We start from the raw sequence: 144,179 nt of genomic DNA, 5'->3' as shown, positions 1-144,179 counted from the left end.
AAAAGTCCCTCTCCAGCTTTCCTGTAGTCCCCTTCAGGTACTGGAAATCCACTATAAGGACCCCCAAAGCCTTCTCCTCTCCAGGCTGAAAAGCCCCAGTTCTCAGCCTGTCCTCATAGGGGAGGTGCTCCAGCCCTCTGATCATCCTCCTCTGGACCTGCTCCAACAATTCCATGTCCTTCTTGTGTTGGGGACCCCAGAACTGGATGCAGTACTGCAAGTGGGTCTCATGAGAGCAGAGTAGAGGGGCTAAATCACCTCCCTCAACCTTCTGGTCATGCTTCTCTTGGTTCCCAGGATATTGTTGGTCTTCTGGGCTGCAAGTAAATATTGCCAGTACATTTTGGATCTTTCATCAACTGACACTCCAACATCCTTCTTAGGGCTTCTCTCAAGGCATTCTCTGCCCAACCTATATCTGTGCTTGAGATTGACCCAATCCTGAGCCAAGGGAAGTTCAGGTTGGATATTAGGAAGTTTCCTCCCAGAAAGAGGTGTTGGTGAGGTATTGGAACAGACTGCACAGGGATGTGGTTTAGTTACCATTCTTGGAGGTGTTCAAGAAATGTGGAGATGTGGCACTGAGGGACATGGTTTAGTGGGCATGGTGATGATGAGTTGACAGCTAGATTCAGTGACCTTGGTGGCCTTTCTAGCCTTAAAGTTTCAATAATTCCATGATTCTATGTATTCTCTACTACAGACATTTCCTCCTTTGGTTGGCTACACAGAAGACAGGCAATTGAGACAAAGGTGAGATATTATCCTCTTTCACTTTTAGGATTTCTTTTCCATAATATTTTTTAAATTAAAGAAAAAAAAAAAGAAGAAAAAAAAAGCACTAACTGATTTGTTTCTAAATGTAAGTAGACTTTCATTGTTGCTGTAATTTCAAATCCATTTTGTGGAGGTTCACAGATTTAATATGAGGATATTTTTATGGCCAGATAGTGCCTGTGGGTTTTACAGTGTAAATGATGACATGAATAGATGGAGTGGCAGCACTATAGCATGGAAAGACAGAATAAAAACAAAGGGCTATGGAGGCTGTGTTCATAAAACAAAATGAGGCAATAAACAAAAGGAAAGCATCCTCAGAACTTGGTAGTTTTATTTCTGATGACATCAGCTTCTAAAAAACAGCCAAAAAATATAGTCAGCTGCAATCTTTTCCTACATAAAGTTTGTCAGATCATAAATACGAATACTGCCACCCACTCTGGAACTGTTGGCTTTATTTTAGAAACCTAGAAAAAAAAATCCTTCAAGAGAAATATTAAAAAGAGAAGCAATCTTGCTATGTCAGAAAAACTGCATAATCATTTGGTTTCTCAGGTTTTTAGGGCACCCCCATGACTCTAGTGAATTTTGCATCAATTCAGTAAGAAAAATCCCTTGTCTGAGATAGGGAGAGACCTGAGGCTATATATGAAAAGGGCTCCACTCTATGATTTTGATGTGGAGCACTGCAGTCCGTCACAATACAAGATTCAGAACTAGACAGGGTTTTAATTCATTAACAACCACAATTACTCTTTGGATTGAGATCTAATGCTCATCAGATTCTGATATTTTCAGAACAGTGGTTAAATAACCTCTCATTTCTTCTGCTTTAAGTTGTACCACACAACCAAAAATAAAAAAATTAATTAAAAAGTGCCCTGTAGTCATAGAATCATAGAAACATTTGAGTTGGAAGGGACCATTAAAGGTCACCTAGTGCAACTCCCCTACAAGAAACAGAGACACCTATGGCTAGATCAGGTTACGCAGAGCCCTATTCAGCCTGACGTGGAATGTCTGCAAGGATGAGGCATCCAGCAAAGCTCTGAGCCATGAACCATACTGTTTCACTTCAGACTACATATATATATATGTATATATATATATATATATGTAGTCATTTTATATATATATATATATATAAAAGCAGAGCTTCCCATGGCCACTTAGATAAACCCTAAACCATGGTGTGGCTCTAGTCTGCATGCTTTGGATCTAATAATGACACAACACAGAAAAACATTAATATTATTCTCTCTATAGAGAGAGCTTTACTCTTTTCCACTGAAGAAAACCCCATTTGACTACCTGGTTGCACTCACAATAATATTCACACGAGTTTTACAAAGAAATGCAAAAATTGTTTCAAAGGACAGTGTTATGATGATTGCATGTTAGGCCTTTCAGGCTCTGGGTTACAAAAATAAAAATAAATATAAAAAAGAAAAAACAACCAAAACTAAACTCACAGAAATTCTGTATTAAATTAATTCAAGACCAGAACTATTTGCTATAATCCCTCAAGTATAAGCAACCGTAATATCATTTGTCTCGATTTGGATGAGTTTATTTTGTAGATTACAAGAAGCAGTTGTGGTGACATAGCAGATGCTCCAATATAAGTAAACAATAGTGAAAGTTCATGTTTCCACGTGGGAAAAGAGCAGTTATTTGCCTAGTCCTTCACATCTCTTCTCACATCTGCCACTGCTAATAAAAAAGAGGTTAGTAGAGTGGAAGACAAATTTAGTCCAGTTACTCAGATGTAATAACAAGGATTTATTCTAGATTAAATGTACTGTCCATGTGGTTAACCAGTTCAGGTCATCGTATGGTAAGAAAGGACAGGCTTTTCTTGACAGCCAAGACATTTTGAAAACTGACATGCATGGTAGGGCTGAATTTAGTTTAGTCTAGTGAGCATGGTAGTGATGGACTGGTGGTTGTATAGTTGATCTTAGTGGACTTTTCCGACCTTAACTCATTCTATGATTCTATGCTTTTCCAGAGTGTCTTCCACTGTTGTTTTCTAATCTTTGTACAGAGACGATCTTCCACACAAAGCAAAGATATTCATGCTCTGGAAAGCTGAATGTTGGCATTTTTGTCTGAAAATAAAAAAAAAAAATAAAACCATCCAAGTCATGGATGCATATAAATTCTCTGACTATATGCTGATAGATAAGTTGATTGTAAAGGATTTGGCAAGGACAACTTAGCAAATGCTATTTTTATTTATGCAAACTCCTAAAATATTAGGCTAGCAAAGACATCATTTGTTCCAGGGGAAGATCTGATTCTATTGTCATCGAAAGCAAAAAAAAATTGCTTTGTAGGTCATAACAGGAGCTGTGAGATATGGTTTAATGCTTGTGGCAGCAATGGTGATGGGAGGACAGTTGGACTGGATGATCTTGTAGGTCATTTTCAACCTTGTGATTCTATGATTATCCTATGATTATTATAACAGAAAGTTCAGCTTCAGTCAGAATATCTTCTCTGCTCATTCAGTTTATAGTGAAAGTATTCCTTTTCTCATTACAGCTGCTGTCACGTGATGCCAGGAAAAGTCATGATATGCAGTGTACTATGCAGGGTTTCTTCATGTACTCATTCTGCAATCATAAACCACTCAGATCTTCAGCTCAGCAGTTCAAAGATGGGAGGACTGTTGGGCCATCTTTCTCCTGAACTGCAATTGATGTGTGGATAACATTAAAGAGATAATTAACATGGTAAAGAGTATGTATTTCATATTTAATCCAGTAAATGGATATGAGTGATGGTAAATTGTCAAGTATATACGGTATTTTAATAGGAAGAGGTGTGTTCTGAGGGGTCACCACACTGTTCAAATCATGCAATTATCTTGCAGCCTTTCTAACACAATTAAAACTTGTTGGACAATTTATAGTAATATTAGGTCTGTATGAGTACAAGTTATTAATTAGGTTTTTAAATAAGCTGTCTTCCATAGTTTGTACCATGTTAGGATTGCAATTTGCTCCCCAGCATGAACTACTAGATGTAGGCATCCAGCCACTCCCCTTACCCAAAACAATATTTTACATACCAGAGAATAATGGAAAAACTGTGTTTTCCTGTAACTAACATGGAGATGAAAGGAAGGCTTTTCCCTAGATGTCACACTCCATTTCCACTTCTTTTCCCCCTCATTGGTTTGTTTGATTGACACTCCACACCTAGAAGAAGAACCTTGTTTTTCCTGAGTTGATTTCATTTCTTAAATGTAAACTAGCAGAAATGTGTAGTCTAGGCATCACAGGAAGCCAGCAGTGCTAAAATCAAGTGAAAGTTATCAGCATCAAAAAAATCCTAGAATCCTGTGGGAATGAGAAAAGCACTGATGTTTCAGAGGTTAGCTACCCACACTGCGGTGGACTGATAGAGACCCAAAGAGATCATTTATGTACAACAGTATTATAGCATGATGCACATACAGACACCATACTGTGTGCTCCCATCCTAGTCAACATTTGGACTACAACAGTGCTCAGGCCTGGTTCTAATTCTATCATACCTGCCTTGCAAATCTGGTAAGAGGAGGATGCCTTGGAGCAGAGTCCAAAAGAGGAGGGCTTTATGGAGAAAATGAGCACAAACATTTCTTTTATCTCTTGAGAGCTTAAGGTCCGTCTGTCCTGATGTGGCCTAGACCCCATTTACACAGGATCCTATGTGAACCTATAATAACCAGTCACTGCAGAGCTTCTTTCCCTTTCCTCCCGACTTCCTCACTTGAGGTGTTGAAGTGACACATTCATCCTTGACTGTCTGTCCCTCCTCCGTGTTCAAATCCAGCTGATGGCAGGCACTGGAAGCTGTTCATAACAAGTATCATCTTGTATGTTTTTAAATTATGCCTGCAGCAGGCAGCAGGCCTGCTGTTAACCAAGTGATTAATGCACATCTCCAAGGACTGCAAATTTGGGTTCATGCCTCTCCTTTGCTTTGCTCCTCATGGTCCTCACAGTACAGATCCCTCATGGTTTATTCTTGGGTCCAGCTTAGGACACAGAAGGTTTCTCCTGCTCAGGGGAAGGGCAAACAGAGCTCAGTCCTTGTGTCTGTCATGGAGCCCATTGCATGAGGTTGTTGGTGAGGTAGCTGTGTGGGAGTCTAATACCTCTTGAAAACAGTGATTTTCCTGTATTGATAGCACCTGGAATAGACGCAAGAGTAACCACTAAACAATATAGAATTTATCTTAATATCAGTTAATTAGCAAAAAAACACATTAACATGGAGGAATCCAATTTACCTTATGTTCTGCCTTGTGATTGAAAGGCAAGAAAAGGGTAAATGTGTATTAGATCATAAAAATGCCCTGATAAAATGCATTACTGTCATCAGAAGCACTTGATACATTTACAACCAAGTCTCCACTGTCCTTTTGCATCTGCTGTGATTTAATGATGATGGTAGCACCAATCTGTTACTATTGTCTTGAGCTGGCTTAATTTGTCTTCTATAATTCAGGCAAATTAAAACAGTTTAAAATGGCTGAATGAGTAACCTTATTAGCAGAGAAATGTTCTTCAGGATGCAGACTGAATGAAGAGTAAAGAAAAAAATGACAACAAAATGAAAAAAAAAAAAAAAGGATGAATGTTTCAGGAGGAAATTGCCCTCTCAGATCCCTACTCTTACATTTAAAAAGGTAATGTAATTTAACCCAAGTTAGAATACACATTTTGATTAAGCCTTGTTTAAGTTTTTGGCTTTCAGGTCAGTATTTTGTTGACAACAAAACAAATGAGCATTGCTTAATCACTATTATTTGTTTTTATGACACTGTAGATCCTTCCAAAAAAAAAAAAAAAAGAGCCTCCTGTTTCTAAAAATTACTCTATCCAATATATCCAAGTAGTAGCTTTTTACCCATATTAAAAAATAGAGACAGAAGCTGTATCTTGTGTTTCTGTCACTGATGCAAAAACAAAGTGATCTTATTAAAATGTATGAAATTACCACGGCATAAAATTAATATGAGAGATGATTTGGGCCCGTACCTTTTCGATGGATCCTAGAGTATCAAAACTGCCTGTGTTATATCAAGAGCTGCATTCACATAATTCAGGAAAGGATGGGGTCTAATGCACTCTGATTATTCCTTTATCAATTTTAACTGGCAGCACTAGTCTATACTATTGAATAAGTTATTATGATTTGATTGATTTTTCTTTCCTCAGGCATGCATTTTATATCTGAGGCAATTCCTGTAAAAGAAAGGAAAATGATACTACAGAACATGAATCTCAGCTTTTCAAATCCAAAAGTTATTTGGGTAATTCCCGTGGAAGAAAAATGTGCACCACTTTTTTCTTCCACACGTGATACTTGTAGACTGGGGTTCTTCAGTATAGAGGGTTGGAATTTTCTTCAGATTGTCTTTGTTTTATTAGAACCTCCTCTCAATACATGAGTTCTTTTGGGCAGACAGATGAATATGAACATTTTAACTAAAACCCAAGACCAAAATTTTCTTTTGAGCTTCTCTTTTGATTGTCCTCCAATGTTATCACCAAGCTTCCTAGATTGCTCTGAACTTTCTCTCCACCTGTGTCTCACCTCTGATTTTAGTAGATGTAAACTGAACTCTGACAGTACTATAGAGCACTGACTTTTTGGCATAATGAAATGAAGCTTAGAGAAAACAAATCCATTGAGCAAACAGCTTTTGAGATCTCTCTTTTCTTAAACTTGCTTAGTTTCATTTTTCTTCAAACTTCTCCGTGTTTGGAGTGCCATTCGAAGTTTCCTCAAACACATTTGAGGGCTGTACAACGTTTTATGATAGCTTCTGTCAGTCTTTGACTTGGCTTCTTTTTGGTTTGTATCTTTCCTCTTCAAGGAGTCATTCCTCTTCAGTGGTCTTCAATCCCAGACTCCATTTTATAGCATAAATAGCCTCTTTGGTTCACCATCACTAGTCTTTACATTGCAGAAAAATTATCTCCTCCTTATCTGTCTTTTCACTACTCATAAGACTCAAATGATCTTGTAAAAAACACCACCAACAAGAAAACAAATTCTGTGACATTCTATTAGGCTAGAATAGAATAGTAGAATCATAGAATTGTAGAGTTATATAATATCCTGAATTGGTTGGAAGGGACTCATAAGGATCATCGAGTCCAACTTCTGGCTCCACACAAGACCTCACAAACTTTAGGCCATATGTCTGAAGACACTGTACAGATGCTTCTTGAACTCCAGCAAGCTTGGTGTCATAATAGATTACACAGAGCTATTTTGTTGTTTCCACTTCTCTGGCATCATGTCAAATTTTATATTGAGGAAATAAGAAAGTAAGTTCCCTTCTTTCTTTTTCTTTTTCTTTTTCTTTTTTTTTTCTTCTTTTTCTTTTTCTTTTTCTTTTTCTTTTTCTTTTTCTTTTTCTTTTTCTTTTTCTTTTTCTTTTTCTTTTTCTTTTTCTTTTTCTTTTTCTTTTTCTTTTTCTTTTTCTTTTTCTTTTTCTTTTTCTTTTTCTTTTTTTTCTTTCTTTTTCTTTTTCTTTTTCTTTTTTTCTTTTTCTTTTTCTTTTTCTTTTTCTTTTTCTTTTTCTTTTTCTTTTTCTTTTTCTTTTTCTTTTTCTTTTTCTTTTTCTTTTTCTTTTTCTTTTTCTTTTTCTTTTTCTTTTTCTTTTTCTTTTTCTTTTTCTTTTTCTTTTTCTTTTTCCTTTTCTTTTTCTTTTTCCTTTTTCTTTTTCCTTTTCTTTTTCTTTTTCTTTTTCTTTTTCTTTTTCTTTTTCTTTTTTTTTCTTTTTCTTTTTCTTTTTCTTTTTCTTTTTCTTTTTCTTTTTCTTTTTCTTTTTCTTTTTCTTTTTCTTTTTCTTTTTCTTTTTCTTTTTCTTTTTCCTTTTCTTTTTCTTTTTCTTTTTCTTTTTCTTTTTCTTTTTCTTTTTCTTTTTCTTTTTCTTTTTCCTTTTCTTTTTCTTTTTCTTTTTCTTTTTCTTTTTCCTTTTCTTTTTCTTTTTCCTTTTCTTCATCCTCATTCTACTTCAGTCACATTTCACCATAAGATTTTGGAGTCCATTCATTTTTAGGGGTTGCATATACTCATAATGGACAGATATTATTTACTTGACACCATAGAGGCAAACACAAATATGCTGCATTTAATCAGGAATAAGCCTTTTGTTAATGTTCAGTGCCTACCTTGTATAAATAATCTTGCATATATCACTTCTCTTAAGATGGGTGAGCTACTCTACCAATATTTAAGATAGTTAAGAATTACCCTACACAGTATAAATCATCCAGTTGCTGTAAGGGATGTCACCTTGTATGACAAAAATGGGAGCATAGGAAATTAGAAAAGAAATTAATGTCATGATCTGACATTCTTGCATAGAAGTTATATATAGTTTGCATCTCTAGTGCTTGATCTTTCCATACCTAAGGTAAATTGGTTTATGAAGCATCTAGATGCATGTAATGAAAGATTATAGTAAATATTTAAATTAATCTGTCTACTGAGTGTGTCCAGAATCAATATCAGGATGTGGATTTTTAGCCTGGAGCTAAATTTTACACTAATAAGAGGCTTATTTTTTCATTTAATGGAATGCTTTTGAAAGGCAAGTTTCTGCTATTTCATCTGATCACAGTAAATGACCTTTCTCTTTAGAGATAACCTGAGCTTATCAGATTTAAACTCAAAATCCTCTCCTAACAGTGATAGCTGATAAACACTGAAGTTGCCTAGAAGGAGAGACTCTGGTGTGGCGTGGCCTGCACTCTTGTATGGTATGAAGCACAACATGCTGAATGAAGATAACAATGTGCTCTGTCTGTGCTTTGAGCTGACCAAAACCTCACGACCACGTCAGGAAGAAGCAGGTCAGGCCCTGCATTATGTTATTGTAGCCATATGGCTTTTCAGTGGCACCTAGACTGAACCCTGGGGGCTCAGATCACAGGCAGTTCGCTGCTGTGAAGTTGTCATCATCATGCAATCATGATCATTTCCTGCATACATTATAAAGCTACCAGGAATGTGTCTATGATTCCTCATTTGAAACGCTAAAGCTAAGAAATCTGGTGTTTGGGACTAAAATGTTGTTTCAGAACAAACCATTCTCTAAGATTTGCCTTCATAATTGCAGTTTGCTTCTTAAATGTGCAGGAGCTGCTCTCCAGCGTGACGTATCACACAGTCTGCCAGATGCCGTCCTTAGGAGAGAGGCAGATCTGCAACACATAGAAAAGAGTTCATTTTCCAAAATAGCTTTGCTTTTTAGTACTTAGAAACATTTAAATTTAAATGAAGTCAGCAAATGCCCATAAAGAACCAATTGAGTTAAAAACTTGTAAGTTTTCTCCCTAATTCCTTCAGTTGAACCGGTCTGGTTTGGTCTGATGAGTAAGTCCATTTGTAACAGTATGTGACCTGGTGTGGCTGCAAATACCTAGGAGGCTGTACCAGGTGGAGAATTATTTTAAGATCAATATACTGTGCCCTTATCTATCTCAGGTCTGCTTGGATCTGTAGTTTAAAATAAATTAAGTCATTAGAACATGTAGTAAGGTTAATGCTAATGAGCCGGTTGATTTAATCACATTAAAAAAACAGCCTTAATCATTAGAGACCTTTTTGTTTTCTTTTGTTTTAAACCAGGAGAAGCAATGCTGGTAGTGTTCTCTGTGCAAAAACGTCTTTTCGTAACACATTTACTGTTTTCATGTCTGGTAATACAAATTTCAAAGTGTTAAAGAGAAGAAAATAAAATCCCATTGAAAAGCTGTGCTTATTGCTGATTTTCTAAATAAAGGTATTGTCTTATCTGTCCTTCTTGTCAGATGGAAAGCAATACCCAGAACTTCTAAGCTCAGAAAAGTCATGAAGATATAAGCTAACACTCTGATCTATTTTTAAAAGGTAAGAGTGTTAAATGTCATCTAGAAAGGTAAAGTCTACTGTTGCAGTAAGCTTAAGCTGTTCGTTGCCCCAAGTTTTGGCCTGCATGGTGAAGTTCTTCCTAGCTACAATTCACCATCCTATGATAATTCTAAAAGTAAGTAGAAATCGAAAGCATAGTTTAAAATTTTAATAATGAACAACTTGATCATCAGAAGACACCTTCATCAGCCACCTAGTGTCTTTCTGATACAGTTCACCAAAGGACCTTACAGGTCTTCTAGTTCTACACCTCCTGCCGTGAGCAAGGATACCTGCTACTAGACCATATTGTTTGTAGCCCCATTCAACCTGACATTGAACATTTCCATAGATTGGGCATCCACAGCTTCTCTGGGCAGCCTGTTCCGGTGCCTCACCATCCTTATAGTAAACAATTTCTTACCTACATCTAATCCAAATTTACCTCCTTATGTAGTTTAAATCCATTACCCCATGTCCTGTCATTACACATTCTGGTAAAGTGAACGGATTGGGAAAGGATAACTCACCATGAAGCCTGACTCAGTGCTGCGTCAGAACCAACCTGTAGATGTAGAGGAGATCTCACCCCGAAGTGAAGTCCATGAAGTCACATCTAACATTGGTGTTCACCTTTTAGCAGGAATCAGATTATTTAATCTGACAGTCTAATCATCTTCATTTAATCTTCATCTAGTTAGAAGTCTAATCTTCATTTAGTTTGGATACTAGGAAAAATTTCCTCTCTGAAAGAGTAATGAGGCATTGGATCAGGCTGCCCAGGGAGGTGGTGGGGGCACCAAACCTGGAGGTGTTCAAGAAAAGGGTAGTTGTGGCACTGAGTGAGTGACAAGTGCTACATAGGTCACAGGCAGGGGCTGATGGTTGGACTTCATGACCGTACAGGTCTTTCCAACCTTAATGATTCCATGATTTTTATCATTACAGTCATTAAATGGTACAGATGTAACAAAATAAAAAAATAAACTGCAATTAGTGCATGCTAAGCAGAGCATTAACGGCTATGCTTATTCTGTATGGGAAGGATTGGCCGCACAGCTCATAATGTTTTCATTGAGAAGGGCATTAAGATAAATACTAAATACCTCAAGAGCAGAGAGTGTTAAATATTGACCCTCGTTTGTGCTTATCAGACCATCTGCTTTGCTGTCAAGGGGCATGGAAATTGCATGCTTCATGGCTGAGAGCAATAGTCAGCTGCTAACGCAGCTCCACAAGAGCTGACTTGTCTTTTTGATGTGGCCAAGTACTGCACGTCAGCAAGACCTCCAGCACCTTATCAATTTGAACAACTGACCTATCATGAGAGTCTCACTGTTTTCACATAAACTTTGATCCAGAGTGCTACTCTCATCTACACCATATTTACAAAAACATTCCAGCCTTTTAGTAGATCAAGAAGCAATGTATGATGTAGTGTTAAGGTTTTAACACCTTGGAAGCTAAAGTAAAGGTTAGGGGTTGATTGCTGAAGGAACTATGTGTTTTGAAAATTGTCTTCTATATATCACATTTGCTGTTTGAAGGATGGATGGACATATATTTTCACTGAAATTGAATGTGCAGTGATATATTTCTACATTTCAGTCAAATGTAGATGTCTAGCCTTCCATTATACATGATTAGAAACCTATATTTACTACTCTGGTAGTATTCTTAATAACACCACTGCCATCAGCCTGATTCTTAGCTCCAGGAGGGAAACTGGTGTTGTGGCTAATTATTTTCAGTAACACTGAATGGAATAAAACTGCACACACTGGAATTGTAGATATTCAACTCATAAAGATACACAGTAGGTTTTTTTAAACTCCCTCCTGCTTTACCTATACAACATAAATAGCTATGTGATGGACAGTGTCCACAATGATGTCATACTTTTCACAACAACTGCTTTACTCACTTATCTTTAGAACACATCTCTTGCTAATAGGAAAGAAAGAGACCTGCTTCCCACCCCAGTGGCCACTGAAATGTAATTGACTCATACCACTTTTGTCATTTTCATTCCAGTGTAGAAAAAGATACTGAGCGCTTATTTCTGAGTACCTATTTTACCATCATACTCCTAAAATTGCAGACAAAGAGTATGAAGTATCCAGCAAAACAAAAAAAAAAAAAATCAAACCTTGCCAAAAAACATATTTTATTTGCTCTGAATTTACTCACCTTTCTGATAGCCAAGTAAAGCTTCTTAGTGGATGTGTTCAAAACGTCAAACTCCTGGGCCTGGATCCAGCTCTCAGCTTTCACATTCAGCTGATTTCTTTCAGGCTGGTTTGGTGGCTCTTTCTGTAACTGAAGATGATTCCTCTCCTTGAGCAGGTTTCCCTGAATGGCAGTTTGTTCCCCTGATCATTTTACACTGAATATAGCTAACTGCATGTCAGTTTTTAAGAGACAGATGAAATTAATGCTCCCTCTGGTACTTGACCCACTGCAAATGAATCAGCACTGGGCAGATCAATAACATTAAAATCATTTAAATTTCCAATCTCAAAAAATACTGAAAATGAGAGAGAAGGACCATATAAGGTTAGAAAGAACATTTTTATTTGAAATTACGATATTGCAAAAATGATATATTTCACATAAGTCTTGTGGAATGGCTCATTTCCTGTACTTCTCCCCCAAAATATTTCCAGTTCCCATCTCTTCTCAGCACAAAAGATTAATCCTGATAGTATTTATACTAAGGGGCATTTTTGGTCACTAGATGCTGCATTTGTTTATAAGACTTTAAAATACTACTTTTTACTGACTGGATGTAAGATGAAAGCATATGCATATTACTTATTCTTAACTAAAAAATAAAAGACTTATAATTTACATAAAAAAGGGCAACATCTAGTTCAATCCTTGTGCTGGGAGTAGTGGAAACTGCACAAGGTATCCCCATTATCCTATCAGCCTAATTCTGCTAAACTCATTTTAATGAAGCACAGAAATGTGACTGCCTATTGAGCTTCTCATTCTGAGAACATACTGTAATTAACTGCCTGAGCAGCTGTACAGTGCTAGGAGAAGACTTTAAATGATGTGACTCTGAGGGTTTTACTTGTGCTAAAAGTATTTGGGATATTGGAAAGGAAGATCTTTCATGGCAGTGTCTAAAGCCTAAATGAGTTCCAACATCTGAAGGAAGAAGAGAAATCCTGCAGACTTTACATCATATTCTGCAACATGCATTTGGGAACTTGATCACTGTGCTTGACCTTTACAATTATTTCAGCCCCTCCAGTTATTGTTACATATTTGATCCTCAAATGTTGTTTAATTGATATTACAAAAGTTAACATAAACTCAATGGCAAGTGAACAGCTACTTCCTGCATAAACTAATATCTCCATTGTCACAAGGAACTAAGATACTACTGATTACTTTTCTCCTTGACTAAACAGCAATGCTTCATTGACATCCTGTAAGAACTAGTAGAAACTATTACAGTACTTCATTAGATGGGAGCAAATGGAGTTAGTCAGGCAAACAGCTGCAGTCTGTAAGGCAATGATGGGGCAACACTATGAAGAATATATTTAAAATATTAATGAGAATGTTTTTAAATGTGTACTATAAGGTGACATGATACAAGGTGATCGATAATTTTTTTCCCTAAAAATTATGGAATATAGTTATTCACACTGAATTATCATTAAATGGAACCAAAATACTTAAAAGCTTCTCTATTTCCTTTGAATTCCCTCCAGTAATTAAAGGGGGTGTATAAACAGAAGGAAGACCAATGGTTTATATGAGCAGATAATGACAGGACAAGGGGGAATGGCTTTAAACTGATATTAGGAGAAAATTCTTTATTCAGAGGGCAATGAGCCCCTGGCAAAGGTTGCCCAGAGAAGCTGTGGATGCCTCATCCCTGGAGGCGTTCAAGGCCAGATTGGATGAGGGTTGGAGGTCAATGGTCTTTAAGGTCTCCTTCAACCCAAGCCATCCTATGACTCTGTACCTCTGTGTTCTTTTCAACTCATTTATGCCAATAAAAGGAGATTTAACAGTTGAAATATTTCAAATTATGCACCAACCAATTGAAAATCCACCCTGACTGAACTCTCACTGCAAAACAGTGACAGTAGGTTTGCATGCAAAATTACCATTCAGTAAGAAAATGTATATTAATTTTTATGACCTATTTCTGATATCTTTACCTTCAGCTGCTGCCTTTAGCAGTCTCCATCACTCTTCCAACAAAACCTTTGGGAACACATATTAAATTTTGAAATTGGGTTCAGTTCAGAGTTTTGAGAAAGATATCTGCAGCCAAGCTTAGGCTTCCCCTAGAAAAGGATGAGACAAGATGCTTCATGTTACCATGGTCATGTACACTGCCCGTTGAGTCTGCTAAGGGCAGAGAAACTGAGTTGAGGATGTAAAAAACACTCTTCCAAGTGTGCAATCAATTGGAGGCTGGGGGAGCTCAAAAAAGAACATGGGAGAAGCCTGCATCTGTTTTTTGGTCTTGTCCAATCCAAAGAGTGTCAACAGGACACGCAGCTCTCAGTGATTCTGGCATAGGAGCAAACAAGACACATTAAGACTTGCTCACAAATATTTTTTGCTTCTCTCTGTAAAAGCAGACTTTCTCACAAGTAAGATTTACAAATAGCCTTCATAAGCACATACATTGGTTAGCTTTCATTTGCAAAACTCACTTGAGGCATCTTGTTTAAGAACATGAGGTCCTGAGTGTAGAAGTCATTATTCACAAAGTAGTTTTATATTGTTCAAGCTAGAAATTCTGTGCTTTATTAATGTAATTACTTGTATTTCAGAGAGCACCAGAGAGATCTGGGAACACTTGTTTTTTAGAAGAATAGGTTTCTCCTTGAAGAGTAGCTTCAGGGACATTAAAATTGAAAGTGGAAATGCCACGGCGCAAAACACTCGAAGTGGCATTCTGACACAGTTGAGGATGGAAACTTATTACATCCACGTAAGTACTGAGTACTAAATATCAGCATAAATATTTGTCTCTTCCAGCTGTAGAATCTAAGTGAGATTCAGACACATCAGTGCCTCATAGTACCAAAGCCTCTGTTCTCAGAATACTGATTTTCATATTTGTGCTGTTATGAGCTGTATTAATTCTTAACTTTGAAGTACATTTGTCTTCATCATTCAGAGCATCCCTTTTCACTAGCACTGGAAAATCAGTCAGAAACATGCTGTATTCATTCCACAGATTATGATCTGAACTACCCTCTTGGGTGAAAAATACAAAATACATTTATTCTGCTTTAATTAGACCTCTAGCAAATCCTTGGCAAATGACAATTTTGAGCAGAAGATGAGAAAGCTATTTCCTTTAGCGTCTCTCTACCATGATAGCAGGATGACAGAAGGATCTGGGAGTTAATAGGAAACATTAACCAAAATTTGCCCTTGCAGCAACTAGCAGATCAGCTGTTCTTCCATATTTCTTCTGTGGCATCACGCACACTTTCAGAGTTTAACATTTGTCCATGGCCTTCAGAGAGCACACACCGTGGTAATAAGATAAACTGTTGTTAAAAGATTGCATTAATACCATCAGAGCTGACACAGCGTTGATGTCAGTGGAAGTAAAGGAAAGTGCTGAACTCCTCACCTCCATTCCTATCACGGGGAGGATGAAAAATACACTGATGCTGACAGTGTTGCAAGCTGTCTCTATCTGCCCACAAACAGCAATTAAAAGCAAAAGGAAGGGAGGGCCAGGGTCCCACATCCAGAGTGCACGAGTTTTATATGCTGAGGGAGGAACAGAAATGGGGGGTATTGGACAAGGAGAAAAAGGGGCAGAGAAATCTCTCCCTTGCTCTTTCCCAGGAAACACAGATATGCCCAACAGATTAAAAGGGCACTTATACTTCACAGGGATGTAGGCATACCCCGAGATGATTAAACTCTACTGAACCATTTCAGTGGTCTTTTATAAACCTCAAAGGATATGTTGATCTCCTGCAACACTTGCTGGCCACTAACAGGTTAGAGAAACACACGATTTCTCAATCTCTTTGTCCTAAAAATAAGACGCTAGCTGAGAGGAAAAGCAAGGACTAAGACACCACTGAGATATAATTAATTCCCAGGCCTGCCCTTTGCCTGCCCTGTGACTTTGCATGCATCACAGTACTTCATCCTTTCTCTTGGATGCTTCATCTGTTCAGTGCAAATCTTTCAGGGCAGGAGCACCTTCTTAAATTGGTTTGTCTAACACCCATCATGACCCAGTTCCCCAAGTGCAACTTCAGTGCATAAATGGTAGGAAAGGGGCCAGCTGGCTGCAGAGTACAAAAGACTTATGCTCTGCATAGTTTTGCCTTTCCAAATTGTCTAAATTTACAAACACCAAAATGAAAGAATCTAAAGGCAAAAGAGGAGTGCATGATGAGGAAGAAGAAAGGAGAGAAATCACATAATAAAGCTTATGATAAATCACATGGTAATTCATCATCTGGCTTCTTTGAGATAAAAATGCAATACAGAGAAATCAAGAGCAATTATGCTTATGAAATGTCTTAGGCTATGCTCAAGCCTTCACTTTTGATTCTATGTAGTTTGCACTTGGTATGTTTTGTCTCTTCTGTGAATAATGGAGTCTATCATTATTATTAGCTCTTATCTTCATTATGGTATTTATTGTACACTTGAAGGTAAAAGATACAGCTGAAAAGTGATCGTACTGCATTTTAAGGAGTTCTTTCATGGGCCTGGTGAAGATACCATTGGTATCAGAGGGTTGAAAGCAGAAACTTAAAAATCCCGTTTAATGCTTTTTTTTTTTTGAACAGCTGCAGAAAATTCCCACTGGAGCCAAGTGAAATAGAGAACACTCATTCTAGGTGCCTCAGACCAAACAGAGTGTGTTTTCCAAAGCCCCATGGTGACATTCAACATAGCTCAGTGGAATATCACCATGTTGGTGTGCATCATAGCAAAAGTCAGTCTCGTTCATTACAGGAACCCTTTGGAGGCTTAAAGTAAAGTACAATCTTTGTAGAGCTGAGAATATTAGACAGCTGTTGTAAAACTGTAGACCTCTTTTAAGTGTTAGGGTAAGGTAAAGTACATGCCATATAGCAGTAAGGTGAGTATGTTGTGTGAGATCACACAGGACATTTGGACAGAGATATTTAAGAGGATCTTCATAATAGAGTAGCTTCTGTGAACTGCTGTGAGCTACTGTCTAACACAAGGGGCAAATTCAAAGAATGCAAGGAGGAGCTTGTATAAAAGCAGAAAGCAAGCAGCAGCTAATGCTAAGCCCAATTAGAACTAGAGATGCAGAGTGTGAGGAAGAAGAGGACAAAAAAAGGTAGGCTGTGGACTATTTTCAAGTGAAACCAACTAGTTTTTGCAGGATATACGGTTTACTACAGTAGTGGGAAGACATAACTGATGTTATGAGTTGTGTATTTTGAGAAAAGAAGGGAGAGGGATGACACCCAAGTCACGATGGAGAGGCAGATTAGTGATGTTTCCCTGACGAAGAAGCCAAAGGAAGGGCAAGATGGCAGAAACAGGGCTCAGATTCAGGGCCATGCCAAGACTGCACACTCACAGAAGAGATACAAGAGACTGGCCAAGATGTTGGCAGGAGGTTGATTACAGTATAATATTTGTGAACTGCCTAGCACAGAATTAATTCTCAAAGCAGCATCCAGGACAGATTTGCTGTTGGCTGCTCTTTCTGATGGTTTTATAATACATACTGCTGGAGGCCTGCTGCTAACCAGCTGATGCACCCTTCGCTAGCCATAGGTGGGCCGATGGCTCATCACAACCAGCAAATGCAACTCTATTGATTTAAAGATGTATGAGTCTCCTGCTAGAAAATCATTGTATTCAGTGGCTTCCTCGTTGCATTTAATCATGGGTGTAGGTCTTCCATTATATTCAAATGACATTTTTTCCTTTGCAAGAAGATAGTTGGAAAAGCACATAACAAATGCACTGAGAGAATCACTTTCAAACAAGTCTGCAAAACGGAAGAAAATGTTAATGATAAGAAATATCAGTTGGCAGGTCCCTTTTTCACATGACTGTGCACTGCAGATTCTTCCAGAAGCTACACCATTACATATAGTATTGCCTACTTTTACTCTCTCCTTCAACAAGGTTTACTAGCCCAAAGAGAAACTCAGCCTGTCTTTCTCAGACTAGAGGCAAGATATGGTTTCTCTGTTCTCCTGCTATGGTCCTGCCATGAGCTCCTAGCTGTGTACACCATAAGGGTGCACTGAATGTCCTTGAAGCACAATGGCTGTGATATTATAGATAGAAACTCAAAATATCTCACAATAAGAGGTATTAAGCTCCTGCTTGTTAGTTATTACCTTGTTGGCCACTTTGAGTTTGTACATCTATGGTCTGTCAGCCTTCATGATAGAGGGCTGCTACAGTACAGCACAATCAGACAGGAGTTCTCCAGGCTCTTGGAAATAGGCACTGGTGCCTGAATCTGAAAAGCAAGGGATCTCAAAGGGGACAGGGGCATCAGCTTCATCTGAATGGATGACAGAAGAGGTCAGAAATGTTTGCATTAATATAGATAATTTTTAGACAGACCAAAACTTCTTGTGGACAATAGATTATAGAAAGGACATTAAGAGACCTGTTCTTTTGAAACACTGTTCCGAGTTGATGGTATCCAAATTCTGAAGATCAGCAGTAAAAATTCAATGTTAATTTACTTGTCTTGAATCTCCCCATCACAGCAATTACATGGAACTGAATTGTGTCCCACAGTTTGTTTTGCAATAAGCTCTTCAGAGACACCTAGGTCTTAGGATGTTATCAAAACACATTTATCATTCCCCTGTATTTTCATTAGTGTTGTGATTGTGCCTTCCTAATCTGATCCATTGCACCCATTAGTGCTGACACTGAAACATTTATTCTGACAGAAGGACCCTTGTCTATCTTCTTCAATATTTTTGCTAACATTTCTATATCTTATTTTGCGTTTGAAAGATAATTATTTGAATCCATTCTTAGCCTATTGTTATTATTTTTTACCTTTAAGTGCCAGTGTAATCATAGCAAAGGACCTCAGACATTGTCAAATATGTTTGCTCTTCTACCTCTGATCCTCCAAAGCAGTAATTGGATTCTTGTGTAAGACTAGTGAAAATAGCATTTTCCATTTTCAAGCATCAGAGATCTTCACAAGTATATATTGATTGCTGTATCTTATGAATCCTCTTTGATGCAGGTAAGGTCTGTTACATCTATTTAACCAACAGATAAACAATTCTCAGGGCCCCTCTTGGTGTCTGAATGACACAGTAGCATTGATATTTTTATTAAATCCTGTCTTATGTGTCAAACTCTTAGACTTCATTCTACTCTACCAATCTTGGATGTGGACTTCATGAGTTTTCCTACCCTCAGCTTTAGCTTACCACGTTGCAGCAGAGTGCAGATACTACACAATCTAGGCCACAAGCATGGTCTTCCCCTTATCTGTCCATGATGTTATGGAGGTGTCAGCAAAATACTACTGGAAAGGCTTCCTGGCCCCTGCTGGCTCTTATACTGTGCCAGGGATAATCTGCATATGGTGACACAGGCCATGAAGAGTACAAGACAGCCTTCAGATGATGAAAGCTGAGGCAGTCATCTCTCCCTGCACCCTCACCCAGTGAGAGACCAAGCAGACAACTTCCCACTTCTCCATTTGACCTTCCACACCTCTTCCAATTTAATAATTTTCATTTATCACATGCTTGCCCAGGAACTTTCAAGGCCAAATTAAACATTTTAATCTATACACAACTGAAATAGATTGTTGGAATGGCTTTCTGTTTAACCATTTTGGAACCAAAGTGTGTTTTCCTCCCAGGTATGGATACTCAAAGACTGCCAGTCTTCTCAATCAGAAACCATGTTCCTTGCATAGATGAACACACATACAGCAAGTGCATCACTGCCATCATTTTGTTGTGTGAAATAAACCAAGTCCCTTGGGTTTCATCCAAGTTATCTTTCCCTCTACCTGCGTCAGTGCAAATTTCTTTTTCTTGGGCATGAGAAACCAGAATTCCTATGTTATCCCAGATAAATCCTACAAAAGTATTCAATTTTCTTCTCTCAGCTGAAAGCAACTTGCCTTGCAGTTCTAGTCTTGGAATTATGTTTGAATGGATAGCCATGTGGGTTCCCTTTACATTAGAAGGTAAGTTTTCGTTCTACTGCCAAAATTTCTATTTTCAAGGCCAGCATGACTTGCACTTCATTCTGGTACATTTTAGGCCATTTCCATTCCTATGGCCTCCTGAATGATATTCTTAAACAATTCTGAGATGAAAACGATACTTTACTTTTCTCAGAAATGATTTTCTTCAGCACATCTCTGCTTTTCCTGTAGCAGTGATTAAGATCTACTTCTAAATATTAATTTCCAAACCAGAGACCTTTTTCCACTTAAATCTTCATGACCTACTGTTGCTGTTTTTTAATTTAATTCCTAATCATTTCACTAATAATAATCAGGTCATTTATCTTAAATAATAATTCTGTGTCATGTCAAGGCAAGAGGTCAAGAGAAGAATCATTGATTTGAGCAGAGTATCTCATGTCTTATAAAAGAAGAATTAAGATTATATGGGGAAAATGGTACTGAACAAATTGTGGCATATTAATTCATTTTACTTCTAATTTATGATTTCAAAAATAAATAAATAAATAAATAAAAGACTTAGATATAACTAGCATCAACCTAATTGAGTTTAGACAGAATCAAAGAATTGATGGTCAATTTCTTTTTTTTTTTTTTCTTATCCACTTAAATAGATGTCCGACTGCCTCATTTGACAATAATAAAATCAAGAGATATGCAGAGAAACTGTGTGGAAGAAAAACACTTATCATGATATCTCAGGTCAGATACTTTTCTTTACTCCACTCAAATCCAATGGGCTGATAAACAGGGTTTGTGAATTCAGATATCATGGCAGTTCAGATTGGGGTGATTTAAAAGCTGCCATCCACAAATGTCTCTGCTAGATTACTGATTTGGTGATTTCACTATTGCCAGTAAGTGTAAACCACTATCAATCTCAGTTTACATTAAAACATCCACAGCTACAAGCTGTGCACTGGGCAGGCTGGCAACTCAGATTCACTATCATCTCTGATTTAGGTCCAACAGATGAAGACTTTATCTTCCAGGCTGGTAACTGGTTCAGCTGCTGCAGGTAAATGTAATGTGAAACAATCTGAATTGCTCTTCTTTTCTCAATTATCCAGCTATCAGTTCACAAAGAGCCATGAGAGTCATGCTGCAAACCTCTGCTGTCCACTTCAGGGTCATAAATCATATCAGAAAAGGATTCAAATTAGTTCAGATAGTTTTCAGCTGTTCCATATATATCATCAAGCAGTGACAATACAGTCACAGAATCACAGAACTGTAGGAATTGGAAGGGACCTCCAGAGATCATCGAGTCCAACCCCCTGCCAAAACAGCTCCTAGCCCAGGTTGCATGGGTAGTTGTCCAGTTGGGTCTGGAACATCTCCAGAGAAGGAGACTCCACCACCTCTCTGTGCAGCTGTGCCAGTGCTCCACCACTGCACTGTGAAGAAGTTCCCACATTAATTTGTGCAGAACTTCCTATGCATCAGTTTCTGTCTTTCATTATTATTATTTATAAGAATTTTATCAGATTACTTTAATCCAAAGATGATGAAAGAAATATGGCAGAAAATAGATCCCCAGAGTTCATCCACAAAGAAAAAATCTATTTACTGTTGCATTGTTTCTATTGTCAGTTACATCAATCATAGGCTGAGAGATGTAGAGCTCTACAGTTGGACTGCACCTCATGAAGTAAGCCTTGGTATGTGCTTTGAGACTTATGTCTGCTGCTGGGATTAGCTCATAGCTAAGCACAGATGCGATTTTGATACACAGGAGGCACAAAAATGGTTTGGGTTGAGAGTGGATAAGGACTGTAGCAGCGTAGATGTGATATGGCAGGTGCCACAGAGTAGCTGACAGGAGCAGAGCAAAGGACATGGTGAGACATGCTGGCTGCTTTCAGTGGCAAATAAATATTCCTGGACCTTGAGGTCTAGTGGCACACATCAGCCCACATCCATGTTAGTTAGTCATGGCAGTACCCAAAACAAGGTAGCTGCACACAAGCCACCTTGGGGAATGATCCCTGAACCAGCTGTCAGATTGAATGAAATGTCTGCTGGGGAGTGCTCAAGTGGGAACAGGACGAAGTCTTAAAGAGAAACAGTGTGGTGATTTGTCAGCACATGGAACTACATCCCTGTGCCCAGGTGTATGCTGGAAATTACTGGGAGGTAATTACTGGTGTGCAGGTGGATGGAGAACTGGAACTGGTAGGGCAGAAGTGGATATGGAAAAGTCTTTGGTAGGGCTATTTATGATACAAGCCACATGATGTGATTCAGAGAGTCACTAATAGGGCAGGCTACTCTATTTACACAAGTAGGGCATAGCAGGGAATAACTGGTCCACTACACAATGGAGGAGTCGCAGCACAGAGAAAACCAGAAAGCATGGACTGGTGATGTGCTTTGCTCCCTCCTCAGAGTCATCACATCCAGACTGGATGGGGAAGCCCCATAGCTCCCAGTGCTGGCAACTGCTGACTGCAAAGGGCTGGGAGAAGTCAATGCCCTTGAGTCATGAGGTTTGCAAAGTTTGTCTGCTGTGGATCTACAAATCCACATTCATCTACTCTGCTGAGTTGGAGTAGTCTTTGGGGGCTTCTCTCAAACTCATACATACAGGGAAATATCTACCAGGTTTTGACTGAATTTCACTCAAAATGTGATATTTTATCCACTAAGCTACCTCATCTACCTGGTCTAGTGCCAGACCTGGAGTTTGACGGCCCTGCCTGTGGCAGATGGGGTTCGATCTTGATGACCCTTGGTATCCCTTCCAACCCAAGCTGTTCTATGATTCTATGATCTTTGTGTTAGTTCAGTCTGATTAATAAATGCTGTTTCTTCTGAGATAAACAGGAGGTGGTATTTTATCATTCATGTATCATATGTGATTTTCAAAAACGATTTTGCAGGCAGAGGTTGTACATTCCACCTGGTTAAAGAAGTCTAATAGGATTGAGCACAACTACATTCCTTGTGTAAGTGCTACACCAAAGAGTATTTCTTTTGAAAGTAATGAGAGAAGAGGAGAATCTCTCCAGTGAGAATGGATTTTTATAAAAAGCCAAAATTAATGCATTTATGGATGCAAAAATTGTTTGCATACATATATCTATATGGCAAGTATTTTTTTTTGTCTGACAATGACAAAAAATAACTTCATCTTTCAAGTGACAAATGACTTCTTATTTGTCAGAGTTGATTAAATTTGTTTTGTGGCTAGAAAAGAAAAGTTGTGCCACAATTCACTGATACAGAAACAATTAAAATAGATTGGTTTTGCTGATGTAATTCTAGACATGAAATAATTATCCCTTTTTAAAATCACAACTGTATGAAGATAATTGATTTGAACAAGTACAATTTTTCAAATAGACATGAGTGAATACAACACCTATTTCACCTGTGCAATATTTTCTTATAGTCTTCAAAAACTTAACACTTGATTTGTCTGTTTCACCATTTTCTATTTTTATTTTATGTGAACATTTTGCATATATTCAGACATAAAAATGTTGGGCTTCAGAAAAACAAGAAAAACTGTGCTAAGGAAGCAGTTTACTTAAATGACATGATGGTTTTTCAAGATTCTTTTAAATTGTCTTGCTTCCACAAGTTGTCCCAAGGAGTTCATATAACATGAAGTGACTCTTATGTTTTCTGATATTAAGCATCCCATTTCTTTTGCCCATTAAACAGTCTGTCTGGAGAGCAGCATTCTGCACAGTGGCACATGCTCTGTCAATTTCTGTAAACATTTTGACATGCAGAAACAGGATCAACATTGCCATCCAGAAGTCTGAGATAAAGAGAAATAATGCCAGACAAAGACCATGGGACCCATAGAAGAATTTCAAGGCGTGACAAGGGAAAACAGACAAAAGGAATTTGTAGTATACAGTGTAGAGGACATATCTGGCAACAAACAATAAAAGAATATGCTAAAATAATATCAGTAAGAGAGGAAATGTAGGCATGCTATTTTGAAGGGATCAGTGATGTTTAACTGTAGGGTCAATTAGTGAAATAATTTATATAGCATGGTAATAATTTGAACAACTGAGGAGGAAGGCTGGTTTGTACTTGTCTATTGTGAGTAATTGAGAGTCTCCACTGCTGCAGCTGTGTCAAAAGCTGTCATGGTCCCCTGTCCCATTTGTCATGAAACTGGGCAACCCGGCCCATAAACCACTGTCAAAAGCAAAGGTATTCCTGCGATGCATGAGAAGACTTTTCCAATACATACAGTGAAGCAGAAATGTCAAATTGGTCCTTGTTCCTAGAGGCTTCATCTTCAGCACTCTGAGCTAGTGATGTTGCACAGTCAGGAACACAAAGCGGGCATGGAATAAAAATGGCCAGCAATGCTGATGGGCTGCTGGATGCTGGACGTGCTCAAGTCATCATAACAGAAGCCTTTCATTAAACATTACTTCCTTCTCTCCATTTCTATAATTGAGGCTAGATTAATAGAGGATAAGTAATCTGGACATGAATACATTTAAACAGAAAATTTTCTTAGCACTGAAACCCTGGAGCCCTCAGCAAACACAGAAAAGCAATGTCTTCAGTGAAGACAGAGAGAGGTGGTAGAGTCTCCTTCTCTGGAGACGTTCAAGACCCACCTGGACGCCTACCTGTGCAACCTGGGCTAGGGAGCTGCTTTGGCAGGGGGGCTGGACTCAATGATCTCTAGAGGTCCCTTCCAACCCCTACAGTTCTGTGATTCTGTGATTTCAATCAGTTGATCACACAGATAAGAAAATGTGGGTACCTATAGCACCAGATGGAGTCTGATGATCATTCTAGAGCAGCACTGTAGATGAAGTAAAACAGCACAGCCTCATCTTCCACGGTACTGAAGAAGAGCAAAGCATGACTCATGACTTTGTTCTTATTTCTGAGTGATCTGAAAAATATACAGGAATTAAGAACCTGCTTAACTACTGGACTGCATTAGAGTTTTAGCAAGCACTGCACATTAATGTGGCTAATTTATAGGAACTACTTCTGATGATACAACACGGTGCTGTTAGAAGAAAGAAAAAAATCACCATAAAAATGCTGCATAAGATAAAGTGAATTTAAGATTAAAATAATAACATAAATGTTGCAGTACAAATTTTATTGTTCATAACAGAAAGTTGGCAGTAGTTTATATTAACTAACAGAAAAGCTGTAAAACATAAGATCTAGGAAGTGAGTGCACAATATTATGCTCTGTATTTATTCTGGTTGTACGTTGCATTGATTTTGCTTTATCTCTTGCTTTGAACAATGTGCCATTTCCACGATGCTCTACTTTTTGAAAAGGGTGCCTCATTACCGTGGTGGAAGGAGGCTTTGACCAGCAACCTTAGGACCAGGTTTTAAAGGTCTGTGAATATATACTTGCCACAGATTTTGGTGGAACTTGAATCACCAGTGCCTATTATCAAAAACAGTTTAGCAAAAGAGTAACTTAAGAAAAAAGAGAAAGTTAGGACATAATTAACCAGGAAGGTCATTCTTTCCATTCTCCAAGCTCAGATTCCAGTAACCTAGCAAGTTATTAATGGAGCCAGTGCACTGATGATCAAAGGAAGAGTTTGAAAGAATTAAAGATTTTCAATGCCACGCTGTTTTTTTTCTGGCCACAGGCCTCCTACCAACATAGTTATTCCTTCTGATTAAGTGGAAAGCCAGGTAAAGGCAATGCATTTTTCATGAAGGATGTGCTTTCAGTTTTGGAGATATAAAGAAAACCAGTTTGCATATGGTATTACTTAACAGGTTGGAGCAAATAACTTGGTGTGGTTGAATTATTGCAGCTATTTAGATATTCATTTATAATGAACTTATTTAAGTCGATTCTAACCAGGCTACATGCCAATAATATTCAATGCTACATTTCCATGATTTACTTGAAATTTTTGATCTACAACTGCCCCACAGCATCGTGCTCTCTATCGGGTGCACAGGCCTGGAAACACACACTCTTCTATGTCACATTTTTCAGTAGAGAAGCCCTAGAAGAGATTACACAGAGATAGAAAGAAAATCCTGAATACTGACTGAAGGAAATGAAGGCATATATGTTCTCAAAAGAGCAGCTCTCCATGACATTGAATGCTACCTCAGATCCAGAAATCTCACTCAATTCATAGACAAACTTTGGCTTTCAGTCTCGAACAATCTCAGAGACACAGCCAGTAACATTTCAAAAGGGGTAAATCTAAAGGGGAGAAGAGCTAATGATGATTAGGTGCTGCTAAGAGAACACACACTCATAGCAAAAGCATAAATAATCCCTATGGAAAAGGAATATAGAAAGTGATCTCTCTACAGAAGAATAGGAACAATAGTCTACATTAGCAGTAAAAGGAAGACCAAAGAAATTTTTGGTAAGCTTCTCCTTAAGTGGAGAGGGAAAAATGCTGATGAGCAATGGTAAGAAAGTCTGAAGATGGAGTTGTCTTTTCATTCCAAATGCAGCCAACATTTAATGCCAATGAGAAAGAGCAGAGATGGATTAACTGCCAGCAGACTGGGAAGTTCAAAAACAGAAGGGAAATACAGACCTTTCAGTTTGGCTTATATCCACAGTGAAGTTCTGGATAAAATCATCAGACCAGACATGCGTAAGAACCTGGAAGATAACACAAAGCCGAATAACCAATAGCATACTGATGTGCCAAAAGTCTAATCAAGACTACACCTAAGTTATTTCCTTTTACTACATACAAGTTTGCATGACAACAATGAATTTCTGGATTTCATACAGTTAAGTTGGCACAGTTTTTGACACTAATACCCATGACGCTATTCTGTAAATGAGAAAACACAGTCTGGATAAAATCATCTTTTGTAGGTGCAGAACAAACAGGTCACCCTGCTGTGTTTCACACTGGTACTGTTCATGCCATTCAACCAGGGCTGCTGTCCCTATATAGGTCTTTGCCAGTTTGAATAAATGCATTGGGTGAGGTCCCACACATCTGCTTGCTGCTTGCTCGAACAGTGAGTAATGAATTTGCAAAAGCTGAGAAGACCACACTGAGTCTCTTTGAGAACAAGGTCAAAATCCCAGATAATCTTGATGTTATCTGACACATACAGGCTGAAATTCAATACAGAAACACGCAAGGCAGGAAGAATCAACTGCACAAACACAAGATATGGACTAACTCCCCAGGCAGCAGCTATTCAGAAACAGAGATGGGGCATGCAGTGAGTCAAGAATGTCCTGATGTTTGAAAAAGCAAACACAATCTCAAGATGCCTGAGAAGCAGTGCACAGCCTAGGGAAGAAGATAGGAAGCTGCATACTTTGCTGGAGATACTGAATAGTGTTTGCAACCATACAAAGGTTTTACTGATGTAGTAACAGGTCTCATAGAAGGTGTGATAATAGATGAACTGTGTGTCTACGACAATGTTAAGGGTGTCAGGAGGCCATCAATAGCCCTGTGAAAACAAGGTACAGGAGATCTAGGTTGAATATCAGGTACATGGTTTCCTTTGCCAGGACTAAAATATGCACCTTTCTAGATTACATAGACTAACACAGAACTGTTTTGACCAGTAAAATATTAGGTTATGTGACACCAACCTCATCTACTCACATGTACGAAGGAACCCAGAGACACAGGGGCACTGGGGAAACCTCACTACCCCAACCAGAGACACAAGCCTCTGCTGGGCTGTCCAGGAAAGACTGAGCCCCATGAGCCAGGGCTGTGGCCGTGTTGTGAGAGTGTTTGTAAATGTGTGTTCAGTCACAGAATGGCTTAATTGGCAGGATACCCTAAGGGTCATCATGGGCAGGGTTGCCATCCACTCTGGCTGCCCAGGGCCCCATCCAACCTGGCCTTCAGCACCTCCAGGGATGGGGCATCCACAGCTTCTCTGCAGTCTGTGCCAGGGCTTCACTGCCCTACAAGTGAAGAATTTCTTCCTAACATCTGATCTCAATGTCTCATTTTAGTTTAAAACCATCCCCCCTTGTCTTATCACTGTTAGACCATGTGAAAAGTTGCTCCCCTTCCTGCTCCCTTCAACCACATCTTTGGTCAGTCAAAATTTACCCTGAGAAGCCTATAAGATTCTCAACCTCTGACAGATTGCATTGGACAAAAACACCAGTTTCCTGTAATGAGCTTTCACAGAAAAATAGATGATAGAAAAAGGAGTGCAGACTGAATCCTTCTGATAGGAAACATTCCTAACACTGTCTGATTTCAGACCTACACTGCTTCACAAGGCAGGATGTTTCCTTTGCCAAAAGCATTTTGAGAGTTACAATGAATGACTACAGTAAATTAAAGAAGGAGTCTCTGAAGTTTAAAGGAAGCAATTTGCAAAACCATATTTTATGTACATGAAGCACTTCTCAAAATCAGTGACAACCATCTAAAGCAGACAGTTTAGGCATTCTAAGACTCACTGACAGCTGCAATGGATTTATTAGCTCCAAAACAAACTAATATGGAAATAGCATTTGATGTGTTTTTATATTCTATCAGTTTAATTTCTGAAGAAGCCTATTATTTAAGCTCCCTTTGCTAAATATGAAAGAACAAAATAACGTGATAATTGATGGGCCCCAGCAAAAATCATATTGAAGGAAATCTGTTTTGTTTGAGTGGGACACCCTGCACCATTTACAAAAGGTGCCCACCCTGTTTCACCTCCTAGCCAGGGAGCCTACCCCTCTCCAGGTTGTACGGTGGGCAGCAGCAGAGGACAATTCATACCCCATGGCCGTACAGGTCTTAATGGATCTCTAAAGGATCTCTTCTTCACAGTGCAGTGACAGAGCACTGGCACAGCTGCACAGAGAGGTGGTGGAATCTCCTTCTCTGGAGATGTTCAAGACTCTCCTGCACTCCTACCTGTGCAACCTGGTCTAGGGAGCTGCTTTGGCAGAGGGGTTGGACTTGATGATCTCTAAAGATCCCTTCCAACCCCTACAATTCTGTGATTCTAATGAACTATCCTAAAAATGACTGAGCACCACAGATAGAGAAAAATCAAGTGGGCAGGTAGTGAGGCTGAGGATGGGGCAGAACCTGGAATGAAAAGAGAAGCATGCCAAATCAGCAATATATCATATCCTGAGTTACCCTTTGGAAACACCCGCTTTCAGATTAGGGATATTATATCCATTTGAACTCTGGCTGTTTTTACATATGTGCTTTGCCCAATGCAATCCAGGGAATGTGTTGCAGAGCAAAGGAAAACAAAGCGGGGCAAAGGCCATCCAAAAAAATTCATCCTCTCAGCTATGCCTAGCAGCAAGTTAGAATAAGTCAAAGCTCCTCCTTCATTTTCACTCTCCCAGCAGAGAAGAATGCTGGAAATGCAGAACAAGACACATACACACTAAAAATTGAGATTTTTAATACATCAGTACACTTCTTGTAATCCAAGAGGTTATGAATAGCATCAATACAGACATTTATTTTCCTCTCACTAAAACCAGAGTTTTAATCCCTTATCGATTTAAGCCAAAGTGTGGGACACGCTGCAATTTACGTGATTGATTCGTGCACCTTGAGGGAATCAAGTCAGCTGTAAATCAAATCTTTTCTTTCCATAGAGGTCCCTGTTAGATAAATGTGTCTGTAAGGAAAATATGTTCTTTACATTAAGGGCAAGAGGTCAAATATACTGCTAACAAAAGCAGGCTGAACTTCAGAGAAGTCCAAGTGGAATATTTAACCTGACAAACACATTTCTCGAATTTATGAGGAGGTAACTTTGGATTCAAGAAAGTATTTTTTTGAAAAACTGAGAAGTTGCATAATTCTATACAGAACATACATTTGGCAATTACCAGAAAGGGATATTTACCTATTTATATGTAATGAGTGCATCGAGATCACATTATTGCTGAAGTCTAGTCCAATGCACAATTCAAACTGCCAGTAGGATATACTCTGATTTTCAGCCAGAGCCAAGCATTTCTCCTATTAAAACTGTTTGTCTTCACTTGGGCATAAAATGATGAACTGGAATATCCCAGTTATTTCATGAAAGGGAGCCTGGATACAAGTACAGAAATCACAGATAAATCACCATAGGAAGAAAGCCAGAAGTAGAAGACAGTCCAGGAAGTCTCTGGTGCATGTGCTGCTGATTGACATCTCCTTAAGCATTCTCTTTAAAACCTCTGTGTCAAAGTTTCTCCAGCCTCTTCACAAAGTTTTTGCCCATTCAGCCCAGCAGGGGAATGTGTGATAACACAGGAGGATGAAACTTGAAAGCATTTCTGGCTCATTTGAAATATCAACAACCATGAGTTGGTGATAGAAAACAAGGTTTTTTAGACATTGTCATTGATGTAAATCTATATGATGCTATCTCAGGCAGCAACGATAGCATTTGATTTTTCTTCTGCATTTGTCTTTCAGGGACTAAGTGGCTTGGGGGAGGGAAAGAAACAACAACTCACGGAATTTAAATGTATATATTTATTTATATGCTGAATGATACAACCAAGGAGTTGAGGATGTACTACTATGCATTACCTTTCTGATCCACAGTACAGAACCACAGAATCACAGAATGGTTCGAGTTGGAAGGGACCCTTGAAGGTCATCTAGTCCAACTCCCCTGCACTGAACAGGGACATCTACAGCTACATCAGGTGCTCAGAGCCCCAGCCAGCCTGATCTTGAATGTCTTCAGGGTTGGAACATCCATCGCCTCCCTGGGTAACTCATTCAAGTGTTTGATCTCTTTGTGTAAAAAGCTAATTAATATTTTCTGATTTTATTTCTTTTGCTTCACAGTGACATTCAGTCTTCACCCACATGGTTAAGGTGGGAAGAAGCCATAGTGGACGACACGCGTTCCTCATCGTGCTGAATTAAACAAGGAGTGCCAGTTCTTCTTGTTCACAGGTGGCTGAAGTGGTTCATGTTGAGCTGCCTGCTGTCTAAGCATCACAGAAAACCCAGGAGGAGCATAACTGAGCCATCTGCTGCCTTTTCAGCTGAGATGCCACAGCACCACTTGTCCCATGTTTACTTCCATCATCCTTAGCTTGTAAAAACTGCACATCAGCTCTCAGACCAATGTGCCACTCACCCTTAGATCTCTGGGGTAAGAATGGGTGATACCTACCCAAACAGAATGGCCTGATATCATCCTGCTAGCAATATGTCATCTCAATGGACAACATATGCTGTAATGTTACAGAGACATCTCTCTGCAGCCTGTATGCAAGGGCTACTATAAGTAAAAGAATTTTATGATGACATTTTCCCCCTTCCCTTTTTTATGTATTACTGATGGCATAGGTAAAAAGATTCAAGAATCCCTGATGCACTCTATCTTCCCAACAGAGCAAATTGTAAGGAAATTACTAATCCTCTGTAAAACAAGGTAAATGAATCTCTTCTTCACCTTCCCCACAGAGAATCGCTTTTACTCATTACACTGTTACAAAGCTCTCCTATTATATTTAGCTCAGATAAAACTACGGAGAGCATGAACTCTCCTTTCAAGTGCTGGCTATTGAGCCAATCAGTGGAGATGGGTGATGCAGCATTTGGAAAATCACTTCTCTTTTCAAAACCGTGATGAGTCATTGGAATGAATTTGAGTATTTAGCTCTATTCCCTCCTTGCTGTTGTGCTAAATAAGTCTTCATTTTCATGCATTCCTGTGTAGCTGCATCTCAGCTGGATCTAATAGTACCAACAATCTGAAGCGAAAATTGCTTTTGGTGTCTCACAATATTTCATGCATAAAGCAGTCCTCGCAGTCGGAAGATGCAACCGCTCAGCCCATGCAGAGCAGGGAAGTTACTGAGGTGTCAGGAAACAGACTGACTTAAATTTAATGTGGTTATCCAGTCTCCAGATAGGGCCAGTCCATGATCCTTGGTGTCATAACCCAAGGACACAAGATTACACCAGCACGGGAGAGCACTAATGAAAAGCACTACAATATTTCCAGTCCGTTCACCAGAGATGAGATAACTCATTTAATTTTAAAATTATTTTAAAATGAACAAACAGAAACACATGGTGTCTGTGAACAGTGCAGTGAAAAGGGAAGTGTCAGGTTTTGCACCATGGAAAGAAAGGTTTACTGTCTACTGTCTGAAACAGTTTTCTGTATCTATTTAAATGATTCTGAGAGAGGATTCAGAGGAACGAAATGCTCTATTTATGGGCAGCATTGCAGTAACTGAAGACTTATTTCTGTTCACTCCATGTGGGAGGTGAGGATTGTATTTTTCCTTTTAAAACATGTTCGTAGAAGGTGCCAGACATCACCATAAACACCAACCCTCTGTTCACCTGTCCATAAAACAGCCTGAGCAGTACCCCACGCCCAAAGAACCACTGCTTCTCAACTTCAACTCCTATCCCTGAGGACCGGTAATGGGAGGCTACAAGACATCACCTCCTCCAGCACAGGAGCCCATGCTGCTGCTCAACGATGCATATCTCACTCCATGGATCACAGTGTGAGATACAACCACTGCCAGCTGCTCTTTGTTAACACATATATTTGTATCACCTTTAAACTCGTTCAGATTGAACACAACCCTGCCTTAAACTGATACGAAGTTTATCCTTGCTGCTCCTATGGGAAAAAAATCAGAACTCAGTGACACAACACCACAGAATGAAGACTTGGGGATGAACTTAAAGGCAAAGAATCAATCCAGCAATTCACTGTGATTGTTAAGAAAGAAGACAGACTTCAGCAGGGCCTGCTGTAATAGGACAAGGGGAAATGGCTTCAAATTAAAAAGGGAGATTTAGACCAAATAAAAGAAAAATGATCTTGATAGTAAGGGTAGTGAAGCACTGATACAGGCTGCACAGGGACACAGTGGATGCCCTGTCCCTGGAGACTTTCAAGTGCATGCTGGATGGGGCTCCAAGCAACCTGATCTAGCTGTAGGCATCCCTCTTCAATGCTGGGGAGTTGGACTAGATGGCCTTTAAAGGCCCCTTCCAACTCAAATGATTTTATGATTGTGCACTGGTTGTGTTTGAGTGCTTACAGTGATGGACTAGAAATCCACTGGGGTCCTGTGCAGGTTTGAATCCTGCTGGCTGTGAACTGATTTAAGAGGAATGGCTTTAAAGTAAACAAGGGGAGATGTAAGTTAGATGTTAGGAAAAAAATCTTTACTCAGAGAATAGTGAGGCACTGGAACAGGATGCCCAGAGAAGCTGTGGATGGCTCATCTCCAGAGTTGTTCAAGGCCAGGTTGGGTGGCAATCCTGTCCATGGCAGGGGGATGGAGCTTGATGATCTTTAAAGTCCCTTCCAACCTAAGCTATTCTATGATTTAATAACGCTGGTGATATCCCTTTCTGTCTTCTCATTTTAAGACGGCCACAGCTGCTTCCTGCAGCTTTACAGGATGTAGGAGATGACGTAGTCAGCAAGTTATTTTGTGAGCTGAGGACTTTTGATAGAGGCAGAAGCCAGAGGTCCTTGACAGAAAACCAGCATCAGGACAGACATTAGGAAAAATTTCTTCTCAGAAGGAGTGGTAGGGTACTGCAACAGGCTGCCCAGGGACCACCATCCCTAGAGGTGCTCAAGAAAAGGATTTGCACTAAAGGACATGGTATAGTGGGTATAGTGCTGATGGGTTGATGGTTGGACTGGATGATCTTGGTGGTCTTTTCCAACCTTAATGATTCTATGATTCTATGAACTGGCACACAGTTGCTGTGTCCTACAAAACTTTATTTATGGAAATGATTCAGAACTTCCACTTTCCTTTATTTTGCTACAAATCATCTCCACCTTTAGGAGTGCATGTGAATAACAAAGGAGGTGTAGGGACTAATTTTGAGCCATCAGGAATGTTTTCAGGCTGTCAAACAGAAGTTGTGTGTCATTCTGAGGGTGAAATAGAGGGAAGGGACGTAAGAGCACTTGACAAAAAATTAAAGGCCAGCAGAAGCACACTGCTAATTCATAGAAATCCTGCAGCCAGGCTTCAGAACAGCACTGGTACAAATTAATAGGTTATAAACCCTTGATTCCTTTAAAAACACTCATGCCAATCATCTCAAGTTTATTTACTGCCAGCCTACTGTGCTGCCTTTCAAAAAATGAAATTTCCCTGGACAACAGCCCAACAGTGATTAAACTTTAAATACAATTCATGGCTTTAACCCTACACTCTCCTGTATTCTATATAGGGAAGAGCAGGTGTTCCACCTAAAGTTTAACAAAAGAGTAGACTCAATCTTGTCAGTTTGCACAGGGTGACAAACTTCTTTTTAAAAAGAAAGATAATTTGCATGATTAAAGGTGGGTTGGATGGGGCCCTGGGCAGCTTGATGTGGTGGGTGGCAGCCCTGCCCATGCAGGGGGTTGGAAACGGATGATCTTTGAGATCCCTTTCAAATCAACACATCCTAACATTTTATGACTGAGAGGGAAAGGAGGAAGAAAGCTTTACCATTAGTATCCAGGACTTTCTTTAGAGGGTTTCATATAGGGAAAAGAAAGAGTCAAAGTATTTACAGGGAAAAATCTATGCAGAACCTGTTAGGAATCCATGCTGTGTCACTCCAGCCCTGCGCACTCATTACATGGAAATAGAAATAGCCAACCCAGAACGCCCCATATTCTGATTAAAAAGAAGAAAGAAGAGGGGAGGGAACTGTTATCACTGTATTTGCAGCATGGCACACTGATGATTTTTTTTTACTTACTTTTACAAGTGCACCATTAATAATTCATGCTGCTCCTGAACGGCAGGGCAGCTGCTGTTGCTTTGTCGCATCTCACAATGGCTGAGTGACAACGGTGTCTCTGACTCGGGGCAACTATCTCTGACTGTGCCTGAGAGACACGTCGCTGTCCTTCCTTTGCCATTCAATCTGACACGGCTGTGACAAATGCCACTGCGCCCTGTCACTCCCTTCACCCTCTGATAACAGAAATCTGCCACTTTTCAATGTGTGGTCTGCACTCTTGTCCCCCGAAGAAGAGCTGTGTGCTAATGATGTGCAGGTTTGTTTCTGGTTGCTTTTCCCCTTACGTATTTGGATTGATTGTGCTTCAAAGAGCACTGCATTTAAGTGCTGCTGGGGACCAGCACCCAGCTGCAGCTTGTATGGTAATGGTTTCTCCAGGGGCTGAGGGAAAAAATAAAGGCTGTCATTTCTAGCTAGGAGACAAAGAACAGACTGTGAAAGAGTACAGATGGAAAGTGTCTGTTGTCTGATGCTAAAGAGCTTCTGGGCCTGAGCTGGAAGAGTACAGTGAACCCCCAACACTACTGAAGATTTTCCAACACACAGAATCCTAGAATCATTTGAACTGGAAGAGACCCTTAAAGGTCATTGGTCCAACTCCTCTGCAATGAACCGGGACACCTACAGCTAGATCAGGTTGCTCAGAGCCCCATCCTGCCTGACCATGAGTGTCCCCAGGGATGGAGCATCCACCACCTCTCTGGGCAACCTGTTCCAGTGCCTTGCCACCCTTATCATGAAACACTTTTTCCTTACATCCAGTCATCTCCAGTTTTATTTTGAAACCACTTCCCCCGGTCCTATCACAACACACCCTACTAAACAGTCTGTCCCCTTTTTCCTTACAGCCCTCCTATAGATACTGGAAGGCTAGCAGGTCTCCCTGGAGTTTTCTCCAGTCTGAACACCTGTGAGGGACACACTGCATGCAGGATGTGCTGCACACCCTGCTTCTGTACTGGAGCATCCTAGGCTGCTTTGTAGAAACCCATAGAAGAACACCAGCCTGCTTCCTAACTGTGGTGCTCCAGAAACAGTGGGTTTGAAAGTTCTGGGGTTTGCTCTGACCCTGATTTGATTGCAGCTTGCACCCAAGGGCACAGACATGATGCATTCAAACAAAATAACTCCAATCACTGAATGTGCAATATCTATTACAGCACATCTAAGCACCTGTTGAGGTGTTTCTGGTTCCAGCAAGGGACTAGGAGTATTAATAAGTTCCCTAATGTCTAGCACTTCCATTTTTCCAGATAAGTGGGTGTAGGTGAGCACAAAACAAGGATTAAGCCATTGTAGCTAGAGATGCCAGTACCAGTGAATTGAATCCACCGAGCCCTAGGAACCAGCTTCAGCATGTAATTGGGGCATATCCAGCATTCAGCTGTCATTCCTGCAGCAAACGTTCACTCCACGTTGCTATTATAAACACACAGGACAAAGATGTTACAAGGGCATTCCTTTTCATATGGAGACATAGAACGCTGCTTCTTTTATCCTTCTCTGCAGCACTGTTGTTACTAACTGCAAGCACTAAAGGCGGGCGGTGGGCATTTGTTATAACAGCATGTTTGCCTCCCAAGTCCTCTGAAGCTGACGGAAAAAGGATCTCCTTCCTTTCATCAGATTTTGGATCCTGCTCAATGAGACCTGGTGGTTTAGGAAACAGGGTTTTTTGTTTTTTTTTTTTGGTGGGGTTTTTGATGTGGAATTTTTTTCCTCATTCCTTTGTTACTTCTCCATCTTGTGTTTGTGACTGGAAAATGCTTTTTACATGCCATATCTCTGGAGACAAGACGTTGAGGCAGCGTTACTCCTACCATTTGTATAACATAAGAGAAGTTAATTAAAAAGCTGCACAGCATGGCTGGAACTATTAGAAACTAGAAAGAGAGAAAGAATGAGGCAGAACAGCAAACAAGAACAGACTTCTGATGTTCTTTGCACATGATGTTTTTTCCCATTTAAGTACTTTCATGGCTGCTCCATTCACTTCTCAAGATCAATTCATCTTGTACACAGGCTTCGCTGAAAGATAATGAGCAACTCCTAGCAAGAGTCAATTAACACATAATCTTTGACATTTTGAATCATGAGCAGTCAAATGGTTTTCTCCTCTACACAGAATGAAATCTACTGCTTAAGTATTGAGAACTTGATTTTGTTACGTTTTTCCATATTCATCTAGTCTGCTCTGTTTGCCAGTGTGATAGTGGCAAAGTGCCCTGAGTTTGTCCAACACTTTTCATACAATCATTAAGGTTGGAATAGAACACTAAGATCATGTAGTCCAACCATCAATTGCTGACTTTGGAGACACCTTGAGAAGGATCTCTCATTTATCCAAATGAAAGGCTATGAGAATGCCACAATAACTTCAGTTATTCTGGTATTCTGGCTAGAAATAGTCTGAAATCCATGCAAACATTTTTATATATATTTGATGTTACTGCTGCCTTCTCTTACCACTTCTGAAAACCAAGCAATACAACCACACTCATGAGTGTGATTATGATTTTTGTGAATTAATGATGGTTGTGGAAGAAAGGCTTCAGTAAGCTCTCAACTGGAAATGACTCCTGCAAAAGAGGTAAGGAAATAATGGAAGTACCTGATACCCAAATCCATGAAGAAGTGACTTAATGCATGCAGCACGGGTAACAAGCAGGAGGAGCTGGAAGCCACTGTGCAGCAGGTAAACTAGGGCTTAGTTGCCATTACAGAAACATGGTGAGATTGCTCCCACAGCTGGAGTGCTGCAATGGCTATGAGCACGTCAGAGAGGACAGGCAAGGAAGGACGGGTGGTTGCTTGGCTCTCTATGTCACAGAGTTTTGATGTTGCTGAGCTCAGTGCTGGGGCTGATAAGGTCGAATCTCTATGGGTAAGGATCAGGGAGAGGGACAATGAGGCAGACATCGTGGTGGGTGTCTGTTACAGACTGCCTAACCAGGATGAAGAGACAGATGAGATGTTATATGAGCAGCTGGCTGAAATTGTGTGATCACCAGTGCAAAGTGGTTCTATTGCTGACCCTCTTCAGATGAAATGGCTCACACCTCAGGTTCATTAGTCAGTCAATTAAATCAACGTGATAAAGGAAAGAAATTCAGCCAAAGCACAGGTGAAGCAGAAGGTACTTTTGCCAAAGTTAAAGAGTGGAGCAGATGCAGAGAAGCTGTTGTACATTCTGAGAGTGCATGCTGGTCAAAGCAAGGAAATACTACCTGAAATTAACAGTAATATGATTTACTTATTCACCAAGAAAGCTATGCTATGAAATGCATGGCCCTGACATTGTGGCTGATAAAAGTGAAAATGAGAGTGAGATGCACTACTGCAAAGGTACTTCAGCAGTGAGAGTTAGCAGTCTTTTACAAAGTACAGATCAATGTTAAGTTCCCAGTGAGAGAACTACATACTGTAGCTAGTGTTGATAGTGTACAAGCAGAAAGGTCACCAAGGGTCTGGATGGAGCAGGATCTGAGCAGATTGAAGTTTCTACAGTACAGTGGTAAATGAAAATGGAGAACAATTACTTTTGCAAGCTTGCAAAGGATTAGCTGTGATCAATCCAGCTGCAGCCCATTGCATCAGTTGTGTGGTAGCAAATAATAAGATTAGAAAAATTAAAGTTGTTTACTTTGCATTTACACAACTTTTTCATTTCAGTGAGTGAGATCTCAGGTCTTAACACAGATACATCTCTTCCAATGCCAAAGCTCTAAATGTACAGATTCGTTAATCTTCCAGTCATCATTTTAATGCCAAACAACTGAATTTGTATCATAGAAATGAAGCTCTAGTTTTGCACTGCAAATCTAAAAAGCATTCAGGGAAACAACGTTCAAATGATGAACAAATACATGCAACAAAGTTGGGATTAATGTACATGGCTTGGATTGTATTTGTGCTTTGCAGCTACATAAAAGTCACAGAGAGCACTAGACGTGTTTAAATGGTCAAGATAATTATTTCCAGACATTCAGGAATATGAATGTAGCACTCACAAGCCCATCACGTAGTAGGGTCTAACTGCTTTATTCCATTTGTTAACACTGGATTCTAACACTGAGGCCGCAGAGCCTCTCCTTCTGCCTCAATGGAGGATCAAGAGGACTAAAATACAGTTACCTGGCTTACATTTAAAATCCTGCACTGATGAAAGCCTTTCCCCAAAAAACTCACCCCTGCAAAGTTTTATCTCTGCTCCATCTCTTTCTTTCCGACGCTTAAGCTCATTTCTTCTCATCCTTTTCACAGCAAGAGGCTGCCCAGTCTCCTCTGGAGATATTCAAGACCCACCTATATGCCTACCTGTGCAGCCTGCTGTAAGGAATTTGTTTAACTGGAGGTGTGGACTTGATGAACTCCAGAGGTCCCCTTCAACCTCTATGACTGTGATTATGTGATATTTCAAGTATATGCCGAGTACTCCTCATCTTTGAATACCAGCCCTGACCATTTCAAGCTGTTTAAACTTCAAAATCATCATCATACGAATACATTTTTTAAGATGACTACAAAATTCAACTTCAATTAAAAAAAAATGAATTGTAATCTAGTTGTAGTTGCCTGTCACTGACTAAAGAATGATATTGGTTTGACCTGTACTATTTTTATCCTACAAGAGACAAAGAAGGATTGAAAAAATAACCAGAAGGATTGTAACACAGTCAGCAGAGAAGCTTTACAAATTTTGTGTAACTGAATATAAGGGACAGTCACACCTAGGGAGAAACATAGCATTATGGGATGTGCATTTCTGCTAGGATGATGTACCTACTACAGGTGAAAGTTTTAAATTGCTTCTTGCAATGGATTGATTCGTAGCATCTCACTCCCTGCCTACAACACCATGAAAAAAGAAACCATTGTGAGGGCAGTCAGCCCAAAATGCACTGCAGCACGCAGGGATCTTTGTGGGCTGCTTCTTTTGCTGAAAGCTCTTGCAATACTCTGCTCTCTGCAATTAGTTTAGACCTTTGGATGCTGAGAAACTCACAGTGCAACTCATTGGCATGTCCTGAGACGCTGTTCTGCATCTATTTTTAGAGCAGCTTCATCTCATGTTCCAGATACTGCAAGAGCTCTCCAGGCACCCTGTGTGTCAGCAGTGCAGCTCCCACCTTAATACACAGAGCAGTTGAACACTCAATTAGTGGCGATGAGCTCCCAAGATTGCTGCCACTGGAGAATTAATTCTGTTGTTCGAATACTGATGATTCAGAATCTCTAGATATGCATAGCTAATTTTGTTTTTAACCACTCTAGCTGTTCCTCTCAATCTCTAACACCTCCTGAGAAGAAGTAAAACCCCACTGGTTCCCATTTCCATGATACATGCTCCCAACACATGCAATTACTGCATGCATAATTGACAGCTCACATAGGTTCAATTATTAGTTTCTAAATCAGGTATTTAAGTAGTACTTCTAAATCACTGGAATGGTGATTCAAACATGATTTCATATACCCTTGTGGTGTCAGCCTTAGTGAAATGGTTTGAGTGTGCAGTAAATCACACTATCCAAGTCTTAGTGCTGTCTGTTTTATAAGCAGGACTTATCACCTCAGAACAAGTAAAGTCCTTTAATACACAGAAACCTTTTAAGTTTCTGAATATCTGGATAACGCTAACTGTCTTAAACAAAGGTCGAAAAACAGACCAGCATACTCAGCTAACAGAAGAGCATTAAGAGATCTGAAAGCACAGCAGAAGTGGCAAGTACGTTCTGCTGAATATATAGCACAAGTAATATGAGTTAAGCATGAGTGTCCAATTCAGATAGATCTTGGCTCAACTGGGAAATATGCAATTAAATGACAATCTGGCTTGATGCCAAGCTGTGACACAGGACATTCTGACATCTAATGCAGAAACCTTATTGATGCCTCACAGCACTCAGTGCCTTCAAGTCTTTGTGGAATAACTGAAGCATAAAGTACAGACACTAACAGCTAGTGAACTGGGCTGTGAAAAGAATAAAGTGAAAAGCAAAAGCTCGTAGCTCAAGACTAAACACTTTCTTTGCTTTGAGTGAGGATTGGGTAGGGGGACAGGAGCCCTGGTGGCTTACTCACAGAATCATAAAATAGTTGGAGATTGAAGGAACCCTTAAAGGTCATCTGATTCAATCCCCCTGCAATGAACAGGGACCTACAGCTCAGTCTGCTCAGAGCTCCATCCAGCCTGACTTTGAATGTCTCCAGGTACAGGGCATCCACCACCTCTCTGGGTAACCTGTTCCAATGTCTAACCACCCTTATCATTGAAAACTTTTCCTTATATCCAATCTAAATCTCCTGTTTTAGTCTGAAACCATTTCCCCTTGTCCTGTCATAACAGAACCTAACAAAGAGTCTGTTCCCTTCTTTCTTATAGCCCCCACAGGGTAGTGTAAATCAAGAAAGACATACCTCCCTCTTGTAACACTACAAGTCTGGGCTCTTCAAAAGTACTGTATCCTTTACACATGGGTTTAAAAGCTGTGTTCATGCTAACCTTGCTGCTGCACTCCTGCCTTGGTATCTACTCAGACCCACTGACAAAATACACTCATTATATGCATCTACAGTTGTTCAAAGCTAATCCCACACACTTTCCTATCCTGAGGATACCACCCAGAACAACAGCATAACAAGTGGAAGCATGCAGCATCATTCATCCAGCATCTGTCTTTTCATGCTTCCAATCCCCCTGCCACAGAAACACTAGTTTCCAGAAGAAGCTCCAGGCTCACACTTGTTCAGAGCTACAGACTCAACCACCCACGTGTTGCGCTGTCTCTACTCTGAGACACGGTGCATGGTATATCAGGTAAGACCCACTCCTGCTAAGAGAAATGCTTTCTTCCAGGAGAGGTTCCACACTGGACAAGAAGCTTGCCTGCATCTACATACAGGCATTTCTGTACCTTGCCTGTTTTTTGTATACCAAGAGGAAAGATAACGTAGGGATACTTCGCTCCTCTGGGCTTTGCTACAGATTTACAGCTATAGTTACTTTGATTCTCCATTTAAAAAATATTGAAAAGTGGTATCTCAAGAACTCTATCAATTCTGCCAGAGTAATATTTCTGGGATCTGTATTTTCAATGTGATTTTACACCACTTACCATAAGGTTCACTAGTGACTACATTCTCCTCTGCTACAGACAGTAAAATAAATAGGTTTACATTAAACTCCAGAATCTATGACATAGTAATATATATACTTTATATCTACTCTTGCTCCATCTTGTGTTGCAATTTGATTCTTGTCATAAGTTTTTAATTGTGACACTAAAAAAATAATTGCAAATAGTGCATCTTGCTTACTATGCAGTATCAGGAATGGATTTGACCTTGTCTCTCTGCTTTAAGTAAAGCTAATTAACTATTAAGTTTTATCAGAAGCAACAACTTGCATGTTTACAGGGAAGTCTAATAGTATTGCCTGATTTCCTTGTTTTCCTTACTTCACATAAGGATCTCTAGTTGAAAGCATTGCAGGGAAAGCTGGAAGTTTTGCAACAGCCTTGGGAAAAGTAAAATAAAATACAGTATGAGACTGAACACCAAAAACATAACACATAGTCCCTCTCTTATTTACTTTCTGCCTAAGTACATACATAGATAAATTTTCAGTCAGCTACTGATTTGAGGGCAGGGGTTGGTTGTTATTTCTTTTCCTTCTAATTTGGGCAAATGAATGTAGTGAGACCAGCTACAAACACCATTTAGAGCTTTGCTCATTTGCTGATGTTATTTTTTAAGAATCGCACCTTAAGAGAGTGAGAGAGAGAGAGGGTCACATTTCCAATGTAGATGATACTTTTTGCCAGGAAAAAGTCACTCTGTTCAGTAACATGGGAAAGGAACTTATTCATAATTAAAAAAAAACAACATTCAACGAACGCTGACTTCAAAAACATCTTATCACGATATTCCCAGCTTCAGCTATAGCAGTGCACAGAGTATTATCTTTCCCCACTGCATTTTTTTCCACAAGTAATCACCGTGGTTGAAAACAATGTCACCAAATGCTCTCAATCACCTACTGAGATGACCCAGAAGCTCTGTAAACAGAGGGACCTGATGAAACCTTCAAGAATCATCCAAGGCAAGGTTACAGAACCACACAGTATTGCAGGATTTGAATGAGACCTCTGCCGCTCTTCTCATCCAATCCCCCTTGTTTAAGCAGTAGGTTGTATAGGAAAGCATCCAGGTGGCTTTTGAATATCTACAGAGAAGACTCCACAACATCTCTGGACACCCTGCTCCAGTGCTCTGCCACCCTCAAGATAGAGAAACACTTTCTTGTATTCAGATGGTACTCCCTGTGTTCTTTCCTGATTCCCCCTTGTTCTGTTTGTTGGGCACCAACAGGAGCCTAGCCACATCCACTTGACTTCTGCCCTTTAGATATTTACACACATGGATAAGATCCCCCCTCAGCTTTCTCTTCTCCAGGCTGAACAGTCTCAGGTCTCTCAGCCTATCCTCAGAAGGGAGATGCTCCAGGCCCCTGACCATCTTAATGGCCCTCCATGGCACTCTGTGAAGAAGTTCCCTGTCTCTTGAACTGTGCAGTCCAGAACTGGACATAATACTCCAGACATGGTCTCGCCAGAGCAGAGGGGGAAGGTCACCTCCCTCACCCTGCTGGCCACGCTTTTTTTTAATGAACTCCAGGACACTGAACTGTAAATAGACATGACTTCACATGCAATTCATTATGTAAAGGTTTAAAATGTGACCTGAATCCAAATAGCTAAAATCAAACTCTATACAGAATGTCACTGTCCAGGCTACCTTGATGGCACGGGAAAGATAGCTGCTTTTGCTGGATAAACTAATTGACCTTTGATCAAGGGATAAGAGAAATGTACCAAAAAAAAAAAAAACCCACACCCAATTCAAGATTTAAAGGAAGTGGATAAATCATATAGACCTTTTCATTTCAGAGAATCAAGGTTTACTGTTATTGCTAAGCATCAGTCATGTCTCTTATTTCTATTAAGCCATAAATAGGCAACTGATGTGATGAAAAAACACAAACCACATACTAAAATCAGGAATGACTCTTTTTTTCTTTGAAATTTGGGTATGTATCACAAATTTTGAGCTTGTTACATGAGGAAAATTTACAAGATGATCACAAATAAAGTTTCTTAATTTGAACTTCCATTCTTCCATCTCAAGTTCTTACAATTTACTTCCCACTTGGGCTCCAGTTACACTTGTGAACAGCACTCTCGTGAGGAAAATATTCTGTAATCTACTTACTTTTCTCCTAAATACTCATTGTGATAATTTGGATTGATTGATCCTAAAATAAAATACCTCTGTATCAGATTTTAGATTTGAAACAAAACCATCTATAGAGCCAACCATCTTACACTTGCATCATCACCAAAACTGTAAAGCAAATATTAAAGTGTGTCATAGAAATTGTACCCCAACAGCCACAGAAACTGTCACATTTATCTAGTAATGTATTTTTCAACTACTCTGTAGATGTCTTGAACTTAGGCTTCATGTCACTGTTTGAAATACTACTGTTCCAGAAAAACTGACATGCGATCTCACTCCCAATGACATGGAGGATTCTTGTCTTGGGTCTTTCCCATAGTATCTCTTTTATGTTATCTGATTAACATTAGTTGATGGAAATACTTGATTACTCCCATTTGAAGATGGATTTGACCAAGCTGTAGGCACAAAAAAAAAATCCAAACACATGCATATGCTATTTTCAGTACCCCAAGTCCATCCACCTTTTAGGTTTCAGAAAGTATTTTCACTCCTAATACTAGCAGCAAATTAAATGCTCTCAAAACTAATCATAAAGGGGGGCCATTTCCAAAACAAATTGTATAAATATTGACTAGCTCTATAATCTACCACAGTATTTTGTCCTTTAATTCCTTGCTCGCCCAAAAAGAATATAACGGATGAGGTAGCCTGTACAGTGTTATATATCTTGCATGTTTCTGCAAAATACATTTACCTGGTATTTCATTTGGATGCAAGGTATAAAATGACCTCTGATTTTCCTGAAGATAAAATTACTTGAACTGAAGAAAAAAAATCATAACAAAGCTTGTTCTACAAATTTCTCCTGTTTTGGAACGAAATCAAACACTAAAGATCTTTCAACCTTTCTTAATTTACCTAGGTTCATGAAGTTATTTCCAGCTTTTCAGAAAAATTCACAGCATCTGACAAATCAGGCTGATCCCTGTGCAATGTTTTGATTATAATTTCTCTCCTTCATCCACATTTAGCAAACACGAGTCTAACAATATTTTTACATAAAAGGTCATTTACGGCATTGTCAGAGCTGTTTATTTTGTGTTTTCGTATTTTACTGGCAAGCACTACTCATGTTAAGTCCGCATTGGATTGAAGTGAAGAATAACCAGCTTAAGAATTAAAAAATAGAAGTTGTAACCTTGCTCTAATTTAACATCCCATCATTGCCAAACTCATCAATTACTACAGAGTAAGCTCTCAGAAGCATCCTTGGAAGGTGTAGCTCTGAATATAAAACAGACAGGTCTTATATCATTTTAAAGCCTAAAAATCTTGAAGTGGAAGAGCAACATTTGAGGTCAGTTGACATATTCCTGGATGCTCCAAGAGAAAGATGTTCTGCTTCATGGAGGACTGAAAGGAATTATGTTTGAGTATAAGCAGAGTATTCTTATCCACTGCTGTTTAGCAGCAGAGAAACATGTGTTGCTTTTCTGTCTCTGCCTCGTCCACATCTACCGTGGAGAACACAACAGACTTGAACTAAGAATTTTGTTGGGAATATATAACAATGGCTCTGTAACCTCAGCTGTCCTTTGAAATGTGTGCTGCAGACTGTAATCACTAAAGCCCAACACAGACAAGTTGAGAACAGGGATGCATGAAAGATTATGCAACTAATTACCTATACCTTGTGGAACTACATGAGAGATGAATATGAAGCTACATAATAATTTCATAATATGAAGTTTGATGCTCTCAGAATGTGCCAAAATATAATTATGACTAAGTGGACATGAAAGTCTTCCAAGATGAAAAGTTCTCATTTCAAGGAAGAAAAAAAGGATAAACAGAGTAGCAGTGCTATCAATGGAAATGATGTCTGCTAATGATGTAAAATTGGGAAATGCAAACTGAGAAGCTGTCAAGCCATGCACAGTAAAACTCAGTAACCTCACTGTGATCAGACTATAAAAAAGAACATCTGTAGTTTGTTGAGTTATGAGCAAAGACTGTAATATTAGCATTACCTAGAGAAAGCATATTTTACCTGTGATGCAGTCTGCAAATAAGTTCATGTCCTTCCCTGCTTAAAATTTCACATACAGCTCAACCGTAACTCCAAAAAGTAGGAACTGCAATGTGCCATCAACAAAATAAACATAAAATAAACAAAAACAACTGTGATTTTGTGTACAGCATCTGTTCTACTCTGCTTCACTATGTGCACTCTGATAACAATCATTACTTTCAGATGAAAAGAACAGCAAAATAAAAATCAACATTCTTTTCAATTCAACACTAGGTGCACCATCCTCAGATGAACCTCATTGTTCTTACAGAAATGCAACTGCACATTTAAGTAGGGCTTTCTAGCTCTTGAAGCATAAGACTTGTTGATGGACCCCAACTGCCTCCATAATAGATGTAAATTTGAAAAAAGTTCTCCTGAATTGAGTTTTCTTTCTTGAGTTTTTTTTTTTTTGAGTTTGCTTTTATCCTAAGAGTTTGGATTTCAGAAGGGCTGAGTACTTAAATTTCCTCACTGGGTCAGTTCTTCTATCTTCAGTAACCTTACCGAAGCTTCAACAAGCAGTGCAGCAAATGATAAACCTCCTCTGTAGGCAAGCAGGAGGAGCTCAACACAAAGATCAAATCCTGATTGTACAGTTAAACACAGCACCAAAAAGTGCCCTCACATACTATATTCTCTGTCCAGTAAGAGTTCAAAACATTTCTTTGAACGACTGAATATCTTGTAATATCATTCCTGCTACTCTCTTTCTTTCCCTACTGTGCTAAATGTACTTGCTTGTTCTTGAGAGGCAAGTTTGGGGTTCTTTTTGGTTTGTTTCTTTTATTTTTGTAGAGTACATATCCAAGTTGTGAGAAAATATATAGGAATGCGAATGCATTTTCAATTGCCTTTTAGCATAACTAAATTCTGTACTGAGGTGCCAAGATACTGTGTGGGACCTCAAAACTTTGTAACTTTAGATTATTCTGAAAAAATTTATTAAGACAATCCACACTCTAAAGTATCTCTGCTGCTTAGGTGCTAGACAGATACAGACCTTCTCCAAGCAAAAGAACAGACTTACCTTCTTGGTAGTTCCAAATCCCAACAAAAGTCAGCTGAACAGCTGAGGCCCCTTAGCGCAAGCGACTGGTATAAAGTTCTGTCTTTCTTCCTTCAGTAACTTGCTTCTGAAAAACAGACAGATCTTTGGACATCCACTTTGTGAAATGTAATGACCTACATTAAAGAGGAAGCACTTATCACCTCCTGATATTGCAGTTGTTGCATACTCTAGAAATATGAAAATGTAATAATTACGGAGACAACAATTAAACACACAGTACTCAACAAAGCTCAAAATATTTCCTGTCTTTGAATCATAGGAAGATCTAGGTTGGAAAAGACCTTCAAGATCATCAAAGTTCAACAATCACCAAACACTGCTAAGTCCAGCACTAAATCATATCCCTTAGTGCCTTCTACACATCCCTATAATACCTCCTGTTACGGTGACTCCACCACTTCTCTGGGCAGCCTGTTCCAATGCTGCTTTCCAACCATTGCATTTTTAAGAGAATAATAGTGAAAATAATAATAACAATAGAACCTCAGAAAACACCTGAAAAGCATTTCTTAAATAAAAAAGGTTATAGAAAACCAACATATATGCTTATGCTTTGGCACTGGAAATCCTACTATCTATATTCATCTCTGACTTAATACGTGTTAGAAGTCATAAAATTTAGTACAATGGAATTCCTTTCTCCAAAACATAAGGAAGTGTGATCCTTCTAGTGCTATTTAACAAAAAGCAAATCAAGCCTTAAATTTCTGTTGGTATGCATGGCTATGACATACAACAATTAAAACAAGAAAAATAAGAAAAATTAACACTTTTCTCCAAATACTGATATACTTCACATAATGAGAAGTACTGAGTCCATCTAGAAATAATTTACTTCAGAATTTTTGAATACTTTTACAAAAGTATTCAATCAGTCAGATAATAATACAATACACTGCTGAATTGATTCAGAAAGATTTTACATCAAAAACATAGCTGTTACTGCATATGATCCAGAGGCTCTTATAAATGTGGACTAATAGCAAATTGGCTACTTTCAGTAAGTTCTAAGAAAACCTATCAAGTGTGTTTTTATTCTCTTTCAGATAACAGACTTATTTTTGCAATTTGACACTGCATTTTAACCAGTACTTACAAAAACAAGTACCTTTTGCAGGTTAATCAAGATGGCATATTTGGTGCAACATTTTCTACATCCCAGTTGTTACTGATCACTTCTTGTCTAATGAGGTTTACTGAAATCAACACTGACATGTAACCAGCCCCAGCCAGCTACAGTAACTGGAAAAGAAATAAATCTCTGACCTACAAATCTAACACACTTACACACTTCAAAATTAAAGCAGAAGAAACATTAGCAACCACTAATGCTGAATTATTTTTACATCGCTTAATTTTGAAGTATTTGTTTAGTTCTTTTCCATCAACAAATTTTAATTCCCTATCACCGCAGTTAAGGGAGAATCTACCACAGAATGTTTGCACTCTGATTTTGTATGACACATATAAAAAAGCAGATTTACAAGAGGTAGACAACCAACTCAATACATTACATGAATGTATTTAAAAGCTTTTCTCTACTTCTCTACTTAGAATGCCCATAAATAGCTTCAATTACATAAATTATTCCTGCTAGACTTCATTACACTACTTTCCTGATTAGAAACGACTAAGTGGACAAATAATCTGTCAGAGTCATACAAAACAGCATTCTTAGCTGTCAAAAGGAGATCAACCTTTAAAGTAATTAATGCATTAAAAGAAAACATGACAATTTTATTATTAATTAGTAACTTTTATAGCTCAAGTTTAAAAATATTAAATCAGAAACAATTCAAATTCACAAAGAAATATCTGGAAGTATATACATTTATAATTAAGAATATCTAATCTTCTGTCAATTTACTTAATTTTTGTACAAGTTCTTTCACACAGTCATATTTACAAACATCTTTTTAAAACATATGAACAAACATTTTATAGCATTTACAAATAATTTGAATATATTTTTTTCTTAAAAACAGAAGACTATTTCACTGAGCTGACAAACATTTGGTTTCATCATATGGTACTGAACAGGGAGATGGAAAGAGTTATCATTATCCAATTATCTAAAAAATAATTGGTACCTAAAATTGTCATATATGGCTTTAAATCTCTCTCAAACAATCAACTCACAAATAAAAATTAAAATCCATCAGTGTAAACTTCTAAATCTTGAGTCTTTAACTGGGTCAGGTCTACAAATATGCAAACACATTCTAAGCACGTATTCAGAAATCAGACATCCTTCTAATTTTTCCTAAAATAATAAGAAAAAAAATCCACCCCAAAAAAACTGCTTCCATTGAAGTCAAGCACAAACTCAGTATGTATAAGATGGGATGGATGGACTTTTCTAGACAATCTGCTGCTTGAGGGATGCTTTTGTTATTGTGGTATAAACAATAATGGGCAAACAATATTTTGGAGATCTACAGGAATCAAACAAGATTTCTGATGAGGAAGAATAATTTTTCCTCATAAAAGGAACATTTTTTCAGGAAAAAGAAAGTCCAAAGTATTTTTTGTACTGAAAGCTACTGATACAACCCAACCAGCCATATCTAGTAAAAAGGTTCTACCTCACAACTTAACTGAAAATCTGTCTGCTTGTTTGTTTTTGGTTGCATTAGGAAAAAAACCAAACAAGTTTTGGCTTTGGCAAATCAAGTAGCCATCACATTTAAATACCATTCTTTAGAGTTCCTGCACAGACTGTTCTACAGTTTGCTCTTCGACAGACTGCATTGCTTCCTGAACATAAACTATGAATTCTGAAGCTTCTCCACCCTGCGTGTAGACAGTCACTGTCTCGATTCCCTCCACTTCATCTGATGAGACTACCAGGTGATGCTGTTCAGACAGCTCCACTGATGCCTGCTGCAGAGTCTCCTGAATCATCAAAGTGTGATTGGCTGATTGCTCCTCTTCTTTTACCTAGGAAGAAATTGAGGTGTTTACACAAGTTTTGCTTTTCGACTAATACAAATGCAAGACAGAAATCAGAAAGAAATGAAAACACCAGTTTCACATAAAATTGGTAGTGATTACTTTTAATAGGTGTTCAGACACACAAAATACTGAAAGCAGTAACCCATCATTTCAGTTACATGCATGGAGAGCTATGAAGTTACAGGAACCTACATCTCTTGAAACACCTTTAATCTCCTTAAATTAAAATTAAATTAAAATTAAACTTTAATTAACCAGTAATTCACTCAAAACTGCTTTTATCTAAATAAATCAGAATAACTCCTCCAGTATCAATGATATGAGAATCAATTCAAAACCGCATTATAAGACATCTCCAGACATCACAGAATCATCAGAGAATGGCTTGGGTTGTAAGGAACCTTAAAGATCACCTGGACCCAGCTTCCCTGCTATGGGCAGTGTTGCCACAAAATGGTTAGAACACAAAATCATTTCCCACTTTTGTTTTTTTAGCCAATAGACTGTTGCTCATTGAAGGAAAAAAGAAACTTTAACAACAGTCATTTTAACCAAAACATAATGGACTTATTTACTAGAAAACTGAAATTTAAGTTTTACTGAAATGCATCCCTCACACTGTTATTGAAGCAACAAGTTTTTATATTACTGAAAGAATACTAGAATTATTTGTCACAGCAAGAAAGTACTTGACTGAATCTCTAGGAGCAACCTCTACAGAAATACTTTTTTTTCATATCATCAAATGGATCTATAAATCACCAACTTTTATATCAATCATAACCAAAATATATCACAAACAACAGAGCATGGACACAAAACTGTGGTTTACCTACATACCTTGGCAGAAAGCAAAACTTGACGGCATTTCCAACAATCACACAAAGTGTAATGCAAAGAGAACGCAGGATCAATAAATTATCAGTTTACCAGATGTCAGTGTAACCCTTTACCTCAGAGCAGTGTATGCTGTGCTCCTGGCAGCACTGAAGTCATAAGAGATTTTAAAAAATAAGTTAAGTATGATAGATACCACTCTTAGTGGACTACACTAAATTACACAGACAGAGATCTGTAACATGCTTTTTTCTTTTTAATTAGAAAGTGATTCAAAAGCTCTCCTCCTTTCTACTACATTGATTTAGTAGTATTATTAGAACAGTGAAGTTCAAAAAAATCTATGTAAGTTCAGTACTGGTGCTTAAGAGAACTGTGGGAAGAACAGCAGTGAAGTGTTCGAGCATGTGACAGACTCCTTAGAGATCAGCAAAGAGAAATTCTGTATGCTCATTTTCTTGGTTCTCTTTTCTCGATTTTTTTTCTACTTTTTGTTACACTTCCCTAAGCAAATATTCCCATTTTTGTACCTTAACTTTTCTGAATTTTTTTTCTTCCATGTTTTAAGTATCTGAAAGATCAGGAAGATTTCAAACACACACAAGTCCCATAGGACTTCATATCACTTAGAACTTTCACTCAAATTATCAAGCTTTCCAAAGCCTTTTTTTGAACAATAACAAGTACATCAAGGTGTTAAATTATTCAGAGTCAGTAGTCTGAGGTACAGTGATGAAATATAAGTAGATCTTAACTGGTAAAAGAACAAACTTCTAAAGAGAATCTTACCAACGTCATTTACCTTACTTCAACAGCACAATCATAGCTATTGATGCTGACTCTGGCTTTGTTGCACAGGGCTCAGATTATAGGGATAAAGCTATGGGAGAAGGACAAATTCCATTCCACATTAAGAAACATTACACTTTTCTTCTCCTGATACTCCCACATACCTTTTTCAACAAAAAACACTCTAACCCCTGCTTAAAACAATAGGAATTTTGTGAATTCAGACAGCACTTCCATTTTGTAACTGTTCCAGAAATTCTCTTTCCTGAGGCTACCTGCTCCAGTGGTGGCTCCTGCTTGAAATTGAGGGCTCCATACAACATCTAATAAGGAAGATCAGAACAGGTAGACAAAAGTCTAATCACCAGTGGAGATAGAAAGCTGCAGTTAAAAATATCAGGCAATTAAAATTTCACAGCTTGTTCTTAAGTCAGCTCACAGATAGAGTCCTTGATGCTAGAGATCTTCAAACATATACAGATAGAGGTGTCTAAAAGTTGGCATTTTAATTATGTAATGCACAGTAACTTCTCCAGTATTACTGCATGATACATAATCTTCCAACAACATGTGTCAGGCCAGAAAAATTACACTCCTTTGCTAAGAGCTGCAGTAATGCACAACAGGGTCTGAAAATCTTGTGTGGTCTCACTTTAGTCCCTCTAAATCAGAGCCCATGAATAATTTTAAAAATAGTTCAACGAGTGTGCATAAATAATAAACAAAGGAAGACAAATAAAGCACAGTTGACACGAAAATGAAATGAAACCAGAAACTCATTCAATTAAATAACAACAACCTCATACTTATTTCATGTGCTTTTGAAATTAAAATGAATAGTAAAGAAGGTTCATTTAACTTCCCTACCTACCTTTATCAATGTGGATTTATGCCCTTGTCAAGCAAGATAAAGAAATCTAATGTCCTTCTGGTTTATCTAGGTTCCAGCACCTTTTTTGGACAGTTATCTGTAATCCTTTTAGGCTGACAAACTACCACTTTATTTTGGATATTTACATTTCAAATCAGTTCAATGTTTACATGCTTCTGCTTGGTTCCTGTTAGATTGTTCCGCAGGGAATAATCTCAAAATGTTAATTTACATCTCTCAAACTGAAGAAACAGTGGGACAGCTGCCATAAGAATGAATGAAGTTACTACACTCAATTCTTTTTATTGGCAACTGAAATCTTCTGAAGAGTAGCACCCATGACCTCTTTTCTTTTCAAGAGCCAGCTGAAAAGCATCTGGCTGCTTATGCTTTGCTAAAGAATGACAGCAAGAATCTGAAGCCATACACAGCTGGTATACTAAACCAATTCAGTACCTGCATAAATATTCTTTTCTAGCTGAAAGTGTTTCCTCATGGAAGTTAACAGGTCCTCTGACTCCACGTTTTTCTAAAAAGATCGAGATTTTTAAATTATCTCAAGTTCTAAATGCATCTATCTGAGGACTATGTAAATGACAAAAAATGGATGCATCTAGAGGAACTTCTTATAAAACAAAGCAAGTAATTCTTATTAACTCAAGCCATTAACATGCCAAAATATATGTCCTCCTTTCTGTAAAATGGGGAAAAAAGGATATCTAAATAGCCAAAGCTGCTTTCTTATTCTATAGCTTATAGAAAGAAATAATGAGTATCAACATTTTTCCAGATTCACATGTTTAAAACAGCCTTGGTGGGTATAACTCAAAATCCTCTGCAGAATCTGTGCCTTAATTTCAGACTGAATGCTGCCTTTCAGGTTACCACAAAGAAGAAAAGTTAAACAGATATTGCAGGAATTCGGAATCTTACACTAGGTTACAGATAACTATTTATGTTTTAAGAAACCACAGTAAGTAAATGTATAAGTTATTTACTGAAAAGCCGAAAACAAAAGGTGAATATAAGCATTCTAGATCATAGAGGGCACCTGGATATGTGACACCTCAGCTTACATTGCTGCCTGCTGGACCGCCTCTACCATTTTGTTTGGGGTCATTTGAATAATCTGAACACTCTTCCTGTTCAAATTTACAGACAGACATATTGTGTGAAAAATACACAGATGCACAGAAAAACAGTGTATTTGATCACATGAATCTCTACAGTGAGCTACAAAACAAAGACAACCTGGTGAACAATCATTTCAGAACAACAGGAAAACTCGGTACATAAGACTCAAGTTTCGTGAAACTAAAAATGCTTAGCAGCAAACAAATCTTCATACAGGTAAGGCAGATTTTTAAGAAGCTTTAACCATTGGCTGGTTGAATAAATCCTGACAAAGAGACTGTGATTGGCAATGCCACTTATCTGGTGGAATGATTTATCACCAGATTCCCTTCTGAAGAAATACAGCAACATTGCCACAATTTCAGAGCTCTAACAGAGGGGACTAATGCTGATAAGAGATTTTATCTGTATGCTATACAGATGACTAGAACCTCACAAAAACTAAGAAAACAGGGACATCTCCCCCAAATAAAACTTTTATCTGCTAGCACTCCCAAGTTAAACAATAAATTGCTCCACGTGCTAAAGGAACATCGGTCATGATAACCAGCACATATGTAACTCTGTAAAAACAAATGTTCAGGATGAAGTGTATCCAGGATCAAGTAGGTACAAATCAGAGCCAGATTAAAATATGAGTGTTGCTGAGGTGTAACATGCAGTAGCTGTTAACATGACAGCCACACTAATGTCATTAGATGCTTATTTTTGAAGATGTGTTATACTATAAAATTCTGTTCTGTGATCATCTGCAAGCTGATATGCAATCCCCGCTATGCATTACTTCTGCTGGCACTTTGAAAAAAGTGGCTGTTGCCATGGTAGGATTTTACCAGAGCCTGAAGAGATCACAGAATGAAACGATAAAAAGAACTAAAATAAAGTGTGAAAAGCATGAAAAAACAGTGTTTTTCTAAGCTTGATAAAGATCGGTCTGGCTATTGAAACAATTCATACACTTGCTCTTGAGACTAAGGTATTTAGAAGCTGAGGCTGAAAACATGTTACTGTGCTTTTCAGGAACAGAGTTAATCCTACATGGTTCTAAGATCACTCTTGTCTCTTGTTTTTGAATAGAAAAAAAAGTATTCAGCAGCCAATAGCTGCCCTCCATTGTTAGTATTAGTGCTTTGGACCAGGATCTGAACTGTATCAGGTATTCTAAGTACAAAAAGTACTTCACATCCAAAGGTCTTATCATTTCAACATAAAACATGAAACAGTAAGCAGACAAAGGGAGATGGGTGAGAACAATATAAATGTGACAGTGGTACCCTCCAACAGTGTTAGGAAAAATTTCTCTGAAAGAGTGGTCAGGCTCTGGAACAGGGAGGTGGTGGTGTCACCAACACTGAAGATGTCCAAGAAGTATTTAGACCTCATACTGAGGGACATGGTTTAGCAGGAAGTACTGGGGATAGGTGGACAGTTGGACTGATTCATCTCGGAAGTCATTTCCAACCTTGGTGATTCTACGATTCCACATTCATGTAACAGACAGCAGTGTCAACACACCACCAGCCTAACCACAGATAACTGCTGGTGTCATATTTTTGAAGATCTGAGGTAGAAAACTGCTCCTCATTCAGAATCCACAAAACTAAGGACAACCACAGAATCACAGACTGGTACAGGTTGGAAGGGATCTCTGCAAGTCATCCAGTCCAACCCACTGCCAATGAAGGTTCCCTACATTACATTGCACAAGAAATCATCCAAGTGTATTCTGAATCTCTCTAGAGAAGGAGACTCTACAACCTCTCTGACCAGCCTGCTCCAGTGCTCTGTAACAACTCTCAAAGTAAAGAAGCTCTCTGTCATGTTCAACTCAAACTTTCTTACTCTAGATATGGCCTCACCAGGGCAGAGTAGAGAGGGAAGAAAATATTCCTCAACCTGCTGGCCATGCTCTTTTAATTCACCCCAGGGTACCGCTGACATTCTTGGCCACAATATGGAAGAAGGCATTAAGAAAAGTTGTTTAGAAAAATGAATAATTAAATCTTCATGGACTGATCAAAAGATAGGAATCAAAATCTTAACAGCATATGTGACACAGGCCACTAAGTCAGAAAGTAGTAAAATTAATAATAAAAATAATTACTAGTGATTAATATAATCTTCATTATCTTCTTCAGAGAAAGCTTGATGTGATAGCTTTATAACCCCAGGAAAACAGAGGAGAGATGCAGTCTTCAACGGGGATAAGAGAAGATTGCCTAGAGTAGCCATATAGTTCTGTCAAATATCAACAAAGAAAAAGATGAGACAAAAATGGCTTTGTATTACTTAGGATGTGAAGCTCTGAATCTTCAACTAAATCTTTTACGTGCCAATGTGCTACCAGAAAGGCAGCAGAAGAAAAAAATCTGTTTGCAGTGCTCACCTAGGTATAGTGTTAAGGAGAATTAGGAATTAAGGAAAAGTACGGGGATTTGAGGAGGTGAAAAATACCTTGGGAACAAGTTACTTGGATTCTGGAATGGGGAGTGATTTGGTCTTGTTAGAGAGAACAAAGAGTGCTGCTCTTCTTTAGCAGTTTTCTATGTACAGGACAGGCAGGATTTGCTCTGAATAAAAAGGGATTTCAGTAGTTTGTTCATATAGGAAAAACAATACTGAGGACAAGATTTAAAGCTTTATATAATCATCTGCTGATGAGTTTCTCATATCAGAAGAATTACTTCTGTGCTAGTAAAAATACTCAAAAACGTATTTCAGGTCTAAAGACAGCAAATTAACAGCATATCTGTTTACTAATATCTACATTAAAACAGTACGTTTTGGTAACATTGTAGACACAGATAACAAGCAACCAAACTTAACTGAGTACTACAGTACAGTGATTCCTTGAACGTTTTTGAGAACACATCTGCAGCCACTGTTAATCAAGGGTGGCTGTGCTGTTAGCAAGGTTACTCATCCTCCAATCCTGCCTCTATATTCAACATGTCCATATGTCAATATATTTTCTTGTCCATCTTTACCATTCACTATGAATGTTTCTTATTTTGTTAAAGCATTATCAGTCTCTTTCCTAACAATTCTTCAGATGTACCACTCTATGTTTTTACCTTTTTTCCCACATTACGTGTTATGCCACAAATTCCATCGCTATCTGTAGCGATCCAGACTTGCTCGCTAGTAACTGAAACAGATTCAAACTGACAGGACTGTTCTTTTCGTGTCATGTTGCGATCAAAGCTTCAGCGTGGATCTTTGCCAGTTTCAGAACACAGTGGCAGAACCTCACAATTGGATTTTGGTTTTCACTCAGGCATTTGGTGTGCATTACCTTCCTTATCAGCTGTATGTTTCCATAGCGCAACAACATGACAGAATTTCTCCCAAATTAGACACCAAAAAGGTTTAATATTGATAATAATTTAATATATTGGCTCTCAGGCAAGAATGAGCTGAAGTCATTTCACGTTCTAGGCAGAACCTCCTAAAGGACACACCACGACAAAATCAGAGCTAATAGAGCTAACATCAATTCCCATTTCCCAACCATAACATATAGGACTTGTAGGACTAGGCTAGATAGGACTTATTCACAATTTCTTTGTTTAAAGTCATATTATGAATAATGATTCAGTCTGGGATTCATTATTGCTTTTCTGTGAAATGATTTTCTTTTATAAAATCATTCATATGATCAACAAATATAAAGTTTCCATAGTCAAGATTGAATTCTTTTTTCCTTCTCAGCACCCAATTTGTGAGGCGGGAGCTCTGAATGGAAAATCTGATCTTGAGTATAGCTACATAATTTGTACTCATGGTTTAATATATAAGCAATACGAATACACAGAACTCAGAGAAATAATGTAATAGAACACTGTAAAATTGGTAACTTTTCTGGTTGTGAATTGATACAAAATAAATCAAAAAGAAGATACCAGACAGTGCTAGCTATGGGACATGGCAGTGTACTGGGAAGGACAAAGCTTGTTTCTTCAGGCAAAAGTTTTCCTTGAACATGAAACACTCCAAGTACTGCACAGAGAAGACATCTGAACATGCAGGTTTGGGCAGTACTAAGGGATGAAGATGGCTGCCTTATCAATGGGTACTATCTGGATTCACACAGTTTCAGGGATCTAGAGTCAATAGCACATTTATAAGTAGAGGAGTACAAATACTGCAGAGTTCCAGGAAGAAAAAGGAAGAAAAAGATACCAATAATGTAGTGAAACATTCACTGAAAAAAAAAAAAACCCTTTAAAAATATCCTGCTAATCTAGAATTTAGAAGAAATTTCTAGATTATGAAAGCAATTCTAGAATATGAAAGCCAAAAATGAGAGATGAAGGTGAGAACTGATGAAAAAACTGGGTTATGTATGCTCTTCAAGAAAAAAAGAAACATAACAGCATAAAAATCAGAACAATAAATGTTGTTAAGAAAAAAAAAAAAAGATACAGAGCTGCTATGCAATGACTTGGAGAGGCCACTGAAGAACAAGAATGGAAATTTAGTGACAGATGATGCTGATATATTGCTGACACCCTGAATGAATTTTTTGTCTCCTAATCCACAAGAGAAGCTGAAGGTCACAGAACAGAGTGCAGAATAAATCTTCCAGTGGGGAAGTGAAATACGAACATGTCTTATGATCACCTCAAGGTTAACAATTAGGAACTCAGCTTAATTAAAACCTGACAAAAGTAGCAGGTACAAATGAGTGATATCCCTTAGAAAGCAATGAGGTATTAAATGAAAAAAAAACAAGCTGTCAGTTCCAAATAGGAGAGGATTATAGTCATGTTAATAACATTTGAAGACCTTTCCCCTCACACTAAAAATGGGCGTGGCTATAATTCCGAAGCCATTCTCTACTGGGAAAGGTAAGAATTGAAAACCATAAATAGAAAAGTGTAATAGGTCAAAGAGATTTGATAAAGCATCAGAAGTATGAAATTAAAAGAAAAAAAATCATAAGAAAAAAACAACTAGCACCTCTGCAGATCTCCTCTGTTCCTTGCTCTACTTCCACAGAGCCCAATCAAGGTAACTAGGAAGCCAATCAAACCTAAGGCATTAGAAAAATTCAATGTAAGCAGGGGTAGCACAAGATCACTCTGTTTGAGAAGTACTATAGCTCTACACTGAATAATTTTTTTTCTCTGCAACTTCAAATCAGGGGAAAAAGGCATTTTATCAACAGCACTATTAACAGTGGGAAAATGTAAGAAAACCAGCAAAGATTCTATGCTGTGAGATTTCAGTATTTGATGCAGGAGCAAATGGAGCTTATGTCACTCTGACATTAGACCAATGGAAGCCATTGCTGTATATAAAGCAAGGGAAAAGCAGTGACCAGTTCTGAACAGCTTGTATACTGAAAGGCTAGAACTATGGATTAAAAAGTGACAGACAGAATTAATTTGTAATATTAACACTTACAACATACTATCAGCAAATTCAGATGCTCTAACAAGAACGGACAGATTTTAAGATGAATGAGAAATTGATCAGATTAAATACTTGAAGAGTCACTGAATGTTTTAAATTATGTATTTTCATAAAATCATAGAATCTTTCAGTTGAAAGGGTCTCTTAGAGGTCATCTAGCCCAACTCCCCTGCAAGAAACAGGGACATCTTGAGCGTGATCAGGTTGTTCAGAGCCCCATCCAGCCTGACCTTCATCCCCAGGGAAGAGGCATTCAGCACACGTCTTGGCAACCTGTTCCATATCTAGTTTCCTCCTCAAAACTACCACTTATCTAGGCTTTGTTTTCTCCTAGGTTTTTGGTAGAAGGGCCTCAAAATACACACTTTTAAAGAGAAAAGAGTACTTGGTAATGGATAATGCTGCAATTAATCTTTAAAACAGGTCACAAAGCACAGTGTACACGTTGGTGGTGCGTACAGCTAAAGTTGCTTTTAAATTTGCACATAGAAATGATTGAAATGTCTCTCCTTTGTAATGACTGAATTTTGTTTACAAACCTGGATCTGCTTTTCTTAATAAAAAAAAAAAATTACCCAAAATTTCCTCCATGCTTTCTAATGAAAATACCTGCTAAGTAAAAAATAATAATAAAAACTTTTTTGAAATGCTTTTTCTTGAAATTCTGCCCTGTTTCCCTGGCATCTGGGTGGCTATTATCTAAATACTGTCTTCACAGACTACACACTTTTATGTAATTTTTAAGAATTTAATATCCACAATACCAAAAAAACCAGTGAACTCAAGGTAGTTCACGCAACCATAATAACAGCACTTTGGGTTCTTTTAAATAAAAGGAGCTCCTTTAACTCTTCAGGAATTTAAGTCTTCTCACAAACTCTCCTTTCCTGGTCTACCAACTATATCAGGTGCAGATACCCTGAGGAATGAAATTGGACAGAACAGAAAAAGGGATAAAGTAAAGTAGTATGATGAAACAGGAAGAACAAGCATAGCATGGAGAGCATAATGGGGAGGAACAAAGTTTCAGCATCGAAATCTGTAGACATCTGTGAGAAATACTGAGGAAGCAAAAGGCTTGATATTCATACTCAACTGTCAGCTCAAGATGAAAATGATTCTCCTTTGCATGCCAATTTTGTGTATCTTATCATTCTTAATTCTAAAATGCAATATTATACGTATGCAAATATTCTTAGCAAAACCTGCTCAGGACTAGACTTCAAGAATTATATGTATACACTAACATTACTTCTACCAATACCTTATGAGGTTTGTCTCATTTTAAAAGGAACTATATTACTTACTACAAATTCTGTCATTTAATTCTTTATCAGTTAATCCAGCATTTTTCCCATACAAAGAATCCTTGAAGAAGCCTGAAACTAACAAGTCACCTTATTCATGCTCTTTAGAATAGTCCTGTTAGCAACAAAACCAACTACCTATCTTCTCAACCAACTACAACTCACTTGACTTTTTTCTTCATTTTTCCCTAATGTGAGTGGTCGCACTGACTACTGTCACAGAAGCAACTGCTGTTAAAGAGCATCAGTAATATTCTTCTCTGAGCTGTTATATACCTGCAAATGAATTGTGTTGCATCCCTCGTTAAGAAAGGCAGTGTGAACTCAGACTAGGCACAAGTCTTCTTTGTTCTCACAGTACATGACTTTAAGAACCCAAGTATCTCTCTCACTTTAGCACTGGAATGGACAAATGATGGTCACTCATCCATGTTTATGGTCAAACAGTATAATGGTTGCTGGGCATGTACAGCTGTATACAAAGCTTTCATGTTCTTTTGCTTCTGAAAGAATACCGAGCCAAGGAATTCCTGACTCTTTTATAAGTTCATAAGTTCATAAGGTTGGAAAGGACCTATAAGATCATCTAGTCCAACCATCCTCCTATCACTATCTCTACCCAACTACTAAATTAAGTCCTTTAGCACCTCATCTAAACGCTTCTTGAACAGCGCTAGGGATGGTGCCTCAACCACCTCCCTAGGCAGGCCATTCCAGTGCCTGACCACTCTTTCAGAAAAGAAATGCTTCCTGAGGTCTAATCTAAATCTTCCCCGGCGCAACTTGTGGCCATTCCCTCTCGTCCTGTCATTACTTATCAGGGAGAAGAGGCCTACCCCCTCCTCACCACAACCCCCCTTCAGGAAGTGGTAGAGTGCAATAAGGTCTCCTCTGAGCCTCCTCTTCTCCAGACTAAACAATCCCAGCTCCCTCAGCCGCTCCTCATAAGACTTGTGCTCCAGGCCCCTCACCAGTTTTGTTGCCCTTCTCTGAACACGCTCCAGGGCCTCAATGTCCTTCTTGTAGTGAGGGGCCCAAAACTGAACACAGTACTCGAGGTGCGGCCGTACCAGAGCTGAGTACAGGGGGATGATCACCTCCCTGCTCCTGCTGGCTACACTATTTCTAATACAGGCCAGGATGCTGTTGGCCTTCTTAGCCACCTGGGCACACTGCCGGCTCATGTTGAGCCGAGCATCAACCAACACCCCCAGGTCCTTTTCCTCTCTACATTCTTCAAGCAACATTTTAAGCTGCATTTCAAGCACTGTTTTAGATGACAGTGGGACTACATGCCCATTCATGATGGAGATGAATTATTTTAAAAAGTCTGAAAATGCTGTATTTTCTTGCTCTCACATGTTTCTATATATATTTATCCACTCATAATTTATGTATTTATACTGATAGCAATGTATTTTTTATAAATACCTGAGTGTATTTATGTATAAACGTGTGTGTGTGTATATAAACATATATACTCACAACACAGGTCCAAAACTACCCAAGGACAAATTATGTGTCTTATAAAGTCATTCACAATTTAGGCCTTATAGAACAACACCAAGTTCACAAGAAATAAACAAAAATAAAACGCTGCAGTTTTGGAGAAGAGCTCTTACCTGCTTTACTACCGTCACCGTTCCAGGTGCCATGGTAACTACAGAAGCAACTGCAGTGGCATCATGGGTTTCTGATCCCAACTCAATGATTTGCTGCAGAATGTTCACAGCTGTTGGATCAAGCCTTTCACCTTATCAGAAAGACAGTAAGAATAAGATCATTACAATAAAACAGGCCTAAGGGTGTGTGAATCTAACTGCCAGGGATGCTCTTTCCCCTTATGCTTTAACCCTGATACACAGTGCCTTCTGTAAATCTCAAACAGCTCAATAGCATGACACTTTAATAACAGATCTAAGGGATGAAAGTATTCACAAAACAAATTTGCCTGAGGAACACATGTATCATCAAGTGAAACCACACTGCTCACTTTTATGACTATTTTAAAGAGATTTAAAAGAATACATTGACTAGAGAAACAATTAGCTACAACTTACAGCAGTAACTGTAAATTAGGCAGCTGCAAGACTATACAAATCCAAATGTGTATTTGCCAGACATTCTGTTTAAATAGAATCTGAACTCTATACCTACAACAAAGACAGCTGTTTGGTATATTAAGTACCTGCGTTTATCATCGTCTGAATGTCTGCAACACCTCTCAACCTAAAACAAACCATCACTAATGTGCTGAAGTGAAAAAGTTAATTTATTGGGAGAATCAATGCCTATTACTTTATAAGTATGTGCCCAGAACGTGTTTGCCACATTTTTAAATTATTTTCATGTGTGTAATCCTGCCAAAGGAAAGGTAAGTTTACATAAATATATATATATATATATCTCCTGAAATGAGATAAGGAAAGATTCAGCTGCTGAAGAATGTTTTGTGACATGCAGGAGTAGGAATTCCCCTCCTGTGGTCTGCCATCTCCATACGATTAGCAGTAGCATGACAGATGTCAGAAGGGGAGGAAAACTCTCAAGGTCATGATAAAGCTGCTTTAATATGCTGAAATCACTGAAATAACTGCTGGAGCTAGGAAAGAGGCCCGAAGGAACCAGTCAATGGAATAAAGCTCACGTCTTAACTCCTAGCCTTTACAAACTGATACTGTGGGGGGAATCCAGCTCAGAAAATTTAATTTCAAACACAGTAGTTATATTTCGTTATCTGAATGAAATACAGTTTTATCTGAGAACTGAAAAATGTTTGCTTGCTTTCATTTTTTCCTATATAACTGCGTTCAGTTACGTAACTGGTATAAACTACTACATTTTCTACCTAGAGGGAATATGTCAGAAAAGTTGGATGATTAAAGCAAATCTTTCTACTTTGAAAATTGCTGCCTTGTGCATAAAATCAAAACTGTTATAAACAGCATATTCCATGATCATGCTCTCTTGCAATTTAAATATATTACAGCTTAAGAAATTTTCTCAAGATATTTTTACTCATTCTGAATTCCCACTTATTAAAGTAAAATAATATACAGAAAGTGTCAGTTACATAATGGAACTGTGACATGCTTGGAGATGCCAGAAAAAATGGAAGCTTATGGAAGTTATTTGTATTAGGAACCAGAGAGTTCACAGCATCAGTAAAATGCTCTCTTCTGGCAGCCACTGCATTTATTCACATACATAAATTCAAAATATGTAAGCACTGAATCTAGTCTCTGTTTAACACATTCGTAGACCTGAGAGTTCCTTCTTAAAGTTCCTGTTGTTTCTGTCTTATCAGTCTAATCTAACTCTTTTTCCTGTCCAGTGTGATACCGAATAGTTTATTCTGTATCATCAGAATTCAGTTTCGTTGTACTGTTTTAGGAATATGGTAAATGCAGTATTTCACTGTGATAGTTTTCTGTATGATGGGTGACTTTAGTGGAAAGTAAAATGATAGCTAGAGCTGCCATTAGATACACACCATCTGCTTTGCCAAGGCAGCTGATTTAACAATACACTGAATAATATAGGGAGGAAATTCCACACATCTAATAATAAAATGCAAAGTAGAGCGTGATAAGTATTAATTACTTAAGGACACAGAAATTCATTATGAATGGTCACTTCTCATTTATTTACTCTCCAAGAAAAAATATAAACCCCTGAGAAGTTATGTATGACAAATTTCAGCATTTTTAATTGTTTCACAGGTGATCACATATTGCCCAGTATACTGAAATGAGTTAGATATTTATGAAAACATACATATATTTGGCATTCTAAACCCTAAAAAAGCAACTTACCATTTTCAGAAGTGTATCTAAGGTTCTGTAATGCAGCTACAGCAGCCTGAGTACCTTGATCATCTTCTCCAGCCTCTGTGATATGGAGATACTGAGTAGATGCTTCTTCCGAAACTTCAGCAGTTAACTTGAAAACAAAACCCAGTCAATGCATGGATAATCTCCCTCTCATTTTAGTAAATTAAAGAACAACCAAAGTTATGAGTTTAAAATAAAGAGTTCTGGACAATTAATAAGAATTACAGAAATTATCTTTCTCACAACTGTATTTTTCAAAACAGGCTTTAACATGTACTTTTGCTCTGATGAGACATTTTTCTTTATTGATGTTCCAGTGACAGAGATATGCTTGAATCCTGAGTGTCCTCTTCCTTTTTCATGTTTGGGCATCAAGGAGGGCAGACATAGTATGTATGGTTTGTGAAATTCACATGGATATAATACTTGAATGACTACATTTTAAAATATATGCCCTCTCTCCTTTGAATAACTGTCTATATAGAACCTACTGTGATAGCTTTTGAGGGTTTTACACTCTATCCATGCATACTGCCAAACATGAACTGCAGGACAGACTTCTCAATCAGGCATTAGGCTGATGTTTAGGGCTGGATTGCCTGAGCAGGATCTGAAACTGACTTGCTCGCTGCAATGGACTTCTGGCGTTTTCCTGTCATTGGATACCAACAATGAACTAATCAGGCAGTAGAAACTCAGTTTGCTAGCTGTGATTTTTCAGTAAAAGTGACTGGATGTTTCTGTGCTTTTGCCATACCTTCTACATCTACATTCAATTTTGTTCCATTTAAGTAACAGTCTTCATTTAAAAATTAATTGCTACCAATGTTACAGCAGACAAAAGATTAAGAAGCTACAGCTGCTTAAGGTAGCTGCACAACCCCACCCACTGAGAAAAAACAGGTGGTGTTTGGCTTTATTTTGTTTTTTTCCTGACTTGGCTTCTTAGACCTAAGTTAAAACTTTCTAAGCTTTGATCCTAATTGTTGATCCTGCAACTCCTATAATACTTTGGACACAAGACTACATAGTGGAAGACCTACTCTTTATAACAGTATCACATTTAGTTGATTAATTTATAAATTCAGTTTTCTATATTTTAACATTGTTTGGACCAAGTCATAAACATCTTTCATTAATTCAGTATGACCTTACAGCTTTGGGCACCTTCAGGTTAACATCAGTGAATATTCTATATATATTAAAAGATAGGAATTTTTTTTAGTTTAGTGTATTTTTGCTAAAACTTCCATTCTTTCAGAGAATTTTACAGAGGACTAGATCCCCCCTTTAAAGAAATAACCACTCAGAACATTATTAATTCAGTTACTAGTCATGAAAGCAGTCAATATTAACAGTCACAGGAGTGTGTGTGCCTTGCAAATGGTGATGAGAGATCACATGACCTCCTGTTCTTATATAAAGTTGATAACACATTCTTGAATACTTCTTACCTTTAACTTTCTCTCTATTTAGCATTCTTAAATCTTAGGGCCAAATCCATGAAAGTTTTCCTTACCTCCCATTTTGCTTCCCCATCGTGTTCTACAAGCTTCATCCCATGCTTGTTCTTAAGATGTCTGTTGAACTCCCATTTTGTACCGTACACAAAGCTGCAAACAGGACACTTAATGCCACCTACAAGGAGACAAAATTAAATTCTTTCAGTTATTTTTATATTAAGTATTTTTCAAGGAAGTAAACACCCATATGATTTAACCTCATCTCTGCTAAGATTTACAAGTTAATTTAAAAACCTCTGCTTTCATAATGTAAACAGTATGAAAAACTGGGAAAGAACACACAGAGTAGGTGAACTCTTACAATGCTTAAAAGACAATTTTGGATGATGGTAATAGAAGGAGTCTGGAACAACTCATGTATCTGGAAAGGTATAGCAGTCCTGCTTCCCTACCTTTGTGCTTCCCTTTGATGGATGAAAAGTTGCAGGAATGCTGTTCCCATATTTCTTTGCTTCTACATCTCTCCCCCTTGGGAATCCCTCCCCGAGTTACAAAGAATAAGAACACACAGCTATCTGCATTAGTTTGGGATAGCACTTCATTTTTGTAAAAGAGTCCAGGTAAAAAATAGTGGTTTCAAGTCTGGAGCTAAGCATTAAAAGAGACAGCCAGAATGTAACAGAGGGAACTGAAATTGCAAAGTCATTAAGAACTTACTGGGCAAGAACTTGCACTCACAGTCAAGATTATGGTTGAAACTCAAGCTAAGCAGCACTAAGAGACCATTCTTAGTTTCCAAGGGACATTCCTTTGAAGCACAAGGGTAACTGTGACTCATATCCTGCTGTAGGCTTACCACAAACGAAGACTAGTACATGCATTAAATAATTCTAAATAAATAATTTTTTTCACTATAAACACTTTTCTATTTCAAATCATAGATTCTTCAGAAACTTGAATGCTTGCTCCATTGCACATTGCTGTAGCTTCCAATGTAAACTGTACGTGTATGAAAAAAAATCAACGGGAATGGTGAGGTTTCAGGTTTAAATATTGGCTTCCTGTTGTCCTATTAAGACACTTGTTGTCTTTGAAGGTGCTTGTTCTAGCTTTCTCCAATTCAAAATAACAAATAATTAAAGCAAACCAGAAAGAGTTAATATTTTTCGAGTTTCCATTGTTGACATTAACATCTATCTAACAACAGCATGAATTTAGCACTGTGTTTACCGAGTAAACATTTTTTTTACAGGTAAAAGAAACTACTGAAAATGATGAAATCATAAGCGGCCAATTTTAGACTAAGCAGTCTTTACCTCTCTTTCTTATTAAAGTCACTTGGTCAAATGTCAGATCACAGTTGCTTATAATTATGCAAGTAAGTGTTGTTTTTTGTCTTTTTTTTTTGTTTGATTTTTTCCCTATCGACTAAATCAGAAGTGAAATAATCTACATGAGATAATTTGTTGAATTAGGTGACCGGAACTCACTCTAACAAATCTAATTGCTTTAGGAGCTATGCCACCAGATGGCAAATGATGACTCTTACTCATCATGTTCAAATGCCTCAAACAGGCTCTTATAAACTGGTAATAAGCCAAGCTCTCACTGCACGTAGACTTCTAAGCATAAGGTGCCTAGAAAAAGCATTCCACTTTACAATCACGGAAATCCATCCAACGATATTCTACCAGGCAAAAATAAACATTCTTGGTAAAAACATTGGTAAAAACAGTATCCAACTTCACATTGGAAAAACAGTATCCAACTGCACTCAGTCACTGGAAAGCCTCGTTGGGACATTATCTGTCAATGATTTCCTGCTCTTCGCTATCATTCTAGAGTAAATCCTCGCCACACTTCACCCTTACAGCAGATGCTTAATATTCTGTCTCAGTACAAAACCAGAACAGTTTCTCTGTCTGTGGGCTTAAAACTCTGCAGTTCACAAAAGTGAAATACTGTGGCTCTGACAAGGACAAAGAAATTGTCAGTTTTAAGAAAAGGAAATTAAATATTAATTCCACACTAATCTGTACTGTGAGAAAGAAATACCACTGTGTAAGAGAAGTCTTTCCTACATTAGCTATGGAAACCACAACAACAATACACCAGATTAGTTAAAGTGCAACTTTAGTTACTTTAAATAAAGAACAACTATGAAAGCACAGAATTGATAATATTTAAGTCTAGGTCAGTGAATCGATATCAAAGCTTAGGAAAATTAACTTTTGCACAATTCTTTAAAACCTGAAAGCAGAGAGTCAGTAAATGACATACCTTTCCTATTTTTAATACCCAAACTGATCTCTGCAACAAAACAATGCACATAAATATTATACAGATGTAATTTTTTTTTTCAATTATGGCATTGACATGTGCTCTCCAAACAATTCACTTCCCCACCTAACACTTCCATAAGACAACTATCATTGTCTGATAAAGTGATGACAGTGGTGTAATAGACCATAAGGCCATAAATGGATCATCCTGAACGTACTGCACAAGTTGCTGCATGAACACAAATAGAAAACTCATACTCCAGAGAGTGCAGAAGTACATAAGCAAAACAATGGATGGCAGGGAAAAAAATCAGTGAAGAAAAAGTAAGCAATTCATAGAAAAAAATAAGTGACATGCTCAGCACTAGAGAACAAATTAAACTAAAAAAAGAAACAATCAAATGAGTTAGCATGGTCTTCTAATACAAACTCAGAAGAGAAACCCTCCTGGCTGTTCCTTCCCAGCAATACATAATCTTGCTGCCTATTTTATTCTATGAGCACTCCTAGGAATCTAGAGTGGAATCCAGAAGTTTACATTCATATAAGTATTTACAATTAAGATATTTGGAACACCTGCAATGTAGTCACAAACCAAACGACAAGAGTGGAGAAGAGGAGTGCATGTAATATGATTCACTGGGTAACTTGGAACAAGCAGAACACAAAAAGAGGAATATTTACACATGGCTTCTATTAGGTGCTAACTTTTGTTCATTTTTCTTTTCTTTTTTTTTTTTCCAAACCCACTCATTTGCAGGTCCTCTTTTCGTATTTGTCTGCAGTCCTATAGTTTCAAGGGACCTGTTTAATATCAAGTCTGAACAGTCATTTACTCTTACATTAATTTATGAACAGTTTTCCAAAATAGCTTTCAGATCTATGAATATGATAAATTGAAGCCAGATAGAGACTAGTGAGGCAGCAAATTGCAACCACTGACCCAAGCTGCTCAGAAACACATACCTTGCCATTCTGCATCATATGTCCACACTGGTCTGTTTGTGCTGTGACCCAAAGGTCTTCAGATTCCAAAATCAGGGAAAAAATTATTAACTTAAATAGCATTCGTGTCACTTCAAATGCAAATCTTAATTAACTCAGTCTCCTAAATGGAACATTTTTTTCCCCAGTGAGATACCAAGACATTGGGGGGGGGGGAGAAAAAGAATGATCTTCAAATAGTCTGACAAGAAATCTACAATTATCCCATTTGTGAGTCCACATGTAGTACTCCCTACAATGGGCTATACAGGATGGAGTGGAGCTGGCAAAAGAGGTTACAGGAGGGAAAACTGCATCTACTAGCATGGCTTTCTTTATAATAGTTGAATGAGATGAAATACAGTCTTGGTAGCTATTACACAAATTTAAAGCCCCTCCACTGTTCCTATACCATACAGAGCAGGTGAAAAACTGGGAAGCAAGCACAGCACTAATGGCAGCACAGGAAATTTGTAAGGAAAGGAAGAGAAAAAAGGTTACAAAGTCAGGAAAAACAGAATGTCTACCAGAGAAAAACATAAAGACTAATCCTCTTTAATCTCATTCCAAGGTCTTAATTCTCTGAAGACTCCTGCATTCTCAGTTTTACTTTTTTTGTTTGTTTCAAGGGAAAAGAAGTAATAAAATTTACTCTACCAAATCCTAAAATATTTTCAGAACATTTTTTCATTTAACTGGGCCTTCCAATCTTCAAGACCAGGCACTAAAACTGAATAAGGTTTGCGTTTTGTGAAAATTCAAGTACATTTTACACTCACAAAGGTATCTGACTGAAGAGTAAATTGTTTTGATTCATCTGCCCAGTGCAAAAAAGGAAAACTACTGATGGGAATCAGACAACCAGTACACGTGAGTGCTTTGCTGTTACATAGGCACTGCAAAGAATGAGTTACACTGTGACTGATGCCTGTATCTTTTCAGAAGGAAATACAGGACTTCAGCTGAAAATTATAAGCCAAAAACAATTACAGTGAGTAGTAAAACTTATAAAGCTACTAAATAAATATGATAAAATAAACTAATTCAAGCTGATTTTCTCTTCCACTTACCACTCCATTAGCTCTTGAATTTTGGATATCCCCCAATATTCTTGACCTGTATGTGACAGCACTTTCTCTAATTGATAGGTGTCTATATCTAATCAGTTTTATTATACCACTAAAAAAACCCTAAGATCCGCAGCTAGACAACACTGGTGCCCACCATGTGTGTTAAATACTGTATTTTGTTGCCCTTAAAACTATAGACAGTAAATTTGGATGTAATCTAGAGCTACAGACCAATCAGAAAGAAAGTGTAAACATGGAAAAACAAACATGTTAATAATGACCTCAAATAGAAGGGGAGAAGAAGACAAAGTTATAATGATTAACAACATGCTCCTCCCAGCAAAGAACTCCAGATGCTGACAACTTGTTGAAACCCTCACGCTACCACCAATACCAGAGAGAATCACCAACCTTAAGAAGCAGAGAAACAGAGGAAGGGTGAGCAGAACACCAGAAGAAGTAGAAACTAAATGTGTGTTCTACTATTCTAGTTGTACAAGTATTGAGACTTTTTTTGTATATCCAAGTGCTCTGGCCACAGTGTTTTATTTTGTCTTTTTTTTTTTTTTTAAACCCATATTAGACCTAGAACAATGATGATTCTTAAATCAAGTTGTTAAGACTTCCACTATGCTGCTAATACTTAAGTTGTGCTTCCTTTGGCCACAAACAAGATTTTGAGCATTACTCGGTGCAACTAGTTTTACCTGCACTCTCTTTTGTGAGGGAATAATTCAGTGTCATTTATTCTCAACATTTAGTTCAACCTTGTAAAATTGTCAAAGAAATTTGTCAGTATATCATTCATTTCAAGATACCGATTCTTTACTTATGGAACACAAGTGAAAAAGATAAATGTACACAGCAATGAACAGAACAGGCAAGGTCAATCAAAAGTTTGTTTCACTCACCATTAGAAATCAAGAACAAAGGACAGTGAAAGAACAGTTAAAGGCAAGCTGTTCAGAATTCCCAGAAAGTAGTACTAATTTACAACATAATACCCAATAACATGAGGAATAAATATCCTGCAAAACTTTATTGTACATCAGGTTTGCTTCAGCAAAATAATACCAGTTCCTAAAAGGTGGAGGTTTACCTTGTTGGATGAGGGCTTCTGCAGCAGGCTCTCCAGAACCTACATTTACATACTCTTCATTAGGATGCTTTCTGTTGTAGTGCCTCTTCAGAGAACCAGATATGTTGCAGGAATAATGGCAGTGTGCACAACGGAAAGGCTAGGAGCAAAAAGGAATTAGCACTAAGCTGCAAGGTTTAGATTCTGAGAAAACAGATTGAATTCAAGTTTGGGCACTTTCCATGGAGACCTTCCAAAATTCAATCCAACTGAAGTCATAATTAAGTTTTAACTAGAATTTTCTATTTGTCATTTTATGCCAAAAACAAAACAAAACCCAAGAATTATCAACATTTTTAAGATAACTTACTTTTCACAATTAAAAAAAACCAACAACTGTATTCTCATAATTGATGAATCTCAGGTCTGCCCACACAAAGACTTTTTACAAGTAAATTACTCAGTTGCCCTGCACGAAGTAATCTTTGCCTGAAAAGAGGGAGTAAGAGAGCTAAAATAACTGTAGTTTTTGAGTGAAACATGCAACTGTTAAAGGAAGCAAGGCAGAAACAGGTCTGAAACAGAATTCAGATATTGGCTGAATTCCTTTGGGAAAAGTTCCTCAGAAAGAGCAAAATGTTTCATGCACAGCCACATGGACCACATTCATCTAAAGCTAGTCAGCACAAAACAGCTGGTAGAGAAATTCCACCTAAGAAGCTGAATTTAAAGCAGGGAAACGTCTGCTGTCAGGGTCTGCTGACCAGAACATTGCCCTAACATCACTGCTCATGACCTCCCATTGAAGATCCAAGCAAAAACAATATGGAAGAAAAGCAGCCTTCAGATTCCTTTAACCCTTCAATTAGGTGCTGTAACATTCAGCTATTCAACTTTTTTTCAGAGAAAAGCCCTCCTTTTCCACTGCTGATACCATGTTTCTTTCAAAAAAATTATCCATGCAGACTCTTGTTCTTGTATCAGTTTAAATGTACTTGGCATGTACTCTGTGTTGGGTGCTATACAATAGCAAAATTGGTAGCAGGGTGGAGGGAGGCAGTAATTCTTTTCTTCTATCTGGCTGTGTAGAGTTGCTGGCACAATCTCTATAGCTCTGTGCAGACATTACGCTTCTTAGTTGTTAACAATGCACATAACAAGCATGAAACAGTATATGCTGAACTGTACTAAATCTGGCAGTGGACGTGGTATCACTGATCCTAAGATGATCATGTAAGTGCAGAAAAGCTTCCAAAATGGTTTGTGCAAGTCACCAGTATGAAATCACAAAATATTCTGCTTGGTTAGTCCAAGTTACTAATATGAAGTCACAAAATATTTTTCTTTCAAGTGAGCTGTAACTTGTGTGTATCTACTTACATTAGTTACTGACTCAAATTAGTACTCTGGAAATATTCATAATAATCAACCTTTTACATTTGATTCAGTTATTCCAAACATGTCTAATGGCAATGAAAGGTCTGAACAATATGCAGTCTGATGCTATCTAGTATGCAATTACAATACTGCACACAGTTCAGCTAAGTACAGAGTAGGAAATATGACAAGAAAACAAGCAAACTAACTACCTAAACAAAAAAAGAACAACATAGCAACATCTAATCTTTGGTAAAGAAATTTTCCCAGGACTTCTGTTGTTGTCCATTACTACTCAAAGATCATAATTTTCAGCAAATTTCACCAGCACCTCCAAGCCCTAGTAGAAAAGGGCTTTTCAAAATAGCCTGTTGACTCCTTTAAGCAAACTGTATTGTAATGGTGTTACAACAGCAACTTTACAGCACTGCTACTGTCGACAGAACCTATGATATTTAAAAAAAACAAAAACAACCTGTTAAAATGTCATGTGACAATGTTCTTGACAACAAAAATTATCTGAATGCATCGTGAAATCATAAAACAAATCAGTATCAATATTTCAATAAATCTATCTAAAAGAATGAGGACATCAGCTTCTCACTAATCATCATGTTCTTCTGCAGGTGCAATGCTTATACACATGCAGAGAAATGAACAAGCTATGCACCCGAATGGGACAACTGAATCAGAAATACTGCCAGCAAATTGTTTGTGGGACTACACTAAGTGATAAACTGCATGTTCACTAGAAATGCTCTTTCCGAAACGGGCTTTAAAAATACTTGACTCAAGATACACTAAATGTGTAGAAATATTCAAAACAAATGACAGATTTTTAAATGATCTAAAAAAGTACTGAAATTATGTAACAGGATCGCTTCGATAATGTGACAAGTGTTAGTAAAAGGCACAAGTAAACAATCAAATGAAAGTACCCTCACTAAGTTTCTCAATTGTTTTATACTAAAACAGCAGTTCTCATTTTGATCTATCCCTCCCTTGTAGCAGTCGGCTGATTCTAAGTATTTTGTAACCAACTTAGCTTCTGCTGCCTTTCAACTTCATTTACCATGGCCAAAACACCTTTCTAACCCTCAATTTGCATTCTCTCCAGTTATTCACATCTATCCCAGGTTTTCCACATCTATTCTACTACTTTACATTTATTCTACTACTCTACATCTGCCCAAATTTCCAACTATGTCAGGAAAATGTAGCCCATTCACTTCATTTGCTTCTTCAAATTCTGTGTAGTACTGACTGTTTTGGTTTCTTTTTTCTTTTTTTAACCAGACTGTTATCTGAGCATTGGTGGATGTCCCACCCCTGGAGACACTGAAGGTGAGGCTGGACAGGGCTGATAGCAACTCGATCTAGCTGTAGGTGTTCCTGTTTGTTGCATGGGATTTAGACCAGATGACCTTTAAAGGTCCCTTCCAACTCTAAACGATTCTATGATTCTGTGTGCATTTCTTCATGGTTGAATAAAATCTCCTAAGACCAGCTTCAGCTTAACCAAAATGAAATAGAAAAAGTAAACAAGTTCTAAACAGTATAGTGATGTGTAGACTAGAAAAGCAGCACAGCAGTAACTAGTCAGCAAGATCTCATCTATTGGTAAACAGACAAAAAACAAAACAATCCATTTCAATTTCTCAGTTCTAAACCTAAACCTCAATCTAAAGTTCAAATCAAACCATCAAATGTTGATAATTATTTTCAAAACATTTTCTTTTCTTCCAGTACACCCTGAACTGAAGTAGCCAGAAACATGAGTTCATGTACTTCTGAACTCCAGGTATTACCAGCAACTCTGTCCAGACAGCAGAAACAGTGCTCACCACACTAACAGGATTAACTTCGATTTCTGCAGCTCTGGAATTGAGTGTCCTGAGGTCCAAATTCAAGTACCTGCCAATCACCAGGTTTTTGTGACTCAAAAGCACCATGCAGCTTGGAAATAGGATTGATTAAACTGCTATTAGATTGTGTTACTACTGTTGAGTTTGATATGCATGTAACTATCCCAGAGAGAGGTAGGTGTTACTAACAGGCAGTCAATGAACTCTGCTTAACAAACATAGCTGATTACTTCAGTGTCTTGCAGCTCTCTTAAAAATGCATTAAGTAGCCACAATTCAATGCAGGTTTATGGAGTACTGCAAAGAAGCATTGGATCTATAGTGCTAAAACATGTGGTCTGAACTATCCATGTTTCAGAACTTGTTATGAAGTAATCATTACGAAGACTTTCATCTCATTAGCTGTTTGAAAAGGAAAACAGCCAATTTCCACTAAAAAGTATAGAAAAAAATATAGTTCATTTTAAAAAATATATATATTTCTTTAAAATATATTATCTCTCTTGATGATTTGCTTCATTTTCCTATACTGCCTTGTCTTCCAAAACCTAAATCATGGATCAAAAGCTGTCATTCCTTCTGCTGCATGGAGGAGCGACTCAAGTGTACTCTTTATAGAAGCAAACTAATTTGTTAGGTAATGAAAGCTGTTGCATATCAAAATAGTATGACATTTTCCATGATTAATATGTTCATTGCTAAGATAAGTGTTACATTAAAATGAACATTTCATTCTCAAATACTGGATTTTTCTGGAAAATAAAAAACAAGTATCATTTCTGTTTTCTGAATACAGCATTTCACAATTCACTGCATCAAGACCTATCATGCCAAGAAGCAACATGAAATTTTCAAATAAAACCATACTACAAGTTTACACATCTCTAACTTGATAGAAGCATTAACTATCTTCAAAACTCTCTCCAAGACACAAGTCAGATACATTTTGGTTTTTTTTTTTATCTTTTTTTTAGGTTAATCCTCATCAATTTTCTTCACGTATATGAACTCATATACAAACTTTCACAGCAGATTAAGATGGGCAATAAACAGTGATGGATGGAATGCATTTTCCTACTTTCCTAAGAAATTTTAAGATACATATAAGATTATTAATAACAATTCAGACATAACAGCTACGTTTGTTTTATATTTTAAAACGTATGTCTTTCACAAATACATGTACTGAAAATAAATAGTCGATGAACAACGTAAATCCATCTCAGAAGTCTGAATATAAAGTCAAGCTTCCTGAAATATTAAAAAGCCATAATTGTGACTATGATGAAAACATGGTAGTTTTAAAACTGGTGTCTGAACTTCCATGTATTTCTGAACGTCATCAATAACAGTAATTTATGTTTTCTTACCTTGAAAGAGACATGTTGTTCCATATGACGTAGGAGTTGTGGTTTTTGGGCAGCTGTATAATCACATACTGTACATTTAAACTGCTTTCCTGAAACAGGAGTAGAAAATAGAATCACTATTTTCTATTTATGTTCTGAAAACTATTGGTAATACTATTTCATAATGATGATTTCCAAAACCACAATAATGAACAATACTCTAAGTCTACCACCTGTTCAACAGAATTTGGTTAACCAGACCAAAGAGCAGTAAAGGGCAAAAGGGCTTGAGTGTGACCTTTAAATTATGAGCATTAATTATCTGAGGTACTCCTGGGATAGTCTTTTGGTGAAAAAGTGAAGAAAAAAAATCACCATAGCAGAGCCTAAATGGAAGAAGGGAATCATGGTTTACCATTACAGGCATCTTTACTTCGCTATTCATACAGCAGATTTGTACATCTTTAAAATACTGATGTTCAGTCATGGTCACATGGGTTTACCCTACTTCTGTCCCCAGTACTGAGTTGTTAAAATTCAAATACATTTACCTTTTCTAGCTTTGCCCTGCATGCTTTCTCAATATATCTCTGGTAAAGCATGACATGACCTATTAACTTTACCACAAGATTTCTTAACAGATTTTGCTCTACTCTTCCAATAATGAGTCAAAGTGCCTCAAAAAGATTTCTATGAAGGCTTAACCCAATACACAGGGAGAAATAAAATCTGTCATAGAATGAAATAGCATTAACATGTGAAATGGTACAGAAGCCTTGTGTTCCCATCTTTCGCTTTTGCATAACGCAGTATTAAAAGTAATGGGCAAAGGTTGCAGAAGAGAGCATGATGCCTGCTTGCCTTGCTCATTATAAGTTTTGGTCCTTTCTCATCTAAATCTCTGCAGTAACCCTCAGTTTCATATACAGTCCTACAAGGCAAGAAAGAGCACCCACTGGGATTAGCTCACACCTCCTGTGTGGTACCTGGCAGCTAACAAGCAGAAGGGAGAATGCAAAAGCTCGTTCATCTGTCCTTGTAGTGCTGACTTGTTAAAATAACTTTGAATTTCTACTTGGTAATAGGATATGAGGACAACTAGAGTGAATTTGCACAAACTCTGTTTCCACAGATGCAATGCTAAGAAGTCACTGAAAGATCTGAAACACAGTGTTACACAAGTACTTCTCAGACTGAAAGTCTGATCGTCAGAATAGTCATATAATTTGTATAGATTTCTTTGTGGAAAAAAAAAACCAAAACAAAATAACATTAATTCAGTTCAGAAGTGTTATCCAAAGAAAAGTGCTTCTTCAGTTCTGCAGAGAAGGCTAAATGATTATGTTGCATTCATAGTGTATTTGACATTTTTTTACATGCCTGCAAGTTCCCAAGTCAGGCCTCAATACTGCAGATACTAAACCTGAAACAGCAGTAACAAAACAGGCAAATAAGAAATGGAATTGCAACAACGGAAGCTGATAGGTAGAACACTCAGCCTAAAAGTCAGCATTTTTAACAGAGGGCATGACTAACATCTAAGACAATTTCCTCAAAAAACAGATGGATGCCCTGTCATATGAAGTCTTTAAATCAAGTCTGCTTAGATATAATACATCTAAAATGTTGCACTACAAAATCCATCTGAAATATGATGTGAAATTATTAAATTATGGTCTGTGTTCTGCAAGATATCAGACTCTGTGGTCATAACAGCCCGTGCTGGCCTTGAAAGTATTACTCCAATATGAATGAATTCTCTCTGACATTCTCAAGAAACATCTGTTGCTGTTTGTGGCTCTGTAAGAGGGAAGCTCTCAAACATATAACCATGCTGTACCTACCTTTGTGCATACCTTAAAGCATTTTCTCTCCAAATCTTTTTTCATTTATGAATTAAAATAAAATAGCTTGTCTCCTTTTCATACTCCCTTTCTCCTTATATTTTGATTGAATCAGTCATGCTATGTATTACATATGAAAAGACTGCATTCCTTTATTAAATGCCCATGGTTGGCAAACTGTATCTGATCAAAGCAGTGTAAGTGTGTGTTAAAGCTAGTCAAGAAGCAAAAGAAGCAATAGGAAGAATGAATAAGTATTGTCTTGAAGAAATCAGTTTTCTTTAAATTCTGAATCTCATTCAAACAATTGCAGTATTTTATACCAAGTGTGAAAGCTTCCATAAAACAAACCTAATAAAAATTGTGTTACAATTTCTGATATCTAATTAAATAATGAAAAACAGCTTTTCTGATTTATTTCTAATCACAACCAGTAATAAACCTGGGCTGCGGGGTTGTTTTCTATCATGTCACCCTCAAGAGGAATAGAACAGACAGAAAATTACTTGGTATTCCACTGGCTAAATTGACCTTGCAGGGCTGATATTTGAACAAAAATTGCCTAGACTCGTAAGTCAGGAAGACAAGATTCAAAGAGAAGCATCCTTCAAATTCATTTGTTTGCAAAATAATTGAAAAACACTAACTGTGTGCTAGTAAGAAGTTTTGAAGTGCTGCCAGTACAGGAGGAGATATTCGGCAGAGAAACCAGCAGCATCCAAGAGGTTGAGTCCCTTGACAAATCATACAGTACAGTCTTGATGACACACATTATCTTTATTTTAACAATTGTTGGAAACATATGAAGAGTTTACTGAAGTGAGCTTAGTGAGAAATATGACTCTACAGAGTCACTCAGTATCTACACTTAGTGAAATCTGTCCCCCTCATTAGGGGTGCATCCTGCAGCTTCATAGAATCATATCACATAATCATAGAATGGCCTGGGTTGAAAGGGACCATAATGATCATTTAGTTTCAGCCCCCCTCCACCACGTTCAGGGTTGCCAACCAGTAGAGCAGGCTGCCCAGTGCCACATTCAGCCTGGCCTTAAATGCCTCCAGGGATGGGGCATCCACAATCTCCCTGGGCAATTTTGCCAAAGGTAAAGGGAATTTCCTGGAACACTGTCTTTCTATCAGTCCCCACAAAGGAGACATGAATGGCACCACAGGAAGACGTTTGTTTTTTTTTAACCTTCATATTCTGATTACATTCCAAATTTTCTTTCAATTCAAATACAACCTGATCTCTCCCACCACCAGGAATTAGCTAATGATTTAATAAGTGAAACTGCTGATTCCTGCATACGTAATTTATACATATGTGCAGCACCCGTATGTTATTGATCAAGTTACATGAAAGTTACATACATCCTTTGGGAATAAGGAACGATTACTGAGATGGCAATATGAAATGTTTCCTAAATATATAGCATACCAACGTAAAAAGGGACATCGTTTCTGTTAGTGTCATATACACTGACAAAAACATTCACAAAAATAAGTATCAGTGCATCAAAAGCATCAGATTAAATTCTAGAAATGTAGTAGGGAGAATGTGTGCATATGTGAAAGGCCAATGCTAGTGAATAGGCAAAGCATTCAGGAAAAAATAGTTTAAATGAAATAAAGAGTGGAATTAGGCTTCACAAGGTTACATGTGTAACAAAGATCAGGCTACTAAGGTCAGCATAATTTATAATGCATATCATGATTTGAAAATGACAGGGAAATAAAGTATTGTTGGGCCCCCAAATTTGAAAGAAATTACAACACTTTTTTTTCTGGTTTACATCTCATTTTTTTCTGTCATTACAGAAATATTAAAATTACTAAGCAAATGTGCCTGCACACGTGCTCATTGGAAATACACGCCCACACATACCACTTTGGGATACCTGGGGACACAGATTTCAGTGACTTGCCTCTACTGGGCTATCGGATTTGTCAACTCCTAACAATATTCTCACAGAGGAAAGCAGATAACGAAAGAATTAATTGTATTTTCAAAAAGATCTCAATCTTTCAATTGAGATCAGAAGTTGTCTGAAACTATATAGAAGGATGTGATAAAAAAAAAAAAGTTCAGAACAAGCAAATATTCCAGGGACCACCCTCTTTCATAGAAGTTAATTTTGAAAAGTTTTTGAATTATTACATAAAATATCTCCTGGGAAAAAAAACAAACAAACAAAAAAAACTTTGTAAGTAATTTTCAGTGTTCAAATGAAACAAGGATGTTAGTATAGTCCTATATTACACACAGCAGTTATTGCCCTAAAACAAACTTGGATTTAATAAACGTGTGCTTACCATCAGCAGTATGAAGGAGTTTATGGCTCTTCAAAGTGCTTTTTGATTTGAACTTTTTCCCACACATATCACAAAGGTGTGTTTTCTCAGTGCTGTGACGATTCATATGTGCTTTCAAGTTACTCTTGCTACGAGTGGCATACTCACAGAGAGAACATTTGAAGGGTTTGACACCTAAAAAGAAAAAATGCACTAGGAAACAAGCTATATATTCTGAAGAATTAGTGGACATTTCCTTGAGAGAAATAAAGAAATTTCAAACACTGAGAGCAATACAGACAACAAGGTCAACATTTTAAGGTTCGGATGTCTGCATTTAAGAAATTTAATCTGTAGAGTCTAAATGAATGACACTTTTGACAGTATCATTTAATTCATTACAAGAACAGAGTGTTGGGGGTGGTCATTTTAGAATTAAGTACTTTGACACTGAAAGCAGACTCTGAGTTTAACAGGAAAAATGAATACTGAAATATGAATATTTTTGTATTGGTACGTTCATCCTGCATTTAAAGCAGAATCCAATCCATCTAAATTTGAATCTAACTGACAACCAAATGCTTTTCTATGTCTTCTAATAACTAACACTATTTACTGGAACAAAGAATGAAGAAACTTCTTTTAGGAGAGGATTGGTTATCAGGTGTTTAATACATAAGCACAAGTTGAATGTGTAAAGTTGCATTTGACTGCTAACTAGCTTCAGACTTGCTAATGGCTCACACAGTGATACTCTTTTTTTGGTTAAGCCACAAGCTCTTACAATTTCACTTCTTCCAATTGTCCAAAGCATCAGTATCTCATCTAGCTGAAACTGTACTAGAACAAAGTAAATCTTTCAAAGAAAAGTTGGATATAACTGAACTAGAAGAGTAATTCAACAGTTTCATGAGGCTCTGACAGTTTTAGGTTGATATTCATGATCTTAAAACTAGATATATAAGCATGAGAAATTACAACCTACTTTCAAGCAGACTTGATTGCAGGCTTTGATTTTGGAATAAATTCCTGCCCATTTCTCCCTAGTCACATGAAATGGGTACCAAGTTTTCTCAGCAGCATAAACCCTGTCTACAGAATATACAAGCAATTGTTCCAAGCCTTCAATTTTGAATTGCCTAAGCTCCAAAAGGATACTACAGAAAACAGCTACTATAGTAAAAAGACAGATAAACTCAGACTTAAGGCTTTCAAACACAGTACTAAAATAAATGTCTGCATGGGAACAAATGCTTTGGTAACAAAATACCAGTTCAGAAGTACCAATTACCATTATCTCCTTTATGTAAATTTATGGATAAAAAATCAGAATAATGGTGAAAGGCCAAAGGCAATCTGCTCCATAGATTATTTTCCATTTGAGTGGTCATATGAGCTGCCTTCTACTTGTTATAAGAACAGATAGATTGAGTAGGCACAATTTTTTACTGGACAAAGGTTTTAAGTCAATGGAATTTTCAAACTCTGTGATATCACTGTAATGGAATTTCTTCCCAAGACTCATAAATAAATAAATATGTGAATATTATATATATTTGTATACAATTATAAATATGTATACACACATACAGAATGCTGATACAAACACACACACACATATATGGGATCAGCAATGTCTTATGGCTTTTTCATCACTGTTTAGGACCATGTCAACTAGTTGTCATGCTCAGTATCATGTAATTAAAAAACACACAGAAGTTGTAAGTGCACATCAAAGCAACAAGATTACAGCTGTTTTACTTATAGATTCCTCTAACAAGTATTTTTGGACAAATGTAAAAGAGCAGTAGCTTTTCATCAGGAATTACTGAAAATTACTGGTTTTAAGAGACTGAATTTGAAATTAAATCACTAATCTCTTTTTTATAGAATAATTTTTGAATGTATATGAATGAGTTCTAGAAAAAAATGGAATAAGAAACTTATTAATTTTCTTTAACCTTTAGGCTGTCTATTCATGTTGAGAACATGTACTTTTTGCATGCATATGAATGAGGTATTGAAAAAATGGAATCAGAAGCTTATTAATTTTCTTTAACCTTTAGGCTGTCCGTTTGTGTTGTGAAAATGTAATTTCATATGTGATTTGGAATCTATTAAACTAATTATATAAACATTGAGAGCTGTTCTACTGTAGTTTAAGTTGTTTTTTAATCAGGTATAGGAGTAAGTTTGAATTCCTTTTTATGACAGCGAAGCTTGTGTGAAATAAGAAACTGATCATATGCCCAAAAACTCAAAACCAGACTTACCTTCATGAGCCCAAATGTGACGCTGAAGGTCTGACCCATTCTTCATAAAATAAAAATCACAATAGGGACATTTAACAGCTCGTTTTCCAATAAGTCCTTTCAACTGAACTCTTCTGCCAAGAATCTCAGAAATGGTACTCATTGAAACCTCTGTGAGAAAAGCAATAGATTTAAAAACAAGAAGGACATCAGGGAATTTGTTCTGTTAGATAACTAATACTGAAAAGCTAGATCCCAATCAACTTCCAATTTTTACAAGCTTTACCTTCTTTCCTGATACTTGGATAAGAACCACACAAAGAACAAAGCTCTTCAATTATGCTCTTACCTTTCCTTCCCAATCTTTGTATTCAATACCACCACTACCTGGTTAAAAAACAAACAAACAAAATCTTGTACGTGCCACCGACTTAAAAACCATTTTCCAACTATGAGCATTTCCAATAAACTAATTTGGTGCTTTTTTCTTCAACAATTTCAGAAGACTTTCTTTTTCACCTCAGATTCCAGAGATGTCAAGGATTGCAAGACTTCACTTCAGTCATAGCTATGATACTCAGAATGTGAAAAAAAAAGACTTCTGGAGTAAATGTATCTGGAAGACTTCTAAGGTCACCTGTTCAAATCACAGCCAATTTAAGAGGTTCGATTTCAAAGTTAAATCAAGTTGTTTTGAGGTCCCATTCAATCTTGTTATGTTACGTTTAAAGTACTCAAACAAGAAAAATTACAGACAAGTCTGTACTTCCCATGTACCTAGTTTTCAGACTGATTCTTGATTTATGACTTCAGGCTTGTACTTCTGCTCAGTAGGGATCTATGAAAGTTGATGCCTCTCATGTTTCAGGATTATTTATACATTTCATATTAAATCAGGTAAAAGCCAGGTAAAACTCGGTCAAAAGCTAGGTAATTTTGAGAGATAGGAGAAGAATCCAATCCTTTGCTGCTGAGTTCCCTGATCATTTGGCAATAGGGCCAAATTCTCCCTGTCTCTAGTTTAAAATATGGCTCTGAAAAAATCTAAAGAGATTTTTGTCCTACTGACTTCCTGGGACTAGAAATTCAACTCCTATCTACTGCAACACTAGAAAAAGAAGAGGTATTATTTAATAACATTTTTTATACTTGATGAAAATTGAAGCCGTGAGAGAGAGAGAGGGCATGCAGAATGATATTAAGAAAGGAAGGAGAAGAGAGCTACAGAAATAACATTTTAATGATAAATATGAAATGGTTTCAGTTTAAATTAATTTTTGATGTGTCGTTTTAAAATTCAATTCCTTTTAACAGTACCTTTTTTTTTTCTTTCATCTTTGTTCTTTTCCATTTACAAATTGCACTCATTCCATTCAGTAACTGACAATTTACAACAACACATTCCTTACATTTATTTGGCTTGTAATTAAGTATATTGGAAGAATAAAGGATTTCCTCCTGCTTACAAGGACAGCATGCACAGCAAAAAGAACTGTGCATTAAAGCTGCTCAATACATTAAAATAGTGCTTTTGCATAACTACTGCATAGGCATATCTTAGAGGTATTTATTTAGTACCATGGAGGTTTAGCAGTAAAATACCAGATTTATTAGAAAAGTTCTATTCACATATATGAATTAGAAATGAAGATACAAATAATAGGCTGTACAAACATACAGTTTTTTAACCTTACTTCTATTAAATTCAAGAGTTTAAAAGAATGCAGTTTCCTAAATAAAAAAAATCACCATATATTTCTAGAAGGAGCCAGATACAAAACAAACTGTTCATTGTACTTAAATTCCCGAGTTCAGCACAGAACAACTCCAGAATTAACTGGTATTTCTGCACTCCAGGCACAGCGTACACTAATAATTCAGCAATCAATGGACCAGTGCAGACCAATGGCAAGCTTTAAGGGCACAGTATATAGCACATTGCTTATTCACAGACTACATTATTTAGAGAAGCCTTGTATACTCCCTGGATGAGGCAACACGAAAGGTTTACAGCCACAGCTCTTGAGCATTAATTTCTCGGCTTAGTGAGTGACATATCTACTGTCTACAGTATAGCATAAAAGCCTTTCCTCATCTCAGTTTGGCTCAGCAGATATGTCCCCTGAAGTATGACAAGCCCTCCACCAAGCACACTGTTACAGAATGGTCTGGTAATAAAGAGGTTCGGGAACAAGAGTGCTGAAGTGGAAGCTAATCTGAATTTAGAACAAAGGAAATTGTTAAAAATATGAGTCTAGCACTATCTAGTGGCAGGAAGAAGATAAGGAACCAATGCTTTACCCATTACACTGAATTTCAGACAAAAACTATGAAACACGTTTTAAATGGATTTTTTTCTTTCCCAAACTCAACTGCTGTGTTCCTGCTTAGTAACAAATGACGCCAAGTGCTGAGTATCACTGTAAAATGAGCTAATTAAAGAATGCTAGCCTAATACAGTCAACTCCCATTATTCAGTGGCAGACCCTCTATCCAGTATCATACGAACACTGACAAAGGAAGTATTCCCATTGTACTTGAACTGATAAATCAGGGCATTAGAAAGCAAGATCTAAAGAGTCTGAATGGATTGCAGTGATTAGCTTGGATTCAGCTTAATACTGGCCCTAGAATATTACACCAGGTTGTAGTGACAGCCCTTCAGCAGACTTCAGATAGCCCTGGAGATAGAGCCTGGCCACACCCTCACTGTCTAGTGTCAGCCCAGGAACCTCTGCATTCCTGTGAATTTATCTACAAACCAACAAATTACCTACAGACAAAATAATGTGCAATAAACTCACTTATGTCAGTTATGGATTGCCAATGGGAATTTTGTGTCTATCGTGCTGTTACACAGTATCTGTGGGACTAATTCCAGACTGTTGATACCTCATTTGAATTCACTTAAGTCACCTTTCAAATGGAAATGAGTTCCTTGCCAGGTGAAGACAGACTGCTTAGTGCAATTACCCGACATACCTGGAACAATAGCTGTTGCATTCTAAATTCTAACATCTGCAAAACCAATAAAATCCTTAATCAAAACAAATTAGATTAGATACAGACCTTTACTTTGGAATGTAACCACATTACACCGCTCATTCTAAAGTTCATCCCTGAATTGCAACAGACTGACAAAGTTTCCATGATGTTTTCTTACCAGGGTGATTTATCTTGATGTGTGATTTTATAAGTCGATCTTCGGAAAATGACTTCTCACACACGGGACAGGAATAACTCTTTTTATCCTTAAGTGAGAAATAAAAAGAAAGGAAAGAGGGAAGGAAAGAAAGAGGGAAGGAAAGAAAGAGGGAAGGAAAGAAAGAGGGAAGGAAAGAAAGAGGGAAGGAAAGAAAGAGGGAAGGAAAGAAAGAGGGAAGGAAAGAAAGAGGGAAGGAAAGAAAGAGGGAAGGAAAGAAAGAGGGAAGGAAAGAAAGAGGGAAGGAAAGAAAGAGGGAAGGAAAGAAAGAGGGAAGGAAAGAAAGAGGGAAGGAAAGAAAGAGGGAAGGAAAGAAAGAGGGAAGGAAAGAAAGGGAAGGAAAGAAAGAGGGAAGGAAAGAAAGAGGGAAGGAAAGAAAGAGGGAAGGAAAGAAAGAGGGAAGGAAAGAAAGAGGGAAGGAAAGAAAGAGGGAAGGAAAGAGGGAAAGAGATTGTATTTTAAGTTTATTGGTGCAATCACTATCTCATTCAGAAACACATAGCTCCCAACAAAGTCATAACTGACAATTCAGTTTATTTATTTATTTATTGATTTAATAAATTTAGATATTTATAGTGAAATAAACAGAAGAGAAATATGAAAGAACTCAAAGCACATCATTAATCCTCAGGACTGTAGGGCTCCATGTTAAATTGAGAAAACTGACAATAAATGTAAGCAGTGTTTTTTGTTTGACACTTTAGTGAAAAGTCACATCACAGACTAAACTTATTTGATGGATGTAAGACTATTCATTTTTTTTCAGTGATTTCACAAATCCTCCAATCTGAACTCTACAGATCAGATTTCACTGTTCTGAAGATGTCCACCAGTATGTGTGTTTATAATACTTCTTAACGGCCTAAAATTGAGCAGAAGAGTTAACAGCAACAGATGCCATTACTTATTCAAAATCTACATTTTGAATGCTATAAATATGCTGCATTTTACATGTTACCAATAAAGCATTATTCTACTACACTGACTTAAAGACTTTCACATTTCTCTGGATTTTATCAGCATCAGCAATGTTATAAAAGCTTTAACATCATCAAACAAGTTGAGCTAAAGAACTTTGATGCCATTTCTATATGCACTATTAGCAGGTTTTTAGTGTTGTTCCAGAAGCACCTAATTCCACATAAAAACACAGGACTTTCCTCCACTAACTGAAGAATTACACAGTTTAAAATAACCTTTGCTGTTTATATAAATTGAAGAGAGATCTTTCCAGAAGCACCTGCTGACACACCAACCAGGTGCTCGACCAAACACACAGGTCATCCACATACCTCTGCTCTGACCAGATTAAAGTATGAGAGGAATATCAAAACAACAGACAGAGTGAAGAAAGTCTATTTAGTCCTGACAACTAGGCAGTAAACTCATCTCCCACCAGGTAGTTTATTTACCAAACCACTAGGAGATCACTGTAAAAGGTGGGGGGAAGCTACAGAACTGATATTTTACTGGATACTTTAGGAGGACAGAAAACTTCTTGAAGAGTACGGAAGGAAGATTACTGTTTTCAAAAAGAAAACCCTATACCATGGGAGGGAACTTTGCAAGTAAAAGGAGAGTAAGAATCCTGAACTCTACCAATTTCACACCTGAGACTAAACAGGAAAAAAGGACAAAGACATTAGTATTGTCTGTAGGCCACAGTTATAAATGAACATCCCTCTTAAAAGAAAAGCAAAAATGAACGATTTTAATCCTAAATTATTTGGGATCATCTCATAGGTATTTGCATTCAATATCTCAGAAACCTCTCAGAAAAAATAACTCTGGCTGAAATATCAATAAATAATTTCCTGACAGTGGAATATGGGATAGAAACTTGTAGCTAATATGGCAGTAGCACAACAATAATTCTCACTGCAGTCAGAAAGTCATCTGGGAGAAAAACTATGCCAGGGATAGAATATAGCAGCTCCTAGCAGACTAACACCTTGAGTAGAGTACAGCAGAGTAGAGTATCTTAATAAGATGGAGTTGGGGCAGTCACCACTTGGAGCCCTGAGAACCTCACGTGAATGGGAGCAGCAGAGAGCACAAGCCTGCACAGTGCTGACAAAGTGCTCTTAAGAAAAGACCATTAACTTGGGAAATTAGTTTCTCCCAAATTATATACACCTATCACCTCTAAACCCTCTACTGATGATTTTGGTTTTCTACACGTTACCCAATTGATAAACTCTCATAAACTTTTAGACACTTGTATGATGTAATTATGCTAAGCTTCTTTTTTGTAGTTACTCTCGAGTAACAGCATGAAAGTACAGACATCAAGAACATATTTTCCCACATGCTTATGGAAAACAAAAATGAAACAAAATCAATAACAAAATAAACCAAACAGGTTTCTTTAAGTGATAAGAAAGTTTTCTATACCGAGTACTATGGTAAATGATCATCAAAAACATGTATTTTGTACAGTAACAGGTTTCAATTCTGTTTAGAGTCCCAAAAAAGATCCCCCCCAAAACAGCTCTAGCTCTGCTGACTGCCCTTGTCATAGGCAGTGACAGAGGCACTTCGAAGGACTTAACGCTGAGGATGTAGTAATACCTTCATCACATTCTCAGCATGCAACTTTCCTCCACTATGAAGTTATTTATCCTGTACCTTATCAGACTGCCTGCTTTTTAGATGCCTTTGAGGGTTTTTGAATGATGCAAACAGAAGCAAAGTATCAAGAAAGACAGATCTACCTTTGTTGGAGACCACTGCATAATCCAATCAACTACTTCAATTTCAAAGTCATATCCATATTTCCTGAGGCTTGCTCAACCCCCCTATTAGCCAATTTGAGAATATACAAGCAACTTGAAATAACTCAAAAGTAAAGATAGTCTTTTGATTGAAAGTACTGTTCACATCCCACGAAACAGCAATTGATCAGGTTTGTAAATATTCTTCAACCCAGTAAAAAAAGTAGTCTATCTCACCCTATAAAAATACATAGAGTAACATGTGACAATGCCATATATCAACATAAATTCATGGACTATAACTGCACTTCTGACGTTAATCTCAAAAGACTGTGTGAACTCCTGACTGCTCTGTGATTAGTGCTATTCATAGTGCAGAATGATGACCACAGCCATTATAAAAATCATTCAATTCGCACCATATTAGACTAATGTGATACAGAAATCAACAATCTTCTAGCTTCTTTATTAGCAGGGATGTTATTTTACTAACAGAAAATAAAACAAAGCCCCACTAAATACTGGTGCCATCAGTGAGATTAAACACTTCTCATCTGCTCAAGGCCTCCCATCTTGGCAGCCAGATAAGTACAGTACTCAGGTCAAATGAACTATACTGGCTTAAAATATATTTTTCTGCCATTACCACTCCTCTTTCTTAAATAGCTTTTTTGAAGCTAATGGTCAGCAAAATGTTCTACTGATGCTGGATGCACTGAGATGCTGAAGGAGCTAGGAAAAGAAACAGTGAGCAGCTGCTCCTCCCCACACTGCAGTATCTGACTGTTTCAATGCTTTCTGCTTTATTATATTAAACATACTGAAAAAATACAAGAGTTTACAGATGTGAAAAGTAATTTGCTAAGATAAAGATGCTGCTTCTACACCAAAAATAACAGAGCAGTGAAATAAAGAATAAAACTAAAAACAAAGGAGTGAAAAGGTACTGCACAAAGTTGATGACTAAAGAAAGAGACAATCACAGAAGGTGTCTATGGCAGCATGACAGTACGTTACACTGACTTAAAAACCAAATCAAAACACTATAAAGAGCAAAGCAGTACATACAGTCCTAAAATGACTATTATTTAACTCTCCTCCCACACTGTTTTCTCTTTCCACTCCATTATTTAAATCTTTATGCATTTTGATAGTTTAGGGCTTGAGTGTTTTTATTCTTTTTCTTTTTTTCCATAGCTGATAACAATTATTCTTTTATGAGGAAGAAAACACATGATGAAGCTAGCCGTAGTCTTGCAAACTGCAAACAATTTCAAGCATCTTCCACTATTACTACATTGTCAGATAGAATTCTTGGAGCTATAGTTGCAGTGGGTATGCAATCACAAGCCTTCTTGCAGTAAGGAATGAGCTACCTTGAACTCTTGTGAAGCTGCCCTTGTCTAAGAGTAATGACAGCAGAAGTTCTCAATTTGTTAATTACTGAAAAAAAATATTGTTCAATAATGTAGAGTAACAGAGAGACAATGACCACTCCAGCACCTACCAAATCAAGAACAACTTAAATACTAACATAAAAGCACAAAATAGTTAATCTTGTGATGAGTGAAGTGTAGACATCCTCACTACAGTTGACATGACGTTCAAATTGAAATTTTCCAGAAAGATTCCTGAATTAAGCTGATGTCACTATTAAACTGCAACTTTGTTAAGCTGATCTGATGTACCTAGAAAGTGGCTAAATGCACATATAAAGGAAGTTACTTAAAAATTGTAAAAGGCCACAGAGACTTTATTACAGCTCACAACTTGATAAGCAACTGCATGCAATACTTTTATGCATTTTTCATGAAATAAGCCCACACATTTTTCATGAAATGGCCAACTGAAACTTCTTATGGAAGCCAGGATCAAGAAAGCAAGCCATTTTCCAACTGAGTGGCCAATCACACATTTGGTTAATTCTTTCTCTGTTACCTTGCATTCTCAACAACACAGTGGCAATATCCCAGATGTAGAAGTATCACAGCCATATCAGCAGTGTGAAAATGACACTCCTCAGGAAAGGGAAACGAGCAACAAGAGCACAAGTATCTCACTGACAACCCAAAGCTCTAACTATGCTATTATACAAAAGGTTAGCAGAACCTTAAATTGCTGTATATCCTTCCAAATAGCATTTTTTTTTTTGCATCTAGAAACGTGTATGAAGTAGAAGTATTCAGCAAAGTATAGGTAAGTGAGGTGTTCTGGATCTCAACTCCAGTTCTGGATCAGAACTCCTGTACACACTACAACAAACTACAAATGTGTTTACCTTGTGGTATCACTTAAAGATTTAAAATAATTTCAGACAATCCCCCCTGTGATGTTTGTTACTACAGAGCAAACGATGGGTGCCATAAACTGAGTGATAGGAATGAGCACAAATTTGCTTTTTAATAATCAATCATTTATCCTAATTACCAAATAAGACAAGAATCCAGTTGAAAAGCAGCCAGGAACATTGTAATGAAATACGTGCTTTTGTTTAACAAAAATATATATATAAACATAACATTTTCATATTAGCTATCACTGGGGAACTTTTAACATGAATATTTATGAAGTATTAATTTTGCAAATGAAAACTAACATTAAAGTAGCTTTCGGGATTTGTCTTTGCCTACTTTTTCTAAAGAATAGTATTTCAGGAGAGCAGCCCCATTTACTGAAGGTATGAGTTCAGCAAATATATCAAGCAGTGGGCACAAGGGTCAATAAGAGCACTGCTAAGGTTCATTACAGAGTAAATGCTCATAAATTATTTTTTTCAATCAATTTAAATACTCAGATTTTGGAGTAAGCACTGCTAATTTTGAAAGAGCTCACTTTCACAATGTTTTTAATTATGAAATGCATCTTCTCAGTTCCATTTAGTGTCATGAAAATGATCCTCCTGGTGGGAGCTGTCAGACATTTATCACACTTGAAAAAAAAGTATAAAAACATAGAAGTCTAATTTTAAGCTCTTTTTTAAAGTAGTCTCAGACATCATTTACACAGATTTTTCCCATTAGGTGCACATTATAAACTTAATAAATTCAGAAGCAGCCTAAAAAATGTCTATTTCATGAGTTTTCCATATAACTCATAATAAATTCAGATTGATTAAAATATCAGCAATACTGTGAGATAAAGGGACTAATAAACCTTCTTTTTTTAATGTCATCTATGGTTTCCTTGGTTGTTTGTGGCTTTTTTTTTTCTGTTTGGCTGGGTTTTAAAGCTGTCCTGCAGTTCCAAAAGGCTACTGTTTAACCAGAGAAAAAATACCTTTAAAACAACTTCAGTTGTTGGAAATATTGGCCAACAGCATACTTGTGAAATACAAAAGATAACCTGAAAACACTAGGCTGATATGTAAACATCTTTTTAAAGCAGCTATGAAACTTCAGTAGATAGAAATTGTCCACACCTGGGGAAAAAATACCACGAATCCGTAATTCAAACACCATATTTCACTTGAAAAATAGAACACACCACCAACACTTATCACAATAGTTTAGACAAGATGTGATGTCATTTTCTCATGTGATTAGGAGAAACACACCTGTAAGTGCTGCATTCTATATTATTCAAGTGATAACGTTAAATCAGAGAAATATCACCAAGCAGTATTTTAGAGAAAGAGGGTGCCCAGTCCAGCATGCATTCCTAACAGAGTCTCAAAGAAAACATGCAACAGGAAACTTAAAAGCAGATCTGTCCTACTTCTTCCAATACAAAAAGCAACTGCAATGGTCATTCAGGGTTGGAAAGCTTACTGACTAAGATGAAAGACTTTGAAGTCAGAATTCTTCATCTTTGTAACCACTGAAGAAAATAGTTGTTCACACAGATGGGCTGCAACTAGTCAGAATTATGGCAAAAAAATATTAATAAAAAAATCTTTTCAGCAATTTAGACTTGTCTATAATAAGAGCGAAAGACATAACCATTTTACCTCAATCATCTAAGAAGGGATTGACCTCCAGGAATGAGGTAAAGAAACAACAGCACCAGACATCACTTCAGTCTTTCATGACCCAAAGAATTTGAGAATACTAGGAAAACTGTAGGAGAAAATGGATACGAACATACTCTATGGGAAGCTACAATAAGAGTGATCAAACTCAGGAAAGCGGTAGAGTCATCGTCCCTGGTGGCAGACGTGGCACTGAGGGACATGGCTTAGTGGGTGTCATGGTTTTATGATTTTTGTTCTCAGTATTCCACATCATAACATCATGTGAAGCACTGGGAGTTAGAGAGTTAATGCTCTAAGTTTGCGGACTGATGAATTTCTGAGTACGTGGCTCTCAGAAGAGAGATACATACCTCAGAGAACTTTGCATTCCTGTTTTCCACCCAGAGGGAAAGACAGAACTGCAGGGAAGTCCTGGAGACTTCTTCTGCTGTTCACCTCAGCAGTGGAGGTTCCCTAGCTGTCTCACCTCCAGCAAGGCCTTCAGTTTCGGATACCCTTTCTCTCCCTTTATTAGATTTATTAGCTTCAATTCCTATTCTATTGTATTATATTGTGTTATTTTGCATTCCCATATCTTATTTAGCAAATTAGTTTTTCCACCTCAGATCTCTGCTGCTGTTTTGTTTTTATGCTCATCTCCCTGCCCTCTCCCTCCTCTCTCTTCCCCTTTCCTGTGGCATGGGTCGGTGGGTCCCCTGCTCCATTTGTTGTGGAACTGGGCCGAACTGTCCCATAAACCGTAGATAGTGGGCATGGTGGTGGTGAGCTGATGGTTGGACAAAATGATCTTAGTGGTCTTCTCCAACCTGAGTGATTCTATGAATCTATACTTGCTCTAGCTCATGTAACTAGCTCATCCAAGACTTCTCATGCAGACAGAAGAGCTCACGTGCTCTGCTTAGACCTCTTGTATCTTCAAGCATTGCTGCCTGATTCCAAACACTAAGGAAATGACACTGAATTGAGATAAACATACTACCTGGTTCGTTACCTTCTGTTACTTACCAGCTCAGAGTGAACCTTCAGATGTGCCTGAAGCTTGTATTTATCTGGAGTAGAGTAGTCACAATGTTCTGTAGGACATTTCAGCAAAATATTGCTGTGTTTTTGAATGACATGACGCTTAAGGCAGTTTTTGGTGATGGAAGAGTAACTGCACTGGGAGCAATAATATAAATGTTCTCGAGTGTGCGTACGAACATGCATGTCATAATGCACTTGGTACCAAAATAACTTGCCTGAAAATAAAAACAGACATGGAGAAAGTGATTTCTAAGCAATTGCTAATGAGAATTCTAGTGCATACCCAATTTTCTTTTACAGCAAAGCACGCTGTTTGAAATGTGTCCCTTCTGTCTGGAACAAAAAAAAAACCCACCTTATCTTAAAGAGTCTACTAACAAAAATGTTTATAAAAATGCCTTTGTCTAAAAAGGTTTGGAGTAGATGATCTCTAGAGGTCCCTTCCAACCCCTACAAGTCTGTGACTCTGTGATACGTCCTGAAGCAGCTTAACAAGTGCAACTTCAAAACCTATACGTGACCTTTTCCTAATCAGGAAGTCCCTTATCTCTCTCCTCCTAGACAAAGATTTTGAATTCAACGTTCAGTAAAAGAGGTTGTCCGAAATCTTTTTGGGTATTTCCTTTTATGTTATTCCTTACTAAAAGTTCTTCTGACATAATGGCTCCAGAAAAAAAAAAATGCATGCAAATTAAACATAACGTTATGATGTTTAAAACTGACTACTTAAAAAAAAAATTACATTGACTCCTTTCCCTTCTCAAAAAGGGAGAGTACAAGAAAAATTCCAACTACTTCACTCCAGCTGTGTCAGCTCAAAAACTTGCAGGCGGGATAAATGGGGATGCAGTCTTCTCAGTTCAATAAATGCAAAAATCAATTAAAATCAGAACTGCACTGATCTTAAAGCATGTAATGAAAATTTTCATTGCCAGAGAAAATGGTTCAAAACAAATAAAAAAAATATACAGACACATGTATGCATCATACATAGTCCACAGGACTGTACATTCTCCCATGCTTTACAACGAAGACTGAATCATATATTAAGACCATAACGAATCTTAATCATGAAAACACAGACTGGCTAATGCTCATCACAGACACCTATGTCTGTTGTGCTTGGCCCCAGTGAAAGGTAGGACGAGGCAGATGGGCAGAAAAAAATCAGTCCAGTTCTAGCACATTTGAAATCAATAGAAAATTGACTAGGGCAAAGCTTTGCTTTACATTCCATGACTGTTTTATGAGGAGATGTGAAGCATTCCATTTTGTTTATATGGCCCAAGGTAAACTACCCTGAGCTCCACAGTCCTTTCAGAACTACAAAATTAGTACTGATGCAAAGATACACACATTTACCAAAAACTATTAACTAGAGGAGTAGAAAAGAGACAACCCATCAAATAACATTAAAGAAAAACAACAAAGGAAACAAAGAACCCCACATCTTTGTACTGCTTCTTACCACAATATTCACATTCCAAATCTCCATAAACCTTCCTTATCCTCTCACACAACTCTGTGTTCATTTGTCTCTTCTGTAAGCTATCCAAGATCTGCATAAAGGCAACAGCTCCACTCCGATTATCTGATTTATCTGCATTAGAAGAGGCAGCCTGTGGACTGATGGCTGCATTAGAATCTGGTGCTAGCAAAGGGTCAGTTGTTCCTGTTGAGTTCTGAACTGATGGATTGCTTGTTTCTGACTCACTAGAAGAAACAGACTGATTTTTCTCTTCAGAAACTGAAAGATCCTCAGTCACTGCATTGTTTTGACTCACATTTAGAGTTGCATCCTCAGAGAGCAAAAGCTGAATCTCTTCCCCCTGTTCATTTACAGAACTGCAGTGATTAGATTCCTCTCCATTTGCAGCAGAATCTTGTAACTCATCGGGAGAAGAGGTACCATTTTTCAGCAGAAAGCAATCTGACATTACAGAAGATTGAATGTTTGTGACTGCTGTGTCTGTTGATGCAGTCTCTCTTACATTCTCTACAAGAGGATTTTCACATTCTAAGGACGGAACCGTATTAGTTTTTAGGTCACCATTACACTGATCATTATGGTTTACTTCTGCAGCAATCGATTCATCTGTGCAAGTAGATGGTGTGTTAACAGCATCAGTACTCATGATAGTCAATTCATCTGCAGTTTGCACTAGCTGTTCACCAAGTGCTTCTGGCTGTATATCACCTCCTGGCTCAAGCAGGCAGAAACTTTGATTGATGGAACTGTTAAAAACAGAAGTTTCCTGCAAATCTGCATGTACTTCTTTGATGTGAGCACGGAGTCGTACCGAACTGACAAATTTCATCAGGCACACAGAACACACATAGACAAATGGGTGTTTGCGAACATGAAGCTCAAGAGCTTGGTATTTAGTGGCTCCATGACCACAGAGCTCACAAGCAAAGGGCCTTTCATCACCATGGACAAGCATGTGACGGTCTCGATCGAGTTCATTTTTAAACTTGCGTTCACAAATATGGCAGTCATAAAGAAGCTGTCTTTTGCCCTCTCGTGTCATCAAGCGAAGCTCATCAAAAACATCTTTCACCTTCTTATCTTGAAGGTCATGTGTTTCCTTGATATGCTTGATCAAATTTTTAACATCTGAGTACTTCTTTTTGCAGAAGCGACAATGCTGCTTAATCTTCTTGTGAACTCTTTCAATGTGCACTTTGAGATGGCCTTTGCTGAGACATGTGAATGTACAATAGTCACAGCTAAACTTCTCCCCTGTATGTTTCCGCATGTGAACATTAAGGTTGGCTTTGATTGCACTAGCATAATTGCAGTATGAACACTTGTATGGCTTTTCATTTGTATGAATCCTCAAATGTGCTTGGAGGGAGTGTTTAAATTTGAACACTTTGTTGCAGTATTCACATGTAAAGATCTTCAGCTGAGTTGGACCCAACCTAAAGAAACACAAAAATAACTGTATTCAAAATATTGAAACCTGGTATCAAATACTTCATAGATATTCATAGCAGACACAAATAATTACCTTTATTTATTATGAAGATACACTCTTAGTAGGCTTTTTAAAGGCTTTTTTTTAATATAAATAGTCTAAACCTATACACAGAGCACTTTCAGTTGTTACTTTATTGAAAAGGCTCAGAAAAATATGAATGAAAAGCTGCCCTATCAATTGTAATGAATATGAAATATTTTCTATGAACATAAATACTTCAAAACTACCTGCTTGATTTCATCGTCTGTTCACATGGAGTTTGTTGAATTGCATACTCTTGATATCCTCTTCGTTGTGATGGGTCTTGAACTACTGCTTCAGGAGTAGTGGGTTCACTTTCTTGGGGAGCAGCCTCAACTGGAACAATTTTTGTAGCTCCTAAAAGAAAGAACAAAAAATGTTGTTTAACAATATTTGATTTAATTCTGTGTTATCTATAATACATGAGTGTAAACAACAGAATGTTTTAGGTTGGAAGAGACACTTAACGATCATCTACTTCCATCCCCACTTCCATTAGATCAATTTGCCCAAAGCCCCATCCAACTTAGCTTTAAACACTTCCAGGGACTGGGCATACACAGTTTCTAAAGGCAACCTGTTTCAGTTCCTCACCAACCTCATAGTAAAGAATTTAATCCCCACGACTGATCAAATATATATATTTTTAAAGTTGTCCTACTGCTGCACACTGCCTGATAAATAAAACATTAAACTCAGTAATCATTAGTTCAACTATTTCAGTTTCTATTTTCAAACTCGTGTGCATATAATGACAGGTACATGTGCAAAAAAATGATGGGTACAAATCTAGAAGATATCAGTACTCAAACCAAACATCTGCTTAAATTACACGACTGAGTTATTGGTTTTGCAGTTACAGAAGTGCTTGATACCTACTATTATGAGATCCTATATCCAATTACTTCCATCTGCAAAAAACTATTTTCAAAACTTAATCTTAATTTTTCAGTTTCTGTCGTACTACTACTGAAAACTTCAACTAAGCTGCTGAATCAGTCCCACAAAGGAGGGTGGGGAAAAAGACACTGTTTTGTCTATATTTGAAAGTCTGGACATAATTTCCTTGAAAAAAATTTTGTTGCTTACATTTTGGGACTTATTGCCGTCCACCCAGAATGAAAGAATACATGTCATGTGCACTTATAAGTCTCTATTGAAAGCAGAAGTAAAAGAGCTCTGTTTCATGCAAAAAGATCAGATAGTATCCCATAAAACTTTCACTAAAAGAGGCAAAAAAAAGGACATTTTGAGATGTGACTGAGATTGTTTAGCTAAGTCCTCTTTCTATTTTTTTTCTCTTTCCTAAACAGTTGGATGAAAAAATTCAATGTCAAGCATCCACATTTAGCACTGAAGATAATCACATAAACATTAATTTACACTGGAAAAAATCCTCAAGTGATTGATCCCCTCCCTTATAATTTCATAGTCCAACTGTAACTCATTTACCCATTTGTTAAATGAGAATATCACTAAGTTTAAAAGTGGTAATCTGTATACTTATTAATTTATTAACATACTTATTATAAATATATATGTTTGTGAAATCTTCACAGTCAACTAATAAATACTTTAGAAAAGTATCTGAAGACAACAAAGAATTGATTCCAGAGCTGATATTGAAAAACAAACAATAAACAAGGCACCACATACTGAATAACAAAGAGAAAACAGTACATTAAATATGTAGTAAGAGATGACAATCACACCCCCTTGGAAGAATATTGCTGGACCTGTAAATAAAGACTGTTCTATGATACGTAGATGACAGGGAAGCATGAAAATATCTTTGAATTAAATAATGAATTTAACAACTTCATGTAAAACTGCAATTCTGTACATTTCACTTTATTCCCTTTTTCCTGGATAGTACATTAGTATTTAATTAATGTCATTTTAATGTGCATAACTAGAAACCAAGTAAAAATAATAATAATACAATACACTTCTGTCACAGAGTAAAGAGTTTATGCTAAGAGTCAAAATAATTTTACAAAGACATAGGAGCCTAGAAAGTGAAAGACATAGCCAACACCTTTAATTTATGTTAACAGCAAGAACATAAGTATTTATAAAATTAAAAACATGAATAAAAAGAGCAGACATTCCAAGAATGATAGGAGTTGCTCCTTTAATAATAGAATGAAATTAAAATCCTTCTTGTCCAATCTAGAGAGAATGTTTATGAAGATATTATTTACCAAACATGAGTAGTATTAACAAACAGCTGTAAGAACAACAAAACTAAACTATGGAGTCCAAAGAAATCGAGCTGGCTAGCAAACGACAAGACCTAGTTTCTGTAAAAAACAAAACTACTATTACTACTAATAAAAATACCTTTTGCTATTCTTTATTTTTTTTAGCAGAAGGACAAAAGGAAGATTGATTATTCAGGGAAATCAGTAATAAGTGAGGTATTCCCAACAAACGTGTGTGAAAAGACATTGGGGCTCTCTGTTGAGGAAAGCAGAGCTATAAATAAGACGAAGGAGAAAGCAGAGACATGAGTCCCTTGGAGGGATTTAAAGTAGGAACTGGAGATATTCTGAGAGGAGGCACTTTGGGAGTTATGTAAGCTTTGTATTGAAGCTTTTTGTATCAGAGCATAAGTCTACTCTGTAAATAAACAAACTATATTACCACTTTTGCTCACTATGGATGGATCTAAACATGGCTTTCCTTGAATACCATTTTTTGATAATGTTTTCAACTCCGTAGCAAAGATTCTGCCAGTCAAATAGAATTCAACTTCTAGGTTTTCAAATGAAACATTACCAAAGTATTTTAACCTTTATTCTTCCTGTACTCACCTCTCCTCCACAGCCACTGGGCAGCCCATGGGACTGCATCTCCCTTATTGCACAAATTATGAGTCATGGCCAACTGGGATGGGAGCTCAGCACTACAGATGTGCTTCAGTCAGAGATTCAGCTAAAATCTAAACCTCCTCTCTCCTCCTGCACCATCACTCAGCAACAACCAAATCATCAGTGCACTATTAACACAGTGTAAACTTAAATCCTCCTTTATATATGAGGCCCAAAACAATCCCTGGACAGGTATCCCTGCCTACAGCAGGGGGGTTAGAACTTGGTGATCTTAAGGGTCCCTTTCAACCCAAACCATACTACCATTCACTCAGTACAGCCCAGACAAGCCAAACAGTTGGACACACATGGACTAGACAACGACCTGGTTGGAAGAGCTCTTCAGAGAAAGGGAATTCAGTGCCTGCATAGACTATTCAGACTGTACATACTCTGTGCACTAATGTAAGCTATCCAATTTTGAAAGTTTTAAATCTTTTACCATTCATACTCTTCCCAAGAAAACATTACAGAAAAAAAAAGCCTGGGGAAAGAAAAAACTCAATATTTTCTGACTGTACTTTGTGTTGTTATAAACTAATTTGTTTGTTCAAAGAGATTTTGAAGAGATCAGGTAAGTCAAAATCTATTGAACAAATGATTGTGTCCTAAACCTAGAGAAACTTAGGCAAAGAGTGAAAGTAATATTCCTAAAAGTATCTTTCACTTAAGAAGGGAGATTTACAGCCTCACTATGATTATTTCCTCTATGTAGTGGATAAAATACAAAAGGTTTTATCTAGCCATATTCATTAAAAGTGTAAAGCCTACAAAAACAATTCTTCAGCAAATAATAAATTTCTAGGAAAAAAATAAATGAATAAAGAGTACAGGGTATGAAATGTCTCCTAATAGTCTAATTCCAGGTAGAAATGCACTACTAGGGAAGAAGAACAACTCTGAGACTGTCACTGACAATAAAACAGATACTTGCAGAACAGCAATTAATGGAAATTAATGACATAAACAAAAGAATAATGGATTAAAAACTAAGTAAAAATAATTACACTACATTAGAAATTTTTCCTATTTTTCCTTCATCAAGGAGCTAACTACTTATCTATCATAGTATCATGAAATGGTTTGGGAATCTCAAGGATCATCAAGTTCCAACTCCCACACCACAGGCAAGACTGCCAACCATTATATCAAGTACTAGATCAGGTTGCCCAAAAGTCCTTCCAACCCGGCCTTGAAGACCTCCAGGAATGGGGCATCCACAGCTTCTCTGGGCAACGTGTTTCAGCACCTCAACACTCTCTCAGTAAAAACTTCCCCCTGATATATAATAATGACAGGACTGAGGGAGGGGAGATTTTTATCTACCCAAGTAAAAAGTTGATTTCCCTCACATTTATAAACTCCCCTTAAGTACTGAAAGGCAGCAATGAGGTCTCCCTGCAGCCTTCTCTTTTCCAGGTTGAACAAGCCCAACTTCTTCAGCGTGTCTTCATAGGAGAGGGGCTCCAGCCCTCTGATCATCTTCATGGCCCTCCTCTGGACCTCTCCACGAGTTCCACATCCTTCTTGTGCTGGAGGCCCCAGACTTGGATGCAGTACTCCAGATGGGGCAGAGTAAAGAAAATCACCTCCCTCACATTGGTGGCCAACCTCTCTTCTGACGGAATGCAGGATACCATTGGCCTTCCAGGCTGTAAGCACACACTGCCAGCTCACGTTAAGCTTTTCATCAACCAGGATTCTAAGTCTTTCTTGGCAGGGCTACTCTCAAAGAATTCTTCTCCAGGTTTGTATATATAAATGGGATTACCCCAACCCAAGTGCAAAATCTTGCACTTTGATTTGTTGAACACCATTAGGGTCACAAGAGCCCAACTTCTGAGTTCATCAAGGTCCCTCTGGATGACGTCCTTTCCTTCTGCTATATCAACCACACCATTCAGCTTGGTGTCAACAGCAAACTTCCTGAGGGTGCGCTCAATCCCATCATCAATGTCACTGATAAAGATGTTATAGAGTACTTGGTCCCAATACGGACCTCCTGGGGGACACTGCTCATTACCAGCCTCCACCTGAACATAGAGCATTGACCACAACCACAACCAGAGATTAAAAATGCTAAAAATTTATACATGCTGAAATCTAAGATGATAATTCATAACTGTTGTAATAGCAATTCTCTTTTTATTGTATATATTCTACCTGGGAACTTCCAAATTAGTAAAATTACTAATTGCCAACCAAATAAATGAAAAGATATTCAAAAATAGCTTCAAATCCACATTTGAACATCAGTCTCTTCAACTCATTACAACCTTCTGAATGAAACCTATGCACAAACTCCTCCCAAGTTGAAGTTATTTTTAATATTCTTCATAGTACAAAAAGCATAAAAAGAAAAAACCCACAAACATCATGTTAAAAAAATAAGGCAATAAACATCTCTAAATATTAATTTCCACTCTCTCTTCATATGCTTTGGATATTATTTTTATTGTCTGTATTCACCTCGTTAGGCTAGTTTCCTAAGAAAATGGGGCTTTGATAGCACTATCTATCATGCTTTTTCTTTCCCTCTTGAAAAAATTGTTTACTAACTAACAGAAAGGCAGAGTTCTCAAAGATAAAAATTGTTACAATGCTCATAAGATAGAGAAGATCCAAATTACAGCTCTTCCCCGAAAGTTCTTTTTGGTGATGGCTTATATATAAATCCAGTAACCAACATTTACATGAGACCCTTCACCAGCCATCACGTTCCCCTTTGGACAAAGCAACAGAAGACATAAAAGGGAGCCTTCCATGTCACAGTGAGGGGAATGGGACCAGGATGGATGGAGAAGCTGAATGCTGGAAAGAGGCAAAATAGCTGGCAGAGACAATGAGGAAAATGAGTGCTCAGCAACAGGTAGGAAAGAGCTCAAGGTCACAACAAACAAAAGGATCAGGACTGTGATTGGGTTGGAAGAGACTGTGTATATTTTCCAACCTACGATACTATATCAATAGATTCTAATTGTTCTGAGATCTGTAAGCAAAACAAGCATCCAGAATTGTTAGCAGCAGTAATGAGAACAATAAAGGCTACAAAGCTGAAAATAATACACAATTAAAAAGGCATTTTTGTCATTCAGGTAAGTAACAGGTTTATATCAACACTCAAACACGAGTCTAAGTCAGAAGTGATTCCAAAATCCTTCAACGCAAAGGCTCTACATAAAGTTAATGATGAAGAATCTTTAACTTTGATTTTCAAACATTTTATATGCTTTCTATCAATGTATTTGTAAACATAAGTATTAAGTTCTATACACATTAAGCTGTTTGTGTTTTCATAATCAAATTTATATTTATCATAAATATAGAAAAAGTCAAGAGCTGAAATAAAGATATGGAGAAAAATACTTTCTTTCCCTTGTTCAATGATATTTTCACTTTTTCCTTTAAAACTGCTCACTGATTAAACAAAACTCATGTTAATGCAGATAGATACACTCAGGTTCACACAGTCCTTTCCCAGCATTTGTGACACCTATGAAGAAATGTAACAGTAGCTCCAAAATGATCCAGCTGCCAGATGCAGAGATTCTGTATCAAAATGACCAAATAAATAAATACCTGATTTTCAGACAGCATGCACCCTAAGCATTTCGGTCTTAGACCAATTACTCTTTTCTATGATATCAACATAAAGCAGAAACAGATTTAATTAACTAACTGGTGATTCTGAATACCTGGAATAGCTTCATGGGCCGTCAAAACCACACTTATTATAGGATTTTTAGCTCCCGGAACCTGTTCAGTCTCCTTAGTTGATGGAATTTTCTCTGTTTTTTGTACTCTGGGCCTCTTTGGAGTTTTTTCTCGCTCATCTTCCTTCCTGTCAAGGTCAACGTCAGAATCATTACCTAAAGAGCAAACATCAAAGAAAATATATATATATAACTACATACAAAAGAAAAGCAGGTAATAGTTATGAACACCGCAGAAAAGTTAGAAGAAAATGAATGCTGCTGTAGAAAAAACTGCATATTATTAAAACAAGGTGTGCTGCTTAAATCCCTAAAGGGAAATGCTTTCTCCTATCGTTAATAAAAACAATGTGATAGTTATACAAATAAAGACAGTAGAAAAAAACTAACAATAAAAATTAGACTCTCAGAAACACTTCTGTTTCTAAATTATCTTAATAGTATTGTGGATTTTTGTGGAAATTCTACAAACTTGGAACAATTTCTTATGATTTAATCGTTAAAGAATGAAATATTTTTCTCCTTGAAGTCATGTTTTAATGACTTTAGGATTATTTATCCTTGTACTTGATTCAATATCCATGGTATTTAATGCGAAATGTTCCTACAGTCTCTTTGGATTAGGCTTTGTATACCAGTTACTACAATGAATCAATAGACAAACATGCTTTTCTTTTTCAGTGTTGAACATTGAGGTTCAAAACAGTTTATTTGGTTCAGTTCAACTCCTGAGTTGTAACCTTTCCTTTTGAAGGCCTGCACTTTTAAATCATCCCCTATCTTTTGCTATTCAGAATGTCTTCATATTGTTAAACTGGATAACTTTTGGACCTGCTACCTAGAAAGCAACAATATCCACAAAAAAGTCCTCTGAAATAGTATACAAAACTGAGCTGATCACTTTCCTTGAAGTTCTTTCTCCTTAAAGTTGATGGAAAATTCCTTACTGAAATTTGTTTTTAAAAGTGCTCATAAATGAAGAATTAGAACTTAAAACAGAACGTTTCAAGTTTATACTCAAAACATTTTTTGTATTAGATGAAATGGTTAGAAATACAGGCTAGAAAAACTCATGGCAAATCAGGGCATTATACAAATATTCCAAAGGTAACGAGTAAGAAAAGCTCAAAACTGGCTGAAGCAAAAGAAATTGTAAATGAACCCAGTGAATTTCAGAAGTCTTGTTGTTTTTTTCTAAAGCAACTGTGACAACCTCCAGAGCATTCAGTGTACAATTCATAAAAGGCTGTAGCTGCTGTGCTGAGATGAGGAAACAATATATAAAAATAAAGCAGTAACAGCAAAAGCTGTAGTATGTTGAGTTGTTTATAGTATCTAAATAGCAAAAGCACAGGCACAATTTGCTACATGGAAGATGAGCTTCAGCTTAGACTACAAGGCCCCACCTTTCCATAATACAGGATAGCTTTCTATCTCAGTAATTCAGATATGTTCCTTGCAAAATATATTTTATTGTTCCCACTAGAGATTAGAGAGTCAAAATCAGTGTTTTACCTTTCATGACTGGGACAATTCACCTGCTATTATTCTTATTGCATTAAAAAAGTCTCCACCAATGATTCTGAGATGATTCAGGAACAAATGAAATACACGCAACTAAGCAAAGCTTCTCCAAGCCCTAAGAGTCTTTGCTTGCTCATAAACAGATTTATTTAGATAAACTGCCTCACTCTGCATCTCCCTTGCTAAGCAGTCAGCTCAGTACTTGGACAGCTGGCACTTTGACTCAGCAGACTAACAGACTGACCTTCCTTATCTCGTGACAGGCATTCTAAATTCAGGCTGTGTTTGTGCAAGAAATACAGTGCAGGGCCTGAATCTTCTAGCACACTTTAAGGAACTGTCATGCCTGTGCTGATGAGGAAAACTGCCAACTCCAAATGAACCAATGGTTTCAAAGTTCTGTTGAGCCAGGCTGTTCATCTGTCCTTTGCTTCTATTTAAGTCTTTAACTGAGAGTACTGCTCTCTGCTTTCATAATTGGACAACATTTCACAGGCACAGCTACACGTCCCTAATTGGCGTGTTTTTAAACTTCTCTTCATTCAAATCATTATTTTTCTCCCTATAACGTACTGATATTTCACAGCAAGAGGGTAGACTAGCCAGCCTAAATGAATACATGCAACTGTTTCTCTTGCATAGACTGGCACACTACTTGGAAAGAGAATTCATACAAATGGGAACCCAGTTGTTGTCAAAGAAGTTTTAAACCAAGGCTAAGTGTCATTTTTAAGAATTCTGAAGGCTCTAAATTCACTATGACTCTTAAAAATGTCTAAAAGAACATCTAGACTGTTGCAATAATATCTGATGAACCAACAGAAGTTAACTTTAACAGGTCAGAAGCACTTACAAAATCTGTTATACTGCTCCAGAAGTAACATTCAGATGAAGGATAACTTCTTAAGTTGCCTGAGCATGCTTACTTTTTAACTTAAAAAGTTGTACTTTTTTACTTAAATTGCTTTAGATCATGAACTTGAACTCTTGCAAGCTTCTCTGTATTGACACAGGCACTTGTTTAATCAAAATTAAAAACCCTTTTAGTTAGCACAAAGTGATTTACTCCACAGAAGAGGTGGGCTGTCCACTGCTGCAATCTTATCTTCCTCCCAAAACCCATTTCCCAGACATCAAACATCTTATAACTCCCAGAGATTCACATGCAGCAGAGTGGGAAAAGGAGGCTGGTTAAATTAATTACACATTCTCTTGTTTTCCCAAAACAAGTGAGTACAGAGGCAGCTGCTGGGGAACTGATTCAGTCCAGCAAATCCCCAAACCCATCCCATCACAGTGCAGGAGCTCTAGCATCTCCTTTCTTTTCATCTATTCAGGAACACTTTTCAACTCATCCAGCTCTGTCTTGGGACAAAAAGAACGGGTGGCATCTCCTGCCAACCCATTAGCAAGAAACTTCAATTTGGTTTAACCAAACAAAAACAGAAATAAGTGTTTACATAGTTCTGCTTAAATCACAGTAACTTTCTAAGGCAGATAAAACCTCTATTAAATAATTTTTACTGAGCACTTATAAGCAAGAGCTCTCTGAGGAACCTGATCCAGCTGCAGATATCATTCATTGCTGGGGAGGCTGGACGATGTGACCTTTAAAGATCCCTTCCAACTGAAGCAATTCCATGAGTCTAAGGTGAAGGCAATCCTTATGCATCAAAGGAGTATATTAGCTGCACATAGGATTTCAGCAACCAGTAAGGCTCAATGATTCCTGCAGAACAGGAAGGACCATGTCAATGAGAAACCAATCTCTAACAAATCCATGTGGGTTGCTAATCACAGAAGCAAAGAACAGCAGAATTCAATTACATCTATCCATTATTTCTCAGACCAACAGATATTGTTGTTTCAATAGTTTTACAGTTGTTTATCCATTGCAATTTTAAACCTGCAATATGGTTAAATGTTTCATTACTTCCTGTAGGGATCTATAAAAAAGAGCAACATATTTTATTATTTGGAAAACTTTCCTGAGAGTGTAACTTCAGCTCAATACACTTACTATGTTCCTCTCAGTAAAGAATATCACCCAGAATATCAATATATAGCATATCAGCATTTAAGTTTAGTATATTTTAGCACTAGCTAAAACACTAGTGTGTGGACAGTATTATTTTGGTCATATATCACAAGCTCAGCACATTATGAGTTGCTATGAAGAAAACTAACTCCATCCCAGCCAAATCCAGTACAAAGTGAGAACGTATTTTATTATTAATCAGATATCCATACACTGATAAACTCTGCAAGAAATGAAAAACATGATAGATGAAAATAGTAGGAAAAAAAAACAAACAGAAGAAGCGGAGGAACAGAAGCAATTTTAAGTTGGAAAGGCAAAAGCTAAACTGTGGACAAAAAGGGTGGTTGAAAAACCCATATGCATTAGACAAAAAAAACAGAAGAGCTTGCTGTCAAAGGTCTCTACTATTTTGGCCATGTATTCTAACTACTCTGACAGAAATAAGAAAGGGTATTGTAACTGAAAGTTTCAAACAGCCTCAACAAAATTCCCCATCCAGCTCTATGAACAGCAATAGAGAAGTGTCATTTAGTCAGAAGTTTCAGTACTGCATTTCTCACACACACTAAAGTGTATGACTTCAAGAAGTTTGTCTCATTGATAGTTTACTCTAGAAAATGTTGGCATCAACCATGTCCACTCAAGTAACTGTAATGTTTCTTGAATATTATACACAAAATAAATGTATTTGTGTTACTGCCTAAATCAAAGATGTTCTTGAACATCACTGTATTTCCACACCTTCATCTCAAAACAGGGACAGCAGAGCTGCTGGAAAGAATGATATAACTGACCAGATGCATAATCAATTTCCGTATCATCTATTCTGTTATGTAAGGCTCCTAGTAGAAAAGGATATTCTGAAAGCAAACAAAGGTTTCTAAATTGCGAACATGAACCTCAGGGAAGAAGTTAACACAGGATTATTGACCATTAAGCAGAATTATACAGTAAAATGGCACCCGACAGAAAGAGCAGGATCAGGTTTAAAAACACCCAAAAAATAGCACCATTTCACAGATGGTGCAATAGTGCACTCAAACTCATTAACGCAGAACATACCGATAAGCAGAAAACTGGACAGCTTTGTCGCTCTCTTAGATAAACTAATGAGTTTAGAAGCTTTCACTGACACGAGTGAATAAGTTCATAAGCTCTTGTCAACATCTTCAACAACTTTGAATCTTGGCATATTCGTACAGGTATGAACAGGTCCCCATGAAATTACATGAAGAGATAAAAAGGCATTTATCTTTACATTATTTCTTTGTCTTTTAAACTTTTTTGTTCATTTTTCAGCCTCAAAACTTTCTTTGTAATGAACACTGAATCCAATAATAATATTCCAAAAGCTACGAGTTTAGAGAACATACTTTCTGAGCTGATAAAACAGTAAAGCTATGATAAATAACCCTAGGTATTGATATTGTTTTTGTCCACTCATCAAAAAGCTTTGAGCTACTCAGCATAATCACATTTTCTCTAAGGGTAATAACAACATGTGTGGTGCTACTTTTATCTACACATTCAAAAATGGGAAAGTTATTCCAACACAGTTCATACAGCAAAGTCAGAGGTGAAAAGCTCCCCCGTGATGGGACAGTTAACAGCAGACAGACAAAGACAGAACTGCCCAGGTGTAATCCAAAAGATCATTCCTTCAAGTTAACAAATGGTGCTCAATACCTTCATAGTTTGCCATAAAAGTATGAAACTTTGTGCTGGAGGCATTATATCTGCACCAGTCACCAGCAGCTAAAAGCCCTCATTATTTGCTGCTCACGAGATACGTTTTTCCTTGACTGGTTTGCTTTTGCCAGAAAGTAAATAAAAAGTGTTCCATTAACATAACATTGAGGACATTTTCTTTTTTACAGGAGAAGACTGAGCAATTAACTTTGAAAAACCTGCCAATGTGTTTTGTAGCAAAACAGATCCAGATACGATTTAGTAGCTCTAATGACCTAACAGATCAAGAGCAGTTAATTTTTAGCTGATACTCTTTTGTTTTAAAAGGGCATTTAGAAAAGGCAACACTGACAAAATGATTCAAATGCTAACACTGTACCTAGCACATACAAACAGGAAAAGGAACAGACACTTGCATTCTCAGAGATGAGACTTCCAGAGTGAATGTTTCTACATGTATCGTAAAAATCCTACCAGTGATGAGAAAAAAAGAAACAAAACAATCAGGTAGGAGTTCCTAAGTTCATAAGGTTGGAAAGGACCTATAAGATCATCTAGTCCAACCATCCTCCTATCACTATCTCTACCCAACTACTAAATTAAATCCTTTAGCACCTCATCTAAACGCTTCTTGAACAGAAGCGTTTCTGTGCTCCATCAACATATTCCTAATCCATTTTAATTAAATTAGTCATAGCTACAGAAGTTAAACTACACAACTCACTGGAAGCAAAATGTGATCACAGTAACTGTGTATTATAATGAATGAGTGGACATGAAACAGTAACAGAAAGTGGGGGAAAAGAAAAACAATGGCACATATTGTCTGTAAGTAGGATCAACAAAGGAATATGCAATGCATGTTAAGCAATGCAGCTAAAGAAAAAATTTCAAAGTTGAACTATTCAGTGGATAAATAATTGTTTGGATGGTCACAGCCACAAGGTTGTTGTCAATGGATCTATGTCCAGGTGGAGACCAGTCACAAGTGCTGTCACTCTGCAATTCACCTTGAGCCTGGTTCTCTTAATATCTTTATCAACAACGTAGACACTGGGAAGGGATGCCATCTAGAGGGACCTTGAAAAACTCAAAATGTGAGCTCTCAAGAATTGAACAAGGTTTAACAAGGCCAAATGCAAGGTGCTGCACTGTGAAGGGAAGAAAATAGAAAATTGCAGGCAGAAAATTAGAAATGCTAAAGCCCAGCTTGAAATTAGGCTGGCTACTGCTGTAAAGGAGAACAGAAAACCCTTTTACAAATATATTAACAGCAGGAGAAAAACTAAGGAAAATTTCCCTCCTTTACTCAACGAGGCAGGCAATATAACCACAGATGATAAGGAAAAGGCTGAGGTTCTCAATGCCTTCTTCACATCTGTCTTTAATAGACAGGACAGTTATCCACATGGTACTTGCCCTGACCTGGAAGTCTGGGACGGGGTGCATAATGCACCCCCTGTGATTCAAGCAGAGACGGTCAGAGATCTTCTCCTCCATCTGAACTGCCACAAGTCCATGGGGCCAGATGGGATCCACCCAAGGGTGCTGAGGGAGCTGGCAGAGGTGATTGCCGAGCCACTTTCTGCCATCTATCAGTATTCCTGGTTATCTGGAGAGGTCCCACAAGATTGGAGGCTTGCCGATGTGACTCCCATCTTCAAGAAAGGCCGTAAGGAAGACCCGGGGAACTACAGGCCTGTCAGCCTGACCTCGGTATCAGGGAAAGTTATGGAACAGATGATCTTGAGGGAGATCACACGACACGTGCATGGCAATAAAGGGATCAGACCCAGCCAGCACGGGTTCACCAGGGGCAGGTCGTGCTTGTCCAACCTCATCTCCTTCTATGACTGGGTGACCAGACAGGTAGATGAGGGAAAGGCTGTTGATGTAGTCTACCTGGACTTCAGCAAGGCCTTTGACACGGTCTCCCACAGTATTCTCCTAAGGAAACTGGCAGCCCGTGGTGTGGACAGGTTCACTCTTCTCTGGGTGGAGAACTGGCTGGAGGGCCGTGCCCAGAGGGTAGTGGTTAATGGAGTTAAGTCCAGCTGGCGTCCTGTAACGAGTGGTGTCCCCCAAGGGTCAGTTTTGGGGCCCATCTTGTTTAATATCTTTATTGATGACCTAGACGAGGGAACTGAGTGTACGCTCAATAAGTTTGCAGATGACACAAAGCTGGGAGGATGTGTCAAACTGCCTGAGGGTAGGGAGGCCCTTCAGAGGGATTTGGATAGGCTGAACAGCTGGGCTGAGCAAAATGGGATGAGGTTCAATAAGACCAAGTGCCGGGTCCTGCACTTTGGCCACAATAACCCCATGCAATGCTATAGGCTTGGGGCAGAATGGCTTGAAGAATGTAGAGAGGAAAAGGACCTGGGGGTGTTGGTTGATGCTCGGCTCAACATGAGCCGGCAGTGTGCCCAGGTGGCTAAGAAGGCCAACAGCATCCTGGCCTGTATTAGAAATAGTGTAGCCAGCAGGAGCAGGGAGGTGATCATCCCCCTGTACTCAGCTCTGGTACGGCCGCACCTTGAGTACTGTGTTCAGTTTTGGGCCCCTCACTACAAGAAGGACATTGAGGCCCTGGAGCGTGTTCAGAGAAGGGCAACAAAACTGGTGAGGGGTCTGGAGCACAAGTCTTATGAGGAGCGGCTGAGGGAGCTGGGATTGTTCAGTCTGGAGAAGAGGAGGCTCAGAGGAGACCTTACTGCACTCTACCACTTCCTGAAGGGGGGTTGTGGTGAGGAGGGGGTAGGCCTCTTCTCCCTGATAAGTAATGACAGGACGAGAGGGAATGGCCACAAGTTGCGCCGGGGAAGATTTAGATTAGACCTGAGGAAGCATTTCTTTTCTGAAAGAGTGGTCAGGCACTGGAATGGCCTGCCTAGGGAGGTGGTTGAGGCACCATCCCTAGCGCTGTTCAAGAAGCGTTTAGATGAGGTGCTAAGGGACTTAATTTAGTAGTTGGGTAGAGATAGTGATAGGAGGATGGTTGGACTAGATGATCTTATAGGTCCTTTCCAACCTTATGAACTTATGAACTTATGAAGGGAGCAATCCCACATATGAGTACAGGCTGAGAGAACTTACTTGAAATAGCCCTGAGGAAAAGGACCCGAAGATCCTGATGGACAAAAAGCTCTACATGAGAAAGCAGTGTGTTCTTGCAGCCTGCAAGGCCAACTGTATCAAAAGAGGACTGCATCAAAAGAGGAGTGGCCAGCAAGGGAAGGGAAGTGACTGTCCCCCTCTACTCTGCACTTACAAGGTCCCATCTGGAGTAACACATTCAGTAAGGTCCCCAGCTAGGGGACAGCTTAAAATAAGCTGTTGAAGCAGGTCCAGAATTGAGCCACAGAGATTATCAGAGGGCTGGAGCACCTCTCCCATGAAGAAAGGTTGAAGACGTTGAGCTTGTTTAGCTTGGAGAAGAGAAGATTGAGGAGATCTCACTGTGGCCTTCTTCATCTATGCATGACACCTGTGTGGCTATGTCACTTAGCACTAGAAAACTGTAATCCTCCATGCAAAAAAGTTTCTTATGCAAAAGAAACATTTTAGTAAGTCTAAGAATACTAATGTAGCCTTTAGATATTTTTGAAAATAGAAAAAAAAAAGAAATATCCTGTCTAAGTTTATTCTCAGTTTTGTTCCAACATGAATTTTTGCATCACAAGAAACAGTTCATTCTCTTCAATTCAAAATCAGCATGAAAGACTATGAGTTAACAATCAGGTTATGAGAAGGAAAAACACTGGCTCACAACGTGCTCTGTATCTTTTTATTGGATACTGTCTTACCTCCATCTCCTTCTTCTTCTCCCTCATTTAAAACAATAATGCAGATATGTTTCGTCAGCTGACGTGTGTTAGAGAACTTCCGATTGCATTTCTTACATTCCAAGCTGCCTGGGGAGATTTCAGCCAATTCTGGTCCTTCTTCTGTCCCAGGCTGAGCTTCTTCATTTGTAACCGAGTTATTTTCTGCAACATCTTCATCTACACTTAACTTCTTAGTAGACCCTTTTGGCCTGCCTCTTTTTTTTTTCACTGCAAGAAGCTCTAGGGAAAGCAAATAAAGAAAGAAAGGATTCAAGAGTTAAGAGTTAAAAACAAGCAATAATGCAATTTTCACAGGGTTATTCTAGAAACTGGCTAACATCCACCAGATCTTTGAAATTAAATGCAGGTTCAGAGCCTCTACCCCTAAAGCTTAAAAAAACAGGTTAGTTTCACACAAATTTTAAGCAATGACAACTGTTGGCATTTCTGCTAGCCACAGAACAATAAAATGTTATTGAGACTGACAGATATCAGAGTTGTACAATTTTACAGAAATCGCACTGCAAGCATTCTTTCAGATTAATAATAATTTTTATCAGCCTGAAGATTTTAAAAGAGTTGCTCTACTGTGCTCTGACAGTCCCATAAAAAAAAAATCTCATTGCAATTTAAATCACTCCCAAAGAAATTGTTTGCTTGAGATGCATTCAGAGAAAAGCACTTAATCTTTTAAAACCATAACTTATTTTTTCTTTTAATAATGCAAGTCAATTACATTTTAATTCAATGTCAGGCTGGATGGAGCTTGGAGCACCCTGATCTAGTGGAAGACATCCTTGGCCACGGCACAGGAGACAGAACTCGATGGTCTTTAAGACCCTTTGCAACTCCAACCATTCCGTGAGCCTAAAACTCCCATGATTCTTTATTATTAGCACTTCCCAGTGCTCCTATCTCTTGCTTTGGACCACCCTGATCACTCATCTCTAGTTACTTCAAAAGCACTTCTGCTATCAGATGCTCACTGACATAAACACCCCAAAGTGATGGAACCATTTAGATCTGCATGAAACTTCTGATTAATGAAAGCTGATATAAAGAGAGGAGGCATTTTTCAGATAATGCCCAGGTACTTTTTGGAAATTTCATCCTAGCTACCAGTTACTCTGGTGTAATTGTTTATACAATTTAAGGAGTTACTCGTTATCTTTCTTGTTAATCACTGGCATTTTTTGTCCTTTATGCTGTACTATTTGAGGAATTATCAGATTGTTACTGCATGTATTTTAATTACTTTGTATCTGCTCTTCTACAAGAAGCTCAGTTCACCAAAAGCAAGGCACACTAGTTTTATTAAGCATATATTTGATGCTGAGCAGGCATCTGGTGAAATATCAGATCTATTTCTGCACAGTTCTCTGAATGAAAAACTAGTGTGCATCTACAAGTGTTTGCCTGATGGTACATGGAGAAACAGGAGGGAGTCAAGATTCCTCCAGACTTTCAGCATTTGTTTTATCAAATACTAGACACCTACAATCTTTTATATTGAATGAACATAGAATATACTCTTCAGAATGCATTTCAGATCATATAAGGCATGAATACTTACAATGCTTTTATTCCAGAAACTTTCACCAAATCCATGAAGATTAAGAATCACCTAAAGCTTTTTATCAAATATTCATAAGCCAATAGCTTATTTTCTTTCCAGTGAGTTTAGACTGACAATATAAAAATCCCCCCAAATCAAAAATGACTAATAGCTAAAAAACATAACGATTTTCAAGTAGATATGCCAAAAGCTCCTGCTAAATTGGTTGACTTAAAACATATGGAAAAATAAATGACCTCAAGGAATCTAAAGGACAGATGATGCAAGAGAACAGGAGGTGGTAGCAGCATCATTTCTAAATCTGTTCTTAATTTCCTTTGAGTGCTCCAGATAAACAAAAACCCACACACAGAGACCACAGTTTTGAGATAATCGTGTAACTGGTATCAAGTGATCAAGAAAGCATTCTGCCTTCTTTCAGTGGTGTCTGAGTACCCATCTACTACAATATGTTGTAAGAAAATTAAAAGCTCCATTATAAATGAAAAACCCCACGTTTCTCAAATCACTTTTTATAACTACTCATGAGCAGCACTCTGAATCTCTGTGCGACTGCACACCAGAAAGTGTCAATTACCACCAAATAGAAACAGGTGATTTCAGTACTCTCCAAACTTCTCTTTGCTACCACTCATGTTACTTTAACATCCGTCAACCACAGAAAACAGTATTTGGTGCCTTGAGCTCAAGAAATTTGCAATTTGAAAAACCAACAACACTACAATATCAACCTGCAACAAGGTCGAGTTGCCCATGTGTCAGGCACAATGAGGAATACACATACTGCTTAAGTTTCAGTAATTAAATCCCAGGGTTTGAGGAGGGAATATAACCTCTGGGTATAATATTCTTTTTTTTTTTTTTTTTGGCAAAGCAAATTTCACCAGATTACTCAAAAAGAAATGAAAATGGGTAAAAGAGGTTCACCCCTTGCTGTCTGTTTTAAAGTAAATGAAAAAGAGAACAGCATTCTCACACTACAAGAAATGGAAAAAAAAAATCCCATGTACAAGCAGAAATGTGAGACCTGCTCCTTTAGAAGTTTGGTGGTAGATCCCTTTCTGTGGACTACAAAATTGCAGTTTCTAGTGGAGTGGCAACCAACATAAAGAATATGTAAACATACACCTGTCTCTAAATGAGCTTACCAATTGCCAATACAACAGCCAATGGTTATCAGACACTATAAAGGCCTGGAGCTAAGAGCTAGGCACAAACATACACTGGAACAGGATGACTTGTGGACAACTGATACATCACCAAAACTTGCTCTTGTTCTTTCCCCTTTCCATAACTAAACACGCCTCAAGCTGCTTTAAATTAACAATGCCAAAATTCAATTTTTAATGATGCACATGACCATAAGTTCCAGCTGTTTCTCCATCCAGCTTGCCAGCAGCTATCCGTTCACACTGCGTTGTGCAGTTCAAAGCACCACCTAAGATGAACTAGCCATAATAACTGAACACTACACTGTCATTGACCTGTTCTTAAACAAGCAAGCCATTGAGAATGGTCACACCTCGCTAAAAGAATGTATTAAAGCACTTATTTCAAGAATGCCTAGTGGAAAACTTAAGAAAGATTTTATAAGTGAGATCTTATTCCATGATTGACTTCCTCTTGTTTCCAGGTATTTTTACACCCACCACAGAAATCAGTCCTAATGTTAACTTGTGTTGGATGTGCAATGGCAATATTCTGAGAGAACATTCTGTGCTATGCTATATAATTATACTCAGTGGCACTAAAAGAAGATATTTTGGAAACTGGACATGGAAATAAACTATGTATATCTACTTCTACGCTGTTCTTCCACAGTAATTATTCACATAAGCTTCCCAAAATCAGTCCATTTAATGATTGGCTAGCTCAGAAACACTCAGAACATGAGCAGCACAGAACAATCCCATTTACTTACTTGGGATCCATGCTGTTCCTCAAACCATTACCAATCTGATTAAATATAAGTTAAAAGGTAAAGAGTTTTGACAGGCATTTTGAAGGAGATTAATATCCTTTCTGGAAAGTTATGAACAGAAATCCTACAGAAAAGTCATGTATGAGTGATTACTGTAAAGCAGTAAATACCTGTCATTACCCAAACAAAGATGCTAATGCTCCAGAGCAGAACAAATTGTGACCTATCCATAATCTTCACCACAGCAACATTTGCCTGGGCCCCTGATTCCACAACTCTAACATCATCTGATCAGAGCAGTTAGGACAAATCAAGTGTAAATATATCATGATCTAATTAAGGGAAAAGTGGTGTGACTAAGTAAAATTCAGCAGACCGTATTACCAATAAATTAACATCAGAGTAATAAACTTGTATTACTAGCATTCTTCTTTTTCACAGTACTTATAAAATCACTGATTAATATTCAGGCAGAACAGAGCTCCATTAGCAACTCCAGATTCAGTCACCTATACCAATTCCAAAGTAAATATATTTTTTACCTATACTTGGAAGGGAAACTGTCTTCAAAGGACAAAAATATGTTCATCTATCAGGCAACTGAAGGGGAATTGTTCCACACTGTCATTCATAAGTCACTTCTCCTTTTAGTGACAATATTGAATCACTAAAGATTACAGAAGGGTCCACTGAGAAAAAAATAAAGCATATTAAAACCTTCACATGCAGCAGATTTCATAACAGAAGGGGAAATTTCCCAACTCCTCCATTCTGCTGGGAAGCTTCCTGATATTTAAACAGAACACAGAATAGGACTTAGAATAGGACTTCAGACTACACCACTCTCTTGTCCAATCAATTTGTGCAACGAAAAAGATTATTTATTTATACTACAGAAATATTTTAGTATTTTTTCTACGTGAGTAATTCACCTAGACATTCATACTAAAAGCAGATGCCAAAGAATTAGACCAAATAATCTGAAAAAGGCATCAGCACATGATCACATCAGATGATGCAAGGTATTCACCAAGAACAATGAAAATGGTGACTTGATACATGAATGTTTTATTTCACATAATTTACAACAATTTAATTTCAGGCATTGTGTGGTATGATAATCTGCTGCAACCTTTTCTTCATCAGCCACCTGAGGAGGTAACAGTTATATGAAACCCTATGTGACCAGTTATTAGAAATAACATACATGAAGTCAAAGAAACTACTGTATTACTGCTGGTAAGCAAAGGAAGAAACACCACACACATATGTTAATGACAAAAATATTCATTCAAGTGTGATATTAGAGTGGGTTGGTGTTTTTTGTTTATAATCAGCAATCATAATTTTTAAGGACTTGGGAAATCTTGGTAGTTGTATTAAAATGAGAAGTTTGCCAATAACATGAATCCATTGTTCAATAAGGGTGTAAAACATATAAAGTCTGAATTATTTTGAGCCCATGGCTAATATTACAAGGGATTGAAATTATAATCAGTTCAAAATAGCGACTGATGTAACTTCTTTCATTGCAGAGTAGCATCAAACCCTTCCTACAAGGTTATCTTCTTTTGTTTACTAGTACTACTGTAAAAGTACAATAATGAATTATGAATCACGCCATTGCCTTCTTAGGACAAACTATTAATATTATCTGAAATTCCAAAGGCAGTAAGTTTTGTAACTCAAAGCAATTTGCCCCATTCCCCTCCCCAGCCCATGCTGCTCTGGTTGCTTGACAAAGAAAACTGAATTATCTAGCACCTACACTCTTTCCACTGCTGTTAGAGCCTCAAATCAAAGCTTTAGGAAGCAGACTTTGCTGTACTTGACATTTAAAATTAATGGAGCACTGTAGTCATCCCCTGTCACACGCTGTGTTTATCTCTGTCCATCCTCTGATCTAATCTGCACTAAATGAAATTCACGTTGGCAGCATGCAGTGACCACTGTAGAAACAAGCTACGTAAATTGTTCTAAGCACAATGAAGAACCACCGCACCACAGGTTTCATTAGAAGAAAAACTAAATGACTGTTTGAAAACTACATTTTACCCAACTTATCAAAGTACCTTCTCCATTTCTGTTTACGTCTGTCGGTGCTGTTAGAGGCTGGAGTGGAATGATGATGTCATCCACATTAGACCCTTCTTCTGTGTGCTTCGCAGAGAAGTGAGACAACAGTTCTGACTGATTTGGTGAAAATAAGTTACAAAGCTTACACATGAAGATGGAACTGATCCCTGAAAAATAAGTTCAAAAAAAGAAGTTAATAATTTGATCATTCATTCCTGTTACCAGTAATTACAGAGATCTTGGTTCTGTTAACACTCCTATCAAACTAGAGGAAATGAATGTTACACCATTAAATGAAGGCACTCATAATAAATCAGAAAATGAATTTAAGAAATGGTTCAACTTCTACCCAGACTCTTGCAGGCCAAAAAGCTTCTCCTGACTGAAATCTAAGAAACATGCTCAATCCCTGCAGGCGATCAAAGCCAGGTTGGATGGGCTCCTGAGCAACCCAATGTGGTGGGTGGCAACCCTGCTCACAGCAGGGTGCTGGAGCTAGATGATCTTTGAGGGCCCTTTCAACTGAACCCATTCTGTGATTCTAAAAGGAAACAGGATAGATGAATACATTTTTTCCACTTTCAGCCTTAAATAAAGCTGCAATTTCACATTTTTTCAAATACCTGATGAAGAGAAAATTGTTTAAGAGATGACACCATTGCCCAGATTTGATGTGTAACTACAATACATACATTGGTACAAGCCCAGAACATACTTCACAAAGTAGCTCTGCAATACAAAGAAGCTCAGTTCCATGTCTAACTAAAGGTGATGGACCTCACTCATCTTTTCTACACGTATGTAACCTTACAACTTACCTCACCTAGGCACAAATCTAATTCTCTAATCACCTGAATAAGTGCTGGAAACACTGTTGGTTATAAAGAACTAAATACCAGATGCAAATATTCCTTTATTTTTTAACAAACATTTCTATAGTAAAGACACTTGACACTAAATGAACGTTTTGTTGCATCATTTTTTTTCCTTTACTCGTTGAGCTTTTTACCAATGAGCACACATCAGGGATTGTTATCTTCAGATGTGGCTCTGCAACTGATAAAAGAGCAGGGAGGAAGTGCAGAACGTTTCCCAGCGCTCTACACCATAAAATCTTACATCAAATCACAGCAATGCAAGCACAGTGTCTTCCTTCCTCCTTCTTCCCATTCACTTCAAAGCTACACAAACACATTTTCTTTTTTTATTTCAAATCTGGAAAAACATCAGACCTCATCTTATGCTATCCATCTACATGGGGAAAAACAAGGAGGAAAAATTAAAGAGGGAAAAAAATGTTACACTCAAAGCAAAACACCACTTTGCAACCAGGGACATTAATGACACCAACAGAAATATCAAGATTTCAGATACTCTGACATACAAGCTCTATGCAAAATTCCTTGTAATTCTCCAAAATGTCACCACACTAAACACATTTGAAGCAGCAATAGACTCACTGAAATGTATACTGGTCAAAATGAAATTTTATAGATTAGACAAAGTTTCTTTTTTTATTTATTTAATTAACAGGCAGTAGAAGTTTGATGTGAACACAAAGACATTCAACAGTAAACAACAATAAAGGAGAATTACAGTCAAGCTAATAATTCAGAAAACTCCAGCTAAAAAGACATACAGAAACTGTTTGGTACAGAGCTAATTTGGGGTACTTCACGTTCTGAAACTGCTGTCGTTCACTGTAATGCTTTGACTTTTCAACAGTCACTGCTTCCTTCTGTTTCTAATGAAACCTCTAACAACCAGGAGCCAATCCTCAAGGCACAGCAGTTCCTCAGCTATGTACATAAGCCCCAGCCCATACATCACTTTCAATTTCTCCTCTCTATTTGTCTCCCTCAGGAAAACAAGGACGTACCTTTATTGAAAGCAAGCTGGAATAGCCAATGCTATTCAAGGAACAAATTAAAACTCATGTTAGCCAATAAATACAAAAATATAGCCATTTTCTGTGAACTTTGGGTTGAATCAGACAGGGAAGAGAACAGGGAAGCTTTTATTTATACCTAATAACAATCCCAAGCAAAGATCACTACCTCTATTCAATATTATTCCCCTCCCTTTGTGTGGTTCACTCCACTCAAGAAAAAACTTTTGAATGTTAAGAATAGCAAAGCAGGCTCTCATTTACAGTTTCTGTAACAAAAACAACATGATCTTTAGAAATAGCACAAATATCTCAAAACTAAAAGACATAGAACCTCCATTTCTTAATGCAGCTCTGAAAAACAGCCTGTATACTATTTCTGTTGTACAAAATACACTGTATCCTACACACGTACACCTATGTAAAACGTGTAGAATACTCACTATGGTCTCATGAGTGTGGTAAGCCTCCTTCTCAGGCACTCTGCTGTCAAACATACACACATTCTTATTTTGATCAAACTACATTTACAAAGGAAATGTACCTTTGAATCAGTTCTGCTCTAATTATTTAGCATTATTCTAAATGCTAAATTAGAATGATGCCTTGCTATTAACCCAGCAGAGGACGATTCTCCTTAGTGCATATTTAAGATTCCCACTACAAAAACAGCTACACTAACAAAAAGTTTAGCCACACCTGAACACTGAAATTCCACAATACAGCAGACACTTCTGTTTTGAGGCTTCATTTGCCACCCTTTCTGCTTCCTGACTGCCTGCTGCTTTCCCTGGAAGCTCAGGCTCACTGGTTCCTGTCTCTTCCCTCAACAGCTATAATGAGTGCTCTGCTTAGAAGTGAGATTGAAACAAAATAGAGCAGAGGAAGGAATGCTTTTATGCAGAAAGACTGGAAAAGGAGGTCAGAAAGCAGAAGATAAGCTGTGTTATCATGGGCCTAAACAATTAGAGTAAAAGTAAGCAAATGATAACTGATTAACCAGTTGCTAATTAGATGGTATAGCAATAGAGTAATGAGTTATAGTCAATTATGTGTAAAAATCAAATAAGCAAAAAGTCAATTAACTATGCAGGGAATCAATGATTAAGTAGTGGATAACTAATTATGTGAGAAATCAACAGAGCAATTAATTCAACATCAATTAAATATGCAGATAGTGAAAGAAATATTAATCAAGTATGCAGGTAAACAAAGAAGCATTTCAGCCAAAACCAATCTGAAACATTCAATTTTAAAGCATTGTGTTTATTCATTACCTTCAGTTTGCTCACGTAAACCATATGTTGAAATAAATGTTACCAGTTACGTTTTTCTTAAATTGAAAAGTGGCAAATTAAGCTGGAACATAAGTGAAACCGTTTCAATTTTGTTTTCCATTACTCCAAACACCTCAGTGTACTCCTTAATTAGACAAAAACAGTTCTACACACTGAGCGTGTACAAAGGGAGGTTTATGAATGGATCGCTGAAGAGAAATAGGGAGTACACACTGGGAAACAAGCTCCTTGATTCCCAACTCCCTTCTCAAAGCTTGAAAGCAGCCATCCTGTTTCTCATTAAATCTGGAGGAGGGACCATTGACATCAGAAAAATTACAAGTAGAATTATTTGTGGAAATCAGTTAATATTGTTATATATACTTTCAATCACCATGTGTCGAAAACTGAGGTCACTGTGAGAAGTCATAAACTTTCCTACAGCACAAGCTAGGGGTTGGGTTTTGTTTTGCTTTTCAATAACTGTTTTTATGAGAAACACAAAGAAAGTAAACAGATTATCCATCCGTGTTTGTATGTCACAAATTGTTCTAATGTATCCAAAACTTTTCAGCAGCTGTTTAACACAGACAGCATTTAAAAACTTTTGTCATCACCTATAAAACCCTGAAACAGTTAAAAAAAAAAAAAAACAAGATGAGGGAATGCCTTCAAGTTGCACCTACAGGAGGCTCAGGTTCAGTATCAGTAAACACTTCTTCTCCAGAAGAGTGGTCAGGCACAGGAACAGGCTGCACAGGGAGATGCCTGAGCTGCTGCCCCTGGAGCTGTTCGAGAGATGTGCAGATGTTGTACTAAGGAATATGGTTCAGTGACCAATGTTGGATGGCTGGGATAGATGATCTCAGAGGTCTTCTCCAACCTTAACGATTCTACGAACTCCATGGTTAAGTACAAAAAGGAAAGTTCACCTGGCACCCATGGCCCTGAGGAATATCTAAGTGCTCCTGCTCAACCTTCCTGAAGTACACGGCAGTACGGTCTGAACGTACGTAACTACTTGTTTCAGTCTGAATTTAAAGATGAAATAAACTCTGTTACTTGATCACTTTCAAATCCCCAACAGTAGAGAACATTCAGCAACTGAACTTGGATTTCATTCTGAGGCTTTCTGGCCTTAAGCTTTTTTTTTTTTTTTTCATTCTTTCTTTTATTGTGGCAATGAGGTATTTACTGTATTACAATTAGTAATCCAAAAGAACTTTGCTTCTCCCCTGGTTTGAATCCACCAGCACTCATTCTCAGCCAACAATCATGAAGGCAAACACAGCTTCCAGTTTTCATGACATTTGTATAGGTCAGGACTACAGCTATCGAACACAGGCTTCACTGGGATATTACACTGTACAGCTACCAAACAGTGTCATGGAGACCTGGCAGAAGACTCAAGTACTCACGTTAAGTACAAAAGCACATCTTTATTTCATAGAACCATACAATTGTTTGAGTTGGAATGGGCCTTTAAAGGTCATCTAGTCCAACTCCACATCATTTCCACTGTTAAAAACCAGTGGCATCGCATCACACCTTCTGCCTTCTTAAGAAATGCTTCTTTAGACTCAATGTAAGGAAAGGTTTTTTTACAGTAAGGGTAATGAAGCATAGGAACAGGTTGCCCAGAGAGGTGGTAGTTGCCCCATCCCTGGAGACACTCAAAGTCAGGCTCATTGAGGCTCTGAGCAACTGTAGATGTAGCTGTAACTAACTCTAGCTGTAGGTGTCCCCATTCATTGCAGGGGAGTGGGACTAGATGGCCTTTACAGGTCCATTCCAACCCAAACGTTCTTGACTCTAAGTACAGCAGGGATGACCACAAATTACTGATGGACTACCAAGAAACAGCAGGCACAGCATTGGAGGAGGCTACCTGGATTTTGTAAGGAAAAGAAAAGGAGAAACAAGCTTTGAGAGGGCTGTGGGACAGTGTAAAACAAATGAAGGAATACTAAGAGGAAGGAGCTTGAGGAGGAATGGAAAATGGTACATAAGGGACTGACCACACCCTGTGCCTGACCACTGCAGTATGTCCTATTTCTCATTAAACCCTTTCACAACAATCTTTCTGTGTAATCCCCATGACTGGTCCTCATGCACAAGTGACAGCTACTAGAGGGACAGGCACAAATGGATCTGGCACGGTGCCTACAGGGAGTTGATGTACTAGCCCAAGGTGTCACCCACTTGAAAGAGGTGGGGCTTGTTGGCTCCAGACACTGGGACGGGACTGGTATGTGTCCCAAATGCAGAACAGGGTGACTGTGCTTTCACTAGTGAGCTTCAATCCCTCTATCAGCTGAACAAGGGTCTCAGGGCTTCACTTAATCATATGTGAACACCCTACACAAGTGCTACTGAGGGCTCTGCCTTGCCTGTACAGCCTCCCATATTGGTGTGAGTGATACATTCTCAGTGTTGTTGCTGGCTGCACCTACAAATGGGAAAGCATTAGGTGTGTCTGTCACCCTGGACACACACACCCTGGACAGGGATATCCCAGGACCAGCAAGCAGGGATCCAGCAGCCAGTCAGGCGGAAGACTCCAGTCTGCAGAGTGGCTCAAAATATCCCTTATCAACAAAGTTATTCCCAAAGCTTCTTCAACGAGTTTTACTTCCCTAAGGTGTGCTACTCCACAATCTCCAAGCCCATTCCTATAAACGCAGCTGTACTTGTGAATCAAAGAAAATGAAATCCTATGGTCCCAGACACAAACATACCTCGGCATAAAACTATATCCAGAGATAACAGCCCGCCTAAAACTCTGCAATAATTTTCAAACGTTCCTAAAACATCCCATTACTATAAAAAACAACGTATCTAATAGCATAGGAATACCTGCAATTAGCTAACATGAATGGTACAATAAAATGGTGCAGAAGCAAACAGATGCTTGTGTTACTTCAGCACCTGACCTGCTCACTCATCTTGTCATTCATCCTTGTACTGCACTGCGTTCTGCCTTGAAACCTGCAAGCATTCAATCGCAGCACTAAAAGCCACAAGCTGTCTTTGTTCAATTGAGTTAAATATTCATTATGACATGAAACAATATAATTATACACTAGCATGAAAATTACTGAGAAAATACAAGGCTTTTGTTCAAGTTTCAAATGCAATAAAAATAATAGTACCCATCGTATCAGAAGGTGGGCACAACTCTCCCAGTAAATCTTTTGCTTTCATTAAATAACTCTTCCTACACAAATGCTGAGCATGTGGGATATTAGAGTGCTCAAGAAAAAAGAAACAAGAGTTTTCCTTTAGGTAGAAGCATTCAAATCTTGTAACAACATATAAAAAGGCAGTAATTTGTGTTTAACAGGCAGAATTATTTCTCAGTAAAAAAAAAAAAAAAACAGTCTGAACCACTCATAAAGAAATCAACACACACATTAGCAGGAGTTATGATATTCTACCCCAGCCATCAGATCTTATGTGTCTGTTCATGGCAGAGATTTTTTTTTCCATTTTTTTGAACTACTTCAAAAACGTAAAATTTTTGAACACAATAGAACATATCTCGGATTTTTACTGCTTCACTGACACTTTTTTAGAATGAAAATCTATTTCATTCTGTTTCAAAAAGAAAAATTATACTGTGAAATACATGATTACACGCTGTTAATATCTTCAAGTAATCAGTACCACTTATAATTTCAGTAAAATGTAAATAACTGTCAGCTGCATTTTTCTATCTTAAAAAAGAATCTCCAAATGAACCTAGGTCTTGATTACATACATTTTAGCTTCAAAAAAGCTGTGTTTTGCCATAGATTTATTCTCTAGACCTCTTCCTTCACCTTAAAGCATTTCAGTTCTCATTTTAATAAAGGCAGTGGTATGAAATAATGTTATTTCTCCTCATTTGACAGAGTTGTAAAAAAATCAATCAATTCTTATTTCCTGCTGCTTTCTGTATTCTGATTCATCAAAAATCACGGGGTGAAATCCAGGATATCTAAACCCAAAAGGATAATATTCATTAAAAATACACATATAAATCTTCCACCACCTGCTAATGCTACAGAGCAGTAGCACTGCAATAACCCCTTCTGCAAATGGCTAACAGCAACTCAGCCCAGCAGCACCTATGTTCAAAACTAACAAAATAATTGCAGCAGAAGCAGTGGGCCCAAGAGAACAGAAAGCTATTTCAGGGCTTCCTTCACCTGAATCTGAACTCTGTGTCAACAACTGTCCTGTTTTAATTTGCCAGCACAAGATGGACTGCTGAGGCAAATCTGCAGCAGAACACTGTCAGCCTAAAGAAAAGGAGCACCTGAGCATCCCTGTTTCAACTTGTAGATGCTAACTAAACTAAGGACAATTTAACTGATTATTAAATACCACAAACATTTTTCTTTTTGACCTAAAAGTTGTGGAAATGCTGATAAAGGGCACATCCCTGGAAAAAATGAAATCACACTAAAATCAATACCAATTGATACTATTTTAAATAAGATCTAATGATATCCATTCAGTATCTTCTTCTAATGAGACCTCAAGTTTACTTTCCTGCATTAACTTCTACTGAGTTTCCGAGATGCTACAGAAATGTAAATGGTTTCAGAGTAAATTACAATGACTGTGTCAATGTTTCCAGCTAAGAAACAAGCTTAATCTAAAAAGTGATAAAATAAAAATATATTATGACAGAGAAAACAAAGATTTAAGTTAGTGCTACAAACCACTTTGAACACGACTACGTGACAGTGCTGCTGTGAGCTGAGCTGAAAGCTTCACCTGTGCCTAAGGGAACATGACGAGTAGAGGATAAAACACGAAGAAGTGATGGGCTCCAATAGGCTCAATCAAAATTTAAGAGGTTATGGAAAAGTTTTTGAACTGAAGACATCAGGGTAGGTGGCAAATGTGACACAGCACAAAGATCAAGGTGACTCACCCTGAAGTGACAAACCATGAAGACTATTTTCAGGTGAAGGATGAGACAGAAACAACAGGAAACAACAAAGAGCACAGAGTTGAGACAAATCGCTCTTTTTGTTTACTTCTTCATAGTTGCTTTAAAAAATAACTTAAATGCTACCACAATAGCTCCATAAGCCTAATAAGGGGAATAATGCCTGTTAGGGGAAGCTCAGGGTCAAATCCAGTTAAGAGCCTTTGTCAAAAACTAGCAGAATGCTTAAGGACTGAAACGCTCACACTGTACACAGAGGAGTGCTAGGATGTGTCAGCAACAGCCTGAACACGATGGTAAGAATGACTGAAGGAGGTAAAAGAGGTCACAGAGACACAAGCAACTAGACATTTTTGGCTTTAATTACCCTTCTGTGAAATGGTTCAATATCAAGTCAGAACACGATGACAATATTAAATGTTTGGGCACCATTCACAGCTACTTCACCCAGCACATTATCAGAGAACAGTTCTTGACTTCATCAGAAGTAAAACAGGACCATATTCAATGGGACCCAACCTGAGTCTTACCCTGCAATAACGACTCCAGTACCACTCAAAAATCCTTCACAGAAGTGCTAAAAAGCCAAATGTATATGTTTAATAATGTGAGCTACATAAAGCATCTTTAACAAAAGACAAACAACAACAAAAAGGCTTGAAAGGGCTCCAAAATGTTCAATCCCTGAAAGCAGCATGAAGACTATTTAAAAGCACCATACTTGATACTAATACTCAAAGGCTTTATAAAGGCCAAGGGAAAAAAAGCATAGAACTTACTACAGCTAAGTGGCAGCAAAAGGAAGCTTTAACAGAAGAAAACATATCTGACACATTTGACAAAGTTTTGTCAAATGAAGAAAACAAAACAACAACAACAATCTTTAAATGGGGACAAATTAGCTTAATAAAAATTACTTAAACAACTTTAAAAAAAAAAGAGCAGAATGCAGCTTTTTATTTTAATTATTTTTTTCTCTCGAAGGTGCTCTAATAGTAGCAGGCATAGCAAAGACACCAAAGCAAGCTTTTCAATTTATTTTCACTCCATCAAGGTTTGGAGAGGCTTCTATGAAAGATCACTCAATAATGGCAAATGCTTTACAGTCAGCCTCAGTACAAACATTAAGAGCTGCACTACTGAAAAACAAGAATCTAAGAGTTACCACACAGTCTTCTAAACTAGACAGTCCTGTATCATGTATATACTTCCCCCTTCATCCCTCCCACCCCCCCAAAAAAAACCAGAGAAGACCATTTTCAGCACACATCTTCAGATACTTTAATTTAAAAAACTAAAATAAGAGGAAGAAGAAGAAGAAAAAAAAGATACAGACAGGCAGTTCTTTGAAGAACCAAAGAACAAAAGGGGCACTTCTTCATAAACCCTGGAACTTTGTATGGTGGGTGTAAGTCTGCAATGTCAGCATATGTTAGGCAAATTCTTGGAAGGAAAGTCCATCAAGATCTACTACTAAGTAGAAGATATCACTACAGTCCAAAAGCAACTTAGCAAAGACAAAGCAAAGCCTGGAAAAATAGCACTATATACTTTTCCCATCCTTTAATTTTTCTCTAGACTTCCATTAGGAGACACTGCTAGAGATGCAACGTGTCAAGCACCTCATAAAATTAAGGTCCTTATGATTTAGACTTTCTAAGATTTAAGTCACAACACAGATGTATCCCTTAACACAACTCTGATGCTACAGCATTCAAATATGTTATTCTTTCACCAGCAGAGCACAGTACCTTTGAAAACTTACAAACACTAACAATTCCACATTACAATGACTTGCTTCGGAGGTGTCTAAGACATCACCAGAAAGCAGAACCTGCATCGTGCCACATGATGAAGCTACCCCAGGAGGGAAAAGGCACAAAGCCCTTATCTCCCTCCTCTGTCTGAAGCGCATCCTTCCACCTTCAGAAAATAAAAAAAAAAAAGAAGCTCCTCCATCATTAAAATGCAGTGATACCCACACTTACAGGAACATTTTGCCTTTTCAGTGTTCTACGATCGCCCTCATGTGGATAACTGCAGCACTGCAGCAGTTAGCACAAAAATCCGTTCAGGCACCATCGCATCCCTAAACCCACACTACATAACAAAATCATACAGAACCCCTCAGAAAACGAGCACTCAGTCATCACTTGCAGGAGGCCCTGGCTGCAAGGTTCTGGACCTGATTTCTGAAGCATGCCAGACAGAATCATTTAAGTCATAAAAAGTCTTCAGATCAAATCCAACCATCAGCCCACCCCCACCATGCCAACTAAACCACGACCCCCAGTGACACGTCACCACGTTTCTTCAACACCTCAAGGGACAGAGATTCCACCATCCCCCTGGGAAGCCTGTTCCTATGACTAACCACTCTTTCAGAGGAGACATTTGTCCAAATATCCAACCTGAACCTCCCCTGGTGCAACCTGAGGCCATCACCTCTGGCCCTATCATTAGTTACCTGGTAAAAGGGGCCAGCTTCCATCTCACCCACAACCTCCTTTTAGGGAGATGTAGAGAGCAATAAGGTCTCCTCTGAGCCTCCTCTACTCCAGACTGAACAACTCCAGTTCCCACAGACACTCCTCACAAGACTTGTGCTTCAGACCCTTCACAGCTTCACTGCCCTTCTCCAGACACATGCCAGGGCTTCAACATCTTTACTGTAGCAAGCAGCCCAAATCTGACCACAGTACTCAAGGTGTGGCTTCACCGGTGCTGAGTACAGAAGGACAATCACCTCCCTGCTCCCACAGGCTGCACTATTTATGATACAAGTCAGGATACCATTGGTCTTCTTAGCCACCTGGGCACACTTCAGGCTTTGTTCAGCTAGCTGTCAACTAACATCTCAGCTACTTAACCTCTGTGCAGCTTTTCAGCCCCTCTGCCCCAAGTCTGCAGTGATGCATGGGGTTGTTGTGAGCAAAGCGAGGGACCCAACACTTGGTCCTGTTAGAACTCACACAACTGGTCTCACCCCATTGATCCAGCTCATCCAAGCTCCTCCATAGGGCCTTCCTCCCCTCAAGCAGATTGACACTTCCTCCCAACTCGATTTCATCTGCAAATTTAATGCGGGTGTACTCAATCTCCTTGTCCAGATTGTCAATAAAGATACTGAACAGGATGGGCACCAGCACTGACCCCTGAGGAACACCACTTGTGACCAGTTGCCAGCTGGATTTAACTCCATTCACCACCACTCTCTGAGCCCAGCCCTGCAGCCAGTTCCTTACCCAGCAAAGAGCTGTCCACACCACAGGCTCCCAGCTTCTGCAGAATACCGTGCGAAACAGAGTCAAAGGCTTTACTAAAGCGCAGGCAGTTTACATCGACTGTGTTTCCCTCATCCCTCATTCTAGGTGGGTCACTGGGTCACAAAAGGAGATCAAGTTGGACAAGCAGGACCTGCCTTTCATGAATTCATGCTTGCTGGGCCTGATTCCCTAGCTGTCTTACACAAGCTCCATGATCACAGTCACAGATCAAGGTCAGGCTGACAGCACTGCTGTTCCCCGCATCTCCCTTACGACCCTTCTCGTAGATGGGCATCACGTTAGCAAGCCTCCAGTCTTCTGGCACCCCTGTGACTGACCAGGAATGCTAAGAGATGGAGGAAAGCAGCTCAGCAATCACCTCTTACAGCTCCCTCAACACACCTGAGCGGATCCCATCCAGCACCAAGGACATGGGACAGCCCAGGTGGAGCAGCACGTATCTAACTCCTGAGCCACCCTGCCGCTCCTGAGAGGACTCGATAGCGCACGGATGGCGACGGCGCCGTACGGCGACCGGAAGTACTTCTCCCCTTCCCTCCCCTCCTCTGCTCCCCTCCCCTCCTCGGCCTCAGCGCGAACAGCTCCGCGCTCTCCCCACTCGCCGCCGCTCACCTGCAGCTGCAGCCGCAGCCTCCATAACCGCGGATTGGGGCTGAGGGGGAGACGGGAGCAGCGGGAGAGCTGGCTGGAAAACGAAGCGCGGCGGCCTTGGCAAAAAATAAAATACAATAAAAGATAATAATAATTAAAAAAAGAACACTTTCGCGCCAGCCGGCTGGGCTTCGCGTGTGCCTCCTTATAAAAAAAAATATATATATACTGATAGATGGAGACGGCGAGGGGGGGGTGAGATTGGCCAAGCGGCGGATTATGGCGAATCTGCCATCTCCGACACAGCGGCTTCTTCCTCAGCAACGTCACACGGAGCGCTTAGAGGGCGGAGGGTCTCGTGCCGCCCAACAGCTGAATGGCGGCCGTGCGGCGGCGCATGCGCAGCTGCTTCTCCCCCTCCCCCCCACCCACTCCGCGTACCCGCGCGTTTCCGGGTCTCCTCAGGGTCGCTGGGTTTGTGTCACTGTAAGTAACGCCAGTGCAAATGACTGCGTGGAAATCGCATCCTCTTTCCAAAACGTGAATGGTTTTGCATTATCTGATTTTTTTTTTCCTTACCGTTCTGCAGATGTATTCGATTAAGGGCAGACAGCAAAAATTGTTCAAAGTGGAAGTTCACTTCAGTAATAAACCTAAACAGGTTCCCATAGTAAGAAAAATAATGCATACCTACTAAAAGCGATAACATCTGTTAAACATAATTATTAAACATCGCTGTTTATACATTACTATACAGTGCAGCCCCTCTTCTAATGCCATGTCTCAGAAGACAATGGTGCCAATGTCTGCAATTTTATTTCATTTTATATTACTTCATTTTTTAGCCTCCTCTGCTGAATACTGAAAGAATTAAGACTTTGATCCTAACAACCAGCTTCACAATTTTATCCCATACTTGAGGCTGTGTTGATGGAGTGAGGTCAACTGGATGAGATTTAACAAAACCAAGTGCCAGGTCCTGCACTTTGGTCACAACAACCCCAGGCGACACTTTCAGCCCTGGGGTAGAGTGGCTGGAAGACTGTGTAGAGGAAAAGGACCTGGAGGTGTCAGCTGACAGACAGCTGAACATGAGCCCTAAAAGGAGGTTGTGGGTGAGATGGAAGCTGGCCTCTTATACCAGGTAACTAATGATAGGGCCAGAGGTGATGGCCTCAAGTTGCACCAGGGAAGGTTCAGGTTGGGTATTTGGACAGATGTCTCCTCTGAAAGAGTGGTTAGTCATAGGAACAGGCTTCCCAGGGGGATGGTGGAATCTCTGTCCCTTGAGGTGTTGAAGAAACATGGCAATGTGTCACTGGGGGTCGTGGTTTAGTTGGCATGGTGGGGGTGGGCTGATGGTTGGACTTGATCTGAAGGTCTTTTCCAATCACAAAGACTCTGTAATTCTTCTAGGAGTCTTCTGGCTTCACAATAAGAATCCATTATCTGTCATGAACACAAAATGCCCTTAGTCTGCATATATAAAAACAGAGAGCAAACACTCTGTAGCCAAAAGGAAGTAGGATCCCTGCTACTTAAGTTATCAGCACATATGGGAAATGTCAAGGGCAGCAGTCAAGGGTTTATGAGAGGTGGGAGTGAAAATATTTGTAATATTTGTTGGACTAGATGATTTTAAGAGATGTTATGAAATATGTGTTTTTGTATTGACATGTGGGTCTCAAATACAAGGTAGTAGAGAAAGACAAGACCTTCCACAGGCTATGGTCTTTATCTTTAGCTATCTTGATTCCCACTTGCACCTCCTGAACTCTTGCTTTGAGTGCCCCTTTTTGTCCCTCTTGACACCTCTGCTTCTCACTGTATCTGTCAGCTTCTGGAGAATGTTTTCTGTTAGGAGCAATAGTGATCAAAGCACATGCATGCTCAGATGCTCACCTCCTTTGAAAGGAAGGGCTTGTGTTCTTTGTCGGGCATGAGTAATATTTGGCCTTACCTTGGCATTGAAAGAACATTCCCTGGTCCTTGAGTCATTGAGCCTCACTATAGCAAGGAGGGTGGATTCTCCTGCCAAGAGAAGTGCTTGCCCCAGATCTTTCTCACAGTTAGAGCCACTGGTTAAGCATCAGTCCACACATGCTTTGTTCCTTCTTACAGAGTTATTTCATCCAGTTCTGCTTTGCACAATCACAAGGCTATGTAAAAGGCCGGGTTAATAAAGATTTGCTCTTAACCAGAAAAAAAAAAAAAAAAAAAAGAGAGAAGAAAACAACAAGAACAAAAAACACTGGAATCTCTGAGCTTTTGTGCCTGGCCAAAATATTCTGCGAGCTCTGTCAGAGGTCAGCAGAGGACGAAAGGACCCTGCTGGGGTCCTTGGTCGGGTCTGCTCTGTGACACACCGTGGTCTCACCTGATGAGGGAACCTGATCCTGCTCTGTTTATTCATCTCCCTCCGTCCCACTTCCCTTATTTACTGAACACAAGACCCACTCCATACTTGCTCAGGCCCCTCCTGCTTATCTCCTTGTCTGACCTCTTTTGCTACCTTTCTTCTCAGTCCAATTTCTTTCACAACTGCCTCTTCTATTTTCCCCAGCAGCTTCTTCCATGTATTTTCTGCCCTCTTACTCCAACTTTCCTCTAGCCTCCCTGTTAGTTCTGCATGCAGCAGTGTTCATCAAATACCACTGCCAGATCCTTTCTTTACTTCACTGAGAACTCCAGAAGGAACACCTCTTATTTTGTTATGTTGGTCAGTGCCATCAGAGGCGGATGTTGATGGTTTGTCACTAGAGGTTGAACCTTCCCACCAAATCTGCCATTACCTTTCGCTGCCATGAGACAAACGGCAGCAGAACCTGACAGAATGACATCTAACATAGAAGTGAGTGTGAAGCAGAAGTGTGGCACTGAATTAATTCCTCCATGGGGTAGAAATGGCATCCACTGACACTTGTTGCCACTTGCTGAGTGCTTATGGTGGCCAACAGCGAATGATAACACAGCGAGGCAGAGAGTGCTGCGTCTGAATTATTGAATACCTCCTCCCCACATGCATGCACCTCCCAGTCGGACACTTCTTTAGGAGCTATCTTGTTTTAAAGGAAAGTCATTAAGGCAGAAAATAGAGCATTTTTTTAAATAATTCAGTATTATTCAGTTAAACCATCGAACACCTCATCTTCTCAAAATGCTTTCAAGGTAAATAATTTATTGAAACAGCATTTGGGGCTTTATCTTTCACTACCATCTGATCAGTTTACTATTTTTGCTGTGCTCGAAAAAATTCATCAGTTACTGTAAAGCTATGGCACTCATTAAAAACAACAACAACAACAACAACAACATTAGGTTAGAATTAAGTAGCTCTCCTGGGGTTTGGTGAACTGATGGGAAACCTCTGGCCAGATTGACAGCTGTGGAGGTATTCAACAGCATCTCTCCAAGAAAGATTCTTGGAGAGGATGTGAAGGATATCAGGACATAAAGAAATAAATCAGGGTGTTGATGGCATTTAATTCATGCTCAGACTTCTTTTTAAAACGTAAAGGTGGATTCCTGCAAAAGGAGCACTCAAAGTGCCATATTAAAAAAGAAAACCAACAGTGTTTAAAAAGCATTACTCATGAAGCTTCACTCTGTTGTGAATAACGCTGCCTTCTGTCGCTGCCCCATCAGTTTGATCATCTCTGTGGCCCACACTGCTCCACCACGACCCAGAGGTAAGAGGGAACTGTAAAGACACTCTGTGCTCTCTTGATTCTCAGGGTATTTTCCTGTGGATCACTACAAGGAAACAGTTCCAGCTGACGCTGTGCACTTCTGGAAGCTCAACCTGAGAACTGCAAGGAGGTGAACGCTTGGAAATCACTGGAGACTGTTGTGCAGCCACTTCTATGCTTAATAAAGCAAAGTTGCTGTTGTTTTTTCTGTGAAGCTCTTGTTTTATCCCCACAGTATCTGCCTGGAGTAACTCCATATACTTTTTTCTTTCTTTTTTCCTGTTTTGTTTAATGCAGAGGTCTGTGTTTAGGACTGCATCACTGCCCTTTTCTTGTTCCAGAACATTAACTTGGTGCTTTCTAACAGAAGTGGGGCAGGGCAAACGACACATTTACAAATCTCTCCAGAGCTTAGCATGAGGCTTATCATAATTCTTGCCATCTCAGGGTTGTATAATCTACTGATACTGATTGCACTGCACAGTTAATTTAAAAATTACCTCCTGCAGGCTGAGAGAAAGGCAGCAATTATAAATAACTGCAGGAAAAAAAGCCCACACACACTGAAAATATTTCTAATAATCAGGCTGCCGTTTTCTCAGTATAGCAATATAATCACTGCAGGACTTTGTAGCTTTGCACTGTTTAATCCTATTACAACTGTACAGCATGTGTTTCTATTGCTAGGTGATATCAGACTGTCTGGAGACAGCAGCACAGCTGGAATGCTGTGCATTTAAATGCTGTTTTTCCTTGCTCTTCTACAGGCTTCTTCTTCGGGGCTTTCTTCTGACATAAGCTCCTATGAGACAACAAATGGTATTTAAAACTGAGCGTTGAGAAGAAGCAATATAATTTGCTTGGTCTTTAACCCCACAGGCAGCTCAGTACAACATGGCCACTCACACACTCTCCCCAGGTGCAATGGAGGAGAGAACTGGAAATATTTTAAGTGTGAGAACTCCTGGGTTGAGGACAGTTTACTGGGTAAAGCAAAAGCTTGGAGCACAAGCAAAGCGAAGCAAGGAACTCATTGCAGCACTGCTCTGCAACAACTGAAACATCAGTGTGCCATCACATTTCCTCAAAGATCCAAAACACAGCGTCACATGAACCTCTCTGAAGAAAATAGCTCTATCCCAGCCCGACCGTGACAAATGTGAAACCAACAGCACAGCTGGGCTAAGACAGAAATGCGTGCATGGGAACAAACCTTGCTAGCAGCTTTTCAAACTGCAGCACTATCAAAATGGAAGATTATTTATATTTGTGAAAATGAACAAAAAATCACAATGCAGTGTGCAAACGGTACCTTGATTTCATTCTCTTCACCTTTAGTGTAGTCCAAATAGCAAATATACATATATATATATACATATATAGTTGTCAAATTGCATAAGTAGATTAATCATGTAGCAGAGCACATTCTAAATACCGAGTCAGCAGTGCTGAAAAGGCACAATGACAGGTTTAGGAGAAAGACATCTTTGTTATCATTCCCCTATTGGGAAAGGTGCCACATGAAGAGCAAGCTATTCATAGGATAGCAGAGCAGAGAGAAAAGCAGCACCAACCAAGCTGGGGCTGATGTATTAACTATACAGTAGGAGGTCAACAAGCATGAGATACCGGATCTGCCAGCTCCAACAGTTCACAGACAACACGCAGGATCTTGTTTTGGTTACTCCAGAGACCACTGCTCTGTACTTAATTCCCTTCAACTTTCTGCAAGATGAACACATTGTTCAGTACTACTGAGTACCTTAGTTCCCTCTTAGAGAAACAGGAAACACCACATCTACCAACCTAAGTGTTTCTAAGTCCTCTCGTTACATAGCACATGTATATAAAAATCTAATACACAAACACACAAAAACTGCCTACGTTCAGACGTGTGTCTCAAGCTCTGTAAACCTTTAGTGCTCTTTTTTCTTTTTAAATAAATTTAAACATAATACAATACCACTTTATCCCCCTGCTTTGGCAGGGAATTGGACTCGATCTCTAGAGGTCCCTTCCAACCCCTAAAATTCTGCGATCTATTAATTAATTACTGATTGTCTTCATTGCAGCACAGCAGTGCAGATGGATGAATTACTCTTTATTCAGCAGTTGCTGTGTCTGAAGGCCACATTCTGTTTCCACGACATCTGGACGACTTCACTGATTCATAAAACATCTTCCTTTATTTTTCCTTAATGTCGGTGAGACCAGGAGCAGGCTTACATCAGAATGTGACTGGAGAGACTAAATATGTGCAGATGTAACATCATGTAAAGCACATGCAGCGTGCACGTAACTACTCAAGCAGCTTTAACTAAAGAGGTTTGCAAAATTCACAGCTAAAATATCAGTCAGGATGACTAATTTATTACCAGAGGTTCCCAGTATGAACATGAAAAGCGATGGATGTTTCAGTAGCTGTGTCTGTGATACAAAAATAAACCCCCCAAACCCTTGATGTGATGTACTAATGAAAGCAGACTGAGCAGATGGTTTATACGGACTGTACTTCACGTATTATGCAACTGTGCTGTTCTTTCAGGGAAAGATAAATAGGGCAGAAGATACATACCTTTAAAGCCTTAAGTTTCATTTATTGCCAAAACAGAAGTCCAGGAGAATGCTCCATAAGCAGGAGAAATATTCAGGTGTGTGAGCTACAAAACATACGTTTTTTTCCTTACAACCTAACCTGAGTAATTATCTCTTAGCAGCACTGGCATTGAAAGCTTGTTCAGTGTGTTGAATTTGTATGAGAAAAAAAATGAGTCTCCTACCATGGTTTGGATTGGAAGGACCTCACGGACCATCAGGGTCCAACCCCCTCTGCTGCAGGCAGGGATGTCAGCCACAAATCAGGCTGCCTAGGGCCTCGACCCACCTGCCCTTGAATGTCTGCAGGGATGGGGCACCCACAGCCCATGTGGGCAGCCTGTGCCACTGCATCAACACTGTCTCAGTGAATAACGTTCCTGACATCTAACCTAAATCTTCCCTCCTTTGGTATCACCATTCCCCCTTGTTCTGTCACTGAACTCCCTTGTAAGAAGTTGATTTCCATCCTCATTATCATATCCCATTAAATACTGGAAGGCCACAGTGAGGTTCCCTCAGAGCCTTCTCTTCTCCAGAAGGAGCAAACCCAGATCCTTCAGCCTGCCTTCGTAGGAGAGGTGCTCCATCCCTCTGATTCCTCTCTGGAATTTCCATGTTTCTTGTGCTAGGGGCCCCAGACCTGGACACAGCACTCCAGATGAGGCCTCATGAGGGCAGAGTAGAGGGTGACAATCTCCCCTCTCAGCCTGCCAGCCACCCAGCCACCCCTCTCCTGATGGAGCCCAGGATCCTGTTGCTCTTTTCAGGCTGCAAGCACACACTGCCGGCTCACATCAAGTTTTTCATAGGCCGGGACCCCGAGGCCCTTCTCATTAGGGCTGCTCTCAAGTTTTTCTTCTCTCCATTTGTATACATACATGGGATTACCCTGGCCCAAGTGCAAAACATCACACTTTGCTACATTGGACCTCACTAGATTCAATCCTGCTAGCGTGCCCCTGATGGAGCTCATGAAGCCTGAAGGCTCAAGCTTAAACTGGAGGAGCAATAAAGAAAGAACTTCCAACAGCTTAAATTGTTTAACTGGAGCCTCCGTCAGCCCTAGTTGGGGTTCAGGTTAATGAATTCATCTTATTCCGACCTCCTGTAGTCTGCCTGATTCACTACTGGTACTGTTATGCTTCAGTACCTGGAGTATTCAGTGGAGCTGAGCACTATTTGTGACTTAGGAAAACTTAAGATGAACCTCTGCATTTGTTATGCTGTGAGTTGGAGGGTTTGGGGTTAAAAATTCCAGACTGCAGTGCACGTGTTTTCCTCCTCATAAGGTGGATATCTCATGGCATGCCACATGGCCAGAGTTGCCTAAAATGTTGACACGAGCAGGTGATTACAGGAGCCTAACCTTTATTTTTCCAGCTAAACTGATGTTTCTCATATTCATACTTGGATTCCCAAAGGAAAGCAGACTTTCTGATTGCGGGATGCTGCAAGGACAAGCTGTACTTGAATTCTACTTGTTTTATGTCGAAGTGACATAGAACTGTCAGTACGTAATTGTCACCGTTCTCCAAGTGTGAAACGTAAGCTGGCAAAAGAGACAAAGGTGTTGCTTGGTGACCTTCAGAGACTGAACTTTCTGCAGCATATACAGAAATAGGGCCTGCTTTGTCCCAGCCACGCTGTATTGGTGACAGGACTCGTTGCAATTCAAGGGATATCAGTCTGAAAAAGATCTTATTTACAGCTCCTTCCTTTCTTCTTTGAGGACTGCGTTGTTTTTATGTTTGTTTGTTTTGTATAACTGCTGTATTCTGTATGATAATGCCTCAACTTTCAATGGTCTGAGTAAGCAAACAAAAAGATGAAGAACTGTATGGAAACGATTTCTGATCCAATACGCAACACATTTTCTAGCACTATATAAAAAAAAAAAAAAGATGAAAAACTGTATCTAAAACTTGACTCTTATCGTGAAAGACCCAAGGCTGTGTAAGTATTTGCCTGTTACTAAACAGATGGAACAGCTGAACAAAGTTTCTGATTCCCAAATTCACTCACTAAACGCGGCAGTTACCAAAAATACATCTCAAAGGGATTCAGAAAGGAGCAACAGTACGGGAACCTGGGGCAGGGGTTTGGACTGCATGGTCTCTGGAGGTCTCTTCCAAGCCCTACAATTCTGTGATTCTCTGGTAATGTCATGATTTACCACATAATAAATACAGGGTCTGAATTTGGGGAATACTTACTTGAGGGGGTTGGGGAAGAGGGGAACATTTTGGGGTTGTTTTTTTTTCCACAACTTATTTAAAAGAAACGTGCAAACAGAGCCTACCCCATTTCTGTTCTACATGGTGTCACAGTGTATACTTATGTCTTCCAAAGCAGGAATGACAGAGGAAACTGGCAAACATCCCCCAAAGAAGATTTAAAATCTTGTTAGATTTGCACTAGAGACGACATTAGCCACCGCAACCTCTAAATTATGTGGTTTAATCACACACGTGCAGTGGCAAACAGTCCTGCACGGAACGTGGTACCTAAAGCAGTGCTGCTGCTATTACTCCACAGCCAGAACGTCAACACTGAAAAACAGGTATTAAATTCCCTTTATTTGCCCATCCTCAAGAGGGGCTTCCTTCTGACACAGCCCACTCTGCTCCTCGTTTCCCTGCCTCTATCTCGTAACACCAGCTTTTCTGGGAGACTGCACCTTATGCAGAAGAGCGCGTGAGGGGTCCACTGAGCAGGAGAGGCAACGTTTCCCCAGCACTATCAAGGCAGCTGTATGTAGGCTGTACCTCGTGGCACTGGATGTGATGTGAGTACACTCAGGGAACCAGAGCCACTGTGGAAATGAAAATTACCTTGTATCCCCTTCCACACACAGGAGTAAGGAAACAACCTCCAACAGCTAAAGCGTAGTTTAGAGGTATACAAAAAGCCTCAAGTTGTCTGCAAAAGCGCTCTATTTCATGAAACCAGACTCAGCTATACCATTTCTGTCGACCACTAATTCTGAAGTGGAATCCAGGTTAAGAAGAGATTTGCCAGCTTGCATATTCCTTAGATTGTTAAGTGTGAAACATCTCCAGAAATAGATGTGTTTTCTACTAACTGGGAGTAGTCAGTTCTGCTCGTTCATTAACACTGGGGAAAGTGGGATTAAAACTCTGCTAAGTCACGCATTCCAAGTACACACCTTCAGCAAGTTTTCCACAACCTTCAGTAAGCAGAGTTCAGTCCACAAAGCATCTCTCATCCCTGCCCTCCCCCCCTCCATTTTGCTGTCAGAGAGGTAAGGCTTGTGCAATGTCAGGAAAAATAATTTTCCACGTTATTAAAACGGCAGATGCCGCAGATACGTAAGGCCATACTGTTTACAGGAAATTATTTCTCTTCAAGAAAGAGATGTTATCAGATAACAAATGGCCCCAATTGACATAAACTATATTTCCTTCATGGTGCATGCAGAGCCCACGCACTGCCTTCCTGGGTTAGGGTCTCCTCCTTTAAACAGACACATTATGGGTGACAGACGGAGCTGACAGCACGCGTTCCCAGCCTGCCTGAACAGACCTCCATCACAGCTAAAGCTCCCGTTGCTGACACTCAGCTACCAGGGGATGACATGGAATTTTAAGTAGTTTTTATTAACTTCACACAGAAAGGCTTTAAAACATGAAGCGGGGCAGAAGCAGCACAGCTGGTTAGGAGAACACAACTACTGGGGGCACCACCTGAGTGAACAAAACAGACAACAGAAATGGGTACCAGCGTACTTTATTTAAATAACGGTTTGCATTTTTACCATCAGAATGAAACAGAAGAGTAAATGCATGTTTCTGTAAGTAACAAAGAATAGATTTAACTGTGCCTGTGTTCTTCAAGTTAAAATAGTTGACTCTTAGCAACTTACCTTTGCCACCTTATCTAAGTGGAACATCTGGACAGTCTTATAAATCATACACACCAGGGCCGTTTCCAGCTGTTTGCCCCACCTTGCTTTATGCTGTCACTGGGGCCATGGGGCTGTGCCTTATCTGTTCAAAAATCACCAACACAATGGATGAAAAATGAGCGTGCTTTGAAAGTTTTGAGTTCTGTGGGGTTGTGCTCATAATCTTTAAAAATAGTCACAGAATCACAGAATTGTAGGGCTTGGAAGGGACCTCCAGAGATCATGGAGTCCAACCCCCTGCCAAAGCAGCTCCTAGCCCAGGTTGCACAGGTAGGCGTCCAGGTGGGTCTTGAATATCTCCAGAGAAGGAGACTCCACCACCTCTCTGTGCAGCTGTGCCAGTGCTCCGACACTGCACAGTGAAGTTCCCACACACATTGTGCAGAACATCCTATGCATCAGTTTGTGGCCATTTCCCCTCATTCTATCACCACACACTGCTGGGAAGAATCCAGCCTCGTCCCTTTGCCTCCTGCTCCTGAAATATTATAGACATGAGGTTAGAAGTCTGACTTCTTGTTCTACTTTAGCACAAACCACAACGGTGGGCATTAACCAACAGATACAGCTACAGAGGAACAGCACCAGAACGTCTTCTCAGATCAAGATTTCTGTGGGATAACACAGCTTCTCACATGGGCAGTTGCAGCAGAGCTGCACAAGCAGGGATACACGCGTTCATTCAGTTCCCAAATCCTCTCCTGAAGCCAAAACAAAGAAGGAACAAACACACAGCAGCTTGGCTTACCTTCAGAGCTCTTTTCATGCTGTCAGTCCTGTCACTTCTTCAGAGGTTTGTCTCCCCTAGGAGCAGCCAACCTGCTCGGAATCCAACAGCACGAGTACCGCTGTTGTCTTAACATGCATTTATCCACAGAAGAGCTAAACTTCAGCTGTTTCCAAACCACTACAGCATTCAGACTGCTGCAAATCCAGAACACTCCAAAATAGCATACATTAAGTTTTACGTTTTCAATGGGATGTTGACCACTTTCACTGCTTAATGTTTTTCTCCTGTCTCTTCGTAGTCACGTCAACAAGCCAAGGTTTGTCTTCAATGAAAACACTACTGCTTCATACCTATTTGTGTCTGCAACATAATGTTACACCTCAGGCACATTTAAGCCCACTGTAATGCCACGTACACACCCACACCCAGCCTGCTCAGACTGCTTACTCACTCCCCCCACAACTGCTCTTATTTCCACACAAACGGCGCTTGCTGAGACTCTGCACCTTTGGATTGGTGGTAACGGCGGTTTGAGTGTAAATACAGAACTTCCCATGCACTCGATGAGACATAACGTGGAACGACTTAAATGGAAAGCTGAACATCATCTCCTGCCTCGTTCTTCTACCCAGATTTCCCAAATCAAAGCAAGACATTTCTCATTTTGTTAGATGCCAAAACCAACAGAATTGTTAAACGTAAACAGTCTTACCACTTCAATATTTTATATTATTTCTCTACCATCACCCACTGTACCCCTTCTTCCTCTGACACTGAACACGTTGATCATAAACAAGAAATGGCTGCTGCAAATTGAACATTCAATAGATCCATTCAGCAACAGGCAATTTTCCTTTCAAGAGCGTATCGTAGGTGAGCTGAGGACACCACAATGTATGTCTCAAGACAAAGAGTTTATTTGCAATCCAAAAAGATACACACTGCAGCAGTTAAAGGCAGCTTTACAATAGCCATTAAGTCATTTACAGAAATCCACACGAAGAAGAGTATTTACAATACAGTAAGCTTATTTGAATACTACTGAGATACAGTATTCCGTTCTTGCCAAAATGTCACTTGATCATTCAGGAAAGCTGCCTTTCCAAGTCAGTTGAAGTAAACATCCACCCCCCAGCCCTACCACTTGTTATAGCTGAGTGTAGGATGTTTACAGGAACTAAAAGTTAGCTTAAAAATATAAATACAGCATTGGCTTTCAAGATATCCGAAAAGGAATCGGCACAGACATACTTGAGTACACTGCATGTGCTCGTGCTACTGGTCAGGCACTTGCAACAGTTATTAAAGCTTACTGACATGAAGTTGGAGCACTGCTTTTTACCATTTAACCCCATAAACATCAGAACACGGTCGTGTATTTGTACAGTCTGTAATATTATAGAGGTAACAGGAAAAAAGTGAAGAATAAAACAATGATTACAGCCCCAGGAGCTCAAGAACTCTGTTTCACTTACCTGCCAAGACTCTTTGATGCTTAGAAACCTCAAAAGCAAATCACTATCAGAATTGATACCTAACACAGAAACATAGATGGGGCACCGTCCTCAAGGATGTCCTCCTCAAACGATCTGTGCAGAAATCCAACTCCTGTGGTATTACAAACGTCAGCAGTTTTGTCCATATGGTAAATTTTACAGCTTTTATTGCTACATTTGTTCATCTTCCCAGTTGCTGTACATTTTCCTCAACTCCCATTCTAAAAGTTCTCCCAGGGTTCTTTCCCTGTTATTTCCATCTTAGTTTTCTCCGCACAGATTGTTACTCAGAAAGATGAGTCATTTTAACAGCAAGAGAACAGAACACTACTACTTAAGCTTCATCGCTTATTTGAGGTTTTAAATGTGCAGCTTACTAAGCATCTGAAGTCTTAAATAACCAAAATATTAACAGTCCAGGAAAAAATATAAACTCAATCACGGCCTTCTCAAAGCACTTGTCTGAGCAGGTGTTTTGCAGATGTCCTGGGGAGAAGGAACCACAGATGCAGATTTTTTTTCATACACAGAGGCTGGCAGAAGCCTTCCGAACGCTTAACAGTTGGTTCTTTGTATGAAGAAAAAACCATGAGCTCAAGCATTTCTAGCAAACGCAGCTGCAAGTTCACAGCAAGGGGAGACCTTCATGTGGGCCAGCCTGAAGTTACTGAGAACTTTGATGTACTGTGGTTAAGTGGTCGTAAAAACCAGTGAGAGGAAAACCACAGACAACTAATTCAGGCCCCAGACACGCAGCTTCATAAACACTCCACTTGCTCAGCAAGCACAGACATTCTACCCTAGCTTCCATCCGTTCCTAACTGCACTGACTGTCACTCACAATCAGCAGCACATTCACTGCTGCCCTCTGAATTAGCTACTTCCTCCTTTAGGTATGTGCCTCCGCTGTGATACTCGCATTCCGTAATACTGATTTCTCGTATCATAAGCAACACTTGCAGTCATCAAATTACCAACGTGAGGTAATGAGCTTTGCTGAGGATGAGGCTGGCATGCCAAATCCGCCTCTCTCATCCCTCAATCCAATGATTCTGCTGTCCCAAGCCAATTACATGAGCCCGCCATTACAGAAGCATACATTTGGCCAACAATATCTGGAAAGACCCTGCCTTCTCCACCTGCAAGCAGCCATGAGTGAGTATCTGAACACACAGAAGTTTGTATTTCACGTGCACAAAACACAGATCCTTGCTTTTCAACCTCCCAGCAAGAAAATCCCAAACAAAACGCAGCGTAAAAATGCAATGTGTGTTTGCTATTTATTTCCCATAGTTACAAGCCACTTCAGTCTGCTTTCATGTAAAGTATGATAGCTGCTCTTGAGTGTGTGTATGAGATATCTGTACATAAATAAAATTCCACAAGACCGAGCTGATGAGCTGCACATGACTGCTCTTATCTAGCACGTGAAAAGGCTAAGGCAGCACTGACAAGGTCTACAAGATTAACTACCAGATAGCACCTTTACTTTGATCACTCAGTGAAGAACATTAACAGACAACACTTCATCTCTTCTAAATCCAAAATGTATGCAGAACTAGGGAATGCCAAGCATTCGCAGCAAAGAACATCTGGAAAAATGACTAGCAGCACTTGTGTTTTCCTTTAAAAAAAGAAGATGTGTAAAACCTGCTCATGTTCTCCTCATTTAAAGATGCACACAAGCCAAACATCATATTTAAAAGAAAATGCTCTTTAACAGAAACTGTATTGTGTGTGAACTGCCTTGAAAACAAATAACTGCAGCAGTGCTACCAAGAAGCTCAGAACTTCCATCACCACAGACAGCTGTGCCAGTACACAGGGGCCCAGGATACAGCAGCATGGTGCTTATGATCACACAGCCCCCTCAGCTCACTGGTGGCCATCCACGACACCCCTGACAATCACCGCCCCTCCACTGCTCGTAGCCTTGCTTTTCCAGGCTTAAGGAATCTCTGTGCTTTTAATTTTGAGGAATCAAAAACATTTTTGTTGGTATCTTTGCATATAATCTACAGGATCTGCTAACTCTGTCAATCTAGATTACCATGCCATCAGATAAACTGAATGTAAAATTTGCCTTCTGAGTATCAAGGAAGATGAAGCTAACGTTTTCAGAGGTGGCAGACTGGAAAGGTAAGGTAATGCAAGAACGCCTTCTGCCCGAGCAGCAGAACTCACTAACTGGGGATACTCCGCTCCCATCCTTCACAAATAAAAAAAACTGTAGAGAACCAAAGAAAAATCCCGGACAAGATCCAGGAAATTACAGCTGCAGAACACAATTCCTACATCCTTCACTGAGAGAAGTGGAAAGTACTGAGACTGCTCTGCTGAGAGCTGCTCCCAAAGAGCTGATTACTTTCAGTAACGAGCGAGTGAAGAGAACTCTGAAGTACTTTCAAAAGCTGTCTTTTATGTGAAAAGTAATCTCTGATAATGGCAGCACAGAGTACGATAACCATACCACAAACAACTGTATATGTTACGCATTGTTACTACAAAAATACATCCTGTGAGATTATTTTCAACCTTTATTTTGGCCCTGGGTTACACACAGCTTATAAACATAAGAGCACCATCCGCCCATAGGAGAGAGCAGAACTTGAGATTCCAGACAGAA

General features: G+C 38.5%; 1 protein-coding gene across 2 annotated transcripts; it reads right to left on the bottom strand.

The window, feature by feature from the left end:
- Positions 1–49,382: 49,382 nt before the first annotated feature.
- On the bottom strand, positions 49,383–129,210 carry ZFAT (zinc finger and AT-hook domain containing). Of its 2 annotated transcripts, XM_065752564.1 has the most exons (16): positions 129,137–129,210; positions 117,127–117,297; positions 111,537–111,797; positions 102,459–102,632; positions 96,097–96,247; positions 94,354–95,810; positions 92,868–93,100; positions 85,140–85,227; positions 81,998–82,147; positions 79,746–79,919; positions 75,607–75,695; positions 71,016–71,154; positions 65,637–65,755; positions 64,100–64,226; positions 61,907–62,037; positions 49,383–49,913 (listed from the first exon to the last, which is right to left on the bottom strand). In XM_065752564.1, exons 1-16 carry the CDS (start codon positions 129,159–129,161, stop codon positions 49,674–49,676), a joined length of 3,729 nt encoding a protein of 1,242 aa, XP_065608636.1. In that variant the 5' UTR covers positions 129,162–129,210; the 3' UTR covers positions 49,383–49,673. The 2 variants fall into 2 exon arrangements, with proteins under 2 accessions (XP_065608636.1, XP_065608637.1); XM_065752565.1 differs by lacking the exon at positions 49,383–49,913 and having other exon boundaries at positions 61,950–62,037; positions 64,100–64,174.
- Positions 129,211–144,179: the final 14,969 nt, after the last annotated feature.

The sequence above is a fragment of the Cyrtonyx montezumae genome, unplaced genomic scaffold, assembly GCF_038088225.1.
Source record: "Cyrtonyx montezumae isolate F1298 unplaced genomic scaffold, pur_monq_1.0 scaffold_8, whole genome shotgun sequence".
Classification (NCBI taxonomy): domain Eukaryota; kingdom Metazoa; phylum Chordata; class Aves; order Galliformes; family Odontophoridae; genus Cyrtonyx; species Cyrtonyx montezumae.
The sequence above is the reverse complement of the archived record's forward strand: the minus strand, read 5'-3'. Positions and strand labels throughout refer to the sequence as shown.

Coding starts and splice junctions, on each gene's coding strand:
- ZFAT (XM_065752564.1), bottom strand. CDS start 129,161: ATGGAGGCTGCGGCTGCAGCTGCAG. Junction 96,248..102,458: donor GGCCCATGAAGCTATTCCAG/GTATTCAGAATC, acceptor TCTTTCTTTTAG/GAGCTACAAAAATTGTTCCA. Junction 85,228..92,867: donor TGAAGGTTCACTCTGAGCTG/GTAAGTAACAGA, acceptor TTCTCACTTAAG/GATAAAAAGAGTTATTCCTG.